General features: G+C 39.5%; 2 protein-coding genes, 1 long non-coding RNA gene, 1 other non-coding gene and 1 pseudogene across 16 annotated transcripts; 4 read left to right on the top strand and 1 right to left on the bottom strand.

Moving 5' to 3' along the window:
• The first annotated feature begins 6,998 nt into the window (after window positions 1-6,998).
• CCL28 (C-C motif chemokine ligand 28) lies at window positions 6,999-46,148 on the top strand. Its single transcript, XM_004472899.4, has 3 exons — window positions 6,999-7,156; window positions 38,641-38,767; window positions 43,932-46,148. Exons 1-3 carry the CDS (start codon window positions 7,093-7,095, stop codon window positions 44,119-44,121), a joined length of 381 nt encoding a protein of 126 aa, XP_004472956.1. The 5' UTR covers window positions 6,999-7,092; the 3' UTR covers window positions 44,122-46,148.
• Window positions 12,404-29,435, top strand: LOC101436128 (inhibitor of Bruton tyrosine kinase-like; annotated as a pseudogene).
• On the bottom strand, window positions 41,831-46,978 carry LOC105747546 (uncharacterized). Of its 4 annotated transcripts, none has more exons than XR_001119523.3 (3): window positions 46,964-46,978; window positions 45,235-46,005; window positions 41,831-42,019 (listed from the first exon to the last, which is right to left on the bottom strand). It is a non-coding gene; the product is annotated as an uncharacterized lncRNA (long non-coding RNA). The 4 variants fall into 4 exon arrangements; XR_001119524.3 differs by having other exon boundaries at window positions 45,235-45,433; XR_011645684.1 differs by lacking the exon at window positions 46,964-46,978 and adding an exon at window positions 46,835-46,849.
• A 2,640-nt stretch (window positions 46,979-49,618) lies between these two features.
• Window positions 49,619-119,700, top strand: HMGCS1 (3-hydroxy-3-methylglutaryl-CoA synthase 1). 10 transcript variants are annotated; one of them, XM_058308610.2, is made up of 12 exons: window positions 49,619-49,849; window positions 51,773-51,920; window positions 98,366-98,426; window positions 110,209-110,666; window positions 111,014-111,139; window positions 111,630-111,794; window positions 113,586-113,751; window positions 114,975-115,145; window positions 115,763-115,869; window positions 116,511-116,636; window positions 116,854-117,017; window positions 117,919-119,700. In XM_058308610.2, the coding sequence occupies exons 1-12, from the start codon at window positions 49,832-49,834 to the stop codon at window positions 118,006-118,008; spliced, it is 1,800 nt and encodes a 599-aa protein (XP_058164593.1). In that variant the 5' UTR covers window positions 49,619-49,831; the 3' UTR covers window positions 118,009-119,700. The 10 variants fall into 10 exon arrangements, with proteins under 10 accessions (XP_058164593.1, XP_058164612.1, XP_058164597.1 ...); XM_058308629.2 differs by lacking the exon at window positions 51,773-51,920 and having other exon boundaries at window positions 49,620-49,849; XM_058308621.2 differs by lacking the exons at window positions 49,619-49,849; window positions 51,773-51,920 and adding an exon at window positions 93,190-93,332.
• LOC111759015 (U6 spliceosomal RNA) lies at window positions 99,658-99,765 on the top strand. The gene has a single exon (XR_002793115.1). It is a non-coding gene; the product is annotated as a U6 spliceosomal RNA (small nuclear RNA).
• Window positions 119,701-125,494: the final 5,794 nt, after the last annotated feature.

The raw sequence follows: 125,494 nt of genomic DNA, 5'->3' as shown, positions 1-125,494 counted from the left end.
TGTGCCTAGGGCGGCGTGAGCCCCAGGCCCATACTTCTGGAAAGAGCTCTGCCACTTCTAAGGCCGAAGACCCAGAGCAAACCTCTGCAAGCCCCATGCTTCCAACTTGTGAGATCAGACTAACATAAACCTCAGGGGATCTTTGAAAAGGTAAAAATATCACCAAAGGACGAGAAGAAAGTATGGAAGAGAGATGGGACGTCCTCCTGCTTGGCCTGCTTGGAGGTTATAGGATACGTCATGTGTGTTGTGTGTGTGTGTGTGTGTACACCTGTACTAGTTTTCTTTTGCTGCCGTTTAACAAATGACCACAAATTTCATGGCTTAAGGCAAAATTATTATCTTGCCCTTCTTTAGATCAGACGTCTAACATGGGTCTCACCGGACTAAGATCAAAGCATCAGCAGGAATGTCTTTCTGGAGGAATGAAGTCCTGATACATGTGACAACATGGGTGAACCTTGAAGACATCACGTTGAGTGAAATAAACCAGTCGCAAAAGGACAAATACTGTATTATCCCACTGATATAAAGTAATAAGAACAAGTGTATATATTCAAAGAGTCAGAAACTAGAATATAGGTTACCAGGGGTCCGGTGGGGTAGGGAATGAAGCGTTAAAGATTAATTGGTATTAAGTTTATCTTTGGGATAATGGAAAAGTTGGGGTAATGGGTGGTGGTGGTGGTAGCACAGCATTGTGAACGTAATTATATATTTGAAAGTGATTAAAAGGGGAAATGCAATTTGTGTATTTGTGACTAGAATGAAATTTTTTAAAAAATAGGACTGTACAACACAGTGAACCCTAATGTAAACTATGGACTATACTTGAGTACAATGATGATAATATATTTTTTTAAATCAACAGTAGCAAATGTATCACACTAACACAAGTTGTTAATGAAGGAGAGTCTATGGGGACACCGTATTGTCTGCCTGGTTTTTATTTATACCCATAACTTCTCTAAATAAAAAACAACAGGGAAGTGGACTTGGCCCAGTGGTTAGGGTGTCCGCCTACCACATGGGAGGTCCACGGTTCCAACCCCGGGCCTCCTTGACCCGTGTGGAGCTGGCCCATGCACAGTGCTGATGCGTGCAAGGAGTGCCATGCCACGCAGGGGTGTCCCCCCGTGTAGGGGAGCCCCACGCGCAAGGAGTGTGCCCTGTAAGGAGAGCCGCCCAGCGCAAAAGAAAGTGCAGCCTGCCTAAGAATGATGCCACTCACACGGAGAGCTGACACAACTAGATGATGCAACAAAAAGAAACACAGATTCCCATGCCACTGACAACAACAGAAGCGGACAAAGAAGACGACGCAGCAAATAGACACAGAGAACAGACAACTGGGGCAGGGGGGAGGGAGGGAAGAGAAATAAATAAATCTTTAAAACAAAACAAAAAAACAACAATAATAATTTCCTACTGTTTAAGCCAACCCATTGTATGGTATTTCTTTTAGCAGCTAAGAAACTAAGGCATAGACTATTGAATCTCTATACAAACCCTTTCTCTATTCTCCATGAAGAAGGAAGCTAACTTCATAAAAGTATTAGCCAGTTAAACATTCATAGTTCCTTTGGTGGAAATAAATACATACCTTGCCCACACATATCATTCATTCAGTCAGCCACTGAACAAATGTTTAATGTGCTACTATGTAGCAGGCCATCTATTCAACACTAATGTGCTAATGGTGAAAAAAACAGTCCCTACCTTACAAGAATTCCTAGGCTAGTTGGGGAGCCATGTAAGAGACAGGACATTTCAGCATAGGGTGGGTAAGTTCTACAATACGGGAACATACAGAGCACAAAGCACCTCTCAGGCCTCATATGGGAAGACAGAGAAACTCCCCTGAGAACTAAAAAGCATGAATTCTCCAGAAGAAAATGGGGGTGCGGAGTGGGAACAGGCTGGGAAGACCCCTGGAGGCAGAGGGAACAGTATATACAAAACCCTAGAGGTAACAAAAACTCATGGGTGGGACTGTAGGCTATTCAGCTTTGCTGGAGCGGGGTTAGGTGAGGATTGGAGAGTGGTGAGGATTGAAGGCAGTGAATTGACGAGGATGGGAGTTGGTCATAGGAGTTGGGAATTTATCTTTATTTTTTTGAGGTATCTGGAACCTCGTATGTGGGATGTGGGAAGCCCGCATTCAACCACTGAGCCACATGGGCTTCCCTGAGTTGGTTTTATTGTTTGCTTTGCTTGTTGTTTGTTTTTGTTTTATTAGGAGGCACTGGGAACCAAACCCGGGACCTCCCATGTTGGAGGTGGGTGCCCACTTCTGCTCCCTGGGAATTTATCTTGAGACCAGTGTTGCTGGCTTTGAATCTTCATAATTATGTCATGATGGAATTTTACTTTCCGTATTTTCCTTAAGTACTTTCATATTTTAATTCTTAATTTTAAATATTTAATACATCTGTACTTTAAAACATCAACTTTATCTTTTTCCATATGGATTGCCAATCGTTTCATAACAATTCATTCGATGGTCTACACTTTTCCCTCTTGTGAAATGCTAACTTTACCACCTATTAAATTCCTACAGGCTTTGTGTCAGCTTCTGGATTTATGCATGAATATCACACCATTTTAGGTAGATTTACAATAAATACTAACCTCCAAAAGACCAGTCACCCCTCGTTATTCTGCCTTTTCGGATTTTTCTGGGGACGTTTTTATTGTTTATTAATGGACCACTTGAGATACCAACCTAATTTAATTCCCAGTTTCTTGACTGAGAAGAAGGCAAGTCCTAACTTCTGTCTATCAGCATCATAATAAAACTGACAATAGTGACATTGTAATGATTTTGGATTATTCATTTATCTGGGAAACATGAATGCTAAGGAAAAGGTTATACATTTAAATTATAAAGTCTGGAAGCTATAGTGTTAACCAGGAATAAGAAATTCTGTACAAGGGAAATTCCCTACTTTGACTCTTGGTTCAAACTCTGTTCCAACTGATTAATCCTGTTTACTTTGGCATACTTGATAACCAAAGCCCATCATGCATTTAATTACAGAGTATAAATCATGAAAGCACTGTTCTGGGAAGGCCCTAGCATGGCTCTCCTAAAAGCCATCTCAGGTAGAAAATGTTCTATCTTGCTTTTAAATAATATGACCAACGTCTCAGATCAACTGGCCATGGTAGTTGCTGAGGGCAGGGAGAGAGAATAAGAGATGTGATGTGGGGGCATTTTTGGGACTTGGAGTTGTCCTAAATGATATTGCAGGGACAGATGCTGGACTTATATATCCTGCCATAACCCACTGAATGGACTGGGGGAGAGTGTAAACTACAGTGTCAACTATAATCCATGCAGCGCAGCAGTGCTCCAAAATGTATTCACCAAATGCAATGAATGTGCTACAATGATGAAAGAGGTTGCTGATGTGGGAGGAGTCGGGGGGGGGGGGGGGACGGAGAGTGAGGTATGTGGGAACCTCTTATATTTTTTAATGTAACTTTTTTTGTCATCTATGTATCTTCAAAAAATACAATAAAAAATAAATGCTCAAGAAATAGATTTCTGAAATATTATACACAAATACACACACTGTTCTTGACCCATGTTTCAAGCCTTGATAGATATTTTTATAACCTTCATCTGTGCTTCAGAGAACTCAGTGTATAGTTGTTGTTTTCAGTACAGTATAGAAACAATCTTTACAGAGATAAGCAATTTTAAAATATTACCTCTTAGGCTATGGACAGAAGAGGACAAGAGTACCAAATGTAGACTTCTGTGACCACATGGCAAGATTTACTCATGTAGCCAAGGTCTGCTTATTTAAGTAATCCAATTTATTATTCATTGAACAAACAACTAAACATCTACTATTTGTGGGGAGCTGAAGTAGGCACTAATGAATGAGCTACAGATCCAGCCCTCACTGAGCACCCACTCTGTTGGAGGGGAGAGGCATGCACGTAGATATATACAATACTGTGAGATAATTTGACAATAAGTATTTTTAAAATTATTTACATGGGCATTCCCGTTGAGAGGTTTTATTTCCAAGAATTTATTTAAGAATGTACAAAGTATACAGGACTGTCTATCATAGCATTTCCATAATATTAACACCACCAAAAAAGGAATTCAACCAAACTATCTAAATATGCATTCGGGAGAATCAGGTAAATAAACTATGACAAAGCTGTTTAGTTGAATTTTATGAAACCATTGAAAGAGGAATGATACAGATCTATACGTGTGGCCATAGAGGACTATTCCTAATTTATTCATTAGGGGAAAAGTCCCAAAACAGGAGGTTTTATATGACTCTATTTTTTTTTTTTAAAGATTTATTTATTTAATTTCCCCCCCTCCCCTGGTTGTCTGTTCTTGGAGTCTATTTGCTGCGTCTTGTTTCTTTGTCCGCTTCTGTTGTCGTCAGCGGCACGGGAAGTGTGGGTGGCGCCATTCCTGGGCAGGCTGCTCTTTCTTTTCACGCTGGGCGGCTTTCCTCACGGGCGCACTCCTTGCGCGTGGGGCTCCCGCACGCGGGGGACACCCCTGTGTGGCACAGCACTCCTTGCGCGCATCAGCACTGCGCATGGCCAGCTCCACACGGGTCAAGGAGGCCCGGGGTTTGAACCGCAGACCTCCCATATGGTAGACGGACGCCCTAACCACTGGGCCAAAGTCCGTTCCCTATTTTTTTAAATAATAGAATATATTTACAAGTGAATGGAAAATATCTGAACGGCTATCCATCCAGTGTTAAAGAGGAGTTAATATTTGGGTAGTTTTGTTTTGAATGATTTTAATATCTTCATAAAATAAATTAAATATAAATTACATTTTCATATAAACTTTTTACAAAGAAACATTAATAAAATAAATCTTTAAAAAAATAAAACTTTTCTGTCCTCTCATCCATGCCTTGGCACAAAATAATGTGGAGTCAGGTTTTTTCAGTGGTTTTTAGGTTCCTACCAGTGGATGTCAGGTTTGTTTTTTGACATCAAGGTGGCATAATACCCCTGCCCCTCAGTCATGATTCTATGGTTATAATTTCGTGATTGAGGGGCTTCATATTTCTGGTTCCACAGATCATACCAACTGCCTTCCAGGAACCACTGCCCAACCTACCAATCTGCTTACAGCACCCCGGGAAGGAGTGTCAAGCAGAGGGCAAATTCTCATAACCTGTGACAATTCTAGGAGGAACTGCCTTTGCTTTCCAAGTCTTTCTGTCCCTACACTTTCTTCCTGGCAGGGCCATTGGGACATTTCCTAGAAGAAACACGCTCACAGTGAAAGGGAAGCTGAGCTATCCAAAAGAGACACAAAGGAAGAAGTACATGAGTGAATACACGAGGCCTCTCTAATCCCAGGTTCATTGAAGTCTTGCTAGTGTCCTATGAATTTTACGTAAATTCTAGCCTGTTGGTTTAAAAATTGCTATTACCCAATAGTCGCCCTTCATTTCATCGGAGCAGAGGCTTTTTTTGTACTGCAGGATAGGCCCCCCCAGGAGGGACTCTTAGGGTGGGAATTTCAGGCCCTGTGGCAGGCATAAGTGTTGTTTTTTGCAAATCCCCAGGCCTGTTTTCAGACTACAATTTTGTGCGGCTTCACTGACCCTTACCTTCAGGGCGAACTGCTTTGGCCCAGAAAGGCTGCTGTGGTTGTGGCCTGCATGGGTACTTCCACGGGTTCTCTGTGCTCTTCCACCACGGCCTATGGCACAGTCCCTTGCGTCGTGGCTTTCTGATACTGCTGCTCTGACGCCTGGGGCTTTCTTATTCAGGAGGTCCCCATCTTTTTGTAGCCCACAAACTACTCATAACTCTAGATCTTGATAGTGAAGCTGAACCTTGGACAAGTGCTGCCAGGGACCAAGCTGACCCCAGGCTCATGACCTTATAAAGTAGCGCCATCCCATGCAAATATAATGTGAGCAACATCTGTAATTTAAAGTTGTCTGGGTAGTCACATTTAAAAAGTACAAAGAAACAGGTACAATTACTTTTAATAATACATTTTATTTCTGTCAGATATATTATCATTTTAGCATGTAATTACTATAAGAATTATTAATTGGGTATCTTACATTCTTTTTTTTGGTACTAAGTCTTTGAAATCTGGTATGTATTTCATGCTTACAGCACATCTTAATTTGGACTAGCTACATTTCAAGTGCTTAGTGGCCACATGTGGACTTGTGGCTAACATATGGGCCAGCACAATTACAGAGCAAACATGGACATGTAGTTGGAGATCATCCAGCCTGACTCCTAAATTTAAAGAAAAGTCAAGGACGTTTTCTGAAGTTACACAGCAAATTCATAGAAGAGAGGGATTAGAATACAACCATCCTTACCCTACCCCAGCTGATTAGTAAGCAAAGCTGGACTAGAACCCATGCCTACTCACACCTGCTTCTAGGGCTCTCTTTTCTACAAGACACTGACTAGAGGGAGGAGGTCCCTCTGCTTGTCTTACCTTCTCTCCTAAATAAGCTAAAAGCTTGAATGCAAACAGCTTGGCTGCAAACCAGAACAAGAATGGAGTGGAATTTTTCCCAATCTCTCCATGGAGATAATTTTTTTATGACTCGTCACCCTTGTCCCCAGAAACTTGTAGTTTCAGCAAGCGACTTTAAAACTTGATTTCTTTACGCAGTGGTTCTCAGCAGAGGGTGTCATCAGAACCACCTAGGGAGCTCGGTAAAAATTCCAATTATTGATCCCTATCTCGGAATTCTGGCTTCTAGGTCTAGGAAGGGTTTCATGTCTACAGCTATTTTTCAAAAATGTTCCCCAAGTGATTCTGATGCATACCCGCAGCTTGCAAGACCTCACCAGCCGCCAGGTCCACGGCTGCCTCATCACAGACATCACCTGAAGCCCCGGGTGGTTTGAGTGCACAAATGGAGAGCCTGACAGAGGCTAAGAGAAGGAAACACAAGGAATAGATATTCTGAGCACCTCCCAGGGCGGGGTTTCCTGACTTTCTTTTCCCTCCATGCTCTTTCTCTGCACCCAAAGACACCTTTAGCCTCACTTCCTGATCTTAAAACCACCACGGGCACGGGGTTGTCAGCCGGTGCGGCAGCAGGCATGCAGCACAGGGGACTGGCTCTCATGGCCCTGGCTGCCTGTGTAGCCCTTCCCCCCTCGGAAGGTGAGTGGGGTGCTGGCCATCTAGACCTCCAGGGAAAAGGGGTGTCTAAAGCCGGTGCTGGAAGGAGGGAGGTGCTGCTGAGAGTGTGGGGCAGGGATCTGTATCTTTTCAGGTAGGAGTTTCCAACTTTTTTTTTTTCTGCTTACATATTAGAGAATGGCAGAGGTTTAGATTCCAGATCTCCAAGAAGAAATTTCAAGAAGGAACCTTTACTAGTAATTTGCCAGCTGGAGGAGGAGATCTTTGCACACAGGTGCAACTTTGAGCTCCATTTCCTTTTCTGATGACGGTATCTCAGTAAATCCCCAGCAAGAGGTGGGAAGAAATGCCCTGTTATTCATCTGTCCCCTTCTCCCCCATCTGCTAAACTGTCTGAACTCAGGTATACAAACTCCTAAGAAAAGACAGACTTGACCTACTGGGTTAAGGCTAGGTAAGTTGCGAGTTTTCTGAACAAAGTTGGCGCTGTGGACACTTTAAAACTGAAACTTCAATTTGACCTTAAGAATGGGAAGCAGGATGAAAGGGATTTAACCATACACATTATAGCAAAGACAACTTAAATTGTGACTTCTTAGCCTACCATAGTGATTTTAACGTCATTTAGACTGGAAAGAATCTATTTTACAATAGCTCTCACCACTGTATTTAAGAAATCCTAAGTACAGGTACTTAATACTTGACTGATTTCCCACTTTCCCACTATCTTTTCTTGAGCTTTAACCTAAATAGATTCTTGAAGTCTAAAACAGAGGTAGAAAATGGTTTTATTTTGTCAGCATTCTTTTCAATTGAGCCAGCATTTAAAAACTGGCAGATTCCAAATACATTCATAGCATACACAGTTTCTCTCTCTCTTACACATATACAGAGGATTTTAAGTTTATTTGGAAAATCAGATCTGATAACAATGGTTCCACATTCCTCAGCAAGAACTGGCTGAACCAGACTGGCCTCTGCCCTCCTCAGACAGGCCATGGGCTCAGTAGTTTGCCTCAGTTCCCACTGATCTTAAAATAATCATCATTTTAACTGCCAGGTCCCTGTACCACAAAGTAGTGCACCAATGTACTGGGTCTCTATTACTGAGCAGAGGAAAAATCTGGATACTCTCTTCTTAATTTCTATCACCCTATCTATCTTACCAAGACAATTTGTCATTTTATGTTTCTATAAAATTCTTGAGAAATCCATCACTGAAATTTTAGGATTCACTTTTACTGTTTCTCAAAAGTCTTGCTATGGCTTTGCTCCTAGCTTCGGCAATGCCACCAATAAAAAATTTTTCACCTAAAGCTTTAAAGTAAAAGGTATGTGTCTCCTTGCAGCTTTCTGAACTGTTTCCAGCTGTCCACCAGCAGCAGGAGCAGCCCTCCTACCAGAAACGAAGGAGGGAAGGGCAGGCAGACCAGACAGAGGGTGAAGGAAGTTCTGCCATGCCCATGACCAAACTAGGTGTGAGGATCAGTCCTTGCAGAGAAGGTGGGACAACAAAACAGAGGTGTCTGAAAAGCTACAGTTGGTGATGATAATGAAGAATGAGAATGGAAGAGACCCAACAGTAGCCTTTTGGTTTAGTCTCGGGGATTTTCTTAAGGCAGTTTGGACCACAGGCAAGTCACATTTCTGAGAAGCCCCAACTGCAGCCATTTAAAAATAAGATATACAGAGTTAAAATATACCAGGCCAGGCCTGAGAACAGTTGTGATACTGAGAGGAGAAACCCACTGCTCTTTGGAACATACTTCCATTCAAGAGTCTGTGTATGCCAGGTGCCCATGGCAGGCACCAAGCAATTCAGGCTCCAGGGAAGGAGTGGGAGATTGGCCAGGTGTGGGAGAACGCGGAACACTGAGCAGGGCAGGGAAGGAGGCACAGGGGGCAGGATGATTGCTGCAGGCGCAGAAAGCAGAGAGGGAAGCAGGCTGGATGAAGGAACTGCGGGCATAACGATGCCAGTTTGGGACTCTTGGAAATACATTTCATTCTTGCAGGCAGTAAACTGTAAACTGTTCCTAATGGTGTCTTAAATGGCCACCCTGGTATGAAGGCTAAGTAATTGCATTCCCAAAGTGTTCTGCCTAAATCAGGAAGCAGTTTGCTTACCCACAATTAAATGCCTTAGATTCTACCCAAAGGTAGGGCACACTCCACATCTGCTGACGTGGCTGCTGGCTCCTAGAATTTAATACTGAATCCATAAAAATGAACATCATCCAATCTTAGTGGCCCTGAGCCAGATTTTAAAAATCCACAATCTGGGGCTTTTGTGGGCCTGGATGTTTTTATTGAACATTAGGGCTAAAACTCCACTTATGTTTTCTCAGGGGATTATGCTTCATTGAGTCCCAAATTGGCTTCTTCATAACAACTTACATTTTCAGAGTGGGATGGCTCCTGAATCCCACAGATACTTGCTAGGAGCTTGCTGTTGGCATCTCCAAAGAAAACTTGATCTTTTGTTTGCTTCAGTCATAGGAGACTTGTTAGGAAGGGTTACCAAGACTATGCATTTGTGCTTAAAAGTTGTTCTTCACAGTTCTGCCTCTCCATTTCACAGAGAATCGTCCCTAAGGGGTGTGACACGATTTGCTCAGGCATCTGCCCTTCACTTTCTCTCCAGATGTGCCCTCTAGTTAAAACAATACATTCTGGATTCCCTGGACTCAGTCCCATTGTTAGATTATGCCTCTAGATTTTGGTCATCAGACCTATAGTGTAGTTCAGGATTTTTAAATATCTTTTTCCATATCTAGAAAGGCAGTGTGACATAATAGCAATCTTCTCATATTTGAGTAATATAGGGTTCTCCTTTTTAAAGGAAGAAAGGGCTCTTAACTCTCCATGTTGACTTTAAAAAATTATTTTAAAATACTTTCAAACTTACAGCACAGTTACAAAATAATACAAACTCCAGAGAACTCCAACATACCCCTACTTGCCCCCACTGATACCCAGATCCACAAATTTTAGCATTTTGTCACATTGTCCTTATGACTCTTATCTATCCATTAATTCATTTTCTGAACACTTGGGTGTATGCTGTATATATAATGTTCACTGAACACTTAATAGTGCCATGTACATTTCCATGTGCATTTCTTAAGAACAGGGGCATTCAACTTACATAACCACCTTAATTTTTTCATATGTTCCAACAATGTGCCTTTTAGCATTTTCTCCTCCCTTGCTAGATCCCACGCAGGACGATGTATTGCATTTAATTATTATCTCTTTAGTTGCCCTCCCTCCCTCCCTCCTTGCCTCCTTCCTTCCTTCAATTGTGGGAACACATATACAACATAATCTCCCCCATCTCAACCACTCCCAAGTATACCATTCAATGGGATTAATCACATTCACAACATTTCAGTCCTCTTATCACATCTCATTACTAAAACTTCCCCATCTCCTCAAACAGAAACCCTGTACTCATACATTAATTCCCCATTCCCCCTGCCACCTGCCCCCAGAAACCTGTACTCTAATTCTGTCTCCATTCTCTGATATTTTCTTTGTAGTTACCATGGGGCTTAAATTTAATATCCTAAACCTATAACAATCTTGTTTGCTTTGATACAAACTTAACTTCAGTAGTAGATATAAACTATGCTCCCTCCCCCCGCCGTTATATAGTTCTTTTCACAAATTACATGTTTATACATTATGAATCCAAAGCTACTTATTTATCATTATATATTATGCATTTGCCTTTTAGGTCCTAGGAACCTAATAGAAATTAAGAAGTGGAGTTACAAACCAAAAATACAATAGTACTGGCATTTATATTTACCCATGTCATTACCTTCGCTAGAGCTCTTTATTTCTTAGATCAGTAATGGCATTGTTCTTTTGTCATTGTCCTTTCCATTCACCTGCAGAACTCTCTCTTGCCATCTCTGTAGGGCTGGTCTACTGGTGATGAACTCCTTTACCATTTGTTTTTCTGGGAATGTCTTAAACTCTCCCTCATTTTTGAAACACTGTTTAGATGGATATGGTGTTCATGGTTGGCATTTCTGTTTTGTTTTGTTTTGCTTTCAGCACTTTAAATAAGTCATCCTTCTGCCTTCTTGCATTATGAAGTTCCATTTTGTTCTTTTCTGACTGGCCAAAGACATTTAAGGCAGCACAGGACTTGGCAACAACACTAGCATAAATACAGAGGAAAAATGAAATGTCTTGTGAGTGCTCTTTTGCAATGGTCATCTGGAAAATCTAGAGTTTGTTCATTTTGAGATTATAATTTAAATTACATACAAGATTTAAGAATTTTCTGGAGAATTCATGGACCCTGACAACATATCATGAGTCCTCTTCTAGAAGGATATAAAACCCAGTTTGAGAAGTGCTGGAATATTGAGAAGAGTGTGGGCTTTGAACTCCAAAAGGCTAAGTCAGATTCTAACCACATGACCTTGGGATGTTGTGTAATCTCTCTAAACCCCAGTTTTCTTATGTGTAAACTAGGAATATAAACAACTCTGTTACCTAGTCTCATGATTAAATGAGATAATGTACCTAAAGCATCCAGTATATAGTGGGTACTCAATTATTGTTAGTTCCCTTCACCTTCCTGTCACAAGGTTCTATCCCATGCTGCTAATTTTAAAAATTAAGATTACAAAAAAAAAAATCCTAAGATTGCAAAAATTGTAAACCTAACAAATATTTAGTGTAATGAAAATATATATGTATATATATATATACTTGGAAATATATAGAATAAAAATATGGAAGTCTCCCTTTCCTACTCTTTAATCCCTCTCCCTTCTCCTCTCCAGGAATAATAAGCTGGGGTTCTGTATAACCATCAAGGACTTTCTCTATGTATTTATGAAAATAAACCCACACACATTAGCAGATTTTTTAAACATAAATGAGACCATAATATACATATTATTCTATTTGTATTTTTTCACTTAATTTATCATAGGTAATAGTATATCCAACACACTTAATCATTTCTTAAAAGTTTACATCATTCATCTCAGACAAATACAAACTTCTCTAACAGTTTGAAATGTTAATTTCTTTTATTCATTTATTATGAGTCCAGTCAGGAGACAGAAACCAGATAGTAAAGTCAGAAAGAAAAGTTCAATGTAATGGGTTGTTAACTATAGCAAGAGATTTGTTAGGGAGAAGTAAAGACAACTCTAAAAAATATAGGAATATCCTATGTTCCCACACTGAAATAAAGCCCTCAAGGGAAAGGTCTGATCCAGATTTTGTTGGAGAACAACCATGCAAGATTCAATGAACAGCAGAAAAATTGCTGAGGCCCACTCTGGTAGAACATGCTGGATATCTGTCTGCCAGAGTGTGGGAAAAGTTCTTCATAGGAAGGTGTCTGAATGGAGGCACTATGCTACGAAACCACCTCAGGAGCCTCCTGGGGAAGATGCCAGCCACTGGGTAATGCTGGCTGTTACATATTAGAGGAACTCAGGAGTAGGTGCACACTAAAACTAGAAGGAAATCCCCTTCTTCTTGCAATGTCTCTTCAGTGTTCTCTACTGATAAAACTTAACATCAGCCAGTTGGCAAAGGAAAAATACTTAAAGGATCCATCTTCATTTCACAGAGCAGGCAGTTAAGGTGAGAGGCAATTGGTAATGGGCACATTCTTCAAACACTTAATAGACACTTGGAAACCTACCATGTGTCAGGCACTGTGCTGCATATTGGCCACCAGTTAATGTCTTTTGTTTACATTTATTGCTATTTGTTACCCCTGTTTTAAGAACTCAAATGTATAAACTCATACAATCCTTATAACAACCCTATAAGGTAGGTGCTATTGTCGTCTCCATCTTGAGATAAAATAATAAGGTCATTAAACTTTTTAAATGTAATTAACAACTTTTTGTTATGTAATTAAAATAATTAAGTAACAAGGCCAGTTTTTAAGTAGCAGAACCAGGATTTGAACCTGATAGTATGTCTCCACATGCTTAATTAACCACAGCGCTGTAATGCCTTTCAGCATGTTCCTATGGAACAAAATTATCCAGACTCTTCAAGACTCCTCCCTGACCACTCTTGTCCCTATGCTTCAAGAAATACTGGTGACCAGGTGTCTTTATATTAAGTTAAAGAAAAATGCTCATCCACTAATTTTCCAATAATTACCTGGGAGGATTTTATTTGGGCATAGTAGTTTGGCACATCAGGACTTGGTGAGTTGTCCATTCAGTTTATAGGCATCCAGGGTGATGTGGCTCCAATAAGGTGTGAAGTCCCTAAGCAACCACATTCTGAACAATGTTTAATCATGTATTACCCTTCTTAAGTTGTGTTCATAGTCTTGAGCGACTGATAGCTACCCAGGATATCTTTCTGACTGCTTTTATCCTGAGAATATTTTCACCAACACTGGCTTGTGCCTGTGTTCTCTTTACAGTGTTCTCTAAAGTGTTCTACCAAGGCTTTTAAACTGCATTTCTAACAAGCTCCAAAGTAATGGCAGTGCTGCAGGTCAGAGGACCACCTTTTGAGTAGCAAAATAATGTACAATACATCCCACTAAGAGAGGAGCAATAGCAGGATTCTTTCTTAAAACCCAGAATGCAATTTTATTCACAACCCTGACTTGTGTAGTGTTTCAGTGTGGGTTTCAGTAGGTCCTACTGAACAATCTTTCAGAGCCCTCTAGTGATCAGTTAGAAAATAGCGTAAACCAAGACAGGGAAAGACACTACTAGCAAACCAATCAGCCAACCTGCAGACACTTAATGCTGGAAACAATGACAATAATCCAAAACCAAGAGTCGATGGAAATAAAGCAGCCTCCAATAGAATCAATACAAATAACATCATAAATAATAATATAAACAGTAATACTTTTAATGAAATACTAAAATTATCTTTAAAATATTAAAAATGATTGATTATCATATTAAGTTGACCCCTACTTACTTGAGAGTGGAAGGATGCTATGTTTCCATAAAGCACTGGATACTTTTAGAAAATTTTAGAAAATCTAGACCTTGACCCCAAACCAGTAATTCTTATTTCTTTAAAACAAACATACAATTTTAATGGAGCTAAAAGCCTTCAAACAAGATAAAATGAAACAATGATATAAAACTTTATCAGAGTTCAGCCCAATAACATTTATTTAGTGCTAATTCTAGGCACTGTGCTATGTGGTGGGGTGCAAAGATGCCCTGAAGGAACTCACATTGCCAAACTATATAGACATAAACCCTTAATTTCACATAATATGGGAAAGACTAAGATATACGAAAGCACTGAATGCCATGAGACCAGAATCACATGGCAGGGCAAGATTTGGAGAAAAGAGACTACTGGGAGGCTCACCCATCCAGGAGACAATTTATGAACTTTTAAATTATGGAAGTTGTAACAGGAATGGAGAGTAGAAAACAGACCTGAGAAACGTTAAGTAAAATTTCCAGGAGTTTGTGATTGGCTGTGGAGAGTGTGGGAGAAGGATGGAATGACTCGTGTTCCTATCTAGGGTATCGGTACAGAGATGAGATGAAAAAAGAAAAGAGAAGTAGATGTAAAGTCGCAGGAAATGACATTTTCAGCTAGGAATTTGTTGAGTTAGGGGATATCCACGTGCACGTTCAGCTGCAGATGGATGTATTGACGTGTCAGAATATTTGGATAGAGGTCAAAGTAGCCAAAGATATTTTGGAGTTTCTGACATAAGTAGTAATTTGATGTTTGAGAGGGATTGGACTTGCCAAGCAGACAATTTAGGAAGAAAGGGGTAGTAGGACAGGGATGGAATTTTGAGGAACGCAAACTATTGAGAGAACAGAGTCCATGAAGAGAAGAGAAAGCAATTTCAGTATGTGGAGGATTAGGGGAGATTAAGGTTTTATAGACCAGGGGTATGGAAATTTTCAAGAAAGGAATGAGTAACAGTGTCAAATGCAGCACGGAATTTTGGTAAGATGATGTCAGAAAACTAATTGTAGGCACTCTGAGATGCACTTACCATGACATCCATTTTTGTAGATTCAGTGCCTGAAACAATAACATGGTTGGCACTCAATATGGAATTTTACCGATGTGGCCATCACTTTAATTAGTAAAATAATACACTTACTCAAATTATTCAAATACACTATTGTTTTTTGTTCTTTTACTTTTTTTAATTGAAGTGTATCATTCATACATGGACACACATAAACAATAAGTATACAGTAAAGATTGTGAACTTACAAAATAGACATACATAACATCACACGGGTCTCATACTTCACCTTCCACCAACACTTTGCATTGTTGTGAAACATTTGTTACAAACTATGCAAGAGCATCATCAAAATATTACTACCAACTACAGTCCTTATTTTATGTTTGGTGTATTTTCCCCCTAACAGACACTATTTTTAAAAGAATATATTTTCGTTACAAATGTTGTGAACTTGCAAAACAATCATACAGATGTGTAGATTTCCCATACAACACCACACCATGGTGGAACATTTGTTACAGATTATGAGATAATATCATCAGACATTATCACCAATCATGGTCCATAGCATACATTTGGCACACTTCACTTTTTCCATACACCTCCATTGTCAACACAGTACAGCTTTGGCATTGATACAAGAATATTACAGTATTGGTGTTAACCACAGTCTATAGCTCACACAAATGGTAGTTTTCCCATGCTTCTCCATATTCCCATTACCCTGCAATAGTGATGTACATCTGCTCTAGTTCACAGGACTCTCTTGCATTTTTACCCTTAATCACTATCCTCATCCACTTTGGGGTTCACTGTTATTCAGTCCCTAGATTATGCTTTAGCTTTATTTCTATTGACATTTACTTCCCCAGACTGTTTTCAGCCACAATCCCATCTATAAACCAGTGCTACTATGTGTTACCATCAACTCTATCCATTTCCACACTGTTACTATTAAAACTTATACATACATTAAGCAGCAGTTCTTCTCAACCCTCCTCTTACCCCCTAATAACCTATACTCTAGGTTTCAATTCCATGTGTTTATTATTCATATTTAGTTCTTATTAATGAGACCATGCAATATTTGTCCTTTTGTGTCTGGCTTACTTCGCTTAGAATAATATCTTCAAGACGCATCCATGTTATCAAATGTGTTCCAATTTCATTTCTTCTTACTGCAGCATAGGATTCCATTGTTTGTATACACCACATTTTGTTTACCCACTCTTTGTGGATAGACACTTGGGTTGTTTCCATCTTTTGGCAATTGTGAACAATGCCACTATGAACACTGGTGTGCAGATGTCTGTTTGTGCCATAAGTTTTTAGTACTTCTGGATATTCATAGTAGAGAAATTGCTGGATCATATGGCAGTTCTATATTTAGCTTCCTGAGGAACCTCAAACTGTCTTCCATGGAGGCGGCACCATTTTACACTCCCACCAACAGTGAAGAAGTGTTCCTATTTGTGCACATCCTCTCCAGCACTTGTCTGGGTTTTTTTTGTTTTTTTTTTAATAATGGCCAGTCTATGTGGAGTTAGAGGATATCTCGTTGTTTTAATTTGCATTTCCCTAAAAACTAGTGATACAGAATATTTTTTTCATGTGCTTTTTGGCCATTTATATTTCCTCTTTAGAGAAATGTCTATTTAAATTTTTAGCCCGTTTTTAAATTGGATTGCTTGCTCTTTTATTATTGAGCCGTATGATCTCTTTATGTAGACTGGAAATCAAAACCTTATTGGATAAGTGGTTTCCAAATACTTTCTCCCATTGACTGGGCTGCCTTTTTACCTTTTTGATGAAGTCCTTTGAATCACAGAAGAATTTAAGTTTGAGAAGGTCCCATTTATTCATGTTTTCTTTTGTTGCTCATGCTTTTGGTGTGAGGTTTAAGAATCCACCACCTACCACCAGGTCTTGAAGATGTTTCCCTACATTTTCTTCTAGGAGCTTTTTTGTACTTCCTTTTATATTTAGGTCTTTGATCCATTTTGAGTTAATTTTTGTATAAGGTGTGAGACTGGGGTCTTCCTTCTTTCTTTTGGCTATGGATCTCGAGTTCTCCCAGCACCATCTGTTGAATAAACTATTCTGTCCCAACTGGGTGGGCTTCATAGGCTTGTCAAAAATCACTTGGCCATAGATGTGAGGGTCTGTTTCTGAGTCAATTCAGTTCCATTGTTCTATGAGTCTATCTTTATGTCAATATCATGCTGTTTTTACCACTATAGCTAGGTAATATGATTTAAAGTCTGGAAGGGACAGTCCTCCAACTTCACTTTTCCTATTTAAGATGTTTCTGGCTATTGTGGCCTCTTACCCTTCCAGATAAATTTGATAATTGTGTTTTCTATTTGCTTAAAAAAGGCTGGTGGAATTTTTATTGGGATTGCATTGAATCTGTGTATCAATTTGGGTAGAATTGACATCTTAATGATATTTAGTCTCCCAATCCATGAGCATGGAATGTTCTTCTAATTACTTAGATCTTTTTTTTATTTCGTTTAGCAATGCATTATAGTTTTCTAAATATAAGTGCTTTATATCCATGGTTAAGTTTATTCCTAAATATTTGATTTGATTCTTTTAGTGGCTATTGTAAATGGAATTTTTTTTCCTGACTTCCTCCTCAGATTGCACATTATTAGTGTTTAGAAACACCACTGATTTTTGCGCATTGATCTTGTATCCTGACACTCTACTGAAATCATTTATTAGCTCTAGCAGCTTTGTTGTAGATTTTTCAGGCTTTTCTAGATATGCAATCATATCATCTGCAAAGAGTGAAAGTTTTAATTCTTCCTTTCCAATTTGGATGCCTTTTCTTGCCTGATTGCTCTAGCTAGAACCTCTAGCACTATACTGAACAACAGTTGTGACAGTGGGCATCCTTGTCTTGTCCCTGATCTCAAGGGGAAAGCTTTCAGTCTTTTACCATTATTCAAACATACTGTTGGTTTAAAAAAAAATCTGTGTAATACATTGTCGCTGACATTGTCCCATATGTCTTCTTACATTATTGTAAATACTTCCCAAGGAAATTTTCCTTGACCTAACCCAGCCTAAAATTTCAGTAAAAAGTATTAATAAAGGAAATATAGAAAACTACCAATCTAACAAAAGAAAAAAGCAAGGAAAAGGGATGATTAAACACACACACACACAATAAGGTAATAAATGCTTTTTTAAAAAATAAATGCTAACCAAAAAAAAGTTGTGAGTGAAGCAAATATGGCTCAGGTGACAGGACTTCCACCTACCATATGGGAGGACCCACGTTCAAAGAGAAAGTGTGCCTGCATGTTAGGCCAGTGCCTGTGCGGTAAGCCAGTGTCTGAGCAAGAGAATAATGCAGCAAGATTATGACACAACAAAAGAGAGTAAAGGGGAGAGTCAAGGTGAACTGCAGCAGAAACCAAGAACTGAGGTGGCGCAGCTAAAAGGGAACCTCTCTCCACATCAGAGGTCCTCAAGACCGAATCCTGGTGAATCCTAGAGGAAAAAAAATGAGAAGACCAAAAAGAGAAACCGGTACAGATGATCACACAGCAAATGGATACAGACAGCAAAAACAGCGTGGGGGGGGGGGGGGGGGAATAAACAAACAAATCTTTTAAAAAAGTTGTGAAGCAATATTAGCATCAGAAAAGTAGAATTTAAGTAAAAAGCTAAAATAGGAATAGAGGATTCTCACAGGATGAGAAAAAGGACAAAACTTCACCAAGAAGATACACTAGGGTGAAGCAAACAAAGTGAGTGGTGCAAGTGCAGGATCAGATCCTGTTTTTATTTGAAATTGCAGGATTTTACTCAAGGATTATTTTGGCATTCATTTTTACTTTAAGAAATATTGAATTAAAATTTTATTTTGATTACTGAGTGTTCTGACGCCCTCTCAAGTTTTGCGCCCTAACCTTGCCTGTGGAACAAGAGAGTATTTGTAGGCATTTGCCACTATAACCCCAAGAGATAGACATAACAAAAGTCATGAGGATGGCAAGAAAAAAGTCTGACACACTGCCCCCAACAGTGGAAGATTCTGACACACCTGCATCAGAAAATGACAGATAAAAAAAATTTTTTTTTAAGTAACAAAGATAAGGAAGACGTGCACAACTCAACTAATAATCCCTTACAGATCTCTAAAAGGGCAACCCGCGGTAGGCCAAGCGAGGTTCTGGGCGCCTCTGGCCGCCAGCTCGAGGCGAGCAAGCACACATCCTCCTCCCCAGGGGGCAGAGGCCTGCGGAGGCCCCGGGCGACACGGGGCAGGTGCCTGGGTGGCCCCAGGTTGCGAAGGCCAAGACTGTGTTTGCGGGCGTGCAAGCACATGGCCAGTCCCGCCGCCACACGCTGCTGTCGGGGCTCCACCCAGCTCTCCCCGTCCTCCTAGCAGTGGTTGGGCCGCCTCTTCGTGACGTCCATTTCCGACCCACAGGAATCGCCCTCCGGCGAGAAGAAGACGCGCTGACCTCACCCGGGAGCCGGGCAGGCTGCGTAGCCGAAGAGGCCAGAAGCGCGCTGGCAGTGGCCCAGTATTCCATGCACAGCGCCGCAGCCGCCGCCCGCTGCTCCTTCTCCTCTGCCTTGGGTTCAGTCTTTGACTACAGCTCCAGTCGCCGGATTCCTGCTTCTAGTCGCTTCTATTCCGCCGCCATGACTACGCATGCCTGTCGCACGCCAGCCGTAAAGCGCTACGATGCTGTGCTTTCTCTGTTTCCCATCGTCCTGGTTTTTTTGGTATTCTCTGGTTTTTCTTTTCCTAGGTTCTGGAGTTGAACACTTAACTGTTGTTTAAATGTGCCTGTGCGTGTGTGTACTTTAAGTAAATGTATGTAAGATTTAATTTAGCTGTATCTCTTGCGTTACAATAAGCCATACTAATAATTGTTTTTTCAAAATACTTTTGTGTTTTCCATGCATCAACCCAGGAGTTGAGTGCATTTTGTAGTTTCTAAAGAAGTGATATTTGAAAATTTATAAATACGTTTTATTATTTAGATCCAAACTTTTCAACGGTAACTTTGCATGGGGAACACATTCTTCAGACACAACTATACAAGGAAAAAAATAAAAAGAGTCAACTACAGGTAGGTATGAGCATATTAGTTATTTATAGCTGATGTCCATTCTGACTGAGCCAGTGCACCTTTAGATTATTTTGTGCCCATGGTGGACTGGTTGTTAAATATTTTGAATATCATACTGTTACCAGATTTTGTCTAGGTTCTTGACTGTGCTGCAGAAATGAATTTCAAGAGCAGGTGAGGTGAGTTAGGCCAGTAATTTATTCAGGTAGGGAGGGACGAGAAATGGGAGAAAATAACACATCAGGGATCCCAGGTAGAGAAGAAAGGGTTGAAAGGGGATAAAGCGGACTGATTTACAGACTACAATTCCCCATTATGGGTTACACATGCCCAAGTTTTACTTGCATGGCCACATGGCAGAGGAAAAATGGTGAGAGCAGTGCACAGAGGGTAGGACAGGAGTCCACAGTTGAGAGAGTGCTTGAGAGCAAGAGCTCAGGCCCTGTGCCTGCTTTTTGAACAGTTAACTATCCCACCGCTTTGCTAATGGCAGGGGAGGAGTTCCAGCTGTTTACTGTTTTGATTGATTACCCCACCTATCAATCCCCCATGAGGACCCAATGATCAAGTCTTTGGGGGAATATCCGGGGCTTCTCCTGACTTCCAGAAGACGTTTTGTTCTGAATGGCAAAATCTTGCAGAGGGTCTTCCAGCAGCCATCTTGGGGTTATTGATGTCCACGTGGACTCTGCCAGGTTCCAGATCCATCTGTTGATTCCTTATCTTAATAGCCAACTTCAGTACCTTATCAGTACCACCCAACATGGCTTTTCCTTAGATCTTCCAGTGGCTTCAACCACCTGAATATATTCTCAACTCCTGGTTCCTGATCTTATCTCCTAATAGGAAATATTTGGGTAGCAGTAGGTTACAGAATACCAACTAAGATAACTTCAACAGTAAAGATATTTTATTATTTCATATAACAAGTCTGGTAAGGGGCAATTTCAGGTGTGATTGGTGGCTCAGTGATGTTACTGGAGACCTGAACTCTTCTTATCTTTACTTTTTGCCATGTTAGCATGCTGGCAATGTCTCCCCTCTTGGTCTCAAGATGTCTGCTGTGGCACATGACAGTATTCGAAGTGTGAAGTTTGAGGAGGGGGACATAAAGGGCCTTCTCTTGTGACTCTCTCTCTCTTTAAAGCAAGGAGTAAAATAGTCCCCAGCAGCCTCTAGCAAACTTCAACTGGAGTTTTATTGGCCAGTAATGGGTCATATGCGCACCCTTCATCTCATTACTGGCAAAGAGGTTGAGCTTACCATGATAGCCTTGGGCTAATTATGATTAAAATTCTTGGGAAGTGGGTATGGCTTAAGCAATTGAGCTCCTGCCTACCACATGGGAAGTTCCTGGTTCAGTTCCTGGTACCTCCTAAAGAAGACAGTAAGCTGACATGATGGGCAGGTGCAGCAAGCTGACACAACAGGAGACACAAGCAGAAAATCATAGTAAGAGACACAACGGCAGGGAGTGGAGGTCCCCAGTGCCTCCTAAAGAGGACAAGCAAGACAGAGGGATGACGCAACAGGCAGGCACAGAAAGCTGATACAATAAGATGATGCAACAAGAGACACAAGAAGAAAAACAGAGACACAACAAAGCAGGGAAGAGAGGTGGCAGTTGGGCACCTGCCTCCCACATAGGAGATCCAGGATTCAGTTCCAGATGCCTCCCAAGGAAAACAAACAAACAACAAGTAGACACCAAGTGAAAAGAATGAGCAGACAATGAGCAAAAACAAAGAGCAGAGATCAGGCAAAAACAACGAGCAAGACAATAAGCAAAAACAAAAGAGCAGGGAGCGGACATGACTCAAGCAGCTGAGCACCTGCTTCCCACATGGGAGGTACTGGGTCTGGTTCCTGGTGCCTCCTAAAGAAAAAAAGAGCAGACAATGAGCAAAAACAATGAGCAGACAAAGAGCACAAACAACAAGCAAAAAACAATGAGCAAACAGACGAGGAAGCCATCTCAGTGGGGGGAGGACAGGGGAGCATTGACTCAAGAAGATATAGAAAATCTAAATAAGGCAATAACCATTGAATAAATCAGTTAAACATCCTTCCTTCAAACAGACACAGGTCCCAGCTTAGAGTTTTAACAAACATTGGAGGAACAGATAATCTTTACCTTGTACAAACTTTCAAAGAATAGAAAAACAGAGAAAGCCATCCAACACACTGTTGCAATTAACAATTAATATACCCTTATGCAAGGATGATAACGGGAAAAGCATAAACTAATCTCATTTGTGAACAGAGAGAAATCCAAGTAAATATTGGTGAATGGAGATGGGAAAATCCAAATAAATTAATAGCAGATCAACTTCAGCAGCATATAAAAATCAATATATTATGATTAAATAAGGATTTTCCAAAGAAAGCAAGGAAGAAAATAGATTAATCAACCACATTAATTTAAAGATTATCTATTGAGCTCTACAGTGGTCTAGGCACTGTTCTAGGCACTTAGCAGATTAACAGATTAAGGGAGAAAAGCCTTATTTTTAAGTAACTTTTTTGCAAGAATTTAAAAAAATTAATTCAACTCTGATTTTTAAAAAATGTTTGTAATAAATTTAGAATAAAGTCAATAATGCCAGCTATCACCCCTACTATTCAGCAATGTATAGGAACTCCTAACCAATATGTTAAGATTAGGGAGAAGAAGTACAGGAATTGAGAAAGAAGAGCTAAAAATGTATTTGCCGAACAAATGAACAAACAAAAAAACCCAAGAGTATCTATTCCAAATTATTACAGCTAAAATAGTTCATAGAAGTTGCTAGAGAGAAGCTCAGCATAAAACAATCAACAGTGTTCTTCTACATCAAAAATAATTAGAAAAAGCAATTTAAAAAAGATACTATTATACAAAACCAATAAGGAGTCAAGGAATAGATTGAAGCTAAGATATAAAACAATGTTTTATACTTTTCTTCATATAAGTCTTGAAGGACATAAGACAACACCGGAATAGTTGGGGAGATACTCCATATTTACAGATGGGGAAATTTTCATTTTTTCTGATGTCAGGTCTCCCAAATTTAGTTACATATTTAGTAATTCTGATCAAAACTTCAAACATTTTTGCGGAACTTAACAAGCTGATCCTAAAATTCATAGGAAGAAAAGGGTCAAGAACAGTCAAAACAATTTTGAAGAGTAAATTGGGCAAGGATACTTGCAGCAGGTATCAAGGTTTATTTAAAAAGTAATCGAGAAGCCTGCCCCTGTGCCAGATGCCTCCCCTTAAGCACCTTAGACAGGTAATTCTTCCTTATATTTTCTGAAGAGTTTTCTCAATGTTGCGGCAGTAGCTGCAGTTGCGGCCAGAGCTGGGCGGACCCTGGCGCCCAGCCCCGCCGGCGTCTGTCGGTCTCTCCTGCTGCCTTCGCCGAGCCGAGGCCCTGCGCCGCTGCGGCACGGAGATCACCCCAGCACTTTCATCGAGCAAATGGGCATCTCTGCAATTACGGATATTTAAAAGCATCGGAAAGTGTGGAGGGGGAGATGCCCTTTTCACTCCCTCTTGGTGCTTGATTCCAGGAATAATTTATAAACTGTAGAAAGGTTAAAAAAAAACAACAAAACTTGGATTTGAAATAAGCTTTATCGAGTTATAGTTTTTTAATCTAAGTGCCAAAATAAATTGTACAAAGATACATAGTTTTATACTGTTTTCCTGAGGATTTAAATTTTAATCCAGAACAGCCATTTATTCTCTGTAATTCATCCTGAATATGCCATTGTGTCCTGGCTTTTTGCTTTTTAAAATTAGTCCTGACAGTTCTGAAGATATCAGCAGTATAAAAAAAAATTAGGATGAATTCCTTCATCTCTGACTGCACATTAAAGTGTCATCCATACAGCGTGCTTTGGATGTCCTTTCTGTGATAACAAAGGGCAGTGAAAGCCAGATTAAGGCCCTTATCTCCCGTTACTGCTAAAATGCTGCAATATCAAGGATGCCTTTGGCAGGAATGCCCTCCACCTTGTTTCCTCTGGTGGAAAGAAAGCAGCGTTAGACTGGCTTATTGAGAAAGGAGTGGATCCATTGGTGAAAGACAAGGAGTCAGGATGGACAGCTTTGCACAGAAGCATTTTTTGTGGGCACATTGATTGCATTTGGTCTCTATTGAAGCATGGTGTTAGCCTATATATTTAAGATTTTTTTTTTTTAATTTATTTAATCTATTTCAACCCGCCCCCCAGTTGTCTGTTCTCTGTGTCTATTTGCTGCTTCTTATTTCTTTGTCCGCTTCTGTTGTTGTCAGCGGCACGGGAATCTGTGTCTCTTTTTGTTGAGTCATCTTGTTAAGTCAGCTCTCTGTGTGTGCGGCGCCATTCTTAGGCAGGCTGCACTTTCTTTCACGCTGGGCGGCTCTCCTTATGGGGGGGTGTACTCCTTGCACGTGGGGCTCCCCTACGCAAGGGGCACCCCTGCATGGCAGGACTCTCCTTGCACACATCAGCACTGCACATGGGCCAGCTTCACATGAGTCAAGGAGGCCCCAGGGTTTGAACCGCAGACCTCCCATGTGGTAGACAGACGCCCTAACCACTGGGCCAAGTCCGTTTCCCTATATATTCAAGATTAAGACGTCCTGTCAACTTTGGATCCTGTATTGAAGGAGAGACCAACTCATGTAGTATTCAAGAATACTGATCCTACAGATTGTCTATACTTGGGGAGATAATACAACTTTCACCCGGGTCATGGAAGCCAGAATAGCAAACGTCATCCAGAGATGGTGGGTCTGTTCTCCAGAAATGGGGTTTACATCAAGCAGGCGGAGCTTTGTAAATTTCACTCAGTGTTTCTGCCTCAAAAAGGTCAGGTTTGTACCTGTGGTCCTGGTCCTGGAGGACGTTTAGGCCACAGAGACAAACACATATACTTGGTCCCCAGGCTTGTGGAAGGACTGAATGGTCATTATTGTCCCCAAGTGGCAGCTGCTAAGAACCATTCTGCTATATTAACTGAAGGTGGATGTATTTATACATTTGATCTAAATATTTTTCATCAGTTAGGAATTATTCCTCTACCTTCCTGTTGTAATGTACGCAGACAGATGTAGGCAAAATATCTGAAAGGGAGAACAGTCATTGGAGTAGCAGCAGGCAGGTTTCATACAGTGCTATGGACACGATGAGACACATGAGAAGCTGTGTACGCGATGGGACTAAATGTGGACTGCTAGGTTATGTACTAGATCCTAATGGAGAAAGCTGTGTAACTGCTCCTCGTCAAGTCTCTGCTCTTCATCATAAGGACATCACTCTGTCTTTGGTTGCTCAAGTGATGGGGTCACAGTCTGTGTTACTACAAGGGCAGATATTCACTTGCTTGTAGACTATCAGTGCAAGAAGATTGCTTCTAAACAACTGAATTTGAAAAAGGTTCTTGTCTTGAGTCTGGGGTTGATATGGAATACAAGGTTAATCCTAAACATTTGGAAGAAAATGGGAGTCAAAAAATTTACATTCTTGCAATGGATGAAGCTGGAAGGGTATTTTGCTGGAGATCAGTCAGCACCTCTCTAAGGCAATGTCAATGGGCCTACCCATGCCAGGTCTTCATTTCTGATAATGCTTTAAATAGAAGTGAAATTCTGTTTGTCACTCAAGATGGGGAAGGATTTAGAGGGAAATGATTTGAAGAAAAAAGATAAAGTTCTGAAAAGAAAGATATTTTATCAAACCTTCATAATTCCTGAAGCATATATGAAAGAATGCGACTTGAGAAACTTACTTTTGCCCATAGAGCCGTTAGTGTCAACACAAATTCAAGAGGATCCAATTTTGATATCCTACAATCAGATCCTAAAACAAGTCTCTGTGAAATTTTAAATGTATCTTCATCATCCTTTTTTGAAGAGTTTGGCAAACTGTTGAAAGAAACAGATGAAATGGATAACATCCATGACGTGACATTTGAAATTGGGAATAGAATCTTCCCTGCACATAAATATATTTTAGCAGCATGTTCTGCCTTTTTTCAGAAATCGTTTATTTCAAATGGCACTACTTCAGACTTTACAGATATTTACCAGAAAGATGAAGACTCTGCAGGGTGCCATCTCTTTGTGATAGGGAAGGTTCATCCTGACTAGTTTGATTACCTTTTACAATTTATATACACTGGTGCTTGTGACTTTTTAACTGATGGCTATAACCAAGAATAAATCTAAACAAAAAAACAGAAGAATGTCAGGGCACTCAAATTCTCATTTGAATAAAATGAACTGCCATGAAGATAATAATAGAAGTCAGCACTTGAAGTTTATAAATTAACCAAGCACCTACAGTTAATGAAAGGCAGAAAAACAAATCTAAATCTTCTAAAAAAGGAAAAAGTATTGGAGAAGATGACCCCATAAGAAAGTTGCAAAATGTTGCAAAGAAATTTGGCTTCGTTAATTTGAGTAATAGGTTAGATGGAGTTAGATTTGAAAATGAAAAAAATTAATGTTATTCTCAAGAAAACTGGTAATAAATCAAAGCTAAGCCAAAAAAAAAAAAAGTTCATTTCTGTATGATGTTACTGTAAAGTCAGTGGATGGAAAGGAATATTTTCATAGTATGCTGAATAGCTCATGGATTGAGGCTTTCACTTGTTCGGCTTTGGAAATGCTAATACATTCAGACATACTGCAAGTTATTTTGGACTGCCTCTATACTTATGAACCCTCAAAATGTGGGTTTTATTTGCAGTGAACTTGTGGTGGCCGATCAATTTCTCATAACTTGACTGAAAGAGATTTGTGAAGTAGCATTAACTGAAAAACTTACCCTCAAGATTGCTGCTGTGCTACTGGAATTTGCAGCATTGTATAATGCTGAACAGTTGATAGTTTATAGGACTGAATATGGAGCTTTACTTGAAGCAAGGTCTCTTGACATTTTCAGTAGTGATGTATTGAAGGATCTTTCTGTGTTTTACCAAAAAATGATTCCAGCAATGGGTAAAAGAGTCATTACTCCATATCAAGATGGACCACATATTAGCTATTTGGAAGTGGAAAATGGAGATTTAAAAAAATATATTTATTTTATTTATTTATTTCTCCCCACCCCCTTGTTGTTTGCACTTGCTGAGTCTGTTCGTCTTCCTTGTTTCTTTTTAGGAGGCACTGGAATCTCCAATATGGGAGGGAGGTACCTAATCACTTGAACCACCTCCGTTGCCTGCATTGTTGTGTCTCTCATTATGTTTTTCTTCTTGTGTCTCTTGTTGCATCAGCTTGCTGCACCTAGCTGTTGCACCTGCCTGTTGTCTTCTTTAGGAGGCAGTGGAAACCTAACCCAGGACCTCCCATGTATTAGATGGGAACTCAGTCACTTGAGCCACATCCACTTCCCAGGAGATAATCTTTTTGAAAGAAGAAATAAATATGGAACAAAATTATATGGAAACCATGTTCAAGAAGGCAAAAACAAAAACAAAAAAGAAATCACATAAGCGTTCAGATAGTTCTGGAGGTTATAACATTTCGGATATTATTCAAAGCCCACCATCTACAGGGTTAGTGAAGTCTGGTAAAAGACCAATTCTGTGGGATCTTTTCCAGACCTGTTGACACCAGACTCTGAAGAAAGCTATGCAGGAATGGGTGATCCTATAGATTTATAGTCCCCTGCTTTCACTATGGGATTTAACTCAGATAAGATTGAGGTGAAGGTTAAACAATATATTAATGGTACACATAATATATAATCTAGGAAAGATTTAAAACTCTGGAAAAAATCACCAGAACTAAAAATATCTGCTTCACAGCCTATTCCCAGTAGCAGAATTGATAATACCACCTCTTCCGATTGGGTTTTTGGCTCTTTCAGTCCTGTCAGCTGTCATGGATCTGGAAACTATCATGGAAATTAAAGAAAGTAGATGAAAATGTGGAGCTACACCAAAGATAAATTTGGGTAAAATGATTTCTCATGGAATTAAACTTGCACAGAAGCAATGAAAAATGATTGCAATGACCACTGAAGAAAGTAATTCAGGAAAGAATACCATGGAAACCATTTCACCTGCAACTTCAAAAGCCCCCAAACCAGTGAAAGCATGGTCATCTTCTCTACATTCATTTTCATCCAAGTCATTCTGAGATTTCTTCCTAGAAGAAAAAAAAAAGATCAATTATTGGTCATAGTTGGAGAGATCATGTCAAAAAAGCTTGTTTTAAAGGAATTGAAAGATCCCAGCTTCCAAAAGTTTTAAGATACTTGTAGCAGTTAGATATTGTTTATGGATTCCAAATTAGCTATTGGATTATGTTTGTGAACTGGTCTTTTCCTCTGGGCATATTAGATTATATCGGATTCTGAGGTTTCACTTTTACTTGATTAAATAATGATTAAGGCTTTAATTGGGTCACATCAGTTGGGTTGGGGCATCAAGGGGGCAGGGGCTCATGGAGAAACCACACCGCAGAGAAGGGAGGTAAGAGGTTTGAGCTGGAGCCAGGGAAGAAAACACACAGGAGAAGAACACAGAGGAATAGAGACTGCTCTATAGACACAGCAAAGGCTCTGGGAAGAGAAATGAGCCTAATAGCCTACAGCTGCAGCTAAGCCTGGAGAGAAATGAGCCCCCGGGAGAGAGATGAGGTTTATACCAGCCTATAGCTGAGATTGGAAGGAGCTGGGACCACAGAGCCTTAAAAAAAAGAAGGAAGGCTGAAACCAAGCTGACTTCCCCCACCATCTTGCTCCAAAATATGGCTAATGACATTGGGTGAGAAAGTACCCCTTATGGTGCCTTGAGTTGGATTCTTTAGACCTTGTGATTGTAAGCTTCTACCCCAAATAAATTCCCTTTATAAAAACCAACTGTTTTCTGGTATTTTGCTTCAGCACCCCATTGGCAGACTAATACAATGCTCTACTAATGGTACCCCAGGAACAGAACGCAATAATTTTTTCAGATTTACTACTTATAGACAGCCCTAAAGCTTGGCTATCGTCTTCAATGACTGCTCCTTCCATGGTAGCACTAGTCACTTATGCATCCATTGTAGAAGAACTACAGCAAGAAGAAGCTCTTATAAGAAGTTGAGAAAAACCCTTGGCTCTGATTGAGATTGAGGAGTGTGCTATCCAAGATTTATTGGTCTGTGGTAAGGCATTTGTCAACCCTAACGAGTTTGTCATTGTTGAAAGGATACTGCAGGGACCACTAGTAGAACCGATATGGAATAAACATGGATGCTAGTCCACTGTGGAGTTGAGATGCATTCCTTAGAACTGTGATTGTTATAATAATATAAAAAAAGCTGTGGAAAGAAGTTCTTACAAATTTGGTAACAGATCATTCTAGATAGAATAAGAAAGGATCTAATTTCTTTCTTGCGGTTTAAGCATATAATTTTTAAGCTTATATGATTAAAAAGAAATTCCTTGAAATTGTGATTTTAGTAACTTTGTAAAAATGTGTGCAAGGAAATACTTATTATGGTAAGTTTAAATAGAATTATTCTTCTGAATAATCCTACAAAGGAAAACATGAGTGATTGAAGTGTAAAATTTAAGAGTGATGTGTAAAAAATCTTTTCCATTTGAGAAGTTGGGGTTAAATAATTTAAGAGATTTCGCCAAATTTTTGTTGTCACTCTTCTTTTTTAATATGACATTGATGAGCTTAAACTAGGAGCATCAGTTATTACTTCTGTTTTATTAATGGCCAGAATTTTGTGTTTTCTGCAATCGTTATTATGTCTCCATTCTTATGGTTTTTTTAAAAAAATCAAGCTATGAATGTTCTAAGGCCTGAGAGAAATGGGAGAAAGTATCAAATTAAGGGTCCCAGGTACAGAGAAAGGGGCTGAAAAGTGATAAAGAGGGCTGATTTACAGACTATAATTCCCCATTACAGATTACAAATCCCCAGGTTTACTTGCATACTGATCCAGGTGGGGGTGGGGCAGGGAGGAAGGCATGAACAGGGGGGCCATTTGGCCTTTGCTTTTTTTTTAAGATTTATTTTATTCATTTCTCTCCCCCGCTCCTCTCCCCCCCCCCCCCCATTGTCTGCTCTCTGTGTCCATTCGCTGTGTGTTCTTCTGTGTCTGCTTGCATTCTCGTCAGGCAGCACTGGGAATCTGCATCTCTTTTTGTTACATCATCTTGCTGCATCAGCTCTCCAAGTGTGCAGCATCATTCCTGGGTCAGCTGCACTTTTTTTTTTTTCATGTGGTACGGCTCTCCTTGTGGGGTGCACTCCTTGCGTGTGGGGCACCCCTGTGTGGCAAGGCACTCCTTGTGTGCGGCAGCACTGTGTGTGGACCAGCTCACCACACGGGCCAGGAGGTCCTGGGTTCAAACCTTGGACCTTCTATATGGTAGGCGGATGCTCTATCAGTTGAACCACATCTGCTTCCCTGCATTTGCTTTTTAAACTGCCCCTTTGCTAATGACAGGGGAGGAGTCTCAGCTGTTTGCTGTTTTGATTGATTATTCCACCCATCAATCCCCTGGGAGGGCCCAATGATAAGACCCACTGGCGAATACGTGGGCCTTCTCCTTGATTCCAGAGGAAATCTCATTCTGAATGGGAATTCTCACAAAGGTCTTTCCGCAGCCATCTTGTGGGGTATTGTGGCCACGTGTTTAGTGGTGGCTGTTTTTCTGCCAGATTCTAGCTCTATCTATTGATTCCTAATCTACTATCCTGCCTCGGTACTCATGCTATACATAAAATAAGTTCCAATATTTTTTATGGCTTCTGGTTCGGTGAGGATTTGTTAAATAAGACATAAAAGGCAAAGTATGAAAAAAATTTTAAACAAAGTCAACAGATCTGCTACCAATTGGGAGAAAGTGTTTTCTAATAACTGACAAAAGACTAGTATCCAAAATACTCTATGAGTTTTTATAAATAAAAAACAAACTTGTAAAAAATGGCAGAAAAGAGGTAATAGCTATTTGAATTTTGAATGACTAAGAAATCACTAACAGAAAAACACAACTTAAGCCTCATTGAGATTGCATTTCAACCCCACCTAATTGGAAAAAAATTTTAATGACGTTATGAAGTGTTGTTGAGGATGTGCAGAAATGAAGCTCTTCATCCCCAGCCCAAATACGCCTTCTGGATAAAGATGTACCTGAGTTTTCACATTACAATTTCTCTTCTGCCTCTCAATATTACACTCGTTATATCGATCATATAGGCCTTGCTACATTATGCCTTATGTTAGAAATGTCCCCCACCACATATTTCACACTCATCATATGAAAGCATACCTTAGAATGGAGCAAAGATTGATACGATTCCCAAAATGTCAGAGCATAGGTTCAAATATGTATTGACTTCAATTCACTGAACCCACATGTCGGATGCTAGCCGTGGAACTAGGCTGGCCTGGCCTTCGCTGGACAGTGAATGGAAATTACAAGGTTCTGAGTTCCCACCTTTTTGCCTAGCAGTACTAACAGGTTTTTCCCAGAATTCCTCAACCGAATACTTTAGATAATTCCCAAATTTCCCCCTAAAGAAGAATCCTTTCCCTCTGAAAGTCTGGTAGTGTCAGGGGCATGGTCTCTCACATAATCAGAACTCCTTGCTGCTTTAAGGTGACTGCTGCTTAAGGCAGCTGGTGTCATTCCACTCACCACCCACTGGTGGCATCAGTTTCTTCCCGAGGACTGACCTTAGTGCCACATCTCAGCAGACTGGAAAATACACCCGCTACTTTCACAAATCAGCTTTCAGAGGGATTCCTGGTGGAACTGTTGGGCTGACACACTCTGAGTGTCCTTCCAAATGCAAACAGCCATCTCTAGGAGGGGCTTAGGGAAGGAACTGGGGGTGAAACAGGTAAAGTCTCATAATATGCCTCAAATTCTTGCTCCTTATTACCTCTACACTCTGCTATTCTATCAGGCTCACTCTGCAAGTCTTCCACTTATTTGCAACAATTTTCATGTATTTTCCTCCAGGTTAGTTCCCTTTGGGGAAACCCCTTCTCCATCAGACAGGTCTGTGTTCATGTGAATTGCAATTTTGAAACAAATATAGTTTATTACCCCATGGAACTCCTGGCCTCACACAGTAGTGGAAATAAGGATGCTCTTTGTGGGAACTTTAGACTTCCTACTAATGTCTTATCAACTTGCCTCCTGCAACAAAGTAAGCATATTATCAGAATATAAACTGTGTACTTAATATGTAAATGCAGAATAAAACTCCTGTGCCACCCCTCCTTAAACCTTATTGCTACACCTAAATCTCTCCTCTATGGAAATTTTGGAATCGTCATAGAAATAAGTGGATGTATATGATCATTCTTTAAAAAGGGAGATAGTCTGACAGGAATTTGTACCGGAAAACCTCTAGTGTGTGAGGTTATCTAATAGACTCTTACCACTGTTGTAGTACAAATTACCTTGTTTGTGGTTTTCATTGCTTGTGTCCTCTTTCTTTGAGGTGCTCCTTCTTTCCTTGCCTGTTATAGTCCTACCTGTCTCAGGATGGCAGCAGTTGCATCTGCCAACAAGTAAAGAATGCTGGCATACCTCTTGCCTTCTGATAGGTAATCTCACTTACATTATGCAATCAAGGTGAACCCATATCTACATTTCTATTTGAGAAATGCAATCCAGTTTATAGGTTTATATTTCCTTAGTAATTGTTAGGTGTTTTTCTGTTTTAAAGATATTGAGTTGATGTCAGCAAATTCTGATGACTCAAATTCTGTCACACTCAGTCTTGACTATGATTCTTAGTTGCCCAGGATGCTTCTTTTCATATTTATAGCTATTTGGGTCACAACTAGTGGCAGTGGTCTATGTAATAGCTCCTTGACCCTAATAACCTTTCATCTTTCTACTCCCAGGTCTAGCATAGTGATTCACATAGGGTAAGATGGGTGAATGAATGGATGGATAGATGAATGAATCCAAAACCTAATTTGGGATATTAAAACCATTTGACTTGGAGAACAAGCAGCACATCTTAGCTAAAGAAGCAATTCATTTTAGGAATTCAATGCATTGATAAATATAAGTACAGTCAGTGTTTTGTTTCCCCATAGCACTTCTTTTTTTTTTTTTAATTAATTACCATACAATAAAATTCACCATTTTAAAGTATACAGTTTAGTGGTTTTTTAAAGTGTATTGACAGAGTTTTGTGACCATTACCATTATCTAACTCCAGCACAGCTTTTTCATCCTCAATAAAGACCCCATATCCATTAGTAGACTCTCCCTATCGCGGCTTCCCAGTCCGTGGCAAACGCTAATCTACTTTCTGTCTCTTTGGATTTACTCATTCTGGACATTTCGTATAAATGGAATCATACAATGTGTGCTCTTTTGTGTCTGGCTTCTTTCACTTATTCCATAGCACTTTGAACATATTTCTGCTAACACTTATTTCACTGCTTTGTAATTATTATTATTATTATTATTTTGCCTGCCTCCTACTGGACCATTAAGCATCACAGGGGCAGGGACTATGTCTTGTTTTATTTTATTTTATTTTTTAAGATTTATTTTTTACTTAATTCTCTCCCTTTCCCCACCTCCCTCCTTGTTGTCTGTTCTCTATGTCCATTCGCTGTGTGTTCTTCTTGTACCCTTGTCGGTGGCACCAGGAATCTGTGTCTCTTTTTTTTTTGTTGTGTCATCTTGCTGCGTCAGCTCTCCAAGTGTGCAGTGCCACTCCCGGGCAGGCTTCACTTTTTTTTTGTGCAGGGTGGCTCTCCTTGCAGGGCACACTCTTTGTGCATGGAGTTCCCCTACGCAGGGGACACCCCTACATGGCATGGCATTCCTTTCGTGCATCAGCACTGCACCTGGGTCAGCTCAACACATGGGTCAGGAGGCCCTGGATTTGAACCCTGGACCTCCCATATAGGTAGATGGATGCTCTATCAGTTGAGCCAAATCCGCTTCCCATATGTCTTATTTATCTCAGCATTTCTAACACTGAGTTCAAGGCCTGCCACAGAGTGGGTGCTCAATAAATGTTAGCCGAATGAATGATGCTTCTGCTATTCTAGTGGGCCTGGTTGATTGGTGCTTGGGTGAACTTCTCTACATACTCCTTATATATAAAACAATGAGATTGAGAGGAAAAGGGAGATCTTTGTGACCTGAAGTAGCTTGCACTGAGAAATGTAAATATTTTCCTCATTGGGGCTACTTCGCTAAATTTAAAAGTAATAAAAAACTAGCAATGCGATTGGAAAAAGACCTTGACCAAAAAGGTGAAAAGGTAAAGAAGAATGAGTTTATGTGGCTAAGAGACTTCAAGGTGAGTAGAGAGGTCATTCCAGGGTTACGCTTATGCATGTCTCAGCAGGATCATTGACTGTCAAAGTATATATGGCCTTAAATAGCGGAGACATCCAGACACTATAGGCAGGACAAACAGCTCAGGAGTTTGGTGCCCTGCTAGTGGGCCTACTTGGGAATTTATGCTCCCCAGTGTGACAGAGTTGGACTTAGTTGTGGTTTCCCTACACATGGCTCTTCTGCCCCTTCTATTTGAACTTATAATTAGTGCCAGAGTTGATAGGTATATGTCCAAGAGACTTAAATCTTTGAGCTGACCATGTGCCAGCTTGGCCCTGAGTCTCAACAGAGTTGCAACACCTACTCTCCAGTTCATTGGACTCACCCAGGACAGCTAACGAGATGAGGGTGGACAACAACCATCCCAAGGAACAGAGAGAGTCTGCAACTGCAAGCAAGATAGTCCCATTCATCTTCCCTATGGGATCTAAGGCTCCTCTCAATTAGAGGTAGAGTGGACATCACCATCCCAGAATCCTCAGGACTGGGGAATGAATGATGGACAGGGGTGGACTTACTGGTATCCTAGTATAGACTTATTGAGATTCTAGCAATGGAATAACTTTTATCATTGATGTGGAGGCAGTTGCCACTGGAGGTTCTGAGGGGAGGGAAATGGAAAAACAGGTGTAATATGGGGACATTTTTAGGGCTTGGGAATTGTCCTGACTGACATTGCAGTGACAGATATAAGCCATTATATACCTTGTCATAACTTACAAAATTATGTGGAACAGCAAGTAAACTATAATGAAACTAAAATCCATGCTTAGTGGCAATAGTCCAAAATGTGTACATCAATTGTAACAAATGTACCACACTAAGGAAGGATGTTGTTGATGTGGAGAAATGCAGGAGGGGTTGGGAGTGGAGCATATGGGAATCCCCTGTATTTTTTATGTAACATTGATGTAATCTATCTTTTTAACAAATTAAAAAGTATATATAAAAATAATTAAAAGTAGTGAAGCTGAGCAGATCTTTTAATACTTTATGTCACTTGTGTGGGTTTAGTTCAATTATAGCTTTTCATTAATTGTGTGGTTTAGAAGTTATTGAAGACATAAATTTTTGTAAATGGATTTATGTAAATATATTATTACTGTATATTTTAGGATTGTTTGTATCTGTGTTCTAATATTCCAAGAATTTGATAATATTGTTCTGTGGCAGGAGGCCACATTGTTACTGCTCTATATCTCAATCTGAGGTTCTATTCCAAATGGAGCAGCACTGGTCAATTCAGGGCAGAATATAGCAGGAGAGGAAGGTGACAGGCTTTTTCTCTGGAAGGAAAGAGCTCCAGTTAACTTTATGAAGATCCTCCTCAGAGCCCTGGGGCTAGGGTCCCAGACCCACCTGATGAATTGGATCTTCAGAGTCAAGGCATTTTCCCTGGGACCTGGGACTGGAGCTGAACTGTGGTCAGCCCAGAGCTTCCTGTACCATGGTTGACAAGAATGTTGCCTGATTAGACTTACTTAAATCTAAGATACCAGGCTCCAAGAATTTGACCTTAGGCAAGCATTCTGTCCTCTTCTACCCCAGTGCTCTAAAGGTATCATTCCTTCTGCTTGGAATGTCCCACTCCCCTTCAAAATCAAGTGAATTCTGATTCCTCCTTTAAAATTGAGTCCGAACTTTATGTCCTCTGATGCCTGGCTCCCCTATATGGAATTAATTTCTCTATCTTCTGTGCTCCCGTAGTACTTGGTTCAGATCTCCATAGTACTAAGTCTTTCTAAGAAATTTTTGCAGTTTAAAAAAATTACAGAACTAACACCTGTTGGCTAAAATGTTGCACCCTCTCTAAAAGTAGTCATTGCGTATAAACTTGGCTATAAATGTCTCTCCATACCTTTTTCTATGTGTATATAACATTCTTTTTTAAAATTTTATTTATAAAAACAGTACTTTTTATAGTTCTTGTACTTCAACTTGTCTTTCTCATTTAATAACAGATTATGGACATTCATATATGCTAACATATAAAGATATGCCTCATCCTTTATCCTATTTGGATGTGCCATTACCTGTTTAACTGTTGACAGGCATTTAGATAGTGTCTAATGTTTTTGCTAGAATGAACAGCTGTGAATATGTCAATCACCTGTGTGATGAATTCCAGAAGTAGAATGATAGTGGGTCAACAGGATGGTGTCCTAAGCATTTGGTTCCAAATCTGTTTCCTTTGCACTGTCTCTTGAGGACAGGGACATATCATTTTATTTCTTTTTGTATTACCTAGTGACTTAGTAATGTGCCTGGAATATTGTAACTGCTCAATCAATGCTTACTGAGTAAGTGACTGAAAGTTTTGATGCCCAGAGAGTGAGTCACATAGACGTTCTTAATTTCTTTTTTTTTTTTTTCTTTCTCTCCCATGTTTTTTTTAATTGACTTTGTAACAATATTACATTAAAAATATATATATATGAGGTCCCATTGAACCCTACCACCCCCACCCCACCTCTCCGCCCCCCCCCCCCCAGCAACACTCCTTATCCCATCATCATGACACATCCATTGCATTTGGCAAGTACATCTTTGGGCACCTCTGCACCTCATGTAGACGTTCTTAATTTCATGTTCAGCTCCTTTTCTACTCCAAAGTTGTGACTGGTCTGATATTTCCATATGGGCAAGGTGTGGATGCAGACAGCTTCCTCTATTCCAAGGGCAGGTGCCTCTATTGCTTGGAGCTGACACTACAGAGGAATCTGTTTCTTTTGACTCCTAATTCAGGGGTTAAGTTTTGTCTGTTATTATGAAGCTGCTACCTGCAGCTACTGTTGCACTATAATTTATTTTAAAAATTTTATTCATTATCCATTTGGCAGATGGGAAGCACAGGAGAGTACTATGTGCATGTGACATGTGGGAATTTGCACATACTTATTTTAGCATGGGAATTAGAATAGCTTTCTTAGTTGTGTTTCCCTCATCTCCTTACATCTGAAAAATCTAAGCTCCTAACTTAACCTCTTGCTCCAATCACTTCCCACTTTAATCCCTCTTGCTTAATCCCTGCAAATGAATCTTCCTAAAACCCTTCTCCTTTCCCAAATCTTTAGTAGTCCCTATTTCATAAAATCCAAACTTCCTTGGACTGGCACTCAAGGCCTCAGTGGTTTGACTTCTATTTGTCTTACTAACTGTATCTCCCATGGCTCATCTTCCTAGTTCCTCAATTTAGACAAAATGGTTAGACTATATTTTCTCCAGGCCTGAAATGTGCTTTGGGCTTGCCTATCTCAAAACTCTTAACCATACATTTTGCTTAGCCTGGACAAGTCTTCGTTTCTCTCTACCCATTCAAAATCCATCAAGATTCAGCCAGGCCCTTCCTTACTGGGACACTTTCAAATCTTCTCTTCTCAACTGTGTGGGCCCCTCTCCCTTGACCTCATTCCTTTGACTTTTGGTCAAATCCATCTTGCAACCCATTAGCACTGTCATCTAGAGCACCTTTTTTTTTTTAAAAAAGATTTATTTATTTCTCTCCCCTCCCCCCACACACTGGTTGTCTGTTCTTTGTGTCCATTTGCTGCATCTTCTTTGTCCGTTTCTGTTGTTGTCAGTGGCACGGGAATCTGTGTTTCTTTTTGTTGCATCATCTTGTTGTGTCAGCTCTCCCTGTGTGCGGCACCATTCCTGGGCAGGCTGCATTTTCTTTTGCGCTGGGCGGCTCTCCTTACAGGGCACACTCCTTGCGCGTGGGGCTCCCCTACACGGGGGACATCCCTTTGTGGCACGGCACTCCTTGCGCGCATCAGCACTGCACATGGGCCAGCTCCACACGGGTCAAGGAGGCCCGGGGTTTGAACCGCGGACCTCCCATGTGGTAGGCAGATGCCCTAACCACTGGGCCAAGTCCGCTTCCCCTAGAGCTTCTTTTAATCTCTTTGTTTGAGATTAGGCTTCATCTCCCCCAAGTAAATTGTAAATTCTGGGAGGTAGAGAAGCGTCCTGCCCCAGGTAGGTATTCACAAAGCTCTCAGTAAGAGCTTGCAGTTTGCTTGATTAACCTTTTGCTTCTCTGAAATCTTTAAGATGAAAGCTAGGCCAGTGCTCTAAAAAACAAGGCTTAATGTTTTCTTTTTTTCCCCCTCTTTTAGCCATACTTCCCATTGCCTCCAGCTGTTGCACCCAGGTTTCACATCATATTTCCAGAAGGCTTCTGGAAAGAGTGAATACATGTCGTATTCAGAGAGCCGATGGGGATTGTGACTTGGCTGCTATCATGTGAGTGGTCTTTAGCAGGAATGTCTAAGCCTGCTTAGTGATTATTTGCTGCTGGGAAGACTTTGCCTGACATACAACATACGAACAATCAAAGAAAAGAGGGAGGAGAGAGTAAACATTCTGCGCTCCAGGCCCCATGATCCCTGGAGTGAATCCAAATGAATCACCATCTCCAGGTGTCCCACCCTAGCCCCCTGGCTCTTCCACTGCAGTGGGGCTCACTGCTCTCAGTCGTGCCAAAATGCTGATGACTTCCCTAAGCAAACAAGGGACAGTTGAGTGAAAACAAACAGAAGGTGACTTTAAGTCTAGCTTTTTCCAGGTAAGTATATAAGTTGCTGTCATTTTTTGCTCCCTGAATTCACCAGGAGTGAATTAGAAGGTTCAAAGAGAGTGTAGAAATATCTGCATCTGCCACAAGTGCTGCTTCCATCCAAGCACAAGTGTCTTTCCTTGCTTTTGATTTTGAGGTGCTGACTCAGGTGAACCCTTCCATACCTTCTACCCCCACTCCTGACCCACTTCTTAAAAGCTTTAGGCTTAAATATACTTACCATCTCCATGGAGGCTTTAAAATCTGAACTGCGTTGATATTTAACAAATCTCTGGAATCTGACAACAATGCTGTTAAGTAGGAATTATCTCATGTCACAAAGGAGAAATGGGTGACTAGACACATTACATAGCTCACCTGGTGGCATACAGCTAGTGAATGACAGAAGCTGAAGGTGAACCCAGGTATCTCAGTTGAGAATACCATGTATCTCCAAAGTCTCTCAAAAGTGATGTTGAGGGAGTGGATGTGGCTCAAGAAATTGAGTGACCGCCTCCCACATGGGAGGTCCTGGGTTTGGTTCCCAGTGCCTCCTGAAACACTGAAACATCAAAAACAAAAACCAGCTGAGGAGAGCCAATGTGTCTCAGTGGTTGAGTGCTGGCTTCCCACATACAAGGTCCTGGGTTCAATATCCAGGCCCTGGTACCTAAAAAAAAAAATGATGATGGGAAGAACCATAAAATGCTCTCCCCAAACTCCATTACATTTGACATCTTCAAATCAGAAGGACAACATCTTAAGCATCTCCCTGGTATGCTAGCTCTTAACAGTTTATAGCTCCAGGTGATATAAATAAGTCGTTTGGTGTCCTCATTTGGGCTATGAATAAGCAGGTTATTTATGCCTGAGCTCCTTGGAGTCTCTGGGGAATCTCGTTTATTCATATTCAATTAATTCAACAAATGTTTATTGATCATGATTGTGTACCAAGCCCCATGCTATGTGAGGGGAATGCAGCAGTGATAAAACAGACTCCAACCTCCTGGAGTCTTCAAGAGAGTCTTAATCCAGCTGGGTTTTGCAGACCATTCTTGGAGATCTGAGATAGAATTTGTTTCCCTTTAAGAGGGATTCAAGAAAAAAGTTGTTAGGAGTTCAGAGGAGGCGTTTATAAGAGGCCCATAGATGAACTTGCTACAATTTAGAGGCCTATGAACCCTCTGTGACCTTGTGTATTAAGGTACAAATAATTTCCTGGAAGAAGGCCCACAGGTTTTACAAGATCTTCAAAAGGACCTGAAATTCAATAAAGTTTAAAAACCATGCCCAGGTCAGATGTGGGGGTGAGCGGGAGACAATTCCTGATCTAATCTTTTTATAAGCATGAGTGTCTCTATGGGAGAAGGGAGAGGATTGAAAGCTCTCTCACAGTTTCCTCAGTTCATGCTTGACCTGGAAGGATCCCAGAAGGGTGCTTTTAGTCATTGGGAACCACTGTAAACTGTAGCAATTTGGGAAATACAATGACTAATAAGGTGCCTTCTGTTTCCGTGGTATGCCTCAAGCTCCCAGATTCTTTGAAAAACTCCCTTTATATATATCTGCTCCAGTTTCTACCAGTCTTTCATTTAACCTTAATAAGTAATGTTAAAAACAGTTGGAAAGTTAAAAATTCTTGGGTAGTTCATGAATAGGCAATTCTCCGGGTTATTAGAAACATCTGGATGTTTGTGTCAGGTCTACTGAGCTGAACTCAATATGCCTATGGCAGCTCTGGCTGCTCTTAGAAATACCAAGTTCTCAACTCCTCTCAGTCTCTCCCACCTCACTGGAATGATAAAAGATAAAAGAAGGCTTCAGAGCTTGTAAGGGTTCCCATGGGGTACCAGGGAGATGTGGGGAAAGAACCAGGGAAGTTTCTCTGTGTGTATAAGAACAACAGACAGTTTGAGGGGTTTATCAGGAGATATACTGGTAGCAGGACAGTAAGAGAAGTTTTTTGGGCGGCTAAGCAGGTATGACCTAGAGATCTAAATGATATATGAACAGAAATTTACCTCTGTGTTGATGAGAGAGCTGAAAATACAGAAATTTTTTACCCTGGTCTCAACCTCAAATAAGATTAAATTTGACTATGTAGCTTTTTGTTTTTTTGTTTTTTTAGGTACTGGAGGCCAGGGATTGAACCTGTGACCTTGTATGTGGGAGGCCAGTGCTCAACCATTGAGCCACATTGGCTTCCCTGAGTTGGTTTTTTTGTTTGTTTTGCTTGTTCTTTGTTCAGGAGACACCAGAAACCAAACCCTGAACCTCTCGTGTGGGAGGCAGGAGTGCAACTGCTTGAGCCAATCTGTTCCCTGTAGTATTTTTTCTTTTTTTAAGATTTATTTTTTATTTATCCCCCACCTTGCCACTTGCTTGCTGTCTGCTCTCTATGTCCATCCACTGAGCGTTCTTCTGTGTCTGCTTGTCTCCCTTTGTTGTGTCATCTTGCTGTGCCAGCTCTCCGCAGGCATGGGCTGTCAGCTTTGTGCGGGGTACGGGCCGTCAGCTCTCCACAGGCGCAGGCCAGCTTGCCTTCACAAGGAGTTCCTGGAAGCAAACCCAGGGTCTCCCATATGGTAGGCAGGAGCCCAATCACTTGAGCCACATTTGCTTCCCTCCCTGTAGAATTTTTTTTTAAATCATAAATTACAGATCTTCTCTGTTGTTTCCTTACATTCAACACAAATAGTTTTAGTGTCTCAGTTTCCCAGGTTGCTAAGACAAATATCACACAGTAGGGGTTTAACAACAGGAATTTATTGGCTCACAGGTCAGAGGCTAGAAGGCTTGCTTCCTCCTGGGATTCATAGCATTCTGGCTGGCCAGCAATCCTTGGGTTCCTTGGCTTTCCTGCCACATGGCGATACTCTCTTCTTGCAATTCTGGGTTCCTGTTGACCTCCAGCTTCTGGCTTCTCTTCCTGGCTTTCTCTGCATAAAAGTATCCAGTAATAGGATTAAGACCCACCCTCATTCAGCTGGCCCACACCTTAACTAAAAATAACATCTTCAGAAAGTCCTGTTTGCATGGGGTTCACACACACAGGAATGGGATTAAGATGAAGAAGGTGGGTTTTTTGTTTTTCTGGGGTACACAACTCAATCTACAACATCTTGCTTACAAATTGTTTTACTACGGAACATGACTTGACTTATCCAGCCTATGCTCTGTTAACCCTACCCGTGGTTAAAGACTTTAAGATTTGAGACAAGTGTTTTAGATCCAGAAAACATGGTTAATTTTTGGAAATAAAATCTCCAAATAACAGCTATTATTAATCATAATTAGTTAATATAATTCCACTTACAGTGAATATACTAGATTTCTTTTCCATTTCCATTTCTGCTTAGAAAGAATTTCTTTGTTTCATACACTATAAATGATCATTGCAATTCTTAATGTCTGCAACAGCAGTGTGACTTCATTAAAGGCTCTGGTTGTTGCTAATCCTAAACTCAATGCAAAATTGTTCATCCATTTTGTTCCTTTAGCTCCAGGGCCAGTGCCTTTCCCTCGGGCCAGTTCGTCACTTCCCATGGAATAATGGAGCTGGGTCTTACTTCTTTCCTGTGTAATGGGCTTTTCTGGTAGCAGTAGAGTCTATCTGCTCAGTGAAGTCAGATTTTTGCTTACACCACAGGGAAGGAGAGAGTTCTAGTCCTTTTCTGGAAAAGGTAGGAGCTTCAACTTGAGTTTTGTTTTTTTTTTGGGGGGGGGGCGGGTGGTGTTTCTTTAGTTTTGTTTTCCCCCATCAGGAGTTCTTTAGCCAAGTTTTCTCCCATAATATCTATTACTTAAAGGCAAGCCAACTGGTCATTAGTGTTTCTTTTGGAGGCCTATCAATCTAAGACACTTTCGGAAGTGCTGTCTTCCTATTAAGATGTCCTATGTCTTTCAAATTAATATTCCCCACATGCTGGCTATGCTAAAACTTGCTCATACCTTTCTATACTTTATTTGCCATTTCAAGAGTCTCTACATTATCTGATAATGATTTCACTTGGGCCATTTGGAGAAAAGGCAGCCTAGTTCCTCTCTACCTACCTTTTCTTTCCCCAATACCAGGGTTTCAACTTATCTAGGCACAGGAATATTTGTGATATGTGATGTGTGATATGGATCTGTATTAAATGTTAACTAATACCTAGAATGTTTTAATTGATTGTTTTGTGGAAAACAAAACCAGACTCTCCTTATTTTGAACAATTTTCACTTCATAGCTACAAGTAACTACTGAATTCCTATTGTGAACAAGAGCTTTTCACGACACTTCTAGACAATTCCTCTCTCAAGGACCATAACTCTACTAAGAGGGATGAGACAAGTACTCACATAAAAGACAGAGAAAACTAAGTGCCAGAAGAGAGTTATAGCATCACCATCAAGACTCAAAGGAAGGGCAGAGGGCATTTACCTAAAAGGACCTGGAGGAACCTCGTGGAGAAGGACGCTTGTGCATAGGCCATGAGGAATGAATTAGTTTGCTTGGGAAAAGAATTGTCTTCATTTACTTTATATTATTGTTTCCTTTCTCCTCTTCCTTCTTATCCTCCTTCTCCTTCCCTTTCCTCTTCTCCTCTGTATTCTTCCCTTCTTTCTTCTTGTCTTTCTCCTTTCCCTTTCACTCCTCCTGCTCTTCTTCTTCCTCCTCTGTCTTCTTTTAAGACATTCTGCTGGTGTCTAAGGAACCATACGCAGCAGTGACCATAAAGTCACGATTTATCCTTATGGTGCCCTGTTTTAGGATTCAGTCTCTCAGAACACAGTGCGTCTATAAAAGCCAATAGGATTTTGTTTATTTGCATTTACTCTCAGTAATTTTATTTTCTTCCTTTTTGGCAGCCTTCACATCAAGCATAGAAGAATCTGTGTCAGCCCGCACAACCATACTATTAAGCAGTGGTTGAAAGAACAAGCAGCCAAGAAAAATGCTAAAGGCAACATTTGCCATATGAAGAAACTCCATCCCAAGAGGAACGGTGACAGGACATATCAGGCGAAACAGGAAACAAATGGCCATAAAACACATTAGAGAGCTTAAAAAATTGATACACAAAGACAGTTCCTGAAGTGAACTTGGCCATGGTTGGTTATAAATTTATCATGTGTAATGTTCCTTACTAGGAGCCAACAGGGCAAGATAAAAAATATTTTTGTTTTCTTTTAAGGAACAATTACACAATATGCAAACATAACCTCTACACTTAGCTGAAAAATGAAATCCAAATATACTACTTAGCCACACATAATATTTTAAACCAAGTATATAAATGTAATTGCCCCAACTTTTTATTATGAAGTTTTCCAAACCTATAGGGAATTTGTGACAATGTTACAATGAACACCTATATACCTTTCACCAGGACTAATCATTGTCAGCATTTTGCCACATTTGCTTTCTCTCTTCTCTTTCTCTCTCTGCATGTGCGTTTATATACGTATATATATATAAAACATTTCAAATATTAATACATATGCATTTTTTGCTGAATCATTTGAAAATAAGTTGCAAGCATCATGGCACTTCATCCCTCAATTTGTTTTAGTGTTATAACTTTGTATCCCCCCAAAATAGATTTTTCCTGCATAATCACATTGCCAGCTTTATACCTAAAAAATTAACAATAATTCCATCTAATATACATAATCCATATTCAGATTTTCCCAACTGATTCTAGAGTACTTTCTATAGTTTATTCTTCTAATCCAGGAACCAATAAAGGTTCACACATTGCATTTAATTGTTATATCTCAGTATCTTTTAATCTAAAAAAGTCCCTCGGCTTTCTTTTTTTCCTTTCCTTTCCATGCCATGGAATTTTTGAAAAAGAGTTTAAGCCAGAATCTGTTCCACATTCTGGGTTTGTCTGATTGTTTCCTCATGACTAGATATTCAGGTTTAACATTTTGGTAAAAATGTTTCTTTCATGAGTTTGTATACTTATTGTGTCACATCAGTAGGCTACAGTTCACTTTCTAAATAGAACATTTTAAGCTGATAATCATTTAAAACTTTGAGTAGATCTTTAGATTTATAAATTCTAAAGCTAAAAAAAAAAAATACATGATTTACTCCCCAGAGCACTCTCCCACCGTCAGTTCTTAGAGCTGCAGTAGGTATGTTATCTTTTAACTCTTAACTCACCTTTCCCACACATGGTGAGTTTGTTCCCATTTCATCAGCTTCTCTTTTGGCCTCCTTTTAGTCCACAGAGGCTTCCACATGTGTAGTAACAGTTTCATTACAGCCTTCAAAAAGGCAGGAGCTCAATGACAGCTTTAACAGGATCAGGCGTCCCTGCTGGGCAGTCCCAGGTGTTGTTGCCTGGATTAATTGGAGACTCCTAGGGGTCAAATGACTTGTCCAAGGTCACACAGTAAATGAAGGAGGCAGGACTTATGCCCAAAACACTCAATTCTTCCCAATGTCTTTCCTAGTTTTATTAACTCTAGCTGTGGACCCTTAGGAGGTGGGGGGAGGAGCTGAAGTAGGTGGAAAGGAAACACTCAGGTAAAGATCTGTGCGTCTGGGACTTCAAAAAGGGCTGAAGTTTTTGCTGGGAAGTCTAGAATTTAAAAATGCTGCCACTGGCATTGTTGGCACTACACAGGTAATAATCTTCAAAGATTAAAACAGGCCTGAATTTGAGTTTCACACACTTAGGCAAAATGGAGGAAATTGCACACTATTTATATGTAGGCTTTGAATTGCAAAATCTTCCTCACACAGGTCTTCTTTTCAATGTCAAAACAGACTTTGTAAAAAAAAACAAAAAACACAGCATTCTTCTACTCAAGTCCAGCATGTTTTTAAAAATGGTACTATGATAGTATAAGGGATCCTGAGGAAAATGGTTCCTAAATGTTGCCATTTAATCTTGTACTGTTATCATCCAATGTCATTAAATTTTAGTTTCTAAAATTTGAAGAAAGTAACATTTAATAAAAGATAATAAAATAAATATGAATGTAACAAATCTGCAAATTTTGAAATTAATTGATCACAATCATCAACATTAATGAAAAATTAAGAAAAATAAAAACAATAATCTATAACCATTCCAACGAACAACTTGAATTATTTTCAATTTTGTCCCTCCTTTCAGTCCAGATCCATAATCTTATACAAATTTTTTCATGTAGCTGTGACCACAGTAGGTTTATATCATATATTTTAACACTGATTTTATTGCGATGCAAATAATTGAAACTTTATCTGAAGACCTTATAGCTGGAAGACTTTTTAAAGAAAGTCTGGCAGTTAACTATTCCATTTTGTAGGTTAGCATACTTGTATAATAACAAAACATTGCATCACCTATAATTTTACTGTACCCATGAGTAAATCACCCAGGTTAACCTCATAAGCATTTTTTAAAATGACACTTTTATTAAAGTAATACAGGTGTGTGATAAAATGCATACATACATACATATATACATATATACATACATAGTACAGCAGAATTTATAATGAAAAGCGACATCCTCTCAACCTATCCTCCCTATCCCCAAACCTACTTCCTTAGGGCAAACTCTTTTAACCCTTTTAAGTTTTAGTTCTTCTGGTGATTACTTCCATCATTTCAAATGAAATGCTAAAAATACTGTTTATTAATTTTAGGCAATATTGACTACTTCCATACCACTTCTTACATCCCTTCCCTTCTCCCTTCTTATCCAAGCACATAGTACTTTTATTATTTTTAGTTTTAGCTATCTTTTTAACTAGATAATATACTCGCCTTCCAGTCATTGTCCATTAACTCTAGTATTCACACTCCTTTATGGAAGATGTTTATAAACCTCATCCTCCTTCCTTTTCCTCCTTTCTTTACATCTTCCACCTTGGGTAACATCAGCTATACTTTTACCTTTATATCGCTAAGGTTGATAACGTAATTCCATGCCATAATAATTGTCTTTCTTGCTTGTCCAATGCAGGGTTTCTCAAAATCTTGGCATTACTGACATTTTGGGCTGGGTAATTCTTTGTAGAGGACTATCTTATGCAACGTACCTGCGCAAGTATTATCTCTGAACTCTACCCCCTAGATAACATCCAGTAATGTCTCCAGATATTGCCACATGTCCCCAGATGAAGGTGAAATAGCAGCCTTAAGAACCACTGGTCTAGGGTAGAGGTTAAAAGTTGAAAATCAATGAGTTGCAAGAATTCTAAGATGACCCCTGATGTGTGGTTTAGATATTTAACTTCTTCCAGGTACAGTCACTCATCTAGGTTCTTTGTGTTTCTTGCTATTCTTTTCTACAGCGGGATCTGTTCATTGTTCTGAAATTTTTAAATAACAAGAGTTCTTATCGACTGTTCTGTTAGCTGGGGAACATTGTGCCCTTCAATGATTGCAGAATGTCTGCCTCCAGATACGTGCAGTTTGGCATAGGCCTCTTTGGCTTGTGTGTCTGTCCCTGAGTGTGGCAACTCTAATAACTTATGGATGGGCGCACATTCTATAAAGTCTGTATTGTTGCTTAGTGCCGTGATGGAAGACAATGGCCTTTCATTCTGTCAGCATAGGTCCCTGGCTTTCTGTGTCATTCCAATGATAGCTTCTTCTGTTCTGGCTTTCTGCCATCTATAACAGACACAAATCCATCACATTTGTTTATTGATTCATCATTCATTTATTCAGTGTTCACAGAGCAGCTATGTTCAGTCATGGTAACAGGCACTGAGAAAGGAGATTTGCAGAGATAAAAGATATGGTTCCTGCCTTCCAGAAATTCAGAGACCTGTCAGGGGAAAGTGAAGAAGGGAAGGAGACAAATCATATCAGTACACTGTGAAAAGTGTTATGATGGTGGCAGGTACCTAGATCTCTGCGAGCATAAAGGAGGGGTGTGTCAGATGAAGTTTTGGGGTGGCGATGATGCCTGAATTGAGTATTAAAGGAGTATGCTTGTTTTAGCAGTTCAGTTGGGAATTAATGTGATGGGGGGAAAAAGTCTATTCCACAGGCCTCTGATTAGTCAATGAACTTTTACATTTGTGTGGCTCTTCAAAAGGAAGCCTGAGTGTGAGAATCTGATGGCTCATCATCATCTATGATCCTGTTTGTGGTGGGCATCATCTCACTGTTGTCACATTAAGGAAAGAGCACTTACACACTTGTGAGACACCTTCCCTAGTACTGTCTTCATTAAACATTCCTCTCTCCAAAGTACTTTTGATGCTTGGTATATATAAATGCTCAACAAGTGTTTTTTGAACCATTGAATCTCATTTTTATCCTTATAATAACCCACCCCCTGAAAAATAGGTGAAAAGAACATCAGAGTGCTCTTTTTTGGTTGTGTGGGTGCCTTCACAATATCAATTTTCCTCCTATCTCCTTGTCTATCTTTGCTTTTGTTGGGTGTAGCGATGTGCCTTGCTTGAACCTACATTTCCCTGACTGCCTTGAGATAGGAGTAGTCACATGATGAAATTCTGGTCATTGATATATAAGTGGAAGATGTTAGATGAGTCTTCCAGGAAGAATTATTTTAAAGGGAACTAATTCAATACCCTCTTGCTCTCTGCCTGAATACAAGCATTTTAGCTGGAGCTGGAGCCAACTATCATACAAAAAAATTAGAAAAAGTCAAGAAAAACCTAGAAATCTATCCTTGAATAGTCTTTTTTTTTTTTTTTTTTTTTTTTTAAAGATTTATTTATTTTATTTAATTTCCCCCCCTCCCCTGGTTGTCTGTTCTTGGTGTCTGTTTGCTGCGTCTTGTTTCTTTGTCCGCTTCTGTTGTCGTCAGCGGCGCCCGCTTCTGTTGTCGTCAGCGGCACGGGAAGTGTGGGCGGCGCCATTCCTGGGCAGGCTGGACTTTCTTTTCACGCTGGGCGGCTTTCCTCACGGGCGCACTCCTTGCGCGTGGGGCTCCCCTACGCGGGGGACACCCTTGTGTGGCACGGCACTCCTTGCGCGCATCAGCACTGCGCATGGCCAGCTCCACACGGGTCAAGGAGGCCCGGGGTTTGAACCGTGGACCTCCCATATGGTAGACGGACGCCCTAACCACTGGGCCAAAGTCCGTTTCCCCTTGAATAGTCTTGAGTCACTTGACAATGACCAACCTCTAGGCTTCTCAATTATACAAGAAAAATAAATCTCTAAGTTTGGGAAATTTTCTGTCATTATTCTTTGACTATGTCTCTCTCCCACCCTCCCTTCCTCCCTCCCTCCCTTCCTTCCTTCCTTCCTTTTTCCTTCTGATAATCCCATAATGCATATGTTGGTATACTTTATGGTATATCTGAGATCTTTTAGGCTATTTTCACTTTTTATAATTCTTTTTCCTTTCTGCTCATCAGGCAGACTCACTTTAATTGTCTTGTTTTTGAGTTTGTTAATTTGTGGCAGTTTGAAATTATTTTATGAATCCCAAAAAGAGGATGATTATGTCTGTGAACTAATTCATTCCTGTGGGTATGGGACACTTTCAACTGGACTAGTCAGTTAGGTGTAACTTAGATTGAGACTCCACCCTCTTGCTGGGTCTGATAAAAACAGAAAACTAGGAAAAGGGAGTCACCATAGTTGATCCTGCCACACAAGAGAAAGGATTCCAGTTTTGTCCACAGCTGAGTAGCAAGGGGAGAAACCCCTGACAGACTCAAAGAGCTGAGGTCCAGGGAGAGATAAACTGTATGCCTGATAGCTTGTAGCTGAACTTATGAAGAAAATGGAGCAATCAAGACTGACAGACGAGGTCTGGAAAGAGACAACATTATGCCTGCTTGCCCACAGGTGAGCTCTGAGGGAACAATCATAGATTCTGGAAAGGAAAAGGGGACTGAGACCTCATCAGAGATTGGCAGCCATCTTGCTTCACCATGTGGCTGACTTTCGTAAGAAAGCACCTCTGATGGTGCCTTGATTTGGACAAGTCATGGCCTTGGAACTATAAAATTTTATCCTAAATAAATTCCCATGATAAAAGCCAACACATTTCTGGTACTTTGCAAAGTCAGTCCTTTGACAAAGTAAAGCACTAATTATTTCTTCTGCCAGCTCCAATCTGCTATTGAAACCCTTCTGCAATTTTTTTATTTCAGTTATTGTGATCTTTAACTCTAGCAGTTCTGTTTCATTCCTTTTTAAAATTTCTATGTCTTTACTGAGATGATCCTCATAGTGGTCATTCATGGTTTTCCTGTTATTCTTTAGTTCTTCGTATTTTCTTCCATCTCCTTCAACATATTTAAGATCATTTTAAAAAGGTTTTGTCTGATATATCCACAGTCTTTGTTGATGTTTTCTTGATTTTTATTCTCTTGCTTTGGTTGGGCCATCCTGTTTCTTTTTCTGTCTTGTAATCTTTTGTTGCACACTGTATATTTTTAAAAATTGTTTGCCACACCATACATGTCATTATTTTAAATGTTAACTCTGGGATTTGTTCCCTGAGTTGTCTGTTTCTTTATTTTGTATTTAGCTGGTGATATGACAGAGATTTTCCTGAGGGTCAGGAACTAATAAAACCAAGCAAAAGTAAACAAAAATCACCTTTCGCTATCTTTTCAAATTGACTTTGGGTTGGCTTGTGTTCTTTATCAGCCTTCCTATCAAGAAGATCAGTCCAAGGCAAATTTAAAGACAGGAGTCCTCCCTGTCTCTTCCCGACATGTGTCTTGTCCTGGGCTTATGCTTGATAGTGGCCTTAGGAGTTCTCACGTTACTGGAGTTTGAATGCCTCCTCTCTTCCCATGAAACAGACCTTTTCTCTCTTCTGGTTATTGCACTGCAGAACTTGAAGCAGGTAAGCCTTTGTCCCCAGGTTCATTCCTCATTTGTTTCTTACACCATTTTCATTGTGTTGTACTGCTTTTACTTGGAGGGTGAACTCTGGGACATGGGAGGAAACTGAAAAGGAATTTTCCGTGTTAGTCTTTCCCAGCCAGAACAAGTCCGGGGACCGACAAAGGGAGCACTGGCCTGCTTTAAACTGCCCTGGGGAAAGGTGGGGGGGGGGGGGCGGTGATAGGAAGGATGCAAGGAGCTTCTTTCATGGCTCCCCAAAGTTGTGCTTTCTTGACTAGGCTCCCGCCCAGCAAATGTAGTCCTTCAAATGTCCTTCACTGCTTTGAGAAAGCATACCATCTTTATGTCTCTCACCTTTGTCTGGGGCAAGTTGGAACAATGGCCTCCCTCAGAGCTGGTCCCCCAATGATCTACAGTAATTATTCAAAAGCAGTGATCAGCAACTAGCCCTTGTACCACCTCCACCACCCGCACCCAGATCTTTGGGAAGTTGATTTTTATGTCCCTTTCTGGCACCAGCCAGCTACACTACCTGCCATACTCCACTACTCTGCCATGAGAGTTGGGGATGGGGGACAGTAACCACCAGGCAGAGAGAACAATTTACTGGTATTAGTAGTAATTTACCAGCCTCTTCCTTTCACTCTTCCCTCGATGCTGTACAGTGTTCTGCTGGATTCTGGAGTTTTCAAATAATTGATTCAGACTGTTCCTGCCTATCTAATAATTTTCTGCTAGAGGGATTGATTCCTGATGCTTCCTATTCTGCCATCTTTCCATCTCTTGGTCTAGACATGTCCTTCATCTTAATTCATGTCCCTGTGGATATGAACCCATTGTAAATAGGACCTGTTGGATGTTATTTTTAGTTGAATGTGATGTACTGAACCAAAGTGGGCCTTAATCTAGATTACTGGAGGCTTTATAAAGAGAAAACCACAGGGAGGAGCCAGAAGCAGAAGTCAGCAGGAGCCCAGAAGAGAACGGAGAGGACATTATTATGTTACAGGAAAATCAAAGAACCCCAAGGATTGGGACTTCTTCTACCATCAAAACTGTAAGCCAATAAACTCCTATTGTTTAAGCCAATATCAGCTTATAGTATTTGTGCATATATGTTACCACAATAAAAATAAAATTAAAAAGTGTAGACAAGTGAAATACAACCCTCTTTGGGTGCTTTTTGGAAACAAATTATTTCAAAAAAATTTTTTTGTGAAATACTGTTTACTGGTGCCCTAAGCAGATATGGGATGGGGGTGGGGGTAGGAGTTGGGCTGGGGAAAATGGTGTTCTTTTATTGTCTTACACCTAACTTTCAAACTAGCACTAGGTGCTGTGGAATTTCTGACATTGAAGTACAAATCCTACCTAATACAAGACTGACAATTCTACTTATTACAGCTTGACTGATTTTTTATCTTCTGGATTTCCCTCCTCTAACATTTTCTATTCCAATTACCCAAGTAGGGCTATTGTGGATTTAAAATCTGGTATGCATGGAATCCCTAGAGGCTGCAGGGAGATTGGTAACTCCCTTGAGGTTATAGGCAGTATGCCTTGTGATCTTCCCAGACCATGAGAGGATGGGAGGGCTGCTTTCTGAGCTGCTCTGAGACCATCTCTTGCTTTCCTCCCTCAAATTACCCTGGGAGGCTGTAATGAGACAGTTTCTCATCACACTTGGGTTTAGATGAGGTTAGGGGATTTCTGCTTCAAACCCACAGAAAAAGAGCTGCAGAATAGAAAACTACTTAGCTGGGGTCTAGAACTGGGTCCTCAGCTATGAGGTATGCCACAGCTTGTATTGCAATCATCTGGCGTCTTTTGTTTCAGTGTTATCCCTTTTGGTGCATGAAGCAAGGACCATGGGAGTTGTCACTATTGGCTATTCTTTTGCTGTCTGAGTCTAAAAGTGACTTGTATCTTGACCTGCTGAATCAGCCAGGTCTTGGCCTTGTTTTTGCCTTGACTTTGTGTGCTTGACATCCATGACTCCCCCAAAGTTAAAAATGACTGATTTAGACACTTAAAATGTTTCAGTGTAAATTTTAAGTGTAAATTTTCAATATGCCACTTTTTATCTTTGTATGTAATGGCATCCATAGAGAATGTAAAGTTTATACCTCACACTAGAAGAACAAAGAGCTAATTGCTCCACACCTCAGGCCCCTCTTGACTTCCCCAAGGTCTGTCACTATTCATGGTTGAATAGCTCTAATTTTAAGTCTCTGACCTATAAAAGTGGAATGATTATCTTGACCTCACAAGACTGTTGTGAAAATTAAGTGATTACATGTGTGAGAAAGCAGTAAGAGAATGAAATATAGTAGACACTAGAAATATGTTTATTTATTCCCTAATTGGTCTTTTTATTATCATTGCTGTCTAGCAAACTACCCCAACAATTTATTATTTCTCACAATTTTCTGGGTTAAGGAGCCTCAGCTGGATAGTTCTTTTACTAGTCTTGCTTGGAGTCTCTCATGTGGTGTAGTCAGATAATAGCGGCCGGGATTGGAACATCCAAGATGGCTTCACTCCCATGTCTGGTGCCTTGGAGGGGATGGTGGGAAGGATGAGCTCAGCTGGATGTTGGGATGGCTGTGTTTTGCTCTCTCCATATGGTCTCAGGGCCTCTCCCATTCCATATGGTCCCTCCTAATGGTCTCTCCTATCCAGTAGAAATAGTCAGATTTTTTACATGGTGCCTCAGGGTCCTGAAAGTACAAAGATAAAAATTGTCAGAACTTTTACCACATTCTATTGGCTAAAGCAAATCATAGGCCAACCCAGATTTAATGTGGGAGGGGATTACAGAGGGAGTAAATACCTCTAGGTATAGTTTATTGGCGGTCATCTTTGGAGACACTCCAAACTTCAATATGAACTCATTTTTGTTTTGAATACCACCTGCCACAGTAAAAATGTTATATATAATCCTCACAATGACTATGAAAAGTAGCTATTTTTCCTCACATATACAAAAATGGAAACCGAGGCTCAGAGAAATTAAGCAGTTTACCCAAATCGAAATTAAGTGGTGAAACCTGGATTCCAAGTGAGGATTTTGTCTGGTGCTAAAGCCTGACCCATTTCGCTGTACCACATCGCTTACCCTACACAGTAGCATTCCAGCAGACCTGCCTTATTTGTCGTGTTCAATCCACTTCATTATCAGTGATTTGAAGATTTGTATGGGAGACATCAGAAATGCCCATTTCTAGATTTCAAGGACTAACAAAGTGATAGCCAAAATTTCATATAGAAAATAAACAACAATATAAACACATGAAATATTGTATATTTATATATAATGCACAGAGCTTGATATAGAAATATCTTTTCCTTGCTTTTAAAGAAAATTATTGTTTTTTTCAAGAGCATCACTTCAGCTCTGTTTTACTAGGAACATCTCTTCACTGTGTTTTACTAGTTTAAAAATAACCACAAGTTTATTAGAAAATAACATCTATGAATAAGACTTCTCTGGGGTTGAGTAGAGAAAATGCCATCCCTACCTAAAGGTGATGACAGGTAAAACAGTGTTGTTATTGTTTTAATTATCTCAACCTCTTTTTTCTCTAGGCAGAAACAGGAAGTTACCTTGGGATGAGATTTGTCAGTCTTAATTCTTCTGTAGAGTTTCTTGAGTGACCCCTATTAGCTGTGTAACTATAAGATCAGTGAGCAAAGGTGAAGTTTCCGGATTATCTCCCTCTCCCCCTTTCTGGCTTAATGCCAGTTTCTTTTTATGCATAGTTCGGGGGGAAGAGGTATATCCTTTGCGAAAAGGAGATTGGAGCTTTCTGGGAAAGAAAAGACCAAGATTCTAATTTGAGCTACTGAAATTGGAGTCTAGAAAAGCTGTCAGGGTTAACTCGCCAAGGGCATCAATTATCATAAAGGGAAACCCATCTGAAGGGCTGGTGTATCCTCAGCTGATGGCCCAAGTTTGATACAAGGGGCTCAACGTCTGGGCACGGAGGTGATTGAGAGTGGTTAAGAGCCAAAATCCTCAAGTGCCTGCCACTTAGGGAATAGTGTCAGAGCCCGTGTGTGACTGTGGAGCTGCAATGGTAGAATCCAAGCCTGGAGCAACTTCCTTAAGCTGGTTTGTATGTCTGGTCCAGTAAGGGCGCCACCCAGCAGGCTATAGGACTGGGGAGCCTCAGGAGGACAGACACCATGTCTAGCGTATCTCCAGCTATATCCGGGGTGCGTAACCTACTGTCTAGTACATATAAGGTGCTCAGTGAATATCTGAGCATAGAAAATTAGCTAAAGAAAGGATCCAGAATGAATACTCAGTAACGAACACTATGGTAGCAACCACAGCAATCATACTAAACTAAATAGTATAAATAGACTAAACTCTATTTCCTTCCCTGGTATAGGAAAGCAGGATTGCCCTGACTTGGACTGAATTCTTGGACTATTCAGGTGGGAGAGATAGGGAAGCCTTGAGAAGATCCAGTCTAGTTATTTACCATCAATTGAATGGAAAAATAAAAGAAATATGACTGTATTTATATCCTAAACATATCATGCAAGCCTTACGAGTTGCATAAGGTATTATTTCAGTTATCTGCAATGTGTAGCTCACAGATGACAATTGCAAGGTTCTGACTCCCTGAAAGGACATGCCTGAACAAGGCTTAATTCAATCAGGTGTACCACTTAATACATATTCTTAAATCTTTTACATAAGAAATAGTTCCTTATGCCAAAATGGGCCCAGATTACTTTCCAGGTATAAATGAGAAACACAGCATTTCTAGTTCCCCTAACAAAATCTCCGAGTCAGGCCAATTCCCCATATTAGTGAAGACACAGCAAACATTGTATAGTATCTTGAGCTCACAATGATTGGTAGGTAAATAGTTTGAAGTAAAAATATTAGTTATAAATTATTTGATGAGGTTTTGTGGAGTTAACAATTACTACTTAAAAATTACGTTCAAAACTTAGAAAGTATAGGTGAATATTTTTTAAAATAAAATAAATTTTCTTGAGAACTAAGGGGGTAAATGATATTTTAATAAATTCACTTACATTTTAAATGAAGTAGAATACTGAATTTGTCATTTAAAAATTTTCTCAAAAAAATCAGTTGATAAAGTGAATATACTTTTTTAAAGCTAATATTGAGGTTTGATTTTTTTTTTTTTTTTTTTTGCTTGTGCACATTATATGGTAGAACGATCATGGAACTGTTTTGGTGAGACAGACCTTGTTTGAAAGCTTGGTGTTGAAACTTGGTTTGTTTATCTGTAAATGGAAATAATAAAACCTGGCTCAAAAAGTTGCTGTGAGAATTAAATGTAAAGAACAATGCTTGACACACAAGAGATGCTTAGTAACTACTGGTTCTCTTTTGGGGAATCACTAAGACTGCTTTTACAGGAAGTGGACTTGGCCCAGTGGTTAGGGTGTCCGTCTACCACATGGGAGGTCCGCAGTTCAAACCCCGGGCCTCCTTGACCCGTGTGGAGCTGGCCATGCGCAGTGCTGATGCGTGCAAGGAGTGCCCTGCCACGCAGGGGTGTCCCCGCGTAGGGGAGCCCCACGCGCAAGGAGTGTGCCCCAGTTAGGACAGCCACCCAGCACGAAAGTTCAGCCTGCCCAGGGATGGAGCCACACACACGGAGAGCTGACACAGCAAGATGATGCAAGAAAAAGAAACAGATTCCTGTGCCACTGACAACAGAAGCAACAAAGCAGAACACACAGCAAATAGACACAGAGAACAGACAACTGTGGCAGGGGGGAGGGAGAGAGAAATAAATAAATAAATAAATCTTTAAAAAAAAAAAAAAGACTGCTTTTACTCACAAAGCTGCAGGCAGTGCCCCTGCCTCTCCCAAGCCCTTCCCTTGCTCTGACCACCTTGAAACTAATCTTTCAGCTGTCTGACTGCAGAAAATGAAACAGTTTGGATTGCAGGAAACACGACAACAGCAATGAACTTCAGACACTAGCTATTCCAAGTATCAATCTGGCTCCCAGTCTGCCCCTCACTTCCTCCACCAGAGAGCCTACTAATGCTTTTCTGCTCCCCTTGTCCTGACTATAAAACTCAACCAACCTCTTGCCTTCCTTGAAGTTGAGGTAGTCTTTCTCTCCTACTGCAGCGGCCCCTGAATAACGTCATCTTCGCCAATTTGACATTATCAGGTAGTTTTTTCTTTGGCAGGAAGACTGTGTTCTAGTTTGTTTAAGGAAGACCTTTAAGAGAGAACGTGGCCTGCCAGCTTTCTGAAGGCTATGCTTTCCAACCTGACCTTCCCCCACCAAACCCGAGCACTTGAGCACCTGTTAAATATTACCGCCTGGGGAGGGGATGTGGCTCAGGTAGTTGAGCATCAGCCTCCCACACGGGAGGTCCCGGTTTCAGTTTCCGGAGGTTCCTTAAGAAAAAACAAAATAGACAGTGAGCGCAAACAATGAGGAAGACGGAAGAGGGAGCCTTTGACCTCAGTAAGTCTGTGGAGGGCTGAGGAAGGGCCTGTCTCGTGCTACAGAATGAGTAGCCAATGGAAGAGCACCATCCTTCCCCTAAAACTTCTAGTGGTAACAGTGGAGGCTGTCACAAATAGAACTGATACTGTGCCCAGGAAGCAGCAAGTTCAAGTAGGTCATTAGTAGTGGAGGCAGCAACGCAGCAGAATAAGGTCAGAGCACACCAACAGCCTGTCCCTCAGCAATACCCTTAAATAATCCTTGGGCCCTGGGCATCATTTTGAAGAAAGATAATTTCTAGCAGTTAGGTTGGTGGGAGCACAAAATAACTTAATTTAGGCTTCATCATAATGTGTCATTAACTTTTAACCACATGCATGATTTGTTTCACAGTCTGAGATAGCTTCTGTTTCATTGATTTGATTGAGGAAGAGATTGAGAAAATGTCAAGACTACCCTCCTCAGATATTAGATTAGGAATATCTGAGAACAAGGATAGGAAGGAGCGAAAGAGAGAACCCAAGGACTGAGGATAAAGAATAGCGATAGCTCTGGGGTAAGAAGAATTTAGGAGTTTTTTTTCCTCTGCTTTCACTTTCCATCCAGTTTCCTTCCCCAGTTCCATGGTTAAAGATTGAGGACAATAAGTCTTACTAGCTTTCCTGACATCCATGCCAGTAGTGGTGTAAAAGAAGTCACATCCTGCTCTGAAATTGGAGTCCAATAGGTCATTGGTTGCATATTGAATTACTCATCACAATTCTTTGCCCTTCACTGTATCTAACCCCTTTGAATGACTTTGCAGTTCTTCCCACAAAAGCAAAATCTATGTTCCCTCTCTTTAACTTTGGGCTTGGTCCTATGGCTTACTTTGGAATATTAGCAGATGTGATACAAACAGGGGCTTGAAAGGTACTTGTTCAGTGAGCTTGCCCTCTTGCATTCCTGTCAAGGCCATAAGACTCATTCGCCCCGGTTAGCTACTTCCCCCATTCTGGGTCCCAGAATGAAAGCACCCAGAGCAGAGACCTGAGCTGGCTAGACCCACAGCGTGACTAGAGCTGCCCTCCTGGGCCCATCCTAAAGAAGACCCCTACCTAATCTGCAGACATTTGAGCAAATAAATGTTGTTTTAAACTGCTGAGTTTTGGGGTGGTGTGTTACACAGTAGTAGCTATTTCTGCAGAAGGGAGGTAGCGAGAAAGGAATGCTTTTCCATAAGGATCCATCTGTCCCAGGGGAAATGCCGCTTCATCAGGGAAGGGAGGAGAAGAGAGATGATGGTGCCAGAATGACTAAGGCTGTGGCAAACAAAATGAGAGGAAATAAAATCAGAGGATTACCACCCTGTAAGTGTGGGCTGGGCACAGTGACTTCCTTACAAAGGGTAAAATATGGAAAGGGGGCAAAATAGTAACTTTACAGTGGAGAACTCTGACAAACACTACCTCAGCCAAGTAATAAATAGCAGCATTATTCATAACTTTCAAAAGATGAAGCAACCCAAGTGTTTATCAACCAATGAATGGGTAAACAAAATGTGGTATATTCATGCAATGGAATATTGTACAGCTATGAAATGGAAGGAAGTTCTGATACATGCTATAACATGGATGAACCTTGAAGACATCATGCTGAGTGAAACAAGCCAGACACAAAACAACAAATATTGTATGATCTCACTGATATGAAATAATTAATATAAGAAAATTCATGGAGTCAAAAACTAGAATACAGGTTACCAGTGGTTAGGGTGGGGGTAGGAAATGAGGAGTTAATGCTTAATTAGTTCAGAGCTTCTGTTTGGGGTGATGGAAAAGTTTTGGTAATGGATGGTAGTGATGGTAGCACAACATTGTGAATGTATTTAACACCACTGAATTGTATACTTGAAAGTGGTTAAAATGGAAAACTTTAGGTTGTATATATGTTACCAGAACACAAAACTTAAAAACCAGATAACTGTACAACACAGAGTGAACTCTAATGTAAACTATTGACTATAATAAATAGTAAAATTATAAAAGTCTTGTTTCATTGATTTGTAAGACAGGTACGACACAAATGCAAAATGCTAATCATAGGGAAAGTTGTTGGGGGCTATGTGGGAACTCTACTTTCTGCATGATTTTTCTGTAAACCTACAACTTCTATAATGAAAAAAAAATCAGAGAAATAATTATGAGTAGTTTTATTATCCAAATCGTCACTTCTATAAAAAGGCTTTTTTTTTGCTTTGATTTCATTCTATCATGCCTCAAGGCCCTCCCCTCTTCAACAGCTTTGATAAAGTGCCTTCCGTTTATCTTCTTACCTGTCATTTGCTCCCATGTGTCCTGCTCTCAGCCTAGCGCATCAGAGCAGATTTCCTGCTTCCTGATTGAGGGGTTCCAGTAGGCAAGCTACCCCAGGCAGGACAAGACACCTGCCAAGTCACTATCATCTCAGCAACTCAAATTCTGTCACCTTAAAAGAGCTCATCTTCTTCCTCAGAAAAAAAAACGATTATTTCTTTGAGGAAACATGAAAAGAAGATGCCATTCTTGACTGGTATTGACTATCATAGACTTTAAGAACGTAACAAGACTCTGGAAAACATCTTGTCCAAACCTCTCATTTTAAAGATGAAGAGATGGGGGACCAGAGAGGGTAAGGTTAACACAGATAGGCTCAGAGCCAGATTCCCTGATTCGGAGATCATGTAGACAGTTCATGCTACAAAATCTTGAGGGAAATAATGACCTAGATCAACTACATTCATTTCAGGAAATACTTATTAAGCATCCACTCCGAGCAAAGCCTGGTGCTAGATGCCAGAGACCATAGAAACAGGAGCAAGAACAGCACATCCGGGGAACTTCCAATGGGCGGAAAAACGGTAATGTAAAGAAGAGTAGTGCAAGTGCCCTGAGAGGTGTACATGGTGAAGAGGGAGATGTGACCCCCACATCTAAGGATATCATGAAGGGAGGTATCTTTTGCAGTGGACTTGAAGGAAGGATGAGATTTTGGTAGTTAGAGAAGGAGGAGAAAGACATTTTAGGCAGAAAAAGGGCACAGGCCAAGGCAGAAATGTGGGGAAGTACAGACTGAATTTGAGGAAGAGAAAATCATCTGGTTTGGTGAAAAAATTTTTACAAAAATAGGCCAGCAAAATACCATGGAGGTCTTTGACTGTCGCTTTGGTATAAAATTCTGTAAGTATCAAGGACTGCTTGGTTTGAGCCACTTGGAGTAAAGATGTAGGACTTACCAGGCTTGGTGATTTCCAGTGCAGAGTGCTAATGTCTAAGCCACTGTTAATACCCAACATGGAGGCGCAGCAAAAGATGGCCTGGGGCAAGGCATGTTTGGACCCCTCAAATGAGGCAAGAACAGACTAGTCTATGAGAGCTTAGGGTTTATCTGGAACAACAGAAGCATAACCAAAATAACTGCTAAATGTGTGAGCCAAGAGGTGTGGAGTATGCATCAGGATGAAGCCACAGCTGCAGAACATGCAGCCAGTTGAGGAATCAATATATCCTCCTGGTCCTATTTCACCGGTTGAACCCTGATACAAGGGATATGAAAGAGTTGAAAGAGTAGTAATTAAGAGGTAGTCTGACTTTAGAGAGAGGTTTGTTTTGCTTTCCTTCCATCAAATGACGTGGGACTTCGATGGGACTATTCAGAGTTTTTCATGTTGCTCCATGACGCTGGGGACAGTGTGGCCTGATAAGGACTAGAGTTGGTTGGTGGGCTGGCTAGTTTAGCAGAGGAGCCACCTAAAACCTGGGCTGAGATTTTCAAGTAAAGATACAAATTGAATATACACTGACATCTGTGCCCTTGTGAAAAACAATTAAAATGACACTAAGTGGCTTTTCTAAGAAGTCCTAAATCCATAGTGCGATATATCAGTCAGCATTCTTCAGAGGAACAGAACCAACAGGATATGTGTATGTGTGTGTGTATAAAGAGATTTATTATGAGTAATTAACTTGTGCAATGATGGGGGCTGGCAAGTCCAAAGACCTTAGGGCAGGCTGGAAAATCTGGTAAAGGTTATTTTGAAATCTTGAAATCTTGAGTTTGCATCCCTTAGGGGAAGCTGATAGGCTAGAAATTCCAGCAAGAAAGGATGTTGAAGGCTTGAGGCAGAAATCCTTCTTACCTCTGGAACCCTCAGTTCATGCTGTTAAGACTGCCAACTGATTACATAAGGTCCACCCACATTTTGAAGGGCAATCTCCTTTACATAAGGTCCCTTCTATGAAATTACCTCCACTGTAACAGCTAGGCCAGTATTTAACCAAACAACTGGACACCACAACCTAGATAAGTTGACCCATAAAATTGACCATTACAGATGGGAAGACTAGGAAAGGAGACATAGGAGCAAAATTTTGATAGGAAGCAAACAAAGGAATGGTAAAAGACCTAGCAGACTCTATCAGTATCATCTGAATGCATAACAAGCTATTTGGGAAAAAAAGAAAAATTCTCCCTGTTCCCTTATGGGAACAACAGAGATTACAAAAATTTAACTCTAAATTTTTAGAGGCCTTTGGAAAAATGCAGATATTCACTGCTTTAGTATTAAGTTACTCTGAATTTTCAAAAACACTTAATAGTGTTAGAAAATATAATCAAGTTTGATACCACTATAAAGTACAATCATACCAATAGCTAGGTCTGCCAGCTCCAAATGTGTCCTTTTTGCCTACTCATTTTTGAAAATGGTTCTGAGACCCTTAAATATTTTTCCTTTCTAGCTGGTGCAATGTGACACTTTGTCAGTAGAGGGGTGTTGGAAAAACACTTCAGGAGGAAAAAGGGGTGTTTGTTCTTGGTTTTATGCACTTCTCCAACAAGCTCCTGTAGTGCATAGGGTACGGTGTATGCATGTGGGGCAGGGGCGATAGCATCCAGAAGCCAGCAGTGCCCCCAGTCGCACACCCCAGCTTGGAGCCGTTTCGTAGCCTAGTGCTTCCACTGAGTCTCAGCAGCATTCCCCAGCACTCTAGAGGATGAAATTCCAGCAAATTCTAGAAGGTGTGGCAGCCATCTTATGAGTCACAGCCAAGCTCTCTCCTACAAGATCTGGCTCTCAGCCTGCTCGGGGGTGGGGGCTTTTCCTTTGATGCCCTTCTCAGCTCTAGGGATAGTGGCTTGTCCTTATATCTGCTATTCCTATATACTTTAGAATTCTTACTTCTTGCCTAGTCAATCCCTCATTACCCCAAGCCCTCATTTAGGTAATAATTCTTTTTATTAAACTTTCCCTGTTGGTACAGGAAGAAAACATTGAATAAGAGTCAAACATTAACTTTGTTCAATTTTATTTTGAAAGTACTGATGGAACTATTTGTATAAATCTGTTAAGAGTTTAATGGAAAGCAGTCCTCTTCTTTCAAGTTCTGAAACACTTGTGAAGCGAGATCAGAGTATTGCCTTTTTTATAGACAAGAGCTAAGGTAGAGGATATGATTTAAGTGAGTGGTATCAGTGGGCGTCCTAATGTTGAACCCTAGAATTACTGACTCGCCTTCCCAGGCACAGGTAGTGGTGGATCGCAGCAGGTCTTCCAGAAGGTGGAAGGCTGTTTCTCCTGGCTTACTACATGGTAGAGAGCAAGGGAGAGTACAGCTCTCTGAAGGCCAACCGCTTCGAAGAGGGGGGGGGGCGAAGGGACTGGGTCCCCTATATCCAGTTTCTTCTTCCAAACCCTCTGATTAGGTAAACCACTCCTCCCCCCACACCCTGAGAGGGGGGAGTGGTTATGGAGACTCCAGGAGCATTATACCACGATATCTGCCACGTGCCACGATATCTGCCACGTGCTTCCCCCCTTAGCAAGGTCCATGCCATTTTTGTGTTGTTATTCTGAGTTTCACAGAATTAATTACAAACGGACAGGTACAGCTGGATTATTACATGCATCAGCTAAAAATCCCATGTTGTTTTATATTTACAAACTCTCCCAACACCAATACGGAAAACAAGAGGTATGTTTTTTTTTTAAGCATAAAATCAAGAACAGAAAATTCAGAAAGGTGTTACTTCAGAAAATTATCCATTGTAACAGACACCAATTCTGACTGGTTCAAAAAGAAAGGGAATTTATGGAAATGATATTGGGCATCTCAGAGAATTTCAGGGAAGACTGAGGAACCAGTATCAGAAAACGTGCAAAAAAAGAAGGACACTGCTCACCACAGTCTCCACAGTCAAGCTGGTCAGGAGGACCCACTGCCATCTCTGTGGACACTGAGGCTGTGGTTTTCACCCCCCGTCCTGGACATACTCCTAGTCTTTGCCCCCTGGAAAATAGATGCGGAAGCCACAGCAGCCACTCGCAGAAAGAATTCTCTACTTCCCTTGCTTCTTTGCATGACTAGCTTCAGATTCAAAGTCATGGGCAGACTGAATCCAGATCATGTGATTTCTCCTTGTTAGGTGATCTGGGAAAGTGAATATCTGATGTCCTCATCTTTTAATGTGGGAGGAAGATATTGAGAAACACCCATGAGGAATTCCCTAAACAGGATATAGACAAGCTAAGAAGTCAAATGAAAAAAATATGACAAAACAGAAAGTTAATAAACGTTTTTCTTCATCCCAACCAGCAGAATCGTTAGGAAATACCTAAAATAAGAAACATTAACATTTTCATGTATATTATATCTTGCATTTTTATTGCTTTTTAAACTGGAAGTATTTAATGTATGGTAGCTATAGTTTGGCTTCCCTTTCTTGGTTCCTAAACTGAGTCTCAAGCCAATATTCAAAACTGACTACCAAACCTTTATTTTTTTCTTCCTGTCTTTTTCTCAAAGTATGCAGCCTTGGCAAAAATGTTGATAACAGCTCTAGGCATATTTCCCTTTAATTATTTTTTATCTTAACATTTGGTACAATTTTGGACTCAGCTTGAGAGTGAGGTTATTCTGGAATATAAAAATTGGTATTTTAAAACAACTTTTGCATAATGGAATTTAGTTTGCTAGGTTAGAAGCTACGAGAGTTATCGCGTGGGAGCTTATTGTGTACATGGTAAACACACCAATCTTGGGCAGGACATTTGTGCACATTAATCCTGGGCAGGACACTGTGTCAAAGATATTTACAAAAGGTGGTTTTTAAGATGTTTATGAACTGACATTTCCTATTTTTTATTACATATTTTATTTGTCTGCACTTTACCAGTCATATTAGAAACTTGGCATTCTGATTTCATGTGTGCATCATAAACTCATAGTATGTTCTTTGCCTGTTACTAAAACCTGGCTATAAGACCATGTACCAATCCTTGAGCAAGTTCAGCTCCTCAAAGAAATGAAAACTGTCTTGTGTTGCCCACTGGGATAAGCTATGTAGCTTCCCTTTCCAATGTCTACCACCCCACACCATCTATAAACACAACTGTGTTTTTTTTTCCTTTTTTTAGGTAGAATAGTGAAGAGAGCATGGGTTTTGGAATAGAAAACCAGGGTTTGAATCTGGCTTTGCCACTTAACTGTGGGCAAGTGCTTTAGTTCACTAAAAGCTATTGGGAGCAATATGCCAGAAATGGGTTGGTTGGCTTTTATCATGGGAATTTATTAGTTTAAAAGCTTACCAGTTGGAGGCTTCTGGTAATTCTGGACTCTTGCCACCTTACAGGGCACAGTGGTGGCTCTCCTTTAGGCCTCATTACTTTCAGCCTCGGTCTGCTCTGTCTGTGGCTTTTCTCTCTTCTAGGTTTTTCAAGTTCTGGAGGTTTCTTTCTATCTCTGTGGCATTTCCCCCTGTGTCTACAGGTTTTATTCCTCTGTTTATAAAGGTCTCCAGTAAGAGGATTAAGACCTACCCTGGGTCCTGCAATCTAATCAAAGACCTTCAATTGAAGTAATTTAATCCAAAGATCCCACCTACAATAGGTTTACATGCACAGGAATGGATTTGCTGTAAGGACATGCTCTTCTGGGATCCACCCAATTTCAAAATGTCACAGCACAGTTACTTAAACTCTCTCAGACTCAGTTCTTCAATTAAAAATTGGGAATAAATCTCCCTTGTAGTTTGGTGGATAGATTAATGTACCTAAGATACCTATTATAAAACCCAGAAAATTGTAGGTGCCCAATAGATCATAGTTAGTATTAAATGTATTCAAGTGACTAGCAGGTAGCTCCTAGGATCACAGTGAGAGAAGGATTGAATTCACTCCTTTTTCCCCACCTGGAACAGAGAAAAATATAGTATACAGGAAGATTTCTGTATTACTGACCACAACATTCACATTTTCCCTTGTTCTCATTGTTTATTGTTATGTTTAAAATGATTTTCTCTCTCTTTTGTTATAGTTATGGCTTCAGCACTGTGTACACTGCTATTCTTTTTTATCTGAATTAAATTCCTATCCTTCTCAACCCTCTGGCCCCAAGTCTAGCTAACTCTTATAAGTCCTTTAAAATTCAGCTTAGTCATACTGGTCTTTTGTCTATTATTCAAACAGACTGAGCTTATTTCTGTTGCAGGAGCTTTGCACTTACTCTTTCTCTACTTTTAACATCCAGAATTTCATATGGCTGGCACTTCTCATCATTCATATCTCAGCTCAACTGTTCCATGACAGGGACGTTCTCCTAGCCACCTCATGCATCATTTCCCTTTCCCCACCCCCAACTAATCATATTCCATCCTGTTGTCCTGCTTTATTTCCTTAATGTATTATTTTTATCTGAAAATATTTCAACTTACTTATTAACTTATTTATATACATGCTTATACATTGCTCTGGTAATTCCTCCCACCACTAGAAAGTAAGCTCTGTGGGAACAAAGATTTTGTCTTGTTTCCAGCTGTTAACCTTGTAGGATGGTAGTCTTCATCAAGAAAGGAGAGTTCATGAAAATGATGACAATGTCAAGGAAAACATTCTTGAAAGATGGACAGCATGATATAGTGCACTAAAGGCATCAACTGACAACTTGTATCCAATTATGCTTGAAATGAAATCAACCTCGTAATCTTTTCATTATATGAGCCAATGGATTTTCTTTTTTGATTAAGCTGGTTCCTGATTTTTTTGAAACCCAAAGAGTATTGACTAATACATCATTAAGTGGAATCTCCAAATTAAATCAACCAAGTTGATTAGGGGTTTAAGGGAGAATATTTTCATAATAATCCCAAGCCTGCCAGGAAGAAGACTGTTACAGCTCAACCTCCCAGTGCAACCTCCAGGCACCATAGCCATACGCAGCTGAAGTGGAGCAGCTCCCAGGTGGGAATTCTCCCCTGGGTAGGAACAGTAATTGACTCTCTTTAGACATTTACTACATCTTCCTAACATTTTTCAGAGTTGGCTAAAAATAATCATGATAATTATATGCCCCTTTAATGACTAGTTTTGGAGTAGGCAGGTGATGTAATTCTGGCCAATAAGATAGGAAGGGGAGTCCATGAGGGGCATCTGGGAAAGTTTCCATTGCTCTTCAGAAGGAATTATAGGGAGGGATGCCCTTTGCCCTCATGCAGGCTTTGGACATTGTTTTGTGAAGACATGATGCGTGGACCTACTGCAATCATCTTGTCATGTGATGAAAAAAGCCTGACAAAAGCCAAAACAATTAGGGTGGTGGAGCAAAACCATAGGAAGGTCTATACTCAGGAGCACACACAGCCCTTGCTCCTCCTGAACTACGAGTGCCCTTACCTGGAGCCATGGGAACCACGGAGGTTCTCTATCATACGCTATAGGGTTGTGCCCCAGGACAGAGATATTTCCCATCTTCTTCTTCCAAGATCCTGGGAAGGACGAACTACAGTCCACTCTCAACTTACTATTGTGATCACTCCAACCAGTTTCCTACTCTCAGAATTCCACAGATCAAATGCAGAAAGGCAGGCACCAATCTCTACCTGCCCCTCCCCCAGGGGGCTTAATGTCAAGCTCTCCCAAGAATTGTCTCTCCATGCTCCACTGTGCCTGGCGGACAGCTATGGGACAGGCCTGTAGGGGATCAGCAACCAGCCAGTAGGGGAAAGAAATGTCAGTCAACTCCCAACCTCCATTTGCCCTGGTAGGAGTAGGGGAAGCACACCTTCCCTTCCTCCACATGGCAGGAAGACATTGTCTTCTCCCTAGAATACTGTACTCCACACAAGACTGATGGTGACTTTCCTCTCTTCTGGGCTTCACCTTTAGACTATAGAGATAGGACAAGCAGTGGTTGATGGCAGAAAGTGGGTTTTTTTCACCAATTCAAAAGCCCTTTGTGAAGCAGGTTTAGTTCAGTGGTTGAGCTGTTTTTGGAGTGTCGGATTTAGTGTCTCTTTTTCCTCAGCTTTTGGTCCTAATTGTTAATTCTGAGGTAACAGGAAAAGTCCCAATTCAATTAGCTGTTACATTCTGAACCAACAACAATTAGATGGTGTTACCCGTTCTCATTTTCTAAACAGATTTTTTTTAAATGACAATTATCCTGTTTTCTTTTACCTAGCCTATTGGTGCTTAAGGGTTTTTTCATTGTTCCTTCAGTCAATAGTTGCAGGATCTTGTGAAGCCAGCAGTAAACCTAATTGAGAGGCAGGAGCAACACCCAGAGAGGCAGGACTGCAAGTCGTCTGCAGTAGCTGGGTATGACTTTGGGCTGCCTTGTACTGAGGAGGGGTAAGAAAGGGAGGGCATTTGGGGTCTTATATTGTTAGCCAGGAGATGTTTAAGAACGTATAAATGGGAGGAAGGATATGCATGTCTTCTTGGCTGTCCAAAAGAGTGTATGAACTTTTGCCTGTCCAGTAACCTCCCTTCATCTGCAAATGACACTCCCTTCTTTTAGGACTTGCATCTCCCAGTTCAACCATGGGCTTGTGACGAGGGCTGCTACTCAGGGAGTTCGGCCTTTCTTGCCACAAGGATGGCGCCTAACCCCAACTGGTCTGATCTGAATCCTTCCCCAGGATTATTCAAATTAGAAATTAGGAGTGAAAATCCCATCTCTCTGGTGGTAAAGCTAGGAAAGGCTGAGTCCCTCTGAGTCTTGGTGTTGACAGAGTCTCTGTTTCCAGTCTCCTGGAGAAAGCCAGGATGAGAAAATGAAATTGACCCAAGGAGAAAAATAGAGATAAAAATAGAGACAAAGAATTTTGACTGCATGATCATTTGTTTCAGCTGTCCTTAAGGCTACAGAAAATCCCTGCCTTTTTTGAATTTTATTTCTTGAATCAGTAAATCCTTTCTTTTTTCCTAAAATACTTCCAGTTCAGATATTTTCACTAGCAAACAAGAATCCTAACGTGATCATATGACTTATAAATATGTATAACACTGCTTGTTCCTTCCAAAACCTTTTAAAGAATTGGCCCATTTTTACAAATGAAAATATTAAAGATGGGGAGGCAAAGTATGGGCAATATAGTTATATCATATTTTTTATATTTTTGGAAACAGCTTTATTGGGGGTACAATTTATATACCATAACACTCACCCATTGTAAGTATATAATTCTATGGTTTTTAGTCAATGTATAGAGCTCTGAAACTAGCAACACAATCTAATTTTAGAACATTTCCACCACTCTCATAGTTTTTAAAAATCATATTTGTCAATAATTTCCTGAGATTCACCAGTGATGGCTTTAATTCATTTTTCTAAGGGAAGTCATATTCTGATTAGCAGGAATGAAAGGCATAGTAAATGTCCCAAATTTGTGTGGGAAGGGAAGGGAGATGGAAGCATTAGGAGAAAGGAAGGCTTGGAAAATCACGTGCTAAGGATAGAGACACAAAGACTATTCTGTGTTGGAACATTAGAAACTTAAGGGATTTCCAGTCATCTAGTCATGGAATCCATGGACAGTCAACTCCATAAAAATATTTCCATAAATTAATGATAGTCTGTTTTTAGTGTTTAAATGTGCCTGTGAAAATTTTTTGGAAAAGTCTCTTTCAATCCCTCTCTCTTTTTTTTTTTTTTTTTTGCCATAGAAACCAGATGCTTGCCATTTTACATTGCATAACCTCTTATATGCCTTTCAGTGTCTGTATTAGTTTCCTAGGGCTCTATAACAAATTACCACAAACTTCATGGCATGAAACAGCTGAAACTTACTGTCTCACAATTCTGGGAGCTAAAAGTCCAAAGTTATGGTGTCAGCAGGATCATGCTCCCTCTTCTTTTCTTGCTTCCTTGGCTCCTGATGGTTGCTGGCAATCCAAGGTGTTCCTGTGACTTATAGCCACATCTTTAGAATCTCTGCCTTCATTGTCAAATGGCGTTCCTCCTTTTGTGTCTGCGTGTCCAGATTTCTCTCTTATATAGGGACACCAGTCATGGGACTTAGGACCTACCCTACTGCAGCGTGAATCATCTTAACTTGATTATATCAACAAAGACTATTGTCAAATAAAGTCACAAATACTGGGGCTTAGGACCTCAACATATCTTTTGGGGAGTACATAATTCAACCCACAACAGTATCCTCACGGTACTTTAATAAGTTCTTGACAAGATACACAAGGAGAATACCAGGGACAGACAAGGCTTTAAACTACTCAATGCAGTAGGTGAGATCTCAGCAGTAATCTATAGAGACCTATGATTACTTCCCACGTGTCCCAAAGTTCAGGCCTGTCTGTGCTCCAAATCTGGGGTGACTCAATTGTAACCATATTGCATCATGTATCTTGTTTGTGAACTGGATGTTGTCCTAATGCACTCCTTTCCTAGACTGTAGTAAGTGAGGGGGGGGGGGGGGTTACGTACTTTCAGTATGTGGGACAAGAGTGAGGTCATCTGGTGAGGTTTATGCTTTAAAAAGTTGGTACATACTGGACCAGAAATATAAAAAGACACTTTAAAGAAACCAAATGTCACTCAAACAGTTTACACCGAACTTTTTCTTTTTTTAAAGATTTATTTATTTCTCCTCCTCCTCTAGTTGTTTTGTGCTTGCTGTCTGCTTTCTGTGTCTATTCTCTTTGTGTTCTTCTGTGTCTGCTTCTCTTTTTTTTAGGCAGCACTGGGAACCAATCCTGGGACCTTCCAGAGTGGGAGAGAGGTGCTCAATCTCTTGAGCCACCTCAGCTCCCTGGTCTGCTATGTCTCTTATTGTTTCTCCTCTGTGTCTCTTGTTGTGTCATCTTGCTGTGCAGCTGAGTGATGCACACAGGCAAGCACTCTTGCGCAGGCCAGCTCACCTTCACCAGGAGGCCCCGGGAATCGAACCCTGGATCTCCTAAGTGGTAGATGGGAGCCCCATGTCTTGAGCCCCATCTGCTTCCCTACACTGGACTTTAACCATTGACTGTACTGACTTATTTAAGGAATTGACAACTGGAAGTGGACATGGTCACTCGTGGACACCTAAAAAATAAAAATCATAGATACAAATGTAGGCAGTGTCCAATTTAAGTATGGTCCATAGAACAAGAGAACTTAGAAGTGGACTTTGTATATTCTGGTCTCATTAGCAAAGCCAATCTTACAGTGGTGTGTGAAGGCAAGTGGTATCTTTATGACCTTGGCGTATTTCCACCCCTATTGGTAAAACTGTCCCCATTGAGAAATGGATGCATCACATTATCTCAACACAATAGCTAGAAAAAGCTGTTTTTCTACTCTCTTCCCAGTTCCGTGTTCACCAATCAGTTTTCTGAGAATGACTTGGCTTCCTAGGTAGGTTAATCTAGAGGGTGAGTCATATGGGCTTTTAGGGTTGTGGTCTCTTTCATATTATAAACAGTAAATTGGCATTCTGGTATTATGTCTAAGTTTGTTTGATGTCGTGTACCCCTCAGAGATGGACTTGTTCTTAGCAAGCAAGTAAAAGCAGGTTCTGAGTCCATGAGAGAAGCATTAAAGCTCTTCTGCAGTTAAGTTCCCAGGGAAATCAGCGTTGTCCTCTTAGGCCTCGCAGGAGTGATACCTCCCTTTCCTTAGCTGACATCCACAACCCCAGCCCCAATCCACCCTGTCTTTGAGCAAAACTGTGGGTATTTTGTTTGTTTGTTTTATTAGAAAAGTTGTGGGTTTACAGAACAATCATGCATAAAATACAGGATTCCAATATACCACCCTATTATTAACAACTTGCATTGGTGAGGAACATTTATTACAATTGATAATAGCACATTTTTATAATTGTACTGTTAACTATAGTCCATATTCTAACTTAAAATTCACTGTTTGTGTAGTGTAGTTCCATAGTTTTTGTTTGTTTGTTTTTTGTTACCATATATACAATCTAACATTTCCCCCTTTTGCTTACATTCAGATATCTATTTCAGTGCTGTCAATTACCTTTACAACGTTGTGCTACCATCACCACCATCCATTACCAAAACATTTCCATCATTCCAAATAGGCACCTTGTACATTTTAAGCCTTAACTTCCCATTCCTGAAGTCTACCCCATCCACTGCTAACCTATATTCCAGATTCTGACTTTACGAGTTTGCTTATTCCAATTATTTCAAATTAGTGAGACATACAATACTTTCCTTTCGTTTCTAGCTTATTTCAGTCAACATAACGTCTTCAGGGTTCATCCATGTTGTGACATGTATCAGGACTTCATTCCTTTTTATGGATGAATAATATTCCATTGTATACCACGTTTTGTTTATTCATTCACCAGTTGATGGACACCTGAGTTGCTTTCATCTTTTGACAAATCATGAGAAATGCAGCTTTAAACATCAGTGTGCAAATATCTGTTTGAGTCTCTGCTTTCAATTCTTTGGGGTAGACACTTAGTAGTGGGATTGACAGGTTATATGGTAACTCTATACTTAGCTTTCTGAGGAACCACCAAACTGTCTTCCGTAACAGTTGCACCATTTTATATTGTCACCAGAATTGAATGAGTGTTCTTATTTGTAGCAGTTTGATATGGTTATGAATTCCAAAAATAGATATTGGATTATGCTTGCCATCTGATCTGTACCTGGGCATGATTGAGTTATGATTAGGGCATTGACTCCCCACCCCTTGGTGGGCGGGGACTCACAGATAAAAGGCATGGCAAAGAACACAATTGAGGGTTTCTGATGTTAGAGTTTTGATGTTGGAGTTTGATGCTGAAGACTTAAGCTGGAGCCCCAGGAAGTAAGCTCCCAGAGGAAAGAGAAGCCAGCACCAGGAAGGAAGGAACCTTGAATCCAGAGGAAATCAAGAGCCAGGAATGTAGGAACCCAGGAAGTCTGAACCTTCACAACTGTCGGCAGTCATCTTGCTCCAACAAGTGAAAATAAACTTTGGTGAAGGAAGTAATTTATGCTTTATAGCCTGGTACTTGTAGACTTCTACCCCAAATAAACACCCTTTATAAAAACCAACCAATTTCTGGTATTTTGCATCAGCTCCCCTTTCTTTGGCTGACTAATACACTAATTCTCTGCATCCTCTTCTAATGGGTGTGAAATGGTAACTCATTGTTGGTTTTGATTTGCATTTCCCTGATGGCTAATGATGTGGGCTTTCAGGCCATTTGTATAACTTTTTTGGAGGGTTGTCTATTCAAGTCTTTTGCCCACTTTTAATTGGATTGTTTGTCTTTTTGTTATTAAGTTGAAGGATTTTAAAAAATATATTCTGGATATTAAACCTTTACTGGATATGTGGTTTCCAAATATTTTCTCCCATTGCATAGGACATTGTTTTATTATCATGATAAATTCCTTTGAGATGCAAAAGTTTTTAATTTTTATGAAGTCCAATTTATCTATTCTTCTTTTGTTGCTTGGGCTTTGAGTGTAAAGTCTAAGAAACCATTGTTTGACACGAGGTCCTGAAGATGCTTCCTTATGTTTTCTTCTAGGAGTTTGATAGTTCTGGCTCTTATATTTAGGTCTTTGATTCATTTTTTTTAATGAATCAAATCAATATTATTGATACATAATAATAAAGCATACAATTCATTCAAAGTGTACAATCAATGGTATTTGATTAATATAAAGTTGTGCGTTCATCATTTCAATCATTATTCGAACATTTTCATTATTTCAATAATAATAATAAATAAGAAACAGAAAAACAAAGAAATTCCTCACATATCAAATTATCTTTGATCTACTTTGAGTTGATTTTTACACAAAGGGTCTTCCTTTTCTTTTTTCAAGTGGATATCCAGTTTTTCCCAACACAATTTGTTAAAGACGTTGTTCTTTTCCACTGGTATTTGTGACCTTATCAAAAATCAGTTGGGCTAAAAAGTAAGGGTTGATTTCTGAGCCCTCACTTCGATTCCATTGGTCTATGTATCTGTCCTTGTGCCAATACCATGCTGTTTTTTTTTTTTTTTTTTTTTTTAAGATTTTTATTTATTTATTTAATTCCCCTCCCCTCCCCCGGTTGTCTGTTTTCTGTGTCTTTTTGCTGCGTCTTGTTTCTTGTTTCTTTGTCCGCTTCTGTTGTCGTCAGCGGCACGGGAAGTGTGGGCGGCGCCATTCCTGGGCAGGCTGCTCCCTCCTTCACGCTGGGCGGCTCTCCTTATGGGTGCACTCCTTGCGCGTGGGGCTCCCCTACGCGGGGGACACCCTGCGTGGTGCGGCACTCCTTGCGCGCATCAGCACTGCGCATGGGCCAGCTCCACACGGGTCAAGGAGGCCTGGGGTTTGAACCGCGGGCCTCCCATGTGGTAGACGGACGCCCTAACCACTGGGCCAAAGTCCGTTTCCCACCATGCTGTTTTGATTACTGTGGCTTTGTAGTAAATTTTAAGATCAGGAAGTATGAGTCCTCCAACTTCATTCTTCTTTTTCAAGATGGCTATAGCTATTCAGTTGATCTGATCTTTGTTTAAATGCCAAAAATGTACCTAATTGAGTTATTTAGAATGCCATAAAGTTGCAGTTTCATATATGTATATAATCATGTTTATGTATATTCAGATATGTATAATACTTTCTAAAGTTTCACTCTTAAATCATTGGCTTGTTGTTTATTCTTTTTTGTAGTTTTTGTTCTAAGAAATTTTAAAATAACTATAAATTTAAAAATTATCACATTCAAAGCTTTATCTTTGTGCTGTCCAGGTACATGTGAGAAATCATAATTGGCATAGTTTGTCTTAGTTGATATTCAAGACTTTAGAAGTCATTATTTCTGGACTTGGTAAGTGAATTTATGAGTTTTGTTGCTCTAGAAAGTATAGTGGGTCAAAGAACCATTCTGTATTGTTTTCTGTTTACTAGTCTGATTATATTGTATGTGCTAATATGCTCTATGTTTTTGTTATAGATTGTGTTAACGATGGGTCAAAAAATAAAAAAAGCTTAAAAAAAAAAAAGATGGCTTTAGCTATTCAGGGCCCCTTACCCTCCCAGATAAATTTAATGATTGACTTTTCAATTTCTGCAAAGAAGTCTGTTGGAATCTTTATTGTGATTGCATTGAACCTATAAATTGCTTTGGGTAAGGTTAACATCTTAACATTTAGTCTTTTAATCCATGAACACAGAATGTCCTTCCATTTATTTAGACCTTTGATTTCTTTCAGCAATGTTTTGTAGTTTTCTATGTACAAGTCCTTTACATCCTTGATTAGGTTTATACCTAGATATTTGATTCTTTCAGTTGCTATTGTGGATGGAATTTTTTTCTTGATTGCTCCTTTTGATTTTTAATTGCTTGTGTATAGAAACACTACTGGTTTGTGATTGTTGATCTTGTGCCTTGCCATTTTGCTGAATTTGTTTATTAGATCAAGGTGCTTGCTTTGTTGTGGAAATTTTGTGGTTTTTTTTTTGTTGTTGTTGTTTTGTTTTTGTATATAGAATCATGTCATTTGCAAATAGGGAAAGTTTTCCTTCTTCCTTTCCTATTTAGGTGCCTTTTGTTTCTTTTTCTTGCCTAATTGCTCTGGCAAGACTTTCCAGTACAGTTTTGAAGAACAGTAGTAACAGTGGGCATCCTGGTCTTCTTTCAGATCTTAGAGGGAAAGCTTCAGTCTTTCACCATGATATTAGTTGTGGATTTTCATATATGCTATTTATTATACTGAGGATAAATTATGCTATCATGCTACTCCTAGTGTTCTAAGTGTTTTTTGTCAAGAAGGTCCTGGATTTCGTCAAATGCCTTTTCTGCATCAACTGAGGTGATCCTTTTTTTCCTTCATTCCAATAATGTGGTATATTACATTAATTGATTTGCCTATATTGAACTACACTTGCAAACCAGGAATAAATTGCACTTGATCATGTATATAATTCTTTTAATATACTGTAAGATTTGGTTTGCTCATATTTTGTTGAGGATTTTTGCATCTATATGCATAAGAGATTTTGATCTGTAGTCTTTTCTTGTGGTATTTTATCTGACTTTGGGATGATGGTGATGCTGGCCTTGTAGAATGAATCAGGGTGTGTTCATGTTCCCTCCTCTTCATTTATTTGGAAAAGTTTGAACAGAATTGGAGTTAGTTCTTCTTAGAATGTTTGTTAACATTCCCTTGTGAAGTCTTGTGGTCCTGGGCTTTTCTTTGTTGGTAAGTTTTTAATTACTGATTCACTTTTTGTACTAGTATGTTGAGTTCTTCTGTTTCTTCTTGAGTCACTTTAGGTACCACGTGCATTTTTATTTTTAAAATTTATTTTAATATATTTTTTAATTTTAAAAAGTATATACTTAGATTACATAAATGTTACATTAAAAATATAGAGGATTCCCAAATGCCCCTCTGTCAACCCCTCCCACATTTTCCCACATTAACAACATCCTTCATTACTGTGGTACAGTTTTTACAATTTATGAACACATTTTGGAGCATTGCCACTAAGCATGGATTATAGATTATATTGTAGTTTACACTCTCTCTTGCACAATTTTGTAAGTTATGACAAGCTATATAATGGCTTATATCTGTCATTGCAATGTCAGTCAGGACAATTTCCAAGTCCTGAAAATGTCTCCATATTACATATGTTTTTCCCTCTCCCTCTCCTCAGAACCTCAAGTGGCCACTGCCTCCACAGCAATGTAAATGTTCTTCCATTGCTAGAATTACAATAAGTCCATACTAGAGTATCAATAAGTCTGCTCTAGTCCATCGCTCATTCCCCAATCCTGAGCATTCTGGGATGATGATACCCACTCTACCTCTAATTGAGAGGAGGCTTAGATTCCATTGAACAGATGGATGGGCCTATCTTGCTTACAGTTGCAGACTCTCTCTGTTCCTTGGTGTATTAGTCAAGGTTCTCTAGGGAAACAGAATCAACAAGAGATATCTGTCAATAGTATGCCATTTTATAAGAGTCTCTCACATGGCTGTGGGGATGCACAAGTCCAGGTTCTGCAGGCAGGCTGCAACCAGAGGCTCCAATGAAAATCCGATGAGGGTTCTTGACAAGTTCCAGGAGACGTTGGCTGTCTAAAGACGAGCTGGGAAATTCTCTCTCAATACTGGAATCACTTCCCCTTTTAAGGTATTCAACTGACTAGGTTAAGTGTCACTCATTGCTGATGGCAATCTCCCTGGTTGATGTAATTGTAAGCAGCTATCTATGATTTACCACTGCAGTAAAGTCAATGGTGACTGAAGTCCATAAATACCCTTATATTACAGTTAGCCCAGTGCTTGCTTGACCAAACAACTGGGCAAAATTACCTGGCCGAGTTGACACAATAGCCTAACCATCACACTTGGGATGGTTGTTGTTCATCATCATCTCCTTGTTAGTATTCCTGGGTGAGTCCAATGAACTGGAGAGTAGGTGTTGCAACTGTGCTGAGGTTCAGGGCCCAGTTAGCACATGGGCAGACTGAAGATTTAAGTATCTTGGACATATACCTATCAACTCTTGTACTAACTGTAGGTTCAAAAAGAAGGGGCAGAAGAGCCATGCATAGGGAAACTACAACAGAGCCCAACTATGTCACTGGGGGCAAAAATTCCCAAGTAGCGCCCACTGACAGGGCACCACACTCCTGAGCTGTCTGCCCTGCTTATAGTGTCTGGATGTCTCCACTATTTGTGGCAATATTTACTTTGGCAGTCAATGACATCCTGCTGAAATGCAAGTAAGCGTAACTTCAGAGATGACCTACCAACTCATTTTGAATTCTCTTAGTTATATGAACTCAATTGTCTTTACCCTTTCTCCCTTTGGTAAACATATTTTTCCGGTTGCATTGCTAGTTGGTACTTGGTAGTAATCCCTCAGTGCCAGGGAGGCTCGTCCCTGGAATCATGTCCCACACTGTGGGAAAAGTAATGCATTTATAGACTGAGTTCAGCTTAGAGAGAGGCCACATTTGACCAACAGGGAGGGTCTCAGGAGGTAACTCTTAGTTACCCTATAATACTAGGTTAAGTTTCAATTTCAAAAGTAAAGGTTCATAAGCACATTCATCAATATCAAGGGCCCATCAATGGTCCATCCTCCTTCACTAGTCACTGTCCCTGTACTTGGGGGATTCTTGCTGTCCCATTAGAGAATGTTACCACTCTAGAGCTCTCCAGGATGGGAATTCAATATTCTTTTTGTTATTGTGTGAAACTCCACCCACTGTGACAATACCCCATGAACACTTGAACACATTTATATGCTTTATAGGTGTGATCCAGGTGAAACTCCTCTCATGCATCCCCATCACCAACACTCTACACCAATGATCCTCCCTTGCCACAGTTGTAACCCTTCTGTGATCCAGAACTTTTAAAAACATGAAGCTAAGAAAATAATCAACTACTATTAATAAGAAAATGAATAATAATCATAGTTTTAAAATAACAAAATACAAAAAATTTAAAAATTTGAAATAATAAAAAATGATTAAAATATGAAATTAAGAAAATGTTTGGCATGTCTTTCATCACTGTAAGATCTGTTATCTTGAATGTACAGTGATATTTCCTTCTGTTTATTCTCCCAGTGTCTTTTTTTTTTTTTTTTTCATTTTATCTTCAAAGAAGCTTTAGGTTACAGAAAAGTCATGTACAGAATGTAGGGGATTCCCATATACCCAACATCCTCCCCATGTTCCCTTTTCCCCTATTAGTAACATTTTATATGTGATGGTACATTTGTTATAATAGATGCATAAATACTGAAACATTGGTACTAACCATGGTCACAATTTTAATTATAGTTTACATTTTGGACTATATGCTTTTATAAATTTTGATGAAATTTAACATGGCCTGTATCCATCTTTGCAAGATTATTTAGAATTCTTCCATTGCCCCCCAAAATGCCCCATGTTCCATTTATTCTATTCCTCCCACCACCACCCTCCCCTGCCTTGGGACCCATGGTAACCACCAAGCTTCACTCCTTGAAGAACAAGATTCATAGTTACTTGCAACAATATTGAGAGCTTAACATACTGGCCTGTCCTCCCCTATTAGGCACTGCCTATGCTCTTGAGCGACTCACACCCCTCTATTTGAGAACATAGCAGGACTCCCCAGATGGGAGTCCAACACTTTCTCTCTCATTATGTAGATCTCTACCCACTGATACAACAAACTATTACAACATGAACACTCACACACTCCCTAGGTGCTCCCTGTCCCAAATGCCCCCCACATCCAGCACCCTAAATCAGTTACCCTCCCCTGCCATAAAAGAACATTTTAAAAAAACATTCCCAATGTTGTAGTTTCAACCACATACATACCCAATAGTATCACTGTATCACTGTCATGCCCCTCCACTGCACAACTACACACTTCCACCTTATCTTAGATTTTACCCATATGGGCCTTGTCTCAAAACCTTCTTCTCCCTTTCTGTCTCCTGTAAACCTAGCTTCCAGCCTCCAGCTCTGTGATACTCAATTTGCTTAATTCATATCAGTGAGGTCGTGTAAAATTTTTCAGTGCCTGCTTTGCTTCACTCAACATAAAGTCTTCAAGATTCATCCATGTTTTATCCCATGTGTTAATACTGCATTCCTTCTTACAACTGAGTAATATTGCATTGTATGTATATCACAATTTATTGATCCAGTCATCTGTTGATGGACATTTGAGTTGTTTCCAAGTTTGGGCAATAGCGAATAATGCCACTATGAACATTGGTGTCTATATATTTGTTCGTGTCTCTGCTTCAATTCTTCTGGGTATATTCTCAGCAGTAGGATTGCTGGATCATATGGCAGTTCTATAGTTAGCTTCCTGAGGCACTGCCAAACTGTCCTCCACAATGGCTGCACCATTCTACATTTCCACCAGTGGTGGATAAGTGTTCCCATTCCTCCACATCTTCTGCAACATTTGTAGTCCTGTTTTTTTTTTTAATAGCTGCCAGTCTAATGTATATAAGATGATATATCATGAAATCATTTCCTAATACAGATCTCATAGATGCTTCCCTACCTGATCTTCCAAGATCTTTATGGTCTTGCCTCTTATATTTAGATCTTTGATCCATCTTGAGTTAATTTTTGTTTAAGGTTTGAGATGGTGTTCTTCTCTCATTCTTTTGAATATGGGTACCCAGTTCTCCAAGCACCATTTGTTGAAGAGGCCATTCTCTCCCAGTTGAATAGGCTTGGTGGCCTTGTCAAATTTCAGTTCAATGTATATGTGAGAATCTATATCGGAACTCTCAGTTTGGTTCCATTTGTCAGTAAGTCTATCCTTGTGCAAATACTGTACAGTTTTGACTACTGTAGCTTTATAGTGTGTTTTGAAGTCAGGTAGTGGAAAGCAGATGTGGCTCAAGCAATTGGGCTTTTGTCTACCATATAGTAGGTCCAGGGTTCAATACTCAGGGCCAACTGATGAAGGTAAGCTGGCCCATATGGTGAACTGGCCCACGCAGAGTGTGCTGCCCCGCACAGGAGAGCTGCCCCATACAATAATGCTGACCCATGTGGAGTGCTGGCACAGCAAGATGATGCAACAAAAAGAGATACAAAGGAGAGGTAATAAGAGATGCAGCAGACCAGGGAGCTGAGGTGGCATGAGAAAATGATCACCTCTCTCCCACTCTGGAAGATCCCAGGATCAGTTCCTGGTGCCACCTAATAGAATACAAGCAGACACAGAAGAACACACAGTGAATGGACACAGAGAGCAGACAATGGAGGGAGGGGGGAGAAATAAATGAGATCTTTTAAAAAAAATAAAGTCAGGTAGTGTGATTCCTCTGATTTCATTTTTCTTTTTCAATGTGTCTTTGGCTATTTGGGGTCTCTTGTTCTTACAGGTAAATTTCATAGTTAGCTTTTCCAATTCAGTAAAAATTGGTGAGGTGTTTTTATTGGGATTGCATTAAATCTATAAATCAGTTTGGGTAGGATAGACATCTTAATGATGTTTATTCTTCCTATCCATAAACAAAGAATACTCTTCCATTTATTTAGGTCTTCTTTGATTTCCTTTTAACAGTATTGTGTAGTTTTGTGTGTACAAGGCATTTACATTTTTAGTTAAATTTATTCCTAGGTATTTGATTCTTTTATTATAGTTGCTATTGTAAATGGGATTTTTTTCTTGATTTCCTCCTCAGATTGCTCATTATTTATATACAGAATGCTACTGATTTTTGTACATTAATCTTATAACCTGCCAATTTACTGAACTCACTTATAAGCTCTAGAAGCTTTGTTGTAGATTTTGCAGGGCTTTCGAGATATGGGATCATGTTATCTGCAAATAGTAAAAATTTTCCTTCTTTCTGATTTGAATCCCTTTTATATATTTTTCTTGCCTAAGTGTTCAAGCAAGTAACACAATATTAAATAAGAGTGGTGACAGTAGGCATTCTTGTCTTGTTCCAGATCTTAGAAGGAAGGCTTTTAGGATTTCATTGTTGAATATGTTAGCTGTGGTTTTTTTCATTTATACCCTTTATTATGTTGAGGAAGTTTCCTTCTATTCCTATCTTTTGAGGTGTTTTTATCAGGAAAAGGTGCTGTATTTTGTCAAATGCTTTTTCTGCACCTATAAAAATTATCATGTGTTTTTTTTTTCTTTTGATCTGCTTATCTCGTGTATTACATTGATTGATTTTCTTATGTTGAACCATCCTTGCATCCCAGGGATGAAGCACACTTGGTCATGGGGTAAAATTCGTTTGATGTGTTGTTGAATATGATTAGCAAGTATTTTGTTGAGGATTTTAGCATCTAGGTTCATTAGAGAGATTGTGGTGTCTTTGGTTTTGGCATTAGGGTGATATTGGCATCATAGAATGAGTTAGGCAATGTTCCCTTCACTTCTATTTTTTGGAAGAGTTTAAGCAGGATTGGTGTTAGTTCTTTCCAGAATGTTTGGTAGAATTCACCTGTGAAGCCATTTGGTTCTAGGCTCTTCTTAGTTGGGAGGTTTTTGGTCTGTAGAGTTCATCAGTTTCTTCTTTCATCAGTGTAGGCTGCTTGTGTGTTTCTAGAAATTTGTCCATTTCCTATAAATTATCCATCTTGCTGGCATACAATTTTTCAAAGTATCCTCTTATGATACTCTTTATTTCAGTGGGGTCAGTGGTAATGTCTGTTTCCTCATTTCTTTTTATGTATTTGCATCTTCTCTCTTTTTTTCTTTGTTAGTCTAGCTAAGGGTTTGTCAATTTTATTAATCTTCTCAAAGAACAATCTGTTGGTTTTATTTTTTCTAGTGCTTTTATTTATTTATTTATTTATCTTTCTTTCTCTCCCTCTGACCCTGCTATTTTTCTCTTTGTGTCCATTTGCTGTGTGATCTTCTGTGTCTTCTTTTTGTCTTCTCATTTTCTCCTCTAGGATTCACCAGGATTTGATCCCAGGGACCTTTGATATGGAGAGAGGTTCCCTGTCACTTGTGTGACCTCAGTTCCTGGTTTCTGTTGACTCTCCCCTTCGTCTCTCTTTTGTTGCATTGTTGTCTTGCTGTGTGGTCCACTGCATGGGCCTGGCCCACCATGTAGGCCTGGCTCACCATGTGGGCACTCCTTTACCAGGAGGCCCTGGGGATCAAACCCAGGTCCTCCCATATGGTCGACAGAAACCCAATCATTTGAGCCACATCTGCTTCCCCTAGTGCTTTCTTATGTTTAATTTCATTTAACTCTGCTCTAATCTTTGTTATTTCCTTCTTTCTACTTGCTTTGGGGTTTGTTGTTCTTTTCTTTGTTCCTCCAGGTGTGCAGTTAGATCTTTGATTTAACTCTTTCTTTTTTTTTTATATAGGCATTTATGGCTATGACTTTATCTCTTAGTACAGCTTTTACTGCCTCCATAGGTTTAGATACATTGTGTTGTCATTGTCATTCATTTCAAGGTAGTTACTCTTTTGTTTTGAGATTTCCTCCTTGACCCACTGACTGTCTAAGAGCATGCTGTTTAACTTCCATACCTTTGTGTGTAATCTGCTTTCTGCCCCTTACTTATTTCCAGCTTCATTCCATTGTTGTTAGAGAAATTTTTATAATTTCAACCTTTCTGAAGTCATTGAAAGTTGTTCTAGGAAGAAGATTTGGCTTAACTGATAGAGCGTCCACCTACTGTATGGGAGGTCCAGAGTTCAAACCCAGAGCCTACTGACTCATGTGGTGAGCTGGCCCATGTAGAGTGCTGATGCATGCAAGGAGTGCCGTGCCATGCAGGGGTGTCACCCATGTAGGGGAGCCCCATGCTCAAGGAGTGCACCGCACAAGGAAAGCCACACAAAAAAAGCTCAGCCTGCCCAGGAGTGGCACTGCACACACGGAGAGCTGACGCAGCAAGATGACACAACAAAAAGAGACACAGATTCCTGGTGCCATTGACAAGAATGCAAGTGGACACAGAGGAACACACAGCAAATGGACACAGAGAACAGGCAACTGGGCCAGGAGACGGGGAGAGAAAAAAAATACCTTAAAAAAAAAAAAAGAAATTTGTTCTGTGGTTTAGCATGTGGTTTATCCTGGAGAATGATACATGTGCATTTGAGAAGAATGTATATCTGTTGTATTTGAGTGTAATATTCTGTATATGTCTATTAGGTCCAGATCCTTTGATGTACTATTCAAGGGTTTTGTTCCTTTTTGAGTCTCTGTCAAGATATTCTGTCTAATGGTCATTGTATTAGTCAGCCAAAGGGGTGCTCATGCAAAATACCAGAAATTTGTTGGTTTTTGTAAAGGGTATTTATTTGGGGTAGGAGCTTACAGATACTAGGTCACAAAGCATAGGTTACTTCCCTCACCAAAGTCTATCTTCATGTGTTGGAGCAAGATGACTGCCAACATCTGCGAGGGTTCTGGGTTCAGGCTTCCTCTCTTCCTGGGTCTTGCTTCTCTTTCTTCTGTGTGCTTACTTCCCAGGGCTCTAGCTTAAAGTTTCAGCATCAAATTCCAACATCAAAAACCCCAACATCAGAAAACCCTTGCATGAAAATCTCCAACTCTGTCCTTTGCCATGCCTAATGACATAGTCCAGTCAAAGCCCTAATCATAACTCAATCATACCCAGTAATAGGCCAGATTACAAACATAATCCAATATCTATTTTTGGGATTCATAACTATATCAAACTGCTATAGTCATGATGGGGTATTAAAGTCTCCCACTACAATTGACTACAATTGTAGAGGCATCTACTTCTCCACTTAGCTTTTCCAATATTTGTCCCATGTATTTTGAAGTGTCCTGTTTAGGTGCATAAATGTGTATGAAAGGGAAGTGGATGTGGCTCAAGTGATTGGGCTTTCACCTGCCATATGGGAGGACCTGGGTTCAATCCCTGAAGCCTCCTGGTAAAAAAAAAAAAAGTGTGCCCATGTGGTGAGCCAAGTGCCCGTGTGAGTGCCCATGCAGGTGAGCCAAGTGCCCACGTGGCAAGGCAGAGCCCATGCAAGTGAGTCATGCAGCAAAAAAGAGAGACAAAGGGGAGAGTCAAGGCAAGGCACAACAGGAACCAGAAAGTGAGGTGGCACAAGTGACAGGGAACCTCTCTCCACATCAGAGGTTCCCAGGCTCGAATCCTGCAGAATCCTGGAGGAGAAAAACAAGAAGAGAAGATAAAAAGAGAAATACTAGAGAAGAGCACACAGCAAATGGACACAGAAAGCAAAAAAATGGCAGGTCAGGAAGGGAAGGGATAAGGGGAGGGAAAAAATAAAATACAACAAACAAAATTATTTTTAAAATGTTTTTTATTGTTCTTTCTTCTTCATAGATTATCCCTTTTATTAATACATAGTGGCCTTCTTTGTTTCTTACAATAGTTTTGCATTTAAAGTCCATTCTGTCTGACTTTAGCATAGCTATTCCCACCCTTTTTTGGTTATTGTTTGCATGTAAAATGGTTTTCCAACCATTCACTTTTAGCCTCGTTGTGACTCTGGGTCTAAGGGGAATTTCTTGTGGACAGTATATATTATAGATGGGTCATATTTCTTTATCCATTCTGCTGATCTGTGTTTCTTGATTGTAAAGTCAAGTCATTAACATTCAGTGTTATTAATATCAAGGAATTACTTGTATTAGCCATATTTTCTTTACGCTTATGTATGCCACATGTTATTTTTATTTATCTTTTTATCTTTTTAGCTATTCTTACACTCTTTTTAGAGTTATTCTCTCCTTTCCTCTTTTTTCCTTTAAACCTGAAGAAATCATTTTAGTATTTATTGAAGGGCAGGTTTCTTATTGACCAACTCTCTTAACTTCTGTTCATCTGTGAATATTTTGAACTCTCCCTCAGTTTTGAATGCCAGCTTTGCTGGTTAGAGAATTCTTGGCTGGAAGCTTTTTTTCTTTTAGCACCTTAACTACGTCATACCACTGCCTTCTTACATGGTTTCAGATGAGAAAGCAGCACTTAATCTTATTGACCTTCCTTTGTATGTGATGAATCTCTTTTTTCTTGCTGCTTTCAGTATTGTCTCTTTGTTTTGAGCATTGGATAATTTGACAAGTATATGTTTTGGGGTAGGCTGTTAGGATTTATATTCTTTGGGGTGTGCTGGACTTCCTGGACATGTATGTCCATATCCCTCAATAGAGTTAGGAATTTTCAGCCATTATTTCCTCCAAAACTCCTTCTGCCGCCTTTCCCTTCTCTTGTTCCTCTGGGATGCCTATAATGCATGTCTGTGCATTTCATGTTGTCATTCAAGTCCCTAAATCCCTGCTGGATTCTTTCTATCTTTTTATCTATCTGTTCTATTATCTGTCTGATTACAGATGTACTGTCTTCCATATTGGTAATTCTTTCCTCTGCCTGTCTGCCTGTTATATGCTTCCAGTGTATTTTTTATTTCTTGCACTGTGCCATTCATCACCATCATATCCATTATCTTTTTATGTATGTTTATAATTTCTTTGGTATGTTCTCCCAGGGTCTTCTTAATATCCTTAATCTCTTCCTTCACTTCACTAAGTTCATTCATTATATTTGTTTGGATCCTTGATTATTTGTTCCTCATTCTGCATCTCCGTTTGTTCATCAACTGGGCCATGTCTTCCTGTTTCTTAGTATGGCTTGTGATTTTTTGTTGGTGCATTGGCATCTATTTATCTTGATAGGTTTATTCAGTTGGTTATCTTCTCTTTCTACTCTAGGGTTTTATTTTCTTGTTGTTTTGTGTGTCATAAGCTTTCAGTTTGACATTTTGTTCCTCTTATTCTTTTTCCCTGCTGTTGTCTGTGTTCCCTTGGGAAAAAAATTAGGGCCACAGAAAAGGAAAGAGATAGGAAAAGAAGAAGAATACTACAAGAATAATTTTTAAAATGTAGAAGATGAGCCATACAAGACCTAGGAAAATAAATAATTAACAAAAGTAAAAAATCATATGAAGTACAGAGGAATAAGATAAAAAAAAGTGAAATAGAAAAAATGAAATGAGAAACAAAATAGAGGAAAATATATAGAATGACTTAAAAGTCCAGAGTGATGAGAAGAGATGAAAAGATAAAAGAAAAAAGAAAAGAAAAGGTAAAAAAGCAAGGAAAGAAAACAGAGGGAAAAAAAGAGTTAGAGAGAATATAAAAATTTTAAAAATTGAAGACCAAACAAAAAAGAGGTGGAATGAATGCAAAACAACAGAAAACAGGAGATAGAAAAAATAAAGGAAAGAAAAGAAATAACATACATAGAAAAAGATCACTAAAAGAACATAATGGGGGAACAAAGAAAGGGGAAACCCAACAAACAAGAAACAAAACAGCAGCAACAACAACAACAAAAAACAACCAAGGAAAACCATCCTTCTCTTTAGCTCCTAAGGAGCTTCTCAGGCTGCTGGTGTTCATCAATCAGTCACCCTGCAGCCTGCCCTCTGTAGGTGATATACTGGGTTTTAGCAATTCAAATTTTAAAAATTAAGACAACAACAACAACAAAACAGATCCAAGAAAGCCTAAAACAAAATAAATGTCTAGATGATATATATATGAATATGAATGTCTATTGACATATATATATCAGGCTAGATGCCTGATAACCAGATCATTCACCATCTTGGTAGACCCAGGAATTGAACCAGGGGACTTATATATGAAAGGTAGGAATTCTTTCACTGAGCTAAATCATATTCTTAAGTTAACAACTCTCAGAGAGCTATCTGTCTCCTTTCCCCCGGCATTATGAGACTTCTATAGGTTGCTAGAATTCTGCTGATTAGATGCCTGTCCTTGCCCACTCTCTAATCTAATTGCTTTTTCTTGCTGGGAAGGGGCTGGGCATGACAGGTCTGAGGATATACATTGTATGATTTCAATATTCTTGAATTTGTTGAGACTTGTGTTGTGACTTCATATATGGTCTATCCTGGAGAATGAGCCATGTGCACTCAAGAAGAATACGTATTCTGTTTTTGTGAAGTGCTTTATATGTACTAGTTGTTTGGAGTTTTCCTGTTTACAGAAGTTTGGTTGTTCCCTCTGTTTCCCACGAGGCAAATCTTCCTTTCCTGGTTTATGTAACTGACATGATTTTACCCTAGATTGTCTGTCTTTAAGTTTCTTACACTCCTTTCATAGCTGTTTTTGCCTAGATGGCAAATTCTGGGAGGAGGGTCATGCCAGAGATGACTTTCCTAACTCAGTCCTTCCCAGCTGCAACAGGGCCGGGGGTCCATGCAGGGGCACATACCAGTTGCACAGTGCCCCGTGGAAGTGGTGAGGGGGAGCACCAAGTGCTTTTTCCATGGCTCCTCCAAGCTGAGTTTTCTTGGCCTCCCCAGCAAATGCAGCTCTTCAACTTATTGTCTCCACAGCCCTGAGGAAACCTAGCACCTTTAAATCTCCTCTACCTCAGCTTTTGTCTGGGGTAGGTTGAAACAATGGCCACTCTCAGAGCTAGACCCCCAAAGATCTGAAGTCACTAATGAAAAGTCTTGACCACTGATCAGCCACACCCTCCTCTGGAAGAGTCCATTTATGTCCTTTTCTGTCACCAGTGAGCTAGCTAGAGGCTGAATGCATGGTGACCTGCTACAAGAATGGGGCATTGGTACTGCCAGCTACTGCATGGCGAGAGCAATTTATTGCTCTTTACCATAATTTATCAGCCTCTTCCCAGTGCTCTACAGTGTTCTTCTGGTCTCTGGAATTTCAAAAATAGTTGTTTCAGACAGTTCCTGCCTGTTTAATAGTTGTTCTGGTGGCAGGACTGAGTCTGGAGCTTCCTACTTGGCCATCTTCCCACAATCCCCTCCTTACAACTGTGTTTTTATATATAGAATAGTGGACAGAACATGGGATTTGACATCAGAAAACCTGGGTTTGTTTCTTAGCTTTGCTGCTTTGCCATTGAATAATGTGGGGCAAGTGTTCTAACCTCTCTGCACTTCTATTTCCACATTTGTAAATTTGGGTTTACCCAGTAGGGTTGGTGAGAGATATAATGTATATGGCACCTATTACAATCTCTGGAAAATAGTGGATGTTCAGTAAACTCTTATTACATATGTTCATGAGTGATGGTAGATTACTGTCAGGATCACAGTGTGGGTAGGACACTCCATTGAACTCACTCCTTTTCTCCCAATAGTACAGAGAAAGTACTTTGTGCTATTCCATTAACATTCCTTTTACCTGAAAAATCTAGCCCAAGGGCAGTTTCACTGTTACCACAACTTCCACTTGGAACTGTTAAGGATTACTTTATCATACTCCATTAAATTTCCAGTTCCTGCCTTGTGTAGTCTATGGAATTCTTTTCCTGAAATGCACCCCCAGCTCCCTCCTGCCCTTCCTGTGCCCTGGTCCACAACCCAGATAACACCTGTTAGGCCTTCAAAACTGAGCTCAGGCACAGGCGTCTTTTGTTTCCTATTATTCTAACAGGCTAAGCTTGTTCCTGTCTCAGGGCTTTGGCCCTTGCTGGTCCCTACCCCTTGCATCACTCTGCTCCCAGACATTTATAGACTGGCTCCTTTTCTTCCTTCAAGTACCAGATTAACTTTCAATATTTCAGAGAGGTCTTTCCTAACCACCTCATGCACTTTCTATCTCATTACATTGCATTATTTTCTTTTAGGATTATCACTACCTGAGGTCATCTCAACTTACTAGTTTTCTTTCATGGTATTCAGCCTCTCCCCACTAAGCTCAACTGCATCAGAAATTGTGTATGTCTACCACATATAAACCCTCAGCCTAGAAGAGTACCTGACATGAGGTAGCGCTCAGTAAAGATTTTCAAATGTGATAAATAAATAAATACCAAGGCTTTCCTGACCACCAGGCTGGATTAGATACTTCTTTAAACTTCCACCATCCTTTGGGCATGCCTCTTTGTATAGCTCTTGAATTATATTTACTAATTGTGCTATTTAAAAATACCTCCAAGCATCCTCTTATAGTAGTGATCATTCCAGTTGGGGAAGAGATTTAGTAATCAGTAGGATTTTTAAGCCATTTTCCAATAGGAACTCATTCATGGGTCTGTTGAGAGAACATCTCTCTGGAAACCCTGAGCCTGCCTTGGAATGTAGCACTAAAGTAGAAGTGTCATTGTTTAGTCAGATAGGGAAAGGGCTCTCCCTCAGCTCCTACATGATGTGGAAGGATTATGGAAGCCCTGCATGTCATGGAGAGGAGAGGAAGCTGACATTCTGATTGGCAGGATTGAGGAGTTTTGATGCAAAAGGGGCTTAGGGAACCTGTAGCTGAGGGCTGCCATAGGGCTGCTGAAGGCAGACTACTGGGAAAGGAACAAATGAAAGCTCTGGTGAGCCTTAGTATAAAAGCAGGAAAAACTTCTGCAACCTCCAACAGCTTCTGACACCAAATGTGAATACTGCATTAACTCAATTCAATTCTGATGATAACCAAGAATTAGGCCAGACTCCACAGGTTACGGGAAATCCATAGGACTGTCTGCAGTAAAACACCAGCTTCAAGTTCAAGAGTCCCCAGGGCCACCCACACTTCTGATCACCTGGCTACAAATTAGGGCATAGCCCCTTGTATTTGATAATTTGCTGGAATGACTCACAGAACTCCCTGAAAGGCTCTACTTATGATCATAGTTTTACTATAGTAAAAGGATACAAATAAGAAACCAAAAGAAGAACATAAATGGTGAGGTTCGGAAGCGTCTCAAAACAAGCTTCCATGTCCTTTCCATATGCAGTCAGAATGCGTCACCCTCTGGCATATTGATGCATATTATCAATCAAGGAAGTTTCTCTGAGCTTCACGTTTATATGGGGTATCATTATATAGACGTGATTGATAGAATCAATGCCCATATGTTTGAACCAATCTCCAGCCCTACTCCCGGAGCCTGGAGAGAGATTGGGCTGGCATGATGTGGTTCAAAGCCCCAAACCCCTAATCACGTGGATGGTCTTTCTGTGTGGCCAGCCCCATACCCTAAGACTACATTATGGCTGGTCCCACCCTCTCAGCTTGTTTATGTGTAAACTATCAGGAAGTGGTCTGGAGGACCCATTTTTAAACAAGGATATTCCTATCATAGGAAAGGTTATACATTTAGAGCTTACTTCCGAGGAACTAGGGACAAAGACCAGCCAAGTTTTTCATTATACTACATTTGGGATTTTGCAGCATTGGAGAGGGCAAAGGTGGAGTCCTGGTCAGCAGAGAGAGGCAAGTACAGGAATTCACATGTATTAATAAAACTGAGCCCTCACTTGTGATGCAACAAAATCTAAGTAAGATCCCTGGGGCACCAAGATGCCATCTTGTCAAGTAGAAGGGCTTGGGAGAAACAGCCCTGCCTGGGAATTAAAACTTTGAGTTGACCAAATAGTTAGGCAAAATAAAACTGTTTAAACCAGAAGAGATGGAAATATGTTCAATTGGCAAATTGAAAAGGTATCTCCCACCTCACTCCCTCCTACTCATTGTCTAGTGACATAGAGACTGGGAAGTTCAGATTCTTTACTAAAAAAATAAGGAATGGTAACTTTCTACTTTTTTGCATTTGAGTCGTAGTGTGAAACCCAGCCCCTTGTTATATTTATTTTTCTCTTTCCTGCTCCTCTCTTCTTTAGACTATAAGCTCTTTGAGAACAGCGCCTAAGCCTTTGACTAGCACCAGTGGAACCACAAATAAGAGATGCATATGTAATTTTAAATTTTCTTGTAACCACATTAATTTTTAAAAAAGCAAAAAGAAATAGGTTAAATTAATTTTAAATATATTATTTAATGCACTATAATAAAAATATCATTAAAACATGTAATCTATATAAAGTTAATTAACAAGATATTTACATTCTTTCTTTTGTAGTAAGTCTTCAAAATCTGGTGTGTATTTTACATTTACAGCACATCACAATTTGGACTAGCTACCTTTCAATTGCTCAATAATCTAATTCAGCTAGTGCTCATTTTATTGGACAGCATAAGACCAGCACAATACCTGCCACATAACAATAGCAGATAAAAAGTAAACATTTGTTCAATGGATGAATGAATAATTTAAAAATGTTATTATAATATCTTTCTGCCTTTTAAGAAGTTTTGCTCCTTTCAAAGTAGGTCACTATAATATCTAGCTTGATGGAAGCATCTATAGTGCTTGGTGGAAGCATCTATAGTGCTTGGCCTATAATGCTTATCCTTAATTTTAGAAACAACATAATAAAATACTTATTTTAACATATCTTAAATGTGCATTCAAATATTGGCTTCACTGTGCTTGTATCAAATCATGGCTCAGAAAAACTTGCATTCCCTTCCTTATTAAATATATGTATACTTTGCCCTCAATTTCTTGGTCCACAGATATTTCTGTAGCCTGGTATAATCTATTATTATAATCATAAAATCCCAGAGGCTTCTTTTTAAAATTCAATTGAGATGTTCTGTATCTGATTACTAACCCATTTTGCTCTCCATTGCTTGACTTCCCAATAATCAACAACCATGCTCACTGTGCTTAGTTGAAGATTAATTTTCTTAAAAAGACAGCCTCTGTAGGAGGTTCTGGTTGTATAAAGTGATCATCCTCACAATTATCTGGCTAATTATTTCGTACTTTGTACTCCTGGATTTGGAACTATTTGCTATCCCTTTCAAAGGGCAAAACTGTATCTTCTTTCTTGTGTGTGTCCCTACTGCCTTTCAGCACATTCTTATCTGCCAAGAATTTTTCATTTTCCCCTCAAAAGTGTTGGTGGTCACAATCAGGCAATGTCTCTCTTTCTCCTAATCACCCTGTTACTCAAATAACATCAGTTCTGGAAGAGAATAAATGTCATGGGCAATAGCATAGCAGAGTGATAACCATTTTGGGGTACCCTCTCTTCCGAGTAATTTATGTCACCACCTCACAGTGGTATCATTTCCAACATATTTTGCCACTTTGCTGCTAAGAATGTCCTTTACTAAGCATCTATAGAGAATAATAAATTTCACATAACAGGTATAGGCGATGCAAGAATTATCAATTGATCCCTTTTCATCAGCATTCCTGGGTGATAATGAAACTGAGATGGGGAGAGATACAAACAACTCAGAAACTCTCATCGTCTCTCACTAAAGCTAAATATTATGGTTTCTCTATCTGAAGAGGAGACCAGGCAGAGGCAGAGTAATTTTAAGGCCATAATTGGCCTCCACTGGATCCCCCCAAATAGTGTTTCAATAATTTCCTATAGCTTGAATTGCTCCTCTCAATTTTCAGGGGGAGCTAGGCAGTCGTTGTCCTATGTATTCACTCTCCTGACAAATTGTCAGACCCCTTCCTTCTTTCAACAACCAATCACTTACCACTTACCACATGTCAAACTTGTAAGATACAGAGAGGAAATGGCCAAAGAGAGTTCCTTTCCTCAGCGAGCAAGGCCTAGCGAAATCCTTGAACTCAGGATCAACTTCCCTGCTCATGCAATGTCTCGCACACTCCTCAGTGATGTCTAACCCCAAACTATATTGTTTTAGGGTTAGTTAGAAAGAAATTGCCCCAATGGCAGACTCCTTTAAAAGTCAAAGCTGTTTTGAACAGAAGTGACAAATTTTGGTATTTACAATATTTACAGTTTTACAAATTCTGGGGTACGTATTCGCCTCCAATTTGTGATACAGGTGCATTAGGCTGCTCTGAAAACTAGAAAACGTTCAGATTGCATTCAGAGGAAGAGTTTCAGAAATCTTACAGGTGAAGCCTAGCGCCTGTTGCTAGGCGACAAGACAAACTCCTAAGCAGGGACCAACTCGCCTCGCACATTTGACCATCTCTCCCCAGCGGTGGGACGCGGAGGCCCCATTGGCTCCATCTCTCTCGCTGAGCTCCAATTGGTCGGAGAACCTCTCACTCCGCTCCCGTTGGCTATCGCTGCCTCTCGCCGCTCTGTCATTGGCAGGCGGGCTCTCGGGCCACTCTCGTCACTCTCTCACCCCACTTCCTCGGCCCTCCGACTTTGTCCCCGCCCCTTCCCCCGCCCTTCCAGCCACGAGGGAAAACCCGCCTCTAGCTTCTCTCTGATTGGGAGAAGCTGGGCTAGGGGGCGGGCACTGTCGGACTACTCTGCGGGCCTTTATTGGCTCCTGGAGCCTCTGTCCCGCCTCCCACGGGCTCCCGGCGGTGCGGGAGTCCCGTCGGTGGGTGGCTATAAAACTGGTGGCTGAGGGGAGGCGCCGCGTACGGTTCTGAGGCGGCTCGCTCACTTTCGTCGGCCACCGCCCGGTCACGTTTGGGTGAGTGTCTCGCGCGGGGAAGGGAACTGGGCTGCTGAAGCGCCGCGAGCCTGCTGAGGGCCGGGCGGAGGCGTTGTCCTTGACTAGGCCCGACAGAGCTCAAACTCCGGTCAGGCGGAGGTATGGACCTGGCCCCGGGCGACCCGGCCCCCGGAGCTGGAGCCGTGTGGCGTCTCCACTGCCAGGGGCCTGGGGCTGCCGTGGCGGGTCGGAGGATGGCACTGTCGCCGAGGGGAGAAGGCGAACGGGCGTTGAATTCCAGGTGTTCAATAGATATGGTCAGGGTGGTTGGAGGTGCCAGGGAGGTGACTTTGACGACCGGAGGGGAATTTGGGAGGCCTCAGAACAGGAGGAAGGATTTGGGCTGCCAGGACATTCTCGGAGTCCTGGATCAGGGATGGACGCGAGGAATGGGAAGGCTCTGGCTTTTATTAGGTGGAAGCTTGTAGGTTGGCAGGGGGTGTGTCCTCGCGCCACCACAGGTAGGGAGTTGATGGAAGGAAAGAGCTGTATCACTTCCCTAGGTTCAAGTGGAAGAAAGCATGACGACCGTGATTTAAACTTGGCAGAGTGGTGGGGCTCTTGACAGCTTCCGTCTGTGCTTGCTTCATATATCACAGATTCCTCCCTCCCCCCTTCCTGTCTCCATATTTTTTTATACCATGCCTTTTTAAAAATTTTTATTTATTTTTAACATAGGTTTCTCGCTTGTTTAGAAACCCCTCATCTCCTTCTGTCCATATCTTCAGGACCAGCGTGACGCGAGATATAATGATGTAGTGAGCAGGCACCCATGGGCCCTCACGCACACAGCAGGTTGTGAATTAAGCCAAGGACATTTCAAAACCAAATATATGGAGAAATTTTTGAGAACCTGTGACCTGCCTTGACCAGTGATAGAGAAAGGATTGTTCTGACCTGCCCTGGAGGAGGGAATTGGGGAAGGGGTAATGTGAGATTGGCCCTGCTTGTAGTGCTTGTCCTGTGGCGGTGGCATCACTGTCTTCTTTCATTGCTCTCCTCTGCTGTAGCTCCTCCTTCCTGATGCTCTTTCCAACCTGCTGCAGTTGGATGGTGTGTTCTAGCTGTTGCTTTAAAGAACTAACACTTGTTCTATTTCAGGGATGAATCATGAAAAACAATGGCAAGATAAAGTGACAAAATCAAGATGAAGAGAAGTGCTCCTGTAGTTAACAGATTTTTCCTTTGACATGGGTTTTGGACTTTTAATGCACAAATTCTTTCAGAAGGAAGGCAGACTGAAAGTCCTTAACTTCCACCTGCTAAATGGTTCTTTGTAGTTTGAGACATCTAAGCAACTTGTGTTCGTTCTTTGACCAAAATTATTATTATTACTTTTAAATTTCAGTTAGTTATGTGTGGAGAAGAAAGAAGACTGGGATACCTTACCTTGTAGGAGGGGGAAACACTTCATTCTGTGTCTAACCTTTGTAGATCTCTTTACGTTTTAAGTGTGCCCTTTATTCCCCTAGTTCAATTCTAATTGTCGTCAGTAACTCTAATTCTCAGAAGTTAAAAGGATATTATGTTTGGGGCCATAGTAGTATCATTTTTTAGGCTAATTGTGGGCCTTTTTTATTTTGTTGTCATCTTAAATAATCCTCAGAGTGCTTCCTTTAACTGTGGTCTTGAGATTTTTTTGACTTAGATCTTTATATACCTTTTCTCTAATGCAAATACTAGATGTTGATGTAACTTAGGTTTCCTGGGTCCTCTAGGTTTGTTTAAAACCTTGTCAGATCTTCTATAATGCAATGGATGTGGAATTGGATGTGGAGGGTTGCAGTTGGGGTTGTGGGCCATGTGTCAGAATCTGATTATTTCAGTGGAAAAGGAATATACAGCCTTAGAGTTTTATAGTGGGTTACCAAAATACCAATGTCAAAAAAGGTATGATATTTTAGTTTCTCAAGAAGGTGGTATGGATTAAAAAGATTGAGAAACATATGACCTAATCTGATGGGATGGTGCTGAACTAGATTCTTAATCTAGTCACGCTAGTGCCTGGCAGGTGGTGGTTGTTTACTGAATGTCTGTTATGTAAGCATAGTTAGAACACTAGAGAAGATGCTAATCTGTCAAAATTCAGTCCATCTTTATAGCATTCGTGGTTGTGAGTGTTGTATGCATGTCCTTTTCTGATTCCATTTGGTCATCTTAAATGTTTTAGTTTAGAATCTTGGAACAGTTGAAATCAACCATTACCTTGAACAGCAGCAGTACAGAGCCAATTTCCTTAAACTCCGGGACAGTGTTTCGTGGTGCACCTTCTTTCATGAGTGATGAGATGGACATTGATCATGTCATCCTTAAGTAGCACAGCAGTCCTCTGTGAATGTTTTTTCTTCTATTTCTTTTTTTTTTCTCTAGTGTGTCCACATGTTCTCTTTCTTTCTTTCTTTCTGTCTTTCTCTTCCCCCACCCTGCAGCTTATTTCAAAAGTGATCGCAAAAAGAACAATTTCCTGTTGAGAGCTGCTACAAGTACTTTAATCTAACAGATTTGTTCTATAGTTGTTATATCTACAAAATTAGCCCCTTCCCAGCAAGAGTCTAGGAATCTAGTATAGATATAGACAAGAAGACAAGCCCATCACTGGTTCCCATAAACTAGTAGGATATGAAGACTACAGTGTGTATGGCACACCTTCTATAGGAGTACAGGGTCCTGATTAGAAAAATCAGTTTGTGTGGTTGCTCTAGGAAACCTTCCTGGAAGAGGTAACTTAGATCAAGGCTCTGCAGTATGAGTAGAATCTCTGATAGAGAGATGCAGGCCCTTTGGTGGAGACAAGCAGTGACCTCCACATTTTTTATGTGGAGAACTAGACTAGAGTGTACAGGTATGGCAAGGCCTTCCGAACAGAAGTTTTCACTTGCTTGCTCCTAAGAAGGGGTGGTTGCCAGTTCATTCTCAATTTCCTGGATTTCTTTCCTGTAACAATGAAAAGAATCATCAGGTAACTTCTTACCATTTGTCATGTACCACAGTGTACTGGATGAACTTCTGTGACCCCTCATTTGAATCATGACTAAGGAGGGAATGAGAAGGAGGAATTCAAAACATTGAATAAGCCCCAGAAGAGCCCAGACATACCATTTAGGGAAGGAGCTTTGGCAATAGCATCTTGGCCTGAACCTGTTGGCCTTAGGCAGGCTTATCATTCTTTGGTTGTAATCTTTGCCAAGCTGGAATACCCTTATTTCTTGGTGTAGTCTCTAAACAAGCTTAATGGTAGCCTCCCTGGAGCTTGGGATTCATTAGGTGCTCTATCACTTGCTCTGAAAAGATCTTATGTTAGAAATAAGGTGATGATAGTCTTGAGGCTTTGGCAGTACTGGTTTAGTGAGAATAAAGAACCCTCCCAACAGTTACAGTAGAGAATGGGAAAAGATCAGGCACGATCCTGATCTGTTCGTTTTTCCTGAAATAGCATTCACTGTTTCCATTTCCTTTCCTAGGTCCAGACCTATCTCCTAAGAGCTTCTTTTACTAGTGACCATGTAGACTTTGATGATGTCATCCTTAAGTAGCACAGCAGTCCTCTGTGAATCTTTTTTCTGTTTCTTTTGTATTTGCTGTAGTGCACCCATGCCTTCCCCCTTTCCCTTCCTTCCCTCAATCTCCCTCCCCTCAAACCTCCCTCCCTAATTTAAAAAATCAAAATTGAAAGAGGGAATATTGATAGGGATATTAGGTTTGGGAGATTTTTCCTTGACGTCAGTAATGTACATATACATGCATTACTTTGAGAAGAAATATAATAAGTTGTTTTAATAGTCTTAGTATGGAGAAGTGGACTTCTCACTGGTGAGGCAAAAACAGGATTTTCTCTTTATTCTCTTGAGACTGTTTAAATAATTTGCTGAGTTTTTAAATTATCGGTTTTTGAGGAGAGGTTGATAAACTCAGGTGATGAAGTAAAAGGAATTGAGGCTGTGAAGAGCTCACAAATGATCTAGTCACAAAAAAGAAGTAAATAGCACCAGAATGTAGTCTCCAGTTAATCAGGCAAGGATCTATGCTAAATTTGCCAATTATATTATTCCAAAGCATATTCATATATACCTTTTTATCTCTGCAATGAGCCAGCTATAGGGAGGTATTAGCTCCATTTTACAATTGAGGAAATCAAGAGGGTCAAAGAGATACCTTGATTTGCTGAACCCAGAAACTCCCAAGTGCAGAACAGGCTCTTGAATGTGTGGATCTCTTGATTCCAGAAATTTGCCAGCTTTGCCAGTACAACTTATTTCTCTTTCTTTCCCCCAATTCTTTTTTTAAAAAAATCAAACTTTATTTCAAATTCAAAAAATAAAATAACAGACAAAAAGGTAGCTCAACAAATTATAGAAGCATTACTCTAAAATGTTCTGCCCAGACACTTTTGTCTCATCTAATCCCAAAAACAAACTCATTTGTTCCACTAGTGTTCAGAAAGGTATACAGATGAACACAGATTAATGACATAATAAAGGTCTCCTTGTTAATGAAGAAGAGAAAATAAATGCTTAATCATATATCTCACAAAACCAAGCCCTATATTCTTTTTTTGACCTTTAGCATTAATATAGTACTTTTCTTAGCTTTTGCTACAAAAATATTTCAAAATTGTTGTTAATTGTAATTTATGTTATATTAGTTATATTTTCCCCATGTATTTCCCCAATTCCAAAATTAGAAAATTATAAAGAAGACTACACCTTTCCCATCACTGTGCTTGATTTAAAGCCTTAAACAGTGATATAGCTTCTTATTATAGTTAAGTACCAGGACTGAACCTACCGCTTACTACGAGAGCTAATAAAAATAAGAAAAAAAAGGTTTTGTCAGCTTTACATATTGTTCCCCAACCCCTCCCCACCCCCCGGAAAAAGTAAAAGTCTGTACATAATGTAATTGGACAAGCAAATGTGGAAATATTTTATTTTAACTGACTTTGAATTGGAGTCATATTATTTGAATTTGCGTGGTGGTTTATGACTTTAAAAGTTCTTATTTGAAATTCCTAGTGCCTGAAGGAGGAAACAGAGTGACAGACCTGGAGACTGCAGTTCTTTATCCCTCACACAGGTATGGCATCCTGTCATGCTGCTAAAGGAAAATGCTCTTCTCTAATGGAAGGGGAAATTTTAATTTTTATCTTAGAGCAAATAACCATTTGGATGCATCATCCATTCGTAAAACCCCTTTTAGAGTTATGCCTTATCTTTAAAAATTAGTTAATGCCATAATGCTTCAAAAACTGTCTTATTTATACATTTTTTTACTACCCTTTAAAATCTAGAAACACATAAAAATTTAGTGTTGACTCATAAAGGAAAAATAATAGATAGTAAAATGTGACCACATAAACTGCTTAGAAACATTCACCAGTAAGCATCTTAGATTGTTTCCGAGTAGACTTCTGCAAAGCCCAAACTACCTTTATGGTCAGATACCAAGAAGCCTTAAATCTTGCAAGTTTTGGAGGTGGGAGGGAGAGGAAAACATTCATTTTACTTTTTAGGTTAAAATCATGTGTGCCAATAGTCTTTTTAAATGACAGTCTCAAAAGAGACATATCTGGGCTATGGATGAATATTTAAAATTAAATGAGATTGGATGGTAATTGCAAGTGTGTTGAACCAATAACCTAATTATTTGTAGTTGCTTTTTTTATGGAGCGCATCTCTTCTGATTCTTCTTTTTTGTGCTTCAGTATTATGATTTCCCATGTTTTTACTGATATTAGATTAGAAGACTAGTAGGATTTCATTTATTGGATGTTCAGCACATGCCGTCCTCTGGGCTAGGGAACGGGATACAAAGATGAACAAGGCACAGTTCTTGTTACAGTAGCTCCTTGTATAGTTCAAGGAGGCTGACCCTAAACACATTGAGGAGAACATTTGGGAGAGGGTAGAGGCAGAGAACCCAATTAGGAAGCCGGCATAATAGTCTGGGGGACTCATTTTGTATTCCTCACAAAAGCAGCCATTGAGGAGATAGGTCAGGGCTGCTCTCCTATCAGTTCTCCAGCTGATTTCCTACCCTCTTTTTTGCTTTGCTTGTTTTTATCTTTTGTTTCCAGTTCCCTTACATTCACAGATTTTAAAGATTCTTAGGGGATTATATTGGCTCCTTTTGTGTCCTCCTAGGCAGGAAGCACTCAGAAAGCACTAACAAAGGACTACCTTATCAGGCTGCTGTGCTAATTCTGGAAACAGAACAAGAAGCTCCTTTTGTCCACCAGAGGGAGTGAACCATCCCTTTAGGGAGAAAGCCTAGTTTGTTGATACTTTCTTATTGAAAGATACCTTTGGTGCTAGCTTCGGCAGCACATATACTAAAATTGGAACGATACAGAGAAGATTAGCATGGCCCCTGCAGCAAGGATGACATGCAAATTCGTGAAGCGTTCCATATTTTGGAGGCGTTTTCGGGACTTGGAGTTGTCCTGGGTGGTGCTTCAGGACAATTACGGAACATTGTAGATCCCACCAGGGCCCACTGGATGGAATGTGGGAGAGTACGGGCTATGATGTGGACCATTGACCATGAGATGCAGCGATGCCCAGAGATGTACTTACCAAATGCAATGGATATGTCATGATGATGGGAGAGAGTGCTGCTGTGGGGAGAGTGGGGGTGGGGGCAGTGGGGTTGAATGGGACTTCATATTTTTTGAATGTAATATTTTTAAAAAAATGAATAAAAAACAAAAACAAAAAACTTTGGAAGGTTTATAGAGTTTTGTATAAAACTGTACCTTCCCTAAAAAAAAAAGGAATTTAAAAAGAAAAGTTTAATATTTTATTATAATATTGTGAATATAGAATCTTTCTCTTTTTCACCTGTTTTGTTTTGTTTTCCAATACAATACTCTATAAAGAATAATAAAATACTCTCTTATTCATCAGCTGAAGATTAAAAATATATGCAGGGAGTGGATGTAACTCAAGTGTTTGAGCACTTGCTTCCCATGTACAAAGTTCCAGGTTCAATCCTGGTACCTCCCAAAAACAAAAACAAACAAGCAAATGAGAAAACCAACTCTCATGAACACCTGCTTCCCATTCCCATGTACGAGGTCATGGATTTAATCTCTGGTACCGCCTTAAAAAAAAAAAAAACTTGCATATATATATGCAAGTAAATCAAAACCACAATGAGATATCATTTCACACCTACTAGAATGGCCATTATTTAAAAAACAGAAAGCTACAAGTGTTGGAAAAGATGTGGAGAAATAGGAACATTCATTGCTGGTGGCAAAGTAAAATTGTTCAGCTGCTGTGGAATAGAGTTTGGAAGTTCCTCAGGAAGCTAATTATGGAATTGCCATATGACTAGGCAATCCTTTTGCTAGGTATATATCCAGAAGAACTGAAAACAAGGACTTGAACAGATATTTGCACACCTGTATTCATTGCAACATTATTCACAATTGCTAAAAGATGGGAGCAATCCAAGTGTCCATCAATCCATGAATGGGTGGAAAAAATGTGGTATATACATATGATGGAATTTTTTAGCTGTAAAAAGAAATGAAGTCCTGATACATGTGTCAGCATGGATGAACCTTCAGGACATTATGTTGAGTGAAGTAAGGTAGACACAAAAGGACAAATGTATGATTTCGTTGTTATGAACTAATTATAATAGGCAAACTCATGGAGTTAAGAGTATAGAATATAGGTTACCAGGAGATAGATTGGGATTAGGAAATGGGAAGTTGATGCTACACTTGTACAGATTTCCTATACAGGCTGATAAAGGTTTGGAAATAGATGGTGGTGATGGCAGCATGTTACTGTGAGTGTAGTCGGCAGCACTGAACTGTATAGGTGAATGTGGTTAAAAGGGGAAACTTTAGGATATATGTTCCTAGAATAAAAATTCAAGGATAAAGCATAGGACTGTATGACACAGTGAACCCTATTGTAGAAGAAAGACTAGTCAATAGTACAAATATAAGAATGTTCTTTCATGAATTATAACAAATGTATGATACTAATAGAAGATAACAATAATAGGGTGGTATATGGGGAAAAATATACTTAATGTAAATTTTGGATGATATAGCTATTTCAATCTTTCATCAATTGTAACAAAGGTAAATACTGTTTTTAAAAGTACAATTTTTTTTTTTTTAAAGTACTATCGTCAATGGTAACAGATGTTCCATACCAGTGCGAGCTGTTGATGTTCAGGTTTTCCATAGGAATCCTGTATTGTATGCATAATTGTTTTGTAAACTCAAATCTCTTTCTATATATATATTTATGCAAGTATTTTGTTTTTATTCACCACCCCTTGTGGCTTGCTTGCTGTCTGCTCTCTGTGTCCATTCACTGTGTTCTTCTGTGTGTCTATTTTTTTATTTTTTAATCCCCCCCCTCCTTGTGGCTTGCTTATTGTCTGCTCTCTGTGTCCATTTGCTGTGCGCTCTTCTGTGTATTTTACTTGTCTCTCTTTTTGTTGCGTCACCTTGCTGAGTTGACTCTCCGCAGCGCTTGCAGGTCAGCAGCTCTCTGCGGCGTGCAGGCGTGCCTGCCTTCACAAAGAGGCCCTGGCATATGACCCAGGGCCTCCCATATGGTAGACAGGAGCTCAACTGATTGAGCCATAGCCGCTTCCCACAAGTATGTTTTTTAACTGTCATTTTTTAAAAAAAATTTGTATTTAGAAATTTAAAAAATATATATTTAGAATAGTGAATTCACTAAAATACCCCATTCCATGACTGGATATACTTAACATCATAATGAACAGCTCAGATCATTAGCTACACTTATATATATGGCTTATTTCAGAGTTTTAAGAGGACAGCTTAAGAACATTCACTTAATAGGAAAGCTAAAAGTAAAGATTACAGACCTAAAACTATATCACATTTTCTGTTTTTGAAATGCTATACGAGTAATTTCTTCTATACAAATAGTTTTCCTATCCTTCTCCACTTACACTCCTCCAATTTCAACCAAATTTTAATTTTTTCTAATTAGATGGCTTTCCTCCAAAACCTTAGCTGTCAAAAACCCTGAAAATGAGTAATATTGACTGAGTTAGATAATGTAACTTTTTTCCACACCAAGGTGTGTTAAAGTGTCAGTGGAGGACAGACAGTTTTCAAGTCACAGTGATTTAATTTGAGATGTTTGGGTTATTTTAGTTAATATATCTTTTTTTTCCCCAAAAGAAACAAGTCACTTATTTAACCTTTAGGAGGTGTAATAATAATTGTTATACTTTATTTCATAAATTCCATAAATACAAAGAACTGATCACAGATAGAATGTAGTAAATATGGATTGATTCTGGAATTGATGCATTCCCTTATGACTTACTGTAGAGCACTGTACAAGCATTATAAGAATGATTTAATATTTAGCCACTGTTGCTACTTGATACTCTTAGAAGTCTTCAACGAATTTATAGTGAGCAACTATATTATAAATTAGTATACACCTTCAGAAAGATTATATATACTTGTCCATTTTATTTCCAGAAGAATTACAGGCAGGGAAAATTGCTGTCCTCAAACATATTTAAAGCAGTTTGAAGAGTTGAAAAGAATCTAAAGACTTTCCTTGTGGGAAAGGCTGGGAAGGTAGCTGATCTACTGCCTGTGCTTTGTGACTTAGGGGGTCATATATAGCAGGGGTAACTAACTTGTAAGTAGATGGGCTGGTCTTTTTTATTTTTTTAAATACTAGTTTTAGAGCTCTTTTCAGACTATGCAGAAAGCTTCATCTTATTTTACTGTAGACTTAGATTCTGGGCCTAGTGACATAATCCCCTGTATGTCTTCATTTTAATCTCTGTGTGGTGCAGTGGACACCAAATTTAGAATTACTATAAAATTAATGGAAAGAGTTTCTTTTCAGAGTGAGGGTAGATGGCAAGCATTTCAAGTCGACTTCCTGGATCTAAGGAATCCAGGAAGTCAGTAGTCGTCCCATTCAATTCTTCTGAGGCACAGAAAGGGAGTTGTAGATGTAAGAAGAGATAGAAAGGCGGTATCTCTAACCTCATTAGCTTGATGGCTTTAGCTGGAATGAGTCTCCCTAAGTCTTTCTTTATGCCTGGATGTTGGTGGTGACGTTTATCCTGTATACAGGACTGAGGTTAGCAAGTCAGGACTGAGAGTCAGGAGGATATAATTGGCAAATAGATTATGTTGTGTTTAGGTGTTTTGTTTTTTTTTTTTTTTTTTACCATTGTGGAATTGAGTGTTAGCAATATATACTTGGTAAAATGGGGTATATAAAAAACATAGCATCTGATCTTAAGTAGCTTGGACTTAGTTGAGGTGACCAGGCATATTTGCAAAGTGAAACTGGAAATGTTGAATACTGTAATTCACTCTACAAAGAATCAGAATGGCATAAATTTTAAGATGCTTTATGTTTCATTAAGAAAGATGAACATTACCAATTGACTGATATGCTTTTTTATTACTTAGAATTTTTATTTATCCTTATTGAGAAAGTTCTTTTAGAGCTTGTAGCAGTGATACAGTTTATGAATTCCAAAAAAAGATATTGGATGTTTGTGAACTGGTCTGTCCTTCTGGGCGTATTAGATTGGATTCAGAGATTTCATTTTTACTTGATTAAATAATGAGTAAGGCTTTGATTGGGCCTGGCAGTAGGATGTTGAGTCCCCGCTGCCTTGGTGGGCAGGAACTCAAAGAGAAAACAACATGGCAGAAGAAAAAGTTGGGTGTTTTGAGCTGGATCCCAGGAATTAAATTACAGAGGAGAAGAACACAGGAGTAGAGACAGTTCCACAGACATGGCAGAGGCCCCGGGAAGAGAGATAAGCTGTTTGCATGATAGTCTACAGCTGACCTTGTAGAGAGACTCAAGCCTGAGCCTGGAGAGAATTGAGCCCTGGGGAGAGAGGCAAAGCCTAGAGAGCTTGATGGCCTACAGCTGATATATTGGAAGAAGCTGGGACCACGGAGCCTTAAGAGGAAGAGGAAGGCTGAACGCCAGCAGCCATCTTGCTCCAACACATGGCCGGAGACTTTGGCGAGGGAAGTAACTTATGCTTTGTGGCCTGGTAACAGTAAGCTTCTACCCCAAATAAATACCCTTTATAAAAGCCAACAGGTTTCTGATATTCTGCATTAGCACCCCTTGGCTGATTAATATAGAGCTAGACAAAGATTTTTGTCATGTTATTCTCCATTAAATAGGAAAATGTAAGTGAAACACTTTCATTATTAAAGAATTGCTACTCTTTTTCATGTTTAGAGCCTGACTCTTCTGAATTATTATTTTGACTCAGAGTTTATAATTTTCCATATATCGTCCTCTGTGTCACCAAGAATACTGGTAATACAGTATTCCTTTTTTTTTTTTTTTTTTAGCTTTTTTAAAAGATTCATGGATCACACAATATGTTACATTAAAAAATATGAGAGGTTCCCATATACCCCACTCCCCATGTCCCCCACTCCTCCCACATCAACAACTTCTTTCATTAGTGTGGTACATTCATTGCATTTGATGAGCACATTTTGGAGCATTGCTACACAGCATGGATTATAGTTTATGTTGTAGTTTATACTCCCAATCCATTCTGAGTTATGGCAGGATATATAGTATCCTGCATCTGTCCCTGCAATACCATTGAGGACAACTCCAGGACTCGAAAATGCAGTATTCCTTTAAAGAGTCCATGAAAGGATGAAAAAGTTTTTGGTGCTCTCCAGTATTGTTCCTGAGAATTTCTTTCAAACTGCGGACCCTCACCTACAAGTGATGTTTGATGCTTTTGGTGTTTGTGTGTGTCTAAACAGTGACAACATCATAATTGTCTGGCTGGTAGCAATTTTAAGAGAAATCCTGATTTCAGGAATGTTAATTTTTTAAAAATATGACTTAATTGATAATATGATATATATTAGTATAGAAAGGCAAGAAATACCTCAGGGTATTTACAAAAATAATTATCCAATGAGTAGTATTAGGAGTCTGGAAGAAGGTAAGAACTCTCAGATTCATTGGTTTGTAAAGATTTCACGTGTAAGGTGTGATTTATATATGTAAGGCTATAAAGGATTTGGATAGGCCGAAGAAAGAGGTGTTGTGTTAAGGAAGAAAACCCTAGAAGTTTTGTGAATAGAATAGTTTGTAGAGTCAAAGTATTGGTAAATAGTTGTAGGATGAGGAAAATTGGGTAATATTTGGCATTTATCCTTCATTATTGACTTTAGTGTAATTCTGTGAGTTTTCTAGGGTTGGTTGCAAAAGCCAAAGTTAAATAATTTTGTGTAAATTCCTACTTAGTGAATATAACAGTGAGCCTATTACGTCATGAGATAGTTGCTAGAAATCTTGTAATCATCCTAAACACTTTTCCTAGTGCCCAGTCACAATTTCTGCCAATTTTTTGCTGCTTATATATTTTTGGAAGCTATTCCTCCTTCATCCCTCATATAGTAACTAGTTTCATGCTCTGGTTTATTACCTGGATTGCTGTATCAGTTTCCTAACTGGTATCCCTGTCCCCGGGCCCTTTTCCAATCCATTCTCTACACAGCACCAAGGGCATTGACTATAACAGTAGCTTTCAAACTTTGTGAACCAAAGTAAGAAATATGCTTTATATTCTAATTGTATATATGTGTGAATAAGTAAAACAAAAGCTTCAGGGAAGCAGATTTGGATCAATGGATAGAGCATTGTCCTACCACATGGGAGGTCCAAGGTTCAAACCCAGGGCCTCCTGACCTGTGTGATGAGCTGGCCCATGTGCAGTGCTGATGCACACAAAGAATGCCATGCCACGCAGGGGTGTTCCCCGTGCACGCAAGTAGTGCAAAGGAGAGCCACCCAGCGTAAAAAAAGTGCAGCCTGCCCAGAAGTGGCACCGCACACACGGAGAGCTGGTGCAGCAAGGGACACAACAAAAAGAGACAGATCCCTGGTGCCGCTGACAAGAATACAAGCAGACACAGAAGAACACACAGTGAATGGACACAGAGAGCATACAACTGGGGAGGGGGCAGGAAAGGGAGAGAAATAAACCTTAAAAAATAAGTTTCATAGAGAAATCCTTACAATTATTTATTTTTTTTAAATCTACCAAGTTGGTGAACACTTACCCAGACACTAATATGACCATGTTATTCCTGTTTAAAACTTTTTGATGAAAGGGGAAATGGCTGTGGCTCAATCAGTTGGGCCCCCGTTTACCATATAGGAGGCCCTAGGTTTGCATCCTGGGACCACCTTGTGAAAGCAGGCTCGACCACAAGTGCTGCAGAGAGCTCACTCAGCAAGGTAACACAGCAAAAGGGAGATAAGTAAAAACACCAAAGAGCATGCAGCAAATGGATACAGAAAGCAGACAACAAGCAAGCGGCAAAGGGGGGGTGGGAGGATAAATAAATACAAACACAGAAGAACACAGTGAATGGGTACAGAGAGCAGACAGCAAGCAAGCCAAAAGGGGGGGGCGGGGGGGGGGTGATTAAAAAAATTTTTTTTAACTCTTTGATGGCTTCTTACTGTCTTCATGATAAAGTTGAAGTTCCCTAACACGAGTATCTTATATTCATGACCTGACCCCTATCTAGTTCTCCTGTCTTAATTATTTGCATGGTCTACTCACTGCACTCATTTCACTAATAAATTAGAATGTTTTACAGTTCTTTGTACTGTGTCTTTGTTTATGCTGTCTTCTCTTTTAAATCCTCTTCTACCACCATCTGCTTCTCCAGCATTTTTCTATTTAACTCTTACTCATTCTTAAGATTCACCTGAGGCAACCAGGAAGGCTTCCTTCACACTCCTTCCCCCTGTGGCCTGGCTGGTCAGGCGGGTCTCCATAGTATAACGTGACTATTTCTATTATCTCACCTGCTTAGTATTACCTGTTTGTATCTTATTCTCCCACCAGACAGTGAATATTTGAGAAGGCAGGGATTGTCTCCCATCAAACGTATCCCAAAGTTTGGCATGTAGCATGTTGTCTTTGCTTGGATGAATGAAAAAAAGTGCTAATAGGATTCTTATATTTGGAAGGAAGATTGAGCTGGTATCCCTTATGACCTTTAACTTATTATTTTTTAATTAGAGTAGTTGTAGTTTTACAGAAATACCCTATAGAAAGTACATTTTGCATTTGTATAGTACCTTTGTTAAAATTCATGAAACATTCTTTAACTTAGATTTTTGTGATTATATTTATAGGTGCATATTTTTCAGGTTTTAGTATAATCATAACTTGGCAACTTATGGACTGAAGTATAAATTTCATGATTTAAGAACAGAGCCTTTCTACTTTCTACTTGGTGTAGTCTCTCAAGATTTCGGTAATTAGCAGTTCACTGTGGCAACAGTCTGTACTTTCATTATACTTAATACTACACCAGGGTTTTCAGTATGTTAAAGGACAATGACATAAATATAGGATTTGACTTACAATTTTTAGATGTCAAATTAGTAGTAAGTTGGTAAATGATATAGAAGTTTGGTAGAACCAGTTTGGCCTGAGTAACTCTCATAAGCCAGGACCTGAAATTCTATCATCTGAGTAGCACCATCCAATGGAAATCGAATCATCTCCAAAATTAAGGGGCTATGCCTCTGTGCCACCCTTTGAAGCCTGAAGACTACATTTCTCTGATTCCTAAGCCACTTCTGGTCAGACTGCTGATGGGATATATTAAGCCAGATTAGAGGTGGAAGGAAGGTAGCCATTCTTGTTTTTGTCAGTGGCAGCAGCAGCAGTGAGAGTACAGGTCTCTGCTTAGCAGCAGAGTTAGCACTGATAGCTCCAATAGCTTTAGTTGGAATCCAGGCTCATGATATCTGAATAACTACCTTCCTGCTTCTCTTCTAGCTTCTTTTAGCCAACAAGTTTGTAACCATTTCCCTGTATTATATCTCTCTGTTTTGAAATAGCTAGAATAATTTATATTTTCTTAATATACACAGTAAAGAAATTGAGGGTCTGATAGGTTAAATGACTTGCTCATGGACATATAGTAATGGTCTTGAGTGACTACCATATTTTTGTTACTGTTGATAAGTAAATCTAGACACTATTGAAAGTCTTCACAGTGTGGTGACAGTCCATCTTTTTAGTGTCCTTTTTAAAAAAGAAGAGGTGGAAAACAGCAGAATGGAATGGACTCTTAAACAATAAAAGAACATTTATCATTTGTTCTTTGAAAGTATTATTTGGTTTTAATTTCATAGTCTAGCAAACACAACAGTTAAAATGGTATATGTATATATAGTATAGTTTAAAAATTCCATTTTATAATTTTCCTATTCCAAGTTGGAATAATGCATTTAATAGTTTTGGGGGTGGAAGAGTGTTATGTTTAATTGGAGTTGTCAGATATGAGTCCCACAGAAATTTAAAAATTTTCTGAATTAAAAGACACCTGGTTTTTAGCTCTTAGAAACCATTGTCTTTCAATTTCTAATAATTATTAAAGTTATTGTATTTTGAAATTAGAATTGCTAATGCCTTGATCTTTGAAATGGATTCTTAGGTCCTACTTTAAAATTTTTCTTTAAAAAACGTGGTGCTAGATATTAACCTTTTACACAGTTCTGAGTACTGTTAACAATATCTGGAAAGTATTTTGAGAGATCAGTGGAAAGCTAAATATTCTACTAAAGTTAACATGAGTCAGCAAATAAAATTAGATTTTTCAAATTAAAACAAAAAAGAAGAGGTTTTTTTTTTTTTTTTTTTTTTAAGATTTCTTTCTTTATTTTTCCCCCTTCCCCGTCCTCCTGCCCTGCTGTTTTTCTGTGTGTGTCCATTCGTTCTGTGATCTTCTGTATCTCTCTTTTTGTCTTCTCATTTTTTCTCCTCTAGGATTCACCGGGATTCGATCCTGGAGACCCCTGATGTGGAGAGAGGTTCCCTGTCAATTGTACCACCTCAGTTCCTGGTCTCTGCTGTGCTTCACCTTGACTCTCCCCTTGTCTCTATTTTGATGTGTCATCATCTTGCTGCGTGACTCACTTGCACAGCACTGGCTCACCGCGCGGGCACTCTCGCGGGCACTGGCTCACCAGTCACTCATCGCGGGCACTCACATGGGCACTGGCTCACCGCGCGGGCATGCTTTCTATTCTTTTTTACCAGGAGGCCTCAGGGATCGAACCCAGGTCCTCCCATATGGTAGGCGGAAGCTCTATCACTTGAGCCACATCCGCTTCCCAAGAGGTGGTTTTAAGAGGTGTTATTTAAGAGTTGCCATTCAGATATGTGAATGTTCAGTTTTCAGATTATTAAGAGTTTTTTTTGTTGTAGATTTAAAAGATAAATGATATCTTGCAGTTTTATGATCATTTATCACCTATACTGTAGCTGTAGAACATAGAATATTGGCATTTGACCCTACAATGTATTCTGGAATTTGTCTTTGCTTAAAATTTTAATCATTTATGTTCTCTAGAAGAATAAGATTTTAACAGTTGCCTTGTGCTAATGGTTTGGGTGGACTTCTATATTATGGGATTTTTTAAATCAATAAAATATGTAATATTGTTGATCTAAGTCAATAACTGTAAGTCTATCATGGATGACTGACTTTTTTTTCCCATGTATATATTCAGAATTTAATGACTGACTAATTTTTTGGGGTGTTCAGAAATAGATCAGATAATTGAAATCTGATTGAGCCTTATTAAAGTGTCATTGTAAAAAAATTTATCTTAGAGTTTACAACATAGAAGAATCTTTAGTTTTATTTACAGCTAGTAATAATGTCTTAAATCTAAAGATGCCCAGTTTTGAATAAAATTAAGCCTTTCTAAAAAGGCTATAATTTTAAAACTTGAAAATCAGCAACTTAAAACAATTTTTTCCCCTGTTTTTCCTTCTAAAGCTCTTTCACCATGCCTGGGTCACTTCCTTTGAATGCAGAAGCCTGCTGGCCAAAAGATGTGGGAATTGTTGCCCTTGAGATCTATTTTCCTTCTCAATACGTTGATCAAGCGGAGTTGGAAAAATATGATGGTGTAGATGCTGGAAAATATACCATTGGCTTGGGCCAGGCCAAGATGGGCTTCTGCACAGATAGAGAAGATATCAATTCTCTCTGCTTGACTGTGGTTCAAAATCTTATGGAGAGAAATAGTCTTTCTTATGATTGCATTGGGCGACTCGAAGTTGGAACAGAGACAATCATCGACAAATCAAAGTCAGTGAAGACTAATTTGATGCAGCTATTTGAGGAGTCTGGGAATACAGATATCGAAGGAATAGATACAACTAATGCATGCTATGGAGGCACAGCAGCTGTCTTCAATGCTGTTAACTGGATTGAGTCCAGCTCTTGGGATGGTATGTTACATGCCTCTTATTCCAAGAAAACTCTCCTTATAATAGGCCTAATTACCTTTTACTTATTTACCTCTTTAAGTAATTACCTAATTACCTTTTACATATTTCCTATGGTTGTTATGGTTTTTTCAATATATATAGAAAGAAAGCTATGACTTTCAACTTCTATGAATTATGATTTGGTTTTTCTATAGGAAAAAATGATCAATTAAAAATTTAATCAGAATATTCTTTCCCAAAGATGGGAAAACATCTTCTGGAGAAGACTATGACAGACTTCAGTTTATATGTACAATTTTTTAAAAATTTGATCACTTTCTTGTGCGCTAACAAAAAATATTTTGCAGGACGGTATGCCCTGGTAGTTGCAGGAGATATTGCTGTATATGCCACAGGAAATGCTAGACCAACAGGTGGAGCTGGAGCTGTTGCTCTGCTAATTGGGCCAAATGCTCCCTTAATTTTTGACCGAGGTAAGTGGGAAGCCATTTTTGTTTTAGCATAATAAAAGCTAGTACTTACTGAATATTTAATAATTGCAGGTACAACCTGCTAAGTGCTTTCTATATGTTATTTTATTTAATCTTCATAGCAATTGTGTGAAGTAGGTGATGCCATCTTCATTTTACAGAGAAGTAAAATGATTATTAAGGAACTTGCCCATAGTTATACAGGCAGTAGTAGGTTTGAGTGGTTTTCAGTTCAGTAGAACAATTGTGTTCTCCCAGTTAGGTTTATGAAACTTGTATGAAGATATTGTCTGCAAAAGGAATCTCAGACCTGTCATGGTAGGTACTGTTACGTTTTAATTGCATATTGGTTCCACCTCATGTCGTCTATCCTGCAAGTGGTGAGAGTTTACTGGATAGTAAAAGAAAGTCCCCAGACAATGTAATATGTTTGCTAATATACAAATATCAAGAAGCAGAAATACATAGACATCTTCCTTTTCGCTTCTAACAGGGCTTCGTGGGACACATATGCAGCATGCCTATGACTTTTACAAGCCTGATATGCTCTCTGAATATCCTATAGTAGATGGAAAACTCTCCATACAGTGCTACCTCAGTGCATTAGACCGCTGCTATTCTGTCTACCGCAAAAAGATCCATGCCCAGTGGCAGAAAGGTATGTTTTTATCAATTTTCCTTGGTTTTGGTATCTATTGAGGGCAGTTAAAGGTCCTGGGAATCTTTAGTGAGTATATTAATTAGCCAAAGGGGTGCTGATGCAAAGTACCAGAAATCTGTTGACTTTTTAAAAGGCATTTATTTGGGGTAAAAAAAGGCCTAAAGAGTCCTGCTCACGATTGATTTTTCACCGAAAGTCAGTTGCCATGTGTTGAAGGAGGATGGTTGCCAATCTCTGCGAGGGTTTAGCCTTCCTCTTCCTCTTCCTCTTCCTTTTCCTCTTAAGGCTCTGTGGTCCCAGCTTCTTCTCATCTCAGCTGTAGGCTGGAGGGCTTGTTTCTTTCTAGGCCTTCTCAACTGCTCAGGGCTCTGGTCTCTTCAGCTGCAAACTATCAGGCGAGTGGCTTAGCTTTCCCCAGGGCTCCAGCGTCAAAACTAAGTTCTCTCCCCTGCTGTGTCTTCTATGTGTTCTCCTTGAGTGAGTGTCAGTGTATATAATCCACCAAGGGGGCAGAGATTCAACCATGAGTCACCCTAATGACCTGGTTGAATCAGAGCCCTAATCTTAATTTAAATCACGTAAACGTAAAACCATTGAATTTAATACAATCAAAGGGTATCACGCCCAGAGCAACAGTCTAGTTTACAAACATAATCCTTATCTTTTTTGGGGTTTGTAAATAATCTCAAACTGCCACACTGAGTAACTACTTTGAGAGCACCCTTCATTAATGTCCTTTAACAATTTCTTCCTCACTCACCAAACAGCATTTCCCAAAGTTTCTGGGACTGTATAAGCTTTGGAAATGAGCTAAGCTTTGGAAATGAAGTGTATCTCTGCAAAAATACTTAGTTTGATTTAATCCTAGTAAGAAAATCAAAATGGGGAAGAAGAAAGTAACTAAATTTTGTTCATCTTTTGAGAGAGGTATTTTAATAAGGTTTTAGTTTGCAACTGTGATCCAGAGAAAACTATAATGAAAATAAATTAGAAATCCATCTCCCTTCTCCTGTAGTTTGTTTGACCTTGAGCTGTGAATTTGTATTTGCTTTTATAGGGTCTTCATTTATAACTGTCTTTACCCAGAAAAAGTTCTTGAAGTACTGCAAAGGACAGCATTTAAATTAATGCTGTTCTAACACAGAATATCAAGTAAAGAATATTTTTTCTGTATCCACAGTTTGCTTTATAGATGTTGTAAGAGGGTTAAACATAATATTCAGTAACAAATATTAAGGAACTTAGTGGCTCTGGGTAAGAAGCATTTTTGTAGTATGTAACTGTACGACTATTAAACAGTATGTATTTAACAATAGGTATTTAACAGTATGTATTTAATAGTGAAACTTTTTTTAACAGGACCCAGAGTAAGAAGTTTACTTAATGTTGTATGTATGTGCTAAATTGAAACGAAAGTGGCATGAAATTACTTATCTATACGCCGAGTTATGCAATTTAATATTTTCTACTCTATCCTAATTTCATTTTAAAAAATATTCTTTCATTAAAAAAAAACAACAACTGGTCTTGACCCACTAAATTCATTACATAACCCACTAATGGGTTAATTTTGAAAAACACTGATGTATATTGTTCCCTCTCTGCATGTCTTTTTTGCTGTGCATTTTAAAACAGGGATAGATTTCATTATATAGAGTATTTTGGGTTGCTTTCTCATTTTTATGTGCTGTTTAAAGTTTTATAAAATATCCTAACTCTTCTAAAATCAAACTTTGAGAGTTTAGTGGCTTATATAAATTTCATAATTTTCCTTGATATCTCTTTCAGAGGGAAATGATAAAGATTTTACCTTGAATGATTTTGGCTTCGTGATCTTTCACTCACCATATTGTAAACTGGTTCAGAAATCTCTAGCTCGGATGTTGCTGAATGACTTCCTTAATGACCAGAACAGAGATAAAAATAGTATCTATAATGGCCTGGAAGCCTTTGGGTAAGAGGAGCTATTCCCCCTGGCCCCCCCCCCTTTATATTAGAGCATTTATATTTGTTAAACTATTGTTTGCACAGATCTAAAATAGTGTCAAAAGTATCTTAGACGTCATCTAGTTTAACCTATTTAACATATTTTAACTTCTCATCAGAGAAGAAATGGTCTCAGAGAGGTGGTAATTCTTTAGTAATTTTTACTCACATTTTCTAATTCACTTCTTTTAGCTCCATTTTCACTGTACCCACCGTCAGGTAACTCTACTAGTGCCTCATAACTCTTCTTTCCTCTCTCTACGCACTCTATCTCATATCCATCTACTACAATGCCATTGTAAAGGCTGTATTCATACTCCTGAGATTTTTCTCACTTTTAAGGCTCCCTAGAATGCCGTGCTTCTTCCTTCATCTGATAAAATATAAAATTCTGTGCAACTTGGCTCCTGTACATCATGACTTTTCTAACTCAATAAACATTATTATGGATTTGAAATAGTATTTATTCTGTTTGTGACAATAAAGATTCAGTGGGTTTACTAAACCATTAGAATTAAATTGTCTTAACCCGATCATAAAAAATCTTGAGAAAAGGTACCATATTTATACAACTGTTGTTATCCTCCATAGCAATTAGTATGCTGCTAATTTGATTTTTGTTTTAGGATGTACCAGGGATTGAATCCAGGGTCTCATACATGGGAAGCAGGTGCTCAACCACTGAGCTACATCCACTCCCCAAAAAGAGTTGGGTTTTTCATTGTTGTTGTTGTTATTTTGAGGTACTGGGGCCTGGGGATTGAACCTAGGACTTCACATGTGGGGAGCTGGTGCTCAACCACTGAACCATATTGGCTTCCATGAGTTGGTTTTATTGTTTGTTTTGCTTGTTGTTGGTTTTTGTTTTTTGAGAGAGGCACTGATAACCGAACCTGGGACCTCCTATGTGGGAGGTTGGCACTCAACCACTTGAGCCACATCTGCTCTCAAAAGTTGTTGTTTTTTTGTTTGTTTATTTTTAGGAGGTATTGGGAATCGAACCCTGGACCTCATACATGGGAAGCAGGCACTCAACCAGTGATCTCCATCTGTTCCCCAACTAATTAGATTTTAACAAATGGAGAAATCGAATTGTACCCATTTACAGATTTGAATATTAATTAGGCACATTATCTAATAATAAAATGTGGTCTTTGATTATTGAAATTGCCTTTTTTATAAATTTTTCAGGGATGTTAAATTAGAAGATACCTACTTTGATAGAGATGTAGAAAAAGCATTTATGAAGGCTAGTTCTGACCTCTTTAATCAAAAAACAAAGGCATCATTGCTTGTATCGAATCAAAATGGAAATATGTATACATCTTCAGTTTATGGTTCCCTTGCTTCTGTTCTAGCACAGTAAGTATAAATTTCATCTATTTAACTCCCCTTAATTGGGAGGTATTAGATTTCTAAGGCCAAATCTGGGATATCAGGCCTATTGATTGGTTACAGGATGATAAATATTTTTAAAAAGATTTATTTATTTATTCCCCTGCCCCCTGTTTGTGCTCTCTGTGTTTGCCCATCTTCTTTTAGGAGACACTGGGAACCAAATCTGGGACCTCCCATGTGGGAGGTGGGCACCCAACTACTTGAGCCATGATCACTCCCTACAGTATGATATTTTATTTACAGGCTCTGTAGTCTGTTATTTTCCATAGACTTAAAGGAGATAAGACTGAGAATTTTTCCAGAATTCTTCATAATTTCATATTGGCTTCTCTTTTCATCATTTCATTATTTTTTACCTACTTTTGACAAATTGATTTATTTTATGGTGTAATAACTTTTTCATAAGCCCCATCATTCCCAAAGAGATGGGAACTCTTGTTTTCAGTCTGATTACTGTAATGTTAAAATTTTAATTTAGATCCCTGAGGCTAAGTATGAAATTTGATTCCTACTTATTGGCTTCTTACACATTGTGGTTTGAGTTGATTCAGCTTCCTTAATAGCTTTTTCCCTGCTGCTAGGTACTCACCTCAGCAGTTGGCAGGGAAGAGGATTGGAGTGTTCTCTTATGGTTCTGGTTTGGCTGCCACCCTGTATTCCCTTAAAGTTACACAAGATGCTACACCAGGTGAGTGCCAAGTTTTTATCAACCGTGTATTGAGAGCCTACTGTAGTAAGATCTATTCAATAGGCTTCTCAAGTGAGCTCTTGAATCTGTCCCATAGATCATTACATTTTTATCTTTATTACTTTCAATATGGCCATATTTTTACTCTACCCTAAAAACATGCAAGATTATGTTTTAATTAGAATAGCTTCATTCCTTCTAAGTCACAGAAAAAATCACCAGCTTTCCAATTTTTTTTTTTTTTTAATAGCGTTAGTGGGTAGACTTCCTTCTGTGGCAAGTAACTTTAGTTTATAAGGAAACATTTGTGCCTTCGGAGCAGAAAAGCCCAAGAACATGGAAAAAAAATGATTAATTAAAATTGTATCTTGATCATGCAATGGCTATAGAGAAGTTAATTTGTAAGCTTCAAATCCCAACTATTTCCTAAGCTGTCTACTGGTGATATTGGAACAAATGTATAGTCTGAGGTCTTAGGAAATTGTTAAATAGAATCTATCTCAGCTGTTAAATAAACAATAGCTAGTAGTTCTGAAAGAAATGAAAAAAAATTTCTTTTCCCAGTTTGGCAACTTTATTTAGGCTTCATTTGGGCATGCCTATATTTAATCTTTTATTGTTGGAATTATTTATTGTTTTAGGATCTGCTCTTGATAAAATAACGGCAAGTTTGTGTGATCTTAAATCAAGGCTTGACTCAAGAACCTGTGTGGCACCAGATATCTTTGCTGAAAATATGAAGCTCAGAGAGGACACTCATCACTTGGGTAAAAAATCAAATTGTATTTAAGGACATAAATACATGCCCAGAAGCCTCTTGGATGGCTATAATATTAAACATGCTACAAACAAGAGATATCTTGGCTTTATTCAGTATTAATCTGATGTTGGTGAAAATTGTAGGGAAATATGCAGCTTCTTATCTTTTATTACTGATAAGTTGATATCATAACTAATTTTTCATATTCTTTGCCTTTCCTTTAGTCAAGTATATTCCCCAGGGTTCAGTAGATTCACTCTTTGAAGGAACATGGTACCTGGTTAGAGTGGATGAAAAGCACAGAAGAACTTATGCTCGGCGCCCCTCTCCAAATGATGACACTTTGGATGAAGGAGTAGGACTTGTGCATTCAGACACAGCAACTGAGGTGAAATAAAACTCTTTGTGTGGTTTTGTGCTTTGGCAGGGTAAGCATTTCCATTTCCACATCTCAAGGCTTAGAGCACTTGAGATTTAGCAACTTAAATGTCAGTAGAGCAGAGTAATTTAGAAAAGGGCTCTGGAATTGGATCCCAGCTCTGCTGCTTTCCAATTGTATAAATTCTTTGGACTTAAATTATTAATACTTTAAAAGTACACAGTAAATACTTGGTTTTATTAATACCATAATTTAAAGGAAGACTGGTCTAGAGAGAAAGCTTATGTGTGGTCTGTGTGTTGGTGAGAGATGGAGTGGGGGTAGGATGTTGCCCCTCACATCTCTTCTCTTAGACCATTGTCAAATCTATCTCTAAATTATCAAGAAGTAATAATAATAGCTATGGCTTGAATTCCAATTATATAATAAGCATTTTGTTTGCATTTTCTTAAATAATCCTTACAATACCCTCCTTGAGGTAAATGATATTATCATTAAGTGACTTGCCCAATATCATTACTAATTAGTGGTAAAGCCAGGCTTCAAACCAAGGACTTTATAATCTGGAGGTTATTTCTTTTATCTGCTCATCACAGCTTTAGTCAATGCATAGTTTTGCTTCTTGCTGTTATACAAATTAGGTTGCAAGTCAAACCACCAGTCTTTGAGCTGTGAAGCAAGATATAACAAGAAAAATACCATGTGTGGCCTTCCTCACTCTCTATATGGATGATTGTATAATAAATTTACCATAAGGAGAAGAATGGATGCATTCCTCCATGGAAAATTATTCTATGTAGTTAATATAAACTTCTCTAAAATTGTCCTTTATCAGTTTTTCTGTAGGAATTTTAATAGAACCATGACTCTTTTTTTAAAGAAGCCAACAACATTTTTTCTTTCATTTTAGCATATTCCAAGTCCAGCTAAGAAAGTGCCAAGACTCCCTGCAACGGCAGCTGAACATGAAGCAGCTGTCATTAGCAATGGGGAGCATTAAGATGCTTCTGTGAGGTGTAAAGACTTCGGTGTAGGTTGGGGTGGGTGGTGATATGGGTAAGGTTGGGGAAACGGGATGTCTTGGGACAGTTTTAAAGGATTACATGTTGCCTAAATTTTTATGTGACTGACATAGAGCCTGGAAGATTATCGTGTTCTTTGGAAAGTCTTTTTTGCTCAGTTTGCTAACATGCTTCCTATTGTGGTTTAGCTAATGCTAAATGTACTTGAATGATGTTAAGGGCTCTGTAAAACTTTATACCTCTCCAGCTATTTGTATGCATGAAGTTTAATATTTAAATGTGGTTTAAGGAATCGTGTGCTTCTGGCAAAAGAAAACAGAGGTACCAGTCTCCAATTTTAATTTTTTTAAATGAGTAAAAATTTTGTAGTGCTTTGAAAAACAAACAAAATTGCTGAAAATACCTGTGGTTTTTGAAAAAAGTTCCTAGCTTGGGGAATGTGATGTGCGTAAATCCTGTTTGAAAATGGCAAGACCAAACGTGCTCTTTTTTCTAAAATTTGTAAATCTTGAAGGAGGAGAAAAGAGGATAGTAACACGTTCTAGAAATTTGAATGCTGATTTAAATCCAACCCAGCAGTAACTCCCAAGTTATTTAATGAATTCTATGAGTAGAGTTGCTAGCATTGAATAGTGTTCTGTTGTAGAAAACACGGTACATTTGGGAGTTGGGACATAGTTCTAGAACTGCTCCTGAATCAGTTCTAGGTGGCCTTGGATGAACAACATTGAGATATTGTTAGGATTCTGTATGAGAAAGTTTGTTGTCGCTACCTTCTTAGCACTTATCTTGAAGGATAAATGAAACCTTTTTCCTGGCTGCTTTTTTTATTTAAAGCAAAAAGGTAGGATAGGGGCAGGGCGTTATTTGGTTACTTTTGATGCTTCAGTGTTATAAATTCAACTTAAAGACTGACAACCTTAATTCATGGTGTAAGTGTTCTTTTCTCTTCTTTTTCTTTTTGATATCTATTCAATGAAAATAAGGTACAACCTAAGTCTTTATATGTTTGGCCTTGCCAAAAAGAATATTACAATTCAGGGTCTGGAAGTAGAACATATAAAGCATTCTGTCAGACTTTCACCTTAAAACAGCAAGCAAAAAACCCTCACATGGGGTGAATAAAACTAGTTAGGCGGGTCTGTAGATCTTTTTTGGTGCTGAACTATGACACGAGCCTTATAGATTGTAAAATAGAGGTAGTTGGAACTAATGTACAGAACTAAACTTTTTAAACTTGTTAAATTCTGTGAAGTTTCAGTTATCTAAAATATACTTACACAAATATGAAATGTAATGTTTCAGATTGCAAGGTAATATGTAATGTAGTGTTTGTAAAATACCCTTGTCTAATATTAACTAGTAGTATTTTGATTTGTATAGTCATAATTTGTTAAAATGACTTCATTTTAACATCCACTGATTAATAATGTAAGTTCAGATTTAAAGATTGGTGGGAAAATGGTGCATGTAATACTTTTGCAAGTATTGGGAGTTTTGAAAAAAATGTTTTGGAAAAAAAAAAACGTAACTTTTGGATGTCAGGAAATGGGTTTTCTCAAAGTCCATTGCCGGCAATGTGCAGCCCTAGTCGTACTGGCACAGAACATTAACTGAACACTTGATTAACAGTGAGGTGAATAACCTTGAAATAAAGTTTTGGAGAAATATTTCAGGTATGTGAGTAGTCTTTTCTTCCTCTGAATTAACAATGTAGGTAAGAAATGAGCTAATATGGTATTTTAAAATAGGGCATTGATTTTATTTCATTCACCCATACATCATCTAACAAACATTTGAAAACTTGATATTAATGAAATACTCGGCTTAAGCCAGAAATTTTTAAAAATGTGTAAGATATGAGGTCTTGCCTTCAAGAATTTATTTGTCCAGTGTAGAGGAATTTTTACAGATAATTTCTTATTATTATACTTCAAACATTAATTCTCAAAGGGGGTAGTAAATGCATATATACTTTATAATTCATGAAGTGGTTTCCTAAAATCACTAGAACTTAAGGGTTGACTATTAAAGCAAATTTTATGTAGCCAATCTAAAAATGATCCTATATTAATAGTAATCCTAGGGACTTTACAGAGGAAATTTTTGCATTGGCAATAAAATCAGACTAGGTGATTCTATGAAGGAATAATTAAGCCAATTTAATAGCTCCTATTGACTTCACCATTATTTTCTTTTTTTTTTTAAAGATTATTATTTCTCTCCCCTTCCCCCCTCTCCCCACTCCCTTGCCCCAGTTGTCTGTTCTCTGTGTCCATTTGCTTTGTCGTCTTCATGCACTTCTGTTGTTGTCAGCGGCATGGGAATCTGTGTTTCTTTTTGTTGTGTAATCTTCTGTGTCAGCTCTCCGTGTGGGCAGTGCCATTCTTAGGTAGGCTGTACTTTCTTTCGTGCTGGGTGGCTCTCTTTACAGGGTGCACTCCTTCTGTGTGGGGCTCCCCTACATGGGGGACATCCCTTCGTGGCACGGCACTCCTTGCGCGCATCAGCACTGCACGTGGGCCAGCTCCACACGGGTCAAGGAGGCCCGGGGTTTGAACCGCGGACCTCCCATGTGGTAGACAGACGCCCTAACCGCTAGGCCAAGTCTACTTCCCCCATTATTTTTTAATACTGATCAGCTTCATATTTTATCATCATGTCATATCTAGATTCAATACTTAAAATAATTTCATTTCTTTTCTTGGTTTGTCCCTTTTCCCTCTAAGTCAGGGTTTCTTAACCAGGGGGTCCATGGACCCACAAAGCGTCCATGGAAAGATTTCAGGGGGTCTATGAGCTTGACCTGAAAAAAAAAAATCAACTTTATTTTCTCTGACCTCTGATTGAAATCTTGCATTTCCTTCACTTATGAATGTATGCAATAAATAAATTACAGTCGTGTTCATTTTACCTGACTGGCAAAGGGGTCCATGAAACAAAAAAGGTTAAGAACCCCTGCTCTAAGTCATTTGGAACATGAGGGCCGTGTTCTCTAAGGTTATTTCTATTGCAAAATCTAGGATCCCTCTCTCTTTTCTTTATGGAATTCCTGTGTTGTTGATTTGTGCTTTTACCTTTATTTTTTCCTTCTGGATTTTGGTTTGTTTAGTTTTGTGAGCTCTAATGAATAAGCTTGAAATTAACTCTCAAATGCAAACAACTGCTTTTGATTCTCTCTGACTTCATCTCTTGTCAGCAGTTTGGAGTACCCTGAAAGAAAACTGAAGTGAAAGCTGATATAGCAAGGAATTTAACAGGATCTTTAAATAATTTAGAGCTATGTAATCTTGCCATAATATTAACTTGAACCCTTTCTTTAAACTTACTAGTAACTGCTCTTAGTGAAATCACAGATTCCTAATTTTTCCCTAATTGCTGATGGGGAAAAAATAGTTGACCTTCTGAATCTACCCCCATCCCCTATCCCCAAAATATTTCATCGGTGCTTTTCCTCATAATAGTAATTTATTTTCATTTTAAATATATTTAAAGAAGGAAAAAGCAGGGAGCTACTCTTTTAGTTTCTGTATTAGTCTGCCCAAGGAGTGCTGATGCAAAATACCAGAAATATGTTGGCTTTTATAAAGGGTCTTTATTTGGGGTAAAAGCTTACAAGGCCATAAAAAGTCCAACTCAAGGTTGCTTTCTCACCAAAGTCGGTTGGCATATGTTGAAGCAAGACAGTCGCTTATCTCTGGCTGGTCTCTGTCTTCCCCTCTGGGCTTCCTCTTCCTCTTGAGACTCCGTGCTCAAATGAAGTCCTCTCCTGACATAGTCCTTATTTCTTTCTAGGCCTCCTATATCAGACTTGGTTGTTCTGCTTCCTTCTGAATCTCAGCTGCAAGCTATCAGTCTCATCTGTGCCAAGTGCTTCAGCTATTTGAGCTTTCTCCTTTCTGTCACATGGCAGGATCAAAAATGACAGAGCTCCCTCTTCCTGTCTGTCTGTGGGAGGGTCCATTTATATAAGACCCAGCAAGGGGACAGAGACTCAACCTGAGTCATGCCCACTGACATAGTTAAATCAAAAGTCCTAATCTTAACAGGTAATCTTATAAAGACACCGTAGCTGAATTTGGTGCAATCAAAAAGTATCACACCCAGAGGAGTAGATTCCTTTACAAAACATAGTCTTTCATTTTTTGGGATTCAAAAAATAATCTCAAACTGCCACACTTGGCCTATGTCCCATTCCATTATTGTGCAAGCATCTGGAGTTTTAAAAAAAAGTAAAACTTTTTTGAGCGAATTTTGCAAAATCTTCCCTTCCTCTGTGCCTTTCACAAACTTAAATTCTTCACTGCTAACCCATCCTACAAAAACCTTGTTGATCTTCGGGGTCTCAGCTCAAGAGTTGCCTCCTTCCTGAAGGATTTCTAGACTACCTTACTTTTTTGCCCTGTGTATGAAATTCCTTATTCATGCTTAGAAACTCTTGTATGGGATCTAGTACCTGACTTCTACTTCCACTCAGTCAATACCACACTCACAAAAGCCCCCTTTGTTTGCAACCACCTTGCCTTGTCTTTCATTCCTCAAAGATGCCAAGTTTAGTCCAGCCTTTAGAACCTTTGATCTATGTATCAGAAACCTTGGATCCCCCTTCCGATCTTTTCTGTCCAGTCTTCTGCTCTAGCCACTGCCATGGCAACTGATTGCATGCAAACTTTGACCAGATTCTTAGATATGCAATTTGATGGCACCTTCTTTTGGATCCTTGCTACATACCTTTCACACCTGCCTCACTGTGATGCAGTGTACATAGAACTCTCAGTACTCACAAATCCACAACCCAGAAGTGCAGGGAAATTGAGTGCCTACAAGGCCACCTGTGACCCATGGTGGACAGGAGCTGGTGGATAAATGCTTTCTGCTTTCATTCCCTGGACAGACATTTCTGAGATGATAAGGCTCTTGAGAAGATCCTCCAGAATCAACTTACCAGTTGCCTAGGACAGTTCAGCAATGCATCCTTACATTGGCTTTCCTCTGTTTCACTCCTATGTATCACTCCTGTATCCTAGAAGTCAAGCTATGTTAAATCTCCTGCTCTGTTTCATAATACAGTTCATAAGGATCTTGACCCATTTTGAGGTTCTGCAGAACATCATGCCCACGATATTGCTGACAGCATGCTAAGTGGATTTGACTAACAGAAAGTGGGAAGTACTACAGATGCCTTAGTAAGTCCTGTATATCCAAGAGTGAGTGATAAACTCCATGAAGAAACAGGACACAGGAACCTACCACACTGATGAAATTGTTAGAGGACCAACATCCCAGCAAGCCAAAATTTCCCTTCTATAGTAAAGAACAATTTGTTACACCTTACCTTACTATTAAGGTAGAGGCCTCGTGTTTAGTAGGTCTCTTTGGATTCTGGAAGTACATACAGTTGATCCTCATTATTTATGGATTCCATATTTGTGAATTTGCCTACTTTCTAAAATTTATCTGTAAACCCCAAATCAATATCTGTGGCTCTTTTGTGGTCGTTCATGAGCATGGACAGAGTGGCAAAAAATTTGAATTACCCTACATGCACATTCCCAGCTGAGATTGAACAAGGTAACATTTTGCCTTATTTTATCTCACACTGTAAACAAGTGTCCTTTTTGTGGTATATTTAATACATTTTTAAACAATGTCTTTGTGCTTTTTGTTGGTGTTCTTGCTGTTTAAAATCACTACCTCCAAGTGTGGTGCTAAAAGTGCTGTTTAGTGTTCTTAAATGCAAGAGGCTGAAGTGCCATAAGGAGAAAAATGTGTTAGATAAGCTTCACTCAGACATAAGTCATGGTGCTGTTGGCGATGAGTTCATTGTTAATAAGCCAACAACATATAGAAAACAAGTGTCTTTAAACAGAAATATAAAACAAGGCTATGCATTGATCAGTTGATGAAAATGTGAGCAGAGGCTCACAAGAACTAACCCTGTATTTGCCCTAAGAGCAGTGGTTCAATATTTTTTAATTCTGTGAATTGATAGAATGTAACTACCATAAATAACAAGATATAACTATATATTATACTTCAAATATTCCTCTAGCCCATTATTAGGGCCTGTCAGTTTCAAGTGGATCCCACAAAAGAAAGATCTACAGCAGTTTCAGGCTTCAGCACAAACTGCCTTTCTACTTTATGTGGCAGTTAAGAATGTTGAGGTCTCTGGCAATCCTCTAGAGAAGACCACAGCACAGACCTGTAGGGTCCTGGAGTAAAAGGCCTTGCTTTCTGCAAAATAACTACTCAGGCTCCCAGCATGCTATTGAGCCCTTGTAAAGACTGAGCACCTGACTACGGAACACTAAATGACAAAGCAAATGGAGCCGTCTCATCATGAACTGGGTATTAAAAAATCTATGGGAGTCATCAATTCGGGTGGTTGGGGAGGAGTACATGGTATGATGGAAATGTTACATATGAGATCAGACTTGAGATTCAAAAAATACAACTAAGTTACGTAAACTGACCCAGATTCCTTTGGCACTTACCTCTGTTAGACCTGTGTCTCTTCCTCAATTCACAGCTATCACTTGATGGGAAAAAGGGTGATTACAATCAAGACAGGAGGGAAATCCTTGGGACTGTTTCACAGATGGCATGTGTTGGTACTAGTCATAAATGAATGGCTGCCACACTACAGCATCTCACAGGAATGATGAAAGGACTGGCGTAAGGAAATCCTCTCAGTGGCCTAAGATAGCTGTACATTTGGTTATCCACTTTGCATGGAGAAAGAAGCCTAAAGGATGACTATACAAGCAAAACAGAAAAAGAAAGGGAAGGGCAGGGGATAAGTAGCTAGTTGAGGTAAATGGCTTGGAAGGTTGGTCTGGAAGGTGAATGACAGGAAGAGTGGGCACAAAGCATGCAGATACCTGTATTTAGTGTTAATACCCTACCAGAGAGCATCTACTATAGACAAGGCCCTCGAGTAGACTGGATATCAGCTTCTCTACTCAGCCACCCAGGATAATGAGCCCATGTGTAGCATGGTCATGGTGGTGGATATTGAGACTCTGTGTAGGCTAATCCCAATGGCTTTCTCACCAAGGCTGATTCATAAACTGCCACTTCCAAATATCTTTTGAAATCCATCCACCCTGGAGGGACAATGATTCCTATGTATTAGAATTGACATCTATTCAAGATAAGGGTTTATCTTACCTGCAGTGCCTCCTCCAGTACAGTCATATCAAGACACAGAAATACAGGATTCATTGACATAGTATTAATATGTCACATAACATTACCCAAAGGGACCAACTTTTTGGTAAAGGAGGTTGGACAATGGACATGTGACCATGGGGTCCTTTGGTCTTACCATAAACATCAACACCAGAAGCATCCAGGACAAAGTAGAACAATTGTGCCAGCTATAGGACAGAACTCTGCATGGTTAGGGTGCTGTCCTCCAGGAGTCAGCATGAAGTGCTTAAACAGTGTCTAATATATGTC

Source organism: Dasypus novemcinctus, chromosome 2, assembly GCF_030445035.2.
Source record: "Dasypus novemcinctus isolate mDasNov1 chromosome 2, mDasNov1.1.hap2, whole genome shotgun sequence".
Lineage (NCBI taxonomy): Eukaryota > Metazoa > Chordata > Mammalia > Cingulata > Dasypodidae > Dasypus > Dasypus novemcinctus.
Note: the sequence above shows the minus strand (reverse complement) of the source record. Positions and strands in the feature narration are given on the sequence as shown.

What these genes read in the sequence shown, in the direction of transcription:
- HMGCS1 (XM_058308610.2), top strand. An exon ending in TGAGTCCAGCTCTTGGGATG is followed by an intron (nt 110,667 to 111,013) that starts GTATGTTACATG and finishes AATATTTTGCAG; the next exon opens with GACGGTATGCCCTGGTAGTT. An exon ending in CTTGCTTCTGTTCTAGCACA is followed by an intron (nt 115,146 to 115,762) that starts GTAAGTATAAAT and finishes CCCTGCTGCTAG; the next exon opens with GTACTCACCTCAGCAGTTGG.
- CCL28 (XM_004472899.4), top strand. Translation starts at nt 7,093, where the DNA reads ATGCAGCACAGGGGACTGGCTCTCATGGCCCTGGCTGCCTGTGTAGCC. An exon ending in AGCCCTTCCCCCCTCGGAAG is followed by an intron (nt 7,157 to 38,640) that starts GTGAGTGGGGTG and finishes CCCCTCTTTTAG; the next exon opens with CCATACTTCCCATTGCCTCC. An exon ending in TGTGACTTGGCTGCTATCAT is followed by an intron (nt 38,768 to 43,931) that starts GTGAGTGGTCTT and finishes CCTTTTTGGCAG; the next exon opens with CCTTCACATCAAGCATAGAA.